The sequence below is a fragment of the Xenopus laevis genome, chromosome 1L, assembly GCF_017654675.1.
Source record: "Xenopus laevis strain J_2021 chromosome 1L, Xenopus_laevis_v10.1, whole genome shotgun sequence".
NCBI lineage: Eukaryota > Metazoa > Chordata > Amphibia > Anura > Pipidae > Xenopus > Xenopus laevis.
In genome coordinates, this window is record NC_054371.1 from 122,094,735 (window position 1) to 122,208,074 (window position 113,340).

Genomic DNA, 113,340 nt, shown 5'->3' on the forward strand with positions numbered 1-113,340 from the left:
TTCATTAGACATTTTACACAGGGACCAAGTTTTACCTGCAACTAACTTGCTGCTTTCAAAGTAAAAGTCCCAAATTTGGTTGCCCTTTTATTAGCACCAGTGCGATCACCCAACTATAGCTGGGAATGGTGGGAGCTACAACAAGGAGCTGGTCACTGCTCCTGTATAAACTATAACAAAAGCACAGGTTCAAGGACAATGAATGATTATTTATAATGTACACAGTGTATTTTAGTAATAAAAACTACACCATGAAAAACATGACCCCTTTAAATAAACCCAGTAGGATTGTTTTGCCACCAATATGAATTCATGCAGCTTAGTTACGATATATTTAATAACTCTCTTTAATTTGCAAAATGTACATGTATTTCATGATAAATCTGCATTATAGTTATGTATGAAGATAGAAATTAAAACTAGTATACATCACTATGTAATAAAACTTATTTTTTTATGCCAGCAATGTACAGAATGAAAGGAGATGTATATGTCTTTGTAAGACTGTAGCCCTTTAGGACAAATTTGTAAAAGAAATATAACACAGAATTTATGGAAATCTCTCAGAATCTTCATACATGGACTGTTTATGGGGTTGCTCACCTTTCAAAACTTTTTGCAGTTCAGTTGTTTTCAGATTGTTTACCAGAAATAAAGAAAGTTTTTTTCAGTTACTGCCTCTGTTTAATTTTCTTTACAAAAATTCAAGTTTAAATTTTAATGTTCTTGTCTCTGGCGTTTCAGTCCGGCAGCTCAGTGATCCAGATGCAGATTCTAAACTATTACAATTTGCTACATTAGCTGATCCATTTCTCAGCAGCATCTGTGGAATATTAGCAACTATCGTACCAATTATAACAGCTGTTCTGCTCAACAGGACCAAAGAAAAGATATGTATTAACTAATCTATGACTTTTATGAACAGTTTTACAGTCGGTGACCCCCCTCCCAGACACACACACTCCCCAAGCAAATCGTCTTTAAATAGAGAGTGATATTCAGGGACAATTTGCAAATGGTTTTAATGTTATATTATTTGTTGTTTTTAAGTTATTTAGTAGCTCTCCAGTTTGCAATAGTATCATTATGGTTGCTAGGGTCGAAATAACCCTAGCAACCATGCATTGGTATGAATAAATCACTAGAATAAGAAAAGGAAACGGCCTGAATAGAAAGATGAGTTATTATAAAAAAAATAGCAATTATAATGCATTTGTAGCCTTACAGAGTTTTTCAAGATCAGGTCAGTGAACCCCATTTGAAAGCTGGAAAGGGTCAGAAGATAAAGGCAAATAATTAAAAAAATAAATAATGATTCTATAACATACTAATAGTTACCTTACAGTGAAACAACCACTTTAAGCTTCAATATTAGAATAATGGTCTCAAATAGAAAATAGAAAGTAATTGGAAAAAGTCTTTATTTCTAGTGAACTATCTGAAAACAACTGAACTGAAAAAAAGTTTTGGAAGGTGAACAACCCCTTCAAATCTTAGTATAGCTAAACATATGTTAGGTGACTTGATCAAGAATTGCATTTGTTCAGTTAATTTAGTTTGTAAATAAATGTAGACATATTAATTTTATACTCTGGCCTACCTTAGAAGTAGATATATAAGTGAACCAACAGCAACAAAGCTGAGTAAAACAACAACAATCACTTGATCGCTTACTCCTTCAATGATTGAGCCTTCATCTAATGGAAAATGAGGACGTTCTTCCTGATTATCAGCCATTCCAGAGCAGAGTCATTAAACTCTGGAAGAAAAGATTAAGAATACCAATAAACTTAAATGTAATGCCTCATTTATTCAGCATTATTGCTGCCTTGTTAGAAACAGTGCAAACAGGTAAAAAGTAATTGTGCTCGCAACACCCTTTGGCCCCTGTATCCTGACATTAACGAATGGTGATGTCAGCATTTCTTTGAGGTTTTATACACAAACAGCTTCTTGGATTGGCGAAAGTTCAAGGCCCATGGTAAGCAGTGTTTTGATGGCTGCTTCTTGGGGTTATAATCAAATCACTCCCACTTGTCTCAGAACTCTTTTCAGTTAGCACTGAATGGCAGTTCCCATTCAAAACAATGGTAAATGATTTGGGGCAAAGAATGCAATCAAAATTCTAGCAGTAATGGTCCCAAATCAGGAACTTCTTACTTATTGTGCCATGTATTCTCAGTACATAAGCTTGGAACAAAAAGAAATATGTTATCCAACCTGGCAATTCGCAAACTGAGACCATGAGTCCATGTGCGCAGATCCAAATATCTGTTTGTATTTTTACTCATTCTAAAAACAATTGTTACTGTCTGAGGTTTGCTGATAGTGCTACAATTTGGAAGGGCTGACATATCCTGATCACATCACCCCAGTAAGTAGGGGCACTAATAATGAACGGCAGCAAAGATATTAACAGAAAACTTTTACAAGTGTCCCCAGTAGGAGGGAGTCATCTGGGCGGTGTAAATCTGTCATTTTTACTTTTATCAATTTTGATGTAAGCTTAAAAATAATATTCTGGGGCTGATTTACTAAGATTTGTGGTAAATAGCACCATTGCCATAGCCCACAGAAAATGAAAGTTTTGCTTAGTTGCTGTCTGCCAATAGACCTGTCAATGCTAACTGCGGATTGGTTGCTTTGGGCAACTGCAGTGGTGCTCTTTAACAACATAAACAAATAGTAGATATTTTGGGAAAAAAAGGCAGTCCCATCAAGTTCAACCTTTTTTGTGGTATAAGGTGCAAACATTGCCCAAATGTAGAAACATGTGGCAGCCAATCAGCTATTTGCTTTTAAACAAGTGACCCAGTAAATGGTATCTGGTGATTGGTTTCTGTAGTAAAGGAAACTTTGCACTTATTATTGTATCACTGCCATGTCACCAAATGAGCCCCTCCAACTGTTACTGGAATGTCTCGTTTACATCAGCCCATTATTTATCACATTCCCACCAAGCTCAGGGATGCTGGTACTGGAAGGAATTCTGTATGCAAAGTAGGACAGCTGTCTGTGAAATACTGCCCTGCTTATTGTCAGAACAGACAGCACAAAAGCCTGCCTATACTATGGTAAAGACTCTGAGCAGGTATATGCTTGATTTAAATCCTTAATCTCCGTGTAAGTATACAAAGCCATAAGAGCGGCCACTTCCGTGTTGCAGTTTAGCTCCACGCACCCTGTTGTCTGACTCTAAAGGGGCACTGAAAGCTGTTTTGTGAGCCGTTCAGTAATGACAGACAGAAAGAGCATGTCATCTATACCAGATCAACTCCTCCACATACGTCAAAGCGTCCAGCTTCCCTGGCCTCCGCCTGCATTCAGCCAGCGTGTAAGAGACTGGAAAAGTAACTCACGTCTCTTCCTGGGGGCGGTCCCCAGTGGACCGGAAATAGAAGACGTCTCATTTCCGGCATACGGAAAAAAGTAGCGCTCCGTCTCATAAGGGTATAGCGCTGTGCACACCGCTTGAAATGCTTGAGAAACGGCTACCATATTTCATACCAAAATAAAAACCGCCTTTCCTCTATTTTCGAGTTTTTTCCCCAATGTATATAATATTGTCATAAAGCTGCATGTGTAGTGGCCAGACTAGAAACATACAGGCCAGCCAAGTAGTAACCTGAGGAGGCCAATGTGAATGACACCAGCCGACTTCCTATTCATTTTTGGAATTGTATTCATCAATGAATTAAATTTGACATATTGCATAGTCATGAATAGAAAGTACAAAGAGGAATAGGATGGAGCACACAAATTCAGCAGATTTTACTGCAAAATATTTATTGGCACAACATGTTTCGGATCTTCACGGATCCTTTTTCAAGTGGATCCGTGAAGATCCGAAACATGTTGTGCTAATAAATATTTTGCAGTAAAATCTGCTGAATTTGTGTGCTCCATCCTATTCCTCTTTGCATATATTATACTGGTCGGACTGGTGTGGCCTAATCAGGAGAGAGAGAGCAGTAACAGATGGTGGATTTTCGTTAGAACAAACCTGCCTTGTTCACATGAATAGAAAGTGAGTGAATTTTTCTGTGGAAAACTCTAATCTTACATTTTGATAGATCTGCCCCTAAGTACGGCCATACTCTGAACAACTTGTACAGAACCATTACAATTGGTCCAAGGCAGACTGGACAGATACATGGCCAATTTAGGGTTGCCATCTGGCGGGTATTTTACCTGCCTGACCGAAAAAATTATGCTTGACCCCAATGTTATTAATAGGGAACAAATCGAAATATATAGGAAGGCCGGTATTTTTTCCCTAAACCCTAATGACCATACATATGTCCACTTTTTATATTTTTCTGGTGTTCTGCTGATTACTTTTTGGCCAAAGCATGCCCTGATAGCTGAGCAGTATAGTCTGAAAATGCCAAATGGGTCAACCAAATCTGGGCCTGTATTGCCTGATTGGGGCCAGTAGCACAATGGGCACATTTTCTGATGACGCTGCAGCCTAAAATTTAATTAAATGTAATCCTCCTATGGCAAGCAGTGCCAGGCAAAAAATGTTCAGGTCCATTTTACTAAATGACGGGCTGCACAGGCAAATTTGGGCACCTGCGTGTATTATAAAGAGCAGCACTGTCTGCATTATCAAATGCCCCTCACAAGTGTTTCAGCAGGAGAAGAGGTAAGCGCCAGTGTGTGTGTTTTTTAGCGACACGTGAACCCAGGCCCGGATTTGTGGTGAGGCCACAAAGGCCCGGCCTAGATCGGCAAAATTGTAGGGGTGGCATGCTGCCCAGCTGCATCCGAAGGAGCTCCCATGCTTGAAAGTGAGCTCACGTGTGCCCGGGGAGTTTTGCAGCTAAGCACTAGGACCATGCGGCCACAGGAGCTGGTTTGCGCACGCGCCTCTTCCTCAAATCTGGCCCTACGTGAACCACTTGTAGCTGTTTTCCATTCATTTTTGTAAAAACACACTGCCTAAAAGAGTATCTAAACTCTATCGTAAAATCTTGGCCACTGTCAATACAGCACATGCATGATGGCGAGCAAGTATTCCTGACCTTACCCTAGATGAGTGGGATGAGGCCACTAAGACCATGTATATCGGTCTAATAGCTGTGTGAGAGATTAATTCAGTATAAAATCTTTCACCAGCTCTACACAATCTCTCTAAAGCTCAAAGCGATGGGCAAGAAGGATGTTGATTCTTGTCCCAGGTGTGGGACCCCCTCGGCCAATTTCTTAAATATGATCTGGACCTGCCCAGCAATAGCTGGCTTCTGGTTTCGAGTAATAGACTCCTTAGTGATTACCCTCGATTTTTCACAAGTACTCTCCCATACTGTATGTCTCTTGGGAGTGGTGGACCACTTAGTACCCACAGCCCATGCAAGGTTGAGGTTTTGTGTTTTAATGTTTTATGCTAAAAAATGTATAATCATGCATTGGATAGGGCCCACCCCTCCCACACGGGACTCCTGAATTAATCTAGTAAACTCGATAATACCTAATATTAAACTCACAAATGAAGCTAGTTAATGCCAGCAAATATGACAAAGTATGAAGTCCCTGGTGGGAGTCAGGTCCAGGAACGGCCCCTAGTTACAACCATGCTATTGATTGATGTGTCTTTCTTACGATGGTATCGCCTAATACACCATGTTAAACTAGTAACTCTGCTTCTAATAGTGAAATAGGTTTGAACGAAACCAGAGACAAATGTTAACTTAAGAAAACATGTTTATTGTTTGTTTTGTTTGAAAAAGAAAATGCTACCTTTTAAAAAAACTAAAAAAAACCCAGAGGATCTGGGGACTCAAAAAGTACCAATAAATGTACCATTCATGCGCCCTGTGATGTCACTGTCAAGGGCTGCTAACTCAACTTTGGAGTTTAGTATCTATACAAGTGCACTTATTTTTAAAAACAGGAGTTTTTAGTTGTAAAGTTCTGCTCATAAATTTCATAAGTAATTTAGCATTTATGCAAGTGGTCTATTTTTAAAAAACAGGGGTCTTAAGTTACAAAATTCTGATCATAAAATGTATCGAATCTCAAAGTCCAGGCAAATGGGACAAACAGCACACAAGGCAAGGTAGTTTCAGGCCAAAAATCAATTCCAGAGATAAGGATCAGTAACACAGTAGGGACTCATTGATAGGCAGGTGGCCTAAATATTAGGAACCATTATTAGCACAATCCATGGTGCTGATGCTACAAATTAAGCAATAATGAACTCTCTTCCGGCCAAGTCTGCATTTCCCACAAGGCCTTGCTTGTGCCTATTAAGCAAAAACCATAAAATTGGTCAGGAAATTCACAATGTCACAAGGTAAAGCCCCATTTGTACCAAAATAAATTCTGCTCTTACCAAAGATACTGCAGTTCTGACAATACAACCATACCATACCCACTGTCTCATAATTGGTTGAATTAGCACATGATTACACATGTGAGCAGTAACGCCACGTCAAGGCTTCAACCCTGTTACTGTCCATTCACTCCGGGTGTAACATTCCTCAGGGGGTCTAATAATATTATGGCAACAGTCAATAAATAACATCATAAGAAAATAGTGAGGCTTACTCATGTCTGTGAAGTTTACCCTTTGCTCAATACATTCCTAATAAACTTCTAGTTCATCTGCAGGAAGGTAAAAAAACCCCCATGTACTGGGGGGAAAAAAACCCTTCCTGGCATAGATGATTGGACTATAAGCATTAATATCAGGGTGTGGGTTCAACAGACATGTGTATGAAGGCAAAGCAGATTCAATATTAGACCCCCTTGCCCTCTTGTTACACCCTTGGCCTTTTATATCTCACATTCACTCACACATTCACACACCATTCACTTCAAACAATTAACTGTAACTAATAACTTTACCCACCTGTACCTGTAGGAAAGAAAATATTAATAAAACATATTCAACAACTTTATACATGGGATAAGGTCCTACAACAGGAAGGACAGAGGATTTTCCTCAGTTGGCATGGAATGCTCCATTGGAGGCTGCAGGAAAAAAGAGAAAACAACCCTTTAGCCAGGATGATATGGAATATGCTAACATGTGGGTATGTAATTATATTAATCCAGGGCTATGTATCTATTTAATTAGCGTTCAACAATCATGTACTTACTGCTCTTAGCTGGAAATGGGGTGGAAGGGTTTTATTTTCCAGCTCCACCCAGTTGATAGAAGAGAAGAATGGGTGGTGTCTAATATTCCCATCCCCAAGACGTTGATTGGGATCCTTCTCTAGGAGCTGAAGGAATAAAAGACAAAAACAAAATGACATATACATTTAGTAGTATGTCTTTGAGCTCACCAAATTCTAATATATAATAAAGACCATTTTCAAGTGATAAAGATAGGAAACAAATTAAGTTACGCCACCCCTCTGTTCATACTTTTCTCAGAAGATCTTTCAGATCCTCATTCAGCCAACGTGGAATCCTGGGCTCATCATTGATAGTCGAGTTGATGATCTTCTCCCTGTTGTTGCCTTCATAAAAGGGGGAGTCCCCAGAAGCCATCTGACAGATTATAATTCCAACAGAAAACCAATCCACTGCAGCATTGTATCTTTTCCTTTGCAGAACCTTGAAAACAAAGTGAATACTAAAATAAAAAGCTCTGAATGAACTTCCCATATATGTTGACCTTCCTACCAATTCAACCAATTCAATTTCTGAGACACTTTAACAAACACAATTCACAAACAGGGCTAGAAAAAATACTGAAAGACATTTAAGTTGGAATGAATATCAGTTCTAGGCTATAGGAGTAAATATTAATTTCCAAAACATTTTCTCATGATTAAGATTGTTCTTGAGGTATAGAAAGTGATAGAGAAAAAGGGGTAAGAAACTGGATTTTTAACAAGAGAATTCAATGAAGTCTAGAATTGCCAAGGGAATAATTAATAACACACAGACATATGCACATATATAAATGAGAGTATCCCCTGTATAAATCCCAATATACCTTTTTAGGCAACTGCTAAAATATTAATTGCAAATAGCCATACTACTGATACCCCTATGTTTGTACAGTTGATAAGCTGGGTTGAGATCTTGTATTATACACTTTACTTCTATTACTGAATTTAAGATATAAATGTATTGAAACTGCACTGCTCACCTCTGGAGCCATGTACCCCAGTGTCCCTGCCCGGCCTCCGATGGTCTTGTCGCCAAACATGTTTGGAACTGCCAGGCCAAAGTCAGATATTTTGACATGGCCATCTTGGTCCAGCAGTATGTTGGCAGGCTTGAGATCTCTGTAAATAGAAGATCAAAATATAGATAACCCAATAAAAACATTATGGAGTGGAGAGCTGGAGAAGCAGAGTTATACTGACCGATGAACAATGCCGCAGCTGTGCAGGAACTCCAGGCCACACACGATCTCTGCTGAATGGAAACTTTTAAACAAAAATAAAATGTTAAAAAATAACACAAAATTCCTAACATATTCACTTTACAGCATTATTTTTATTCTATGTATGCCGACTGCCTTTTCCTAAAATCCCCCATATGACTTACAGCACTGTCTCTGGCTCCAGGCTCCCGTAGTAATCCAGGTGACTTGCAAGGCTTCCTCCACTGAGGTAGTCCATCACCATGAAAACATGACGCTGGTTATACAGACAAATGAAAAAAGATTAAAACACTTGAAACAAAGGCACAAAGGTGAATACATGCCAATATTGTCCCAGTTCTGTACCTGAGTTTCAAAAGTAGAATAGCCTTGGCAAAGGAATGGATTCAGATGAGGCATCATGAGCACACTGGCCTCTATCCGGATGCTGTTGTAATTGCATTCAGGACTCTTCTTGATGACCTTCACGGCCAGTTTCCGGTTGGCAAATGTAGCCAACATAACCTGAGAAAGCCATAGAGAAATTAGTATTAAAGGTTTTCTTATAGGAACACTACCAATCAGTCATACTGATACACTTATTAGGTAGATGGATTAGAGCACTGACTGGACTTTAGTACAAATAATGGAACTCTGGTAGAAAAGTAGAAATATATTAAATCACATAAAATATAAAATCATTCAAAGATAATTAAAATTACAGAAAATATTGATATAAAAACCCAGAGCATATAATTCCCTGTATATTACAATAGTAAAGACTTGGGAAAACAGTCACTCACTTTGCCGAATCCTCCTTGCCCAAGAATGGAATGGAAGTCGTAGTTGTGGACATCCAGTGGGCTAATTCTAACTCCTGTGGGGAAAATAAGGCACATGTATGAGCGTTTGTCCAAATTGTCCTTCATTATGATAACCCAAATGTATATGAAGTAATGAATATGTTTTTTCTTCTTTAAAGTGGACCTGTCAACTACACATAAAAAGCTGCATAATGAAAGTCCTTTGCAAATCAAACATGGAACACAAATTCCTTTTTCATGAAAGCATCCATACTTGTAGTAAAGGTGTTTAAATATCTGAGTTGTCAAATAGCCTAAGTCAATTACTTTTACCTTTCATTTAGCACTTCCTACATGTCACTGCACACCTCAAATTTCCCCTCCGTCCTCAGGCTCTATAATTGTGTAGGGCACTGTGCATGGGCATTAGGTTCCCTATTCTGATGCATACATAAACATTCATTTTTGGGGTGATACACAATTTGTCTTAATAACAGTGTCCACAAAATGGCTCCTGCCTGCTTACTGTGATTCCAAGACTGAAGGAAACAACATTTATATAATTTATCTCTACTAACATGATTGAAAATAATTTGGAATTATTTATTAGGGTGACAGCTCCCCTTTAACATATTTTCTCCTATTATGGTACATAAATCCAGTTTGAAATAAAAAATAATATGTGTCTTCCATGTGCAAATACAACACCAATTAAATTGTACTTTAAATGGCTAGTATATTTAAAAGGAAGGGACTCGTGAACTGTTCTATACAGGTATGGGATCTATTACCCAGATACCAGTTATTCAGAAAGCTCTAAATTACAGGAAGGCTGTCTCCCATAGACTACATCTTAATCAAATAATCGATCATTTTAAACATTATTTCCTTTTTCTCTGTAGTAATAAAACCGTACCTTGTACTTGATCCAAGCTAAGATATAATTGATCCTTATTTTAAGCAGATATAAGATACGAAGTTCCAAATTACACAAAACCTCAGACGCCAAGCATTCTAAATAACAGTTCCTATACCCGTATATGTTTAAATAACACATTTTTTAGGATCCAGCATTAATATTCATAAACTTTCCCTGTCTGGATTGTTATCTGATATTAACAAGGTTCCTTTTATGTATTATACAGTTTTTAACTTTTTTTAAGTTCTAGTTCACTTCAGAATGAATTTGTGTAGTAAGGTGTTATCTGGTTGCTAGGGTCCAATTACCATAAAAACTTGTGCAGTGGCATAAATAACAGACGGCAAAATAATACAAAATGGTTGTTTTTAATGTGGCATAAAGTGCAATGTGTAATCTGACCAATGCCATGGGTGCAAGTGTGTCATGCATGGACCCTATGTGGCACAATGTAGGAATGAGACTGACTCTCCCACAACAGAATAATTAAATTTTTTTTACGGGATCTGCTCTCTTGTGGGGGTCAAAATTATATCCAATTTTCAGAACTCCATTTTATGCATATTACCAACACATATACCCAGAAAGACAAAACAGCAGTTTATAATGCAGTAATGCCATACTAACTTTTTTAGTAAGTGATGGATTTGCCCACTGCTTCAGGGCCAATGGCCAATTTAGCACAATATTATGGGACTATTGGCATCCAGCACTAACACAGTAGAGGTGATTTACTAACATAGGTGCTGAATTGCACAAGCCTAGTTATCAATAGCAACTAATCAGATGTTTTTCATCTTTTAATTCATCTTAAAGCATCAAAACTGATTGCTCTTTGGTTGTTACTGGCCACTGCAAAATTGTTCAAGCCTAATTGCCAATAGCAGCCAATCATGTTTTTGCTTTTATCTTGGATAGCAATTTAGCTTCTTTCTTCATAAATAGTCTCTAGTATTTTAAAATACATGGATAAATGAATCTCCAATCTCTGTCTTTAACAAAATATACAAAAGAATATCACAATTACGTAGGCAAGTTAATGGTCAAAACAATGAATATTTGTCCTAATTAAATCATGATCTTCTACTAAAAATCCCCATTTCTAAAAGATAAGAACAGCGTAAGGGGTATTCAATAACAAAGCATTATTTGCTACATACTGTTAAATGGGCAGGTAACATGGATAATATGCGCCTAAAAGATGAGGGAGATCCCTGCTAGATAATAACATTCACCTCCATATACACTTATACACTTAATAACTTATCTACATCTCAGCAAGACAACAAACAATAAATATAAAAATCCACAAAAAGCAAATTGTGGCAAAACAACAGGGGCAAGTGACAGTTTAACAGCTTTTTCCCAGAGGGATGTCCCTTTACCTCGCTGTCTCTTCTCCATCTTCTCTTGGCGACGATCCTTTCTACTTTTCTTCAATATCTGACCTTAATGCACCTCTGTCTCCTTCTCTCCTGCTCCTAGAGGGCTCAGGTACAAATATCTCTCCGAAATTCAATGCTCAGTATCCACTTTGAAAGCCAAAAAACTTGCGAGTCTCTCACCAACACTCCTCTCTCACAAGCAGTCCCATCAAAAGACAGTTGGGCACATGCATGACGTCATCACCTTGGGCTCATGCTGGAAGATACCATTGCAGCAACGCAGGGGTACAGCTCAACAGTTACTGCAGACACAGTTACACATGCAGTGGTTTCTGGTTGGAGCCATCTTGACCAATTAGGGGGGTTAAGAGTGTGAGTTCAGAGGTTGGTTTATAAGGAAAGTGTCCTTTTGAACATCTTTTATTGTGAGCTTTTCTTCAGCCAGATACCCTTCCTGTACATGTAGAAGGAACTTACTAAACCTTATAGTGTTAGGGATATCTGTGGTTCAATTCTTTCATGCATAAACCACCAACATAAGGCATCTGCTGCTGCACAAGTGTTACAGTGAGCATAACCCCCATTACTGGGTTGGCAGTCTCCCTCCCCATACATTCCAAAAAGATGCCTACCTCTCCAGACAGGTGACAGGGAGATGTGTTTGAAGGAATCTGTGGCCTGCAAACATGTGTTCTAGGATAGGATTGCCACCTACCAACAGCTAATGGGTTTGGCGACAGCCTCTCAGGGATAGCAGTGAAAAAACATTTTAACAAACTAGGGGCATTTTGGTGCTCCAATTTCTTCACTTAGGGCAGATTGAACAGCAGGTCAACTCCATTCAGACAACACAGGCAGTACAGGAGCGTAAATGTTGACAAATGAATAATAGAATTTTGAATGTGCTTGATGGCAATTCTGAATGAGTACTCTGAGAGTACTCCAAGAAAAGGGTATTTCATGCCATACACATTTATGTAAAATAAGGATGATGACCCATAGGCAAAGACAGTTTCTAGAAAAGAGAATTGAGCAACTTTGCATTTAGAAAGATATGATCTTAAATCATTTTACTACAGTATTTGTAATTATGACACTAATCAACTCCAGGGGAAAATGTGATTTGCAGCCTAAAGGTCAGTTTACCTTCATTAGCATACACATAAAAACCACAGAAATGTTTTCAAACTTTCATAACCTGCTAATTTTTTGTAAAATGAACATGGTAATTTTTATGACGCCCATAGACTTTAATGGGCGTCGGTGACGAACTTTTGGCAAAACTAAACTGGTCAAATTTGCCCATCCCTAGTCCCTCGTTCTAATTCCAAAATGTTGGGAGGTATGAGTATTTTATCTTATTCACAGGGTGATTATTTTGAGACCTTGTTTTCCCTTAAACACGAGTAGTATCAACAAATGGGAACTTTTCTTAGAATCACATCTGGGCCCACCGATGGTAAAATACAGAATTATTTATTTATTTGTATTTTTTACAATATATGGTGTGGGTGGAATTTATTTCATCCAGGCACGTAAAGTAACCTACTAAGGTGGTAAAGGTGTTATAGGGGGCATGCCCAGTCCTGTAGGCTTACAGCAGGCCTAATGGGGTATGGTTGTTTGCAGTACAGTGGAACCCCCATTTTACGTTTTTCAGGGGACCAGGAAAAATTTATGTAAACTCTGGGAAAAAGTAAAATCAGGGAAATGTGTTAAAGTAACTTTTTCATTAAGTACTGAAAGGATATAAGCACAGGAGTCTATTTACTTTGAGTTACAATATTTACTGTGTTAATAACAAGGGTTAAGCAGTGCAGCGTTAATGTTATACTATGGGGGGCATGTGCAAGGCCTCTCTGTCAGTCACATACACAACCTAAAGCAATAAGTGATTGGTGCAGGACTGTATAAGGGGCAGACTAATTGGAGTTGACCATTTACATTTACATTGGCAAAATATACATCTGGTTAATATTTTAAACCTCTTTAAAGCATCAGGACAAAATTTTGATGTAAAATCCGGGAAAACATTACTTAAAATCAGGGAAATGCGCCCATTGAAATGCATTATAAATTGGTGGGAGGTGGGGAGTAGCTAGTTTGTCTGAAAGGATTAACACCAATAAGGTATGTGCACATTTTTCCACTTGTTATCTTAGTTTTTCTGCTACAGGTCTTACAGTATATAATCTTATTGCACAAACTGTTGACCCAAAACTATGTCAGGAGAACACTACCTGCCTAAATCCAGTAAAGTAAAGGTAAAGTTTGGTGGAGGAGAAACAATGGTTTGGTGCTGTTTTTCATAGTTTGGCCTAGGGAATCCGGTTCCATTGAAAGCATATATTAAGTCTACTGCATACAATGACATTCTTGACAACTCTGTGTTTCTGACTCAATGGCAGCAGTTTTGGGAAGACTCTTTTCTTTATTAACACAATAATGACCCCATTCTCAAGTGAGAATCATACAGATTTGGTTTGCCAAGATGGGACTGGAAAAACTAGACTGACATGTACAGAGCCTTTCCTTCAACCCAACTGAACACCTGAATACCCAACATCAGTGTCCAACCTTACTAATGCTCTTGTGGCTAAATGGAAGGAAACCCCCAACAAGTCAAAAAGCCGTCCCTGAACAGCGATTGCAGCAAAAGGAGGACAGACTTGGTATTAATGCCGTTGGTTTTGGAATGATATATTGGATAGGCAGCTGTGCAGATTCTTTGGTCATACAGAGCATACATATTCACACATTCAATACTACATGTATTAACATTATAAGATAAATTTATACTTTACTGTTCCTTTTATTAGTGGCTACAAAAAGGGGGTTGTGCTGTGGAGAATGCTTTGGTCAGGAAACACTTGACAAAGCTGCCTATGAAAAATGTATCGACAGATACATAGTTGGGACCACTATATGGGGTCTATGGTGATCATAAACAAATTATGAAAATCTACTGTTTGAAAATGTATGCACTTGCACAGAATTAGCTATTAATAAAACATGGGTTGAGAGAATGTGCATTGATCAAATAGCACTGCAATGACCATCATTGAAAAGCAATAATAGACACTGTTCAGCACTGCGCAATAGGTTGGAGCTCTATAAATTTGTTATTAATAATAATAATAATAATAGAAGTCTAGGCCACAGATCAGGTAGGTATAATGCTTATGGGTAAATCAGCTACTGAGGAACACTGGAGCTTTCTAAACAAAAGATTAAAAGAATTTTGACTTGCAGCCACAAAAGTGAAAATTGAGGTCATGACCTTGAGCAATGGCTGTATTCAGCATAGAGAAAATTGGAGAGGATAGACACAAAAGCTGTGTTGAGTGGTATATTGTTCTCCGGAATCAGTTCTATGACACTGTAGTATGTATTCACAACTCTTTAAATAACTGTAATAAAAGTCCCTGTAGTGGCATGAATTTTTGCAGCCTATCACCCTGAAAAATTAAAAGTCACCAGCGTTTTTCGGGACTTAGAAAAATTTTCAAATATTTTTTGAGGCACTCCTATCTACTCTATTGCACTTCACCTGGTCTGAGGTGGCGAAGGCAAGTCTGGCACAAGAGGTAACGTTCAGTAAAATCCACATCCTAGTGAATTTGCGGTTACGTCCCTTCGCCAGAGCGCAACTTCGCCAGGCGTAAGGGAGAAAATTACCGCTAGAGTCTATCTCCTTTGCTAGTGAAGTTACGCCTGCGCCCGTTAGTAAATCGGCGAAGTAACGAAATGACGTTAAGCTGGCGAATTTTCGCTAACGTTAGTCACTTTGCCCTTTAGTAAATCTGCCCCATAGAGTGGATTTTAGCATGGAGGCATGTGGGTATGCATTTTGCAAGTGAATGAGAACAGGAAAGCTGTGGTACTAGCCTAAAAAAGGCACAAATTCAGTTCAGGTATAGGACCTGTTATCCAGAATGCTTAGGACCTGGGGTTTTCTGTATAATAGATCTTTCTGTAAATCTAAATTTCTATAATCAAAATGTTTATACATTTTTAAAACTTTAGATTATTTGGATAAAATGAAGTCTATGGGAGATAGCTTCTCTGTAATTCGCGCTTTCTGGATAACGGATCTCATACCTGTACTTCCTTGGCATTTATCACTTGCTGTCCTAGCTGAAGCTCACTTATTAACTGTGATTGTTCCTCGTTTTGATCTCGAGCCTGACTTCCAGCTCTTTTTTCTAGCTTCCTGCTACTGTAAAATACATGGGTGTATACATTGAATACACAAACTACATGCAAAAATGAAAACGTATACTGTATAAGAAACAAATTCAATATAACTGCCTGGAAATTTGTTCCATTTCCATACCAGGAGATATTTTTCTTCATTTTTGTTTTACATTGTTATTTTTGTATTTTGTTGTTTTAATAATCACATGACATTGGTTAGTCATATTTTATCCCCAGATGTCATGTTTACAGTTCTCCTTTTAGCAATGGTGACTGCTGTGTTGTGCAATGTGTTTAAAAGTTATAAAACAGCATGTTATTTTACTAACAAAATAGTATAAAAGTTTCATTATAAATTTTAGGGGAATTCTTTTTTAAATATGATTACAATTCTTTTTTTTGTGTGCCATTTTCTTAGGAGTAAAAAACTTTATTTAAGGTACAAAATATCCACTTTTTAATTGTTGTTTAATTTTGTGCAGTGTTTCCACTAGCAGGGTCATACCTAGAGATCCATGGATCCCCAGTTCAAATATTGGGCCTATAAGCAAGAATCATGTACCTTATTTCTGGAGCACTTTACCATTACCACTTGGCAGAGGCAGTCAGTTTTAATACCCCCTTATGCCTCCTGTGTAAGCAGTGCTTTACATTTTTACAATACAGTACCAACAGGGTACAAACATTGCAATTTAAAATAAAAACACAGGTGTGGGACCTGTTATACGGAATGCTTGGGACCTGGTGTTTTCTGGGATCTTTCTGTAATTTGGATCTCCATACCTTAAGTATACTAAAAAATAATTTACGGTAATAATTTTAGCGTAATTTTAAAGTACGAATTAAACGCAGTAGGGTTGTTTTGCCTCTAGTAAGGATTAATTATATTTTTACTCTATGTAAGTGAAAGTATACAGCTAAAAACACCTTTGCTAAAAATGAACACAATACTTGGATTGAAATTACATTTTGCCTATTGTTCTAATTTAAAAATATTATAAAGCACTAGTTTGAAAATTTGGCTATTTTCACTGAACGTGGGCAAACTTAGTGCCTTTTATTACATAACCTTAATAAAAAAGTGACTATACAAGGTTGATAAGTAATTAGTTTAGATTATTATTCATGGCAGCTCAGAAACTAGTCCAATTTGCATCAGAATTGTATTACTCAGCCCTGTAGAAGTAGCTTTTATAATAAGTGAACCTCGTTTTTTGCTTGGTGATTTGCAACATCCCCTAACCTTAGCTTCTCAAAAGCTGCTCAGAGCTCACTTGGCATGTGAGTGGTACTGACACGCCAAATAAAATCCAAGATGGTCACTCCCTGTGCACAACATTTAAAGCCTGGATTCATTACTCTTATATTGATTCTGAAACTTTAGGATGGCACAGTAAGTTTAGCATATGAAACACAGCATTTCTACCCCATGTTTTTTTAGGGTTTAATTCACCTTTAAAATTGCAGGGTTGTTTTTTTTTTCATTTTCAGTCCAGGCATGACTTAGGAAGAGGATCCATATAATTCAGGGGTGGTGCAGTAGGCAGGTGTTTTTACTGGATATAGTTCTTGAAACATGACGTCTGCATTAGTATGCAAAGAATAAAAAACAAGTGCAAACAAAATGTGGACTGAACATTTACATTACATGCACTGGTCTGTTGTAATGAAATAACTGCACATTATGATATCCAAACAAACTCTGAAAAAAAAACCACAAGACAATTCTGGTTAATGCATACCAATGTTACCCTTTCTGATACAGTTTAACTTGACGGAGCAGAGGGACTACCTAAATCAATGCAGTACAGTTCGTTCTTCAACACAAGCCTAGTTCTATTCTGACTCAAAGCTATTAAGATAATGCTTTTGCCTTGAGATAATTACTTAGGTTATACAAACTTATTGTTTGATAATGTTGAAGTAATCAAGATGATTAATATTACAGTTTGTATATAAGTTCAGTCATGCAGAGCACTTTTACTTTGGCCATATAATAATTTTTAATGTGTATTGAAATTTGCATGCTGCGCATGAAGCCTCATGATCAGGTCAAGAACTGATTGATGCGTCTAGAAATTCACATTTGGATCTCGCTACAGAAGCAATTCGTGTGCCATTAAAGAGGACAACACACTGACCATCCTTCATTTGGAAAAACAGCAATGCTTTTTTCTCACTGAATACAATGCTTTCAGTATACCTTTCACTAGTTCTGTTTACATAGGCATTGTTTGCATTTATCAGTAGCATTACAAGGTGAGAATTCAGGCACGTCTCAAGTGCAACTATGTAACCAGGATGTAATCATTTCTGCCTTTCTGGGCTCTACTATCTGTAAGTGAGCACATTTTCAGAAAATAGGCAAATCATAGTCCACATACCAAAACTAGCAGTACATCTATTGCTGTGTGATGTATCATGTGGTATCACGTGGCAATTTTGGAAAGGCTCTGTTTAGATTACTTGGAAACTTGTGTTTTTTGGGGTGGGGGAGCTTAAAGGAGACATTTTATGTAAAAAAAAAATAAGAATGTACCAGTACATTTTACTAATTTAGATATAGAAGGAATGTGCTTGAAATGGTTAGTTTATCTGAGCCACTTCCTGCTGCCTCCTTTCCCAGGCTGTGCAGGGGAGCCGACGGCACTCAGCGTACTGCACTGTAGGATAGGAACGTACTGTGCTTCTGGCAGGGACCATTAGGACATTCCCACCCTCCACCCCTCTTTTGAAACAGGGACAGGGATCAGAAAACATCTATAGGGAGCTCCAGTAAAGGGTCTATTTTTAAAGGACCAGTAACAGCAACATTTTTAAAAAAAAAATTGTTAGTATAGAACAAAATAAAAACACCAAGACAAATTAAACTTTGAAATAGCAAAGCCTTTATTAAGAAATAACTTACTGAAACTCCGCTTCCTGTCCTCTACAGAAAAGACGAAAGGGCGACGAAAATCCATTGTGCGGCGCTCAATTTATTTTTAGCTTCAAGATGTCCAACAGCAGTAGCAACGGCAGCAAAGGAGGAGGTAGCGAATCTACAACGTGCCTATGGCCTGTACATTCCACACAGAATTAGAGTGCTCACCTGAACGTAATTACCCTCTCGGGTGCCGGGTGCTAAACAGTCCACAGGACCTCCTGCTCAAGGTCCAAATAACTCGAACATCCAAAGAAAACTGTAGCACACCGATCAAACTTGTCTTGTGAAGAAAAGTGTTTTTATTGGCTCACGGCAGACATAAAGTTTGGCAACGTTTCGGGCCACGCAGGGCAAGGCTTGATAAAGGGCCCTGCGTGGCCCGAAACGTTGCCAAACTTTATGTCTGCCGTGAGCCAATAAAAACACTTTTCTTCACAAGACAAGTTTGATCGGTGTGCTACAGTTTTCTTTGTATGGCCTGTACATTTGCAAGAGGCTCCCACAAACACTATACATGCAGGGGCGATCCTGGCCCATCCGCAGCCTGAGGCAGCAGCAGTTGTTGCTGCTGCCCCCCCTCCCCCGGAAATTCGCTCTTAAAGTACCAGGAGCAGCATTTTTGCTGCCCCTGGTACCTAGTGGGGCGCTGCTGCCTGAGACGACAGCCTCAACTTGCCTCATTGGCGAAGCACCCCTGTATACATGCCTTTTGTGCGCCTACAACACTAACGGGACCTGCACCTGTTCGGCCTCAGCTCCCCCCCCCTGCAGTGACTTCACACACACAGCGTAACAGAGAATCAATGCCAATCTTCCTTTGCCCTCACTCACTGCCAGTGCCCTCCTGACCTCTGTCCCTATTGCAATGGCCTCTGTCCAGAAGAGTGCTGCGACCCCAGTAACTTACCGCTGTCCACCCGGGCAAGCCTCTGTCCAGATCCCTTTTATCACTCTCAGTGGCGTGTCAATAGTAAGTAATTCAGCTCAGTAGTAACTTCAGGCAGTGCCGGCAGAGTCTTTCGGTGTGGCGGCCCTGGATTAGGCACAACTGATCATGTGTCCTGGGGAGCGCAGCCTGCACAAGGGGACAAGCCACAATCACATCCACAGGAACGCCACACGGAAAGACTGGAATATCCACACTTTCAATATACTTACTCAAGAATTCCTAGAAAGTCTCAAGTTGCTGTAAATGTAATTGCAGTAAAAAGCAGTATTTGTATTCTTTTTGTTCTGTGGTTATGCCTCCAGGTAGCAGAGGTTTCTACTCCTTTAACTATTTTAGCAATTTTCTGTATTAGGGTAGGACTACACAGACGTTTTCATCGCAATCCGATGCGCTGCAACAAAACGCCGCCGTCAAATCGCATAAGGTAAGAGAGAATGATGGATGAAGTCACAGCGTTGATCCGACGCGACTATCGGATGCAGATGCTGCTCCGACGAGACCAGACTGTCGGATGCAGACGCAGCGCGCAGTGTCTGCATCCGACAGTCGTGTCACATCGGATCAACGCTGCAACTTCATGCATTCACTTACCTTATTTCCGTCGCATGCAATTTGACGCCTGCATTTTGTTGCTGCACGTCGGATCATGCACGAAAACGTCTGTGTAGTCCTACCCTTAGTTGGTGTCAATGATATAACTAATTGGTAATTTGTGTAATTGTGTATACACGATCTTAGTACGTTATTTTAAGGAGCAAGTGAGTGCACAGACAGTCCTGCTTTTTGCCTTTTGTGTGTGTGTGTGATTGATTGCAGACAGAGAACTGCCCCATATTGTCACAATGCTGACCCCATAAATATATTACCAAAACATATCAAAATGCTGTATGTTGTGCTTTAATATAGATTGCAACACACATAACAGAAATTAAAGGGCATTAAAGTTGTGTAAAAAGCAGCCCAGAATTCCAGATATCAGTGCTTTGCACATTGCAGTTCCCCATGTAAAAACACACATAAAGGCAACGGTGCTAAACTGAACATGCGCAGTTGCCGATAGCAACCAGTCTGTTCCTCAATATATCATATGTTCCTTTTCCCAAAGTCCCTGAGGGTTTTAGGTGTATGACACGCTGCTGTGTGACTATAAGCGTTTTCCATAGAGATGTACTAGAAAGACTCTGTTGGCGGGTGGCAAAAACATCATAATTAAAGCAATTACTCAATTTCGGGCTCTCCTGTATCGGTTATTGGATGCTATGAATGTTATTCTGTTCTATAATTATTAATACAATCCCATTTACACACTCCCAGGGTACAATCCCCCGTAGAGCGCCATCTCCCCATTACAAACAATGCACCAAAAAGCCCAGGCAGGCGACATACTTCCACTTCACCAAATGTTGTGCGTCAGGACAATGTGAAGCAAAATGCATTGTGCCGAATATAAAGCCGCAGCCCAGCACATACTACTTGTCTGGAAACCTCGGGGTCGCGCTTTGCAATATATCCGGCGGATGCTGCGATTCTGCGCACAGAGCATTGGGTGGCAGCTGCGGCTCAATGTATCACCCTTAGACAAGCACAGTGCGAGCGGGGGAAGAGGAGGAGCAGCCGCCGCCGGACACCGACCACCCATTCCCCCCCAACAAGAAACGGAGCAGCCGGACCCAAGTCAAACTAAACAAGCCGGACTCCAACGTCCTGGGACTGACCCATCAGGATTAAAAAGGCGGGGGGAGACAGAGAACCATCAGGGTGGGGGGTGAAACCGGCTGAACAGGGCGGAGAACGCCAATAAAGGGAATCGATAAGATCTGCTTGTGAGGGGTGTCATCTTCTCTTCCAATTAATTGGACGCTCGCACTGTCATTGTCTCACGCCAGCTCTTCTCTATCACTCCGGGGCAACGGCGGACCCCCGAAAAGACAAGTAGACTTCGCTGACAGTGCGTACTATAAGAGAAAAGCCTCATTTCGGTGGGATTCGGGACTTGCGATTCACCCTACACCAGAGTGCCGGTGGAACATTCTGCCAGGGCGGCGCTGAGACAATCGGATAGCGGGAGCTTAGTAGAGAGAGGATGTTAAACGTGGAGAGCATGGATCGGGTGGATCTGTGTGAGAGTCTGTTGACGTGGGTAAGTGTGGAAGCGATTCCCATCCCCCCATTAGCAGGCTAGGATTGGGCTACTCCTGCTGGCACAGACACAGCCTAAAAGCAACAACTCCCAAATGTCCTCTCTCAGTTGAACCTTCAAACCGGACTGTTATACAAAGGAAGCTTTATCACCCATGCACGATATCCTTTATTTACTACATTCATGTCAAAACCGAACACAGAGGGAATTCGATAGAAATCAGTCTACTCCCCAACAGTAACATGTGTGTTCTTCATTAGGAGTAGTACAGATTCATGTGAAGGGATTACCTGCTCCCCTCGTGTATGGGGGCTCTGTGGCCCCATTTAGAATCCTCTGACTAGATCATAGCACAATCCATTGGAATGTATGGATGTGGCACTACTTGTATAGTCAGTGCTGGTCATGTTTACAATGCAGTAACTGGATAAATATTGCTATAAATATACACCCTTACTAGAATTGTACAAAGTCAAACGGGCAGAAGTAGAGCCTTCCCCCCCAAAGAGCTTCCAATCTATGCCAGTGGTTTACCTAATAATGTGAATTCATTTAGTTGGTAGGAATTAGAACTTGATGCAATGTCCATGCGGCAGTTTTAGTGGGTACATTCAATACTAGTCATGTCAGAAACGTGCTTCCTAAGAGGCCTAAAGCTGTCATTCTTAAATTACAGTGTTATCTTCAGCCTAACAGCCAAAATCAAATTTCCCTTTACTATCATGAACAGTCATTGCATTTGATTGGTTTAAAACATATAAGTGTAATTCTGTTTTAATCCTGCATTCCGAGACTGATTATCAGTTTATTGCACGGTGTGTATGGATTAATGATGATCCAGTTTTCCAGCTGTTTTTATGTTACAGCTCTCTGAATCAATGTGAATTTGGTTTTGGGAGTTCTAATCTAACAGCTGTAGAGCTTCATGTTAGCTGTTCCTAACTAAATGTCCAGGGCCGGATTTACATAGCGGGTGCCCCTAGGCCTGCTGTCGTTTGTTGCCCCCCGTCTCTTTCCTTTTATTCAATCAAATTTTCATAAATGGGACCAGAGCCATGGGGATTTGTGTACAGGAAATTTGAAAAACGATTGTATTTCCTGTGTATCCTCAGTGTTTCTGAACCAATGTGGGTGTGGTTGGGCAAAATGCTGTCCCCAAAAATTCTGCTGCCCTAGGCCCGGGCCTTGGTGGCCCCTCCACAAATCCGGGCCTGTAAATGTCCATATAATTCAAATGTGTAGATGGGGGAGGGGGGGGACAGTTTGTAAATGGACTAATGCTAATGTATGTATCCCAAATAAAGAACCAAAGACAAGAAGGACAACCAACTGGTTGTACCCTGCTGACTTGTTTCTGTTGTAATATTTTTATTACAGTATGTCATAAAGAACTGATCAACCACACATTTCAACAATGCTGCAATCCTAAAGTCGCACTGAGAGATACTGGGTGTCACCATTACATTTTCTTACATACAAAAATGAGCTTTGTTGGTTTGCCTAAGAGAAAGCATCTTTTATGTCTGGTTATGTACACGTATTTACTCTTATTTAAATAAGAATACAATCTTAAATGACTTGTAGTATAATTTTCAAGTGCTTCAAATAACTATGTATTATATTGTCTTTGCTTGCAAACATACAATGGATAAGAAGGTTAAGGGTAATGCCAGACAGGTGAAAATCAGCCTAGGCCCAGAATCGGCCCCTATGGAATCATTCGCTGCCTGTCCTTCCTGTATCTGGAACAATTGTGTCCATCTGTGTGCAGGCACATGCGGCTGATATTTGTGAAGAAATGTAAGCGTTTGGATTCTTGTACCAAAACCAGTCAAGTGTGCCTGCATCTTGGCCAACATAATTGTTCCGGGGGAAAGGTAGGACAGGCATAGGGGCTGATTCTTGGCCTGTGATTTTCACCTTTCTGGCATTGCCCTTAACCTTCTTGTCCATTGTATGTTTTCATACAAAGACAATCACATGTATCACATTGACAAAGACAATGTGATGCATAGTTATCTGAAGCACTTGATGATACATGTCATTTTGGATTGTATTCTTATTTGAGTAAGAGTACATTCTTATTTGAATAAGAGTACATAAGTGTACCTAACCAGACTATCACACATACAGTTTAGCCTGTAAGAAAAATATGCTTTCTCTTAGGCAAACCAACAAAGCTTATTTTTGTATGTAAGAAAATGTAATAGTGACACCCAGTATCTCTGTGTGACTAGGCATTGTTAGCATTCCAACATTGTTGAAAATGTTTAGTTGATCAGTCCTTTATGACATACTGTAATAAAAATATCACAACAGAAACAAGTCAGCAGTTGGTTGTCCTTGTTATCTTTGGTCAGCAGAACCTTTTGTGTGTGTATGTATGTGTGTATCTCTTTATTCCAGGTGTCTGCACTCCAACTGGTTTCATCTTTTTATGGTGCAGGGTCAAATTGTGATATACAATAATTCAGAAGTACCCACACTCCATGTACAGTGAATTACACTTTTTCTCATTAATCATACATGCGTTTCCATCTTTTCAGCCAACATTAGGTCCTTTATAAAGACCCTAATGTTGGCTGAAAGGGAGTGCGGGTCCACACTCAAGCACACACACGGTAAGGACCAGCACTCTCTTATATTCAATTTAAAACAAAAAACTCTTATTTCACATACAACTTGTGTCCAACGTTTGGTCCACATCAGGACCTAATACAAGAGTGCTGGTCCCTACTAACCAAATGCATACTTAACAGACGGTGAACCTCAACAAATCTTTTGGAGATGAGTGTGGAAACAGGATATATATATGTGTGTGTATATATAATCTGTGAGTGTATATCTTTCACTTCAAAGATAACCTTTTTAAGTGTTATTTGGATCTGTATCAATTGCCATAACTTATTACTTATAATGCAGAAGCTCCTGTTTGTCATCAATCAATTCTGTGCTGGCCATTATAATCAGTGTGCTGCGGCACTGGTGTGATGGTACAAGTAAAAATGCTTATGAATATATTTATAAAGGAATACTGATTTTGCAAGTGTTTGACCAAGTATCAAATACAAGTGGAAGCTTTGACACTATGCTTAGTGTCCCAACTTGGCTTCCTGCACCTGAAGCTCCCACCTGGTACGTGTGTCGTAGCGCTCGGGGGGCATTTAAAAAGAAATCAAACAAAATTAGTGTTTCCCACTAGTCGAGAACTGCAAAAAGCCGCACCTTGTAACTTCAAGAGTTGAAGAGCCAAAATTCTGATTTTTAAATCTGAATTTCATCACTTCTAGATCAGAGAGCTCAATTGTGCTCTCTGCGCTAGCAATGCAAGGGCCCCAGAAACACCCTATATAAGAGACATATTACTTTTAGTAACATTTAGTATGTTATTAAATGGCCAGTTTTTTTGTAATTTAAAAATTGTATTGATTTTCATATCCAAATAAGAATAATAAAAACATACAACAAAGATGCAATATAAAATACCATCGTCTGTGCAAGACTGTAACCAATACTCCCTATTGGTCAGCATCATAACGTATTGTTTGTTTAATGCTTAACGTCGATGCTATGGTATGTCTCATTATATCACAAAAGCATTGAATCCTTGTGCATCTTAAAAGAGGTTTGGGAAAGTGGGAGAAGGAAAGGTCTGACAGGGGGGTAAAAAAAAAGGAAAAAAAGGTCGGGTGGAGGAAAGGGAAAAGTGGTCAAGTCTTAGCTAAGCCTGAAGATGCGGTTTCTCCCACTCAATTTGTGGTACCTCTAGCTTGTAGAGTTTCCATGTGCTGGGCCCACGGATACCATTCGAAATCCCCCTCATAACTTCTGTCTTGAAGTTTGTCTCAAATGGATTCCATTGCTCTGATCCAATTTACCTTCGTAATTAATGATTGTAAGCCCGGGATTGTAGGCGTTTTACAGTTTGCTGCCAATAGAGATCCTGCTGCTGTGAGGATGTGAGTGGCTAATTTGCGAGTCTGTTTCGAGTGTATGGCTCTGATCTTCATTCGTAAAAGAAATGTGTCTGGGGCTGCTTGTATACTCCAATGTAGGACTTCGGAGAGCAAGGTTGCCTCCATCTTCTAAATTTCCTCACTACTGTACAGGTCCACCAGGTGTGCAGGAAGGAACCCCTTTCTCCGCATCTCCTAAAACACTGAGTGATCTGGGTTTCCGCTTAGTCTGCTGATGGCGTGTGGGGTGTAGTACCAGCGGAATATGATTTTGTATGCTCTTTCACTAGAGACTTCTTTTGGCTGTTTCCCAAATTTCTGACCAGGTACTTTTGGAAATTGTGAGGTCTGAATCCTCTTCCCATTTTAACATATAAGGCTGACGGTTGCCTGTATTGTCTGTTGCGAGGCGCGTGTAGAATAGTAAGATGAGATGTGTTGGGTATGAGTGGCTGTGACACATTGTTTCATAATATGTGAGGGTTTGAGTTGTTTGGGTTTTCAAAGAAGTTTCTACATAATGCCTTAACTGTAGATATTGAAAGAATTGCCTATGTGAACATTTCAATTAGTGTTCATCATTTATTGGTTGTTTTTTTTTTTTTTTTTAATTATTTGCCTTTTACTCTTAACTCTTTCTAGCTTTCGAATGAGGGTCACTGACCCCCTGAAAGAATGCTCTGTAAAGCTACAAATGTATTTTTATTGATACTTTTCATTACTCATCTTTTTATTCAGGTCATCTCCTATTCATATTCCAGTCTCTTTTTCAGAGCAATGCATGGTTGCTAGAGTAATTTGGAACCTAGACACCAGATTGCTGAAATTGCATGCTGGAGAGCTGCTAAATAAATAGTGAAATAACTAAAAAAATAATAAAAAAATGAAAACCTATAGGTAATTGTCTTAGAATATCCCTCTGTATAGCATAGTAAAAGTTAATTTAAAGGTGAACAACCCCTTTAAGGACAACCCCTTTAAGGACTTTGTGCAATAGAACAAGTAGTATTTTTTCCATATAAAGGGCAGTCAGCAGTGTCTTTGTGGGAATGGTAAACAAGCATGAAAGGGTTTGGCTTCTCAAAGGTGAACAATCCTTTTAAAAGATCTTATCATATTGGCACATACAGATATATCCGTAAATGTTGCCCTTTTTTATCTTTTACGTTCAGCCATCATTTTTTGATAGTCTGCAATCTCAGTAAATAATGCTGCTCTAACAGTGACGGAAAGAAGTGTTAGAAAAAAAGAATGAGCTCTGTCAGCTCATTGGTTGATGTAACCTAGCAAATGTATGTGTCCTTGGCTTACATGGGAGTACATTGAATTGTATGAGTCAGGGGACAGCCTGGAAATTACCTCTAATGGAACCTATGTATGGCCATACATAGGTTGATATTGCCTTTGACTTGGCTGAGACCAGGTTCCTCTGCCCCTCCCCCCAGCTATCAGGATGACTTGGATAGGCTGGAGAACCTCAAGGAGCTTGGATCTGTTTGTTTGGCGTGAACACCTTTTTATAAATGTATTTTTTTACACAATGTCTAAGGCTCATGGCACACAGGATGCTACTCCAGCAGTTGAAAAGTAGTTGTGTTCCATTAGAGGTTCAGATTTTATTATTATTATTAACATGTATTTATATAGCGCCAACATATTGCGTAGCACTGTAAAGTAAATGTGATTATACAACTAGATCACATGAATTACATACATAGAACATATGGAGTAACAAACATCACAATCAATACAGGTACAAAAAGGTGAGGAAGGCCCTATGCATAGGCATACAGTCTAAAGGGAAGGGAGTAATACACAAGGTGTGGGAGTGGGCAAGATCGAATTAAGTTTCATGCATTTATATTGTTTGAGTACCACGCATCTGTTTCTATTTTCTCAAATAAGCCATCTTCTCTCTTTCACTCTCAAAGCCTGCTGCGGGCATTCTAAACGGTAGTGTAATAAATGATTACGAGCCATTCAGATACTACTTTTATTATAATTAACAAGCATTTATAAAGTGCACAAACATATTGGAGTAATTTACATATAAATAGTGACATATTACATACAAATAGTGACAGATGCAGAAGTTAAAATTAAACACTTTATATTCCAACAACACTATCCCTTTGAAGTTCATGGCACACAGTCCTCTGAGAGAAAACCATGGCCATCAAGTGTCCTTTGCTGTCTGTCCTCCCCTCTATGTTTACACTACTGGTTTGAGGGCTGTACAACAATGCAAAGGTCATTACCATAAAATAAAGTAATAATCTGGTTTGGGGCAGCATAGTGGCTCAGTGGTTAGAACTTAAGATGGCTATACATAGCGATGTCGCCAAACAAGCGGATTTCTCCCTGATTTGCCCTCCTTGAGGTGGGCTATATTGGATCATAATGAGAAGAATACAGCGGGCGGATCAACAAACAAACCAATGCAGTCCTCCACCCAACAAGATTTTTAAACCTGCCCAATGGACATCTGGTAGACTTTTGGCCAGATATTTACCAGGCAAGCCAGTCAGAGGGCCCCATACACTGCCGATTTAATCTGTCAATAGCTTATATCTGCTTGTGTATGGGGGCCTTTAAATGCCTTGGAACACTGGGGTCCTAAATTTAAAACTAGCTCGGACACCATGTGCAAGGAGTTTGTTTGTTCTCCCTGTGTCTGTGTGAGTTTTCTCCAGGTAGTCTGATTTCCAGGTTATTTTGCTTCTGATCAAATTGACACTACTGTGTATTCATGTTATAGAATCCTTAGATTGTAAGCTCCACTGAGGAAGGGACTTACGTGGTGAGTAACTCACTGTAAAAGACAATAATAAGAAATCATTTCCACTAGCAGCTTTTTTTTTTTTTTTTTTTTTTTTAAATACTCCCATTTCCTTCAAGAAAATTGAAGTGATTTAAAATCCCTCCTAAACCATACTCCTACTTTATTAAACAGTAGTTGGTCTAACTTATAGTCTGCACATATATACAGTTTACCCTGCTTAGAATGCACCTTTTTTTGCTGCACTGTGTTAGGATACTTTGCATTTTTAACGTTTGCATTTAAGCATACTTGGCATTCTTGCAGAGATGGTGTGCCTCCTCTGAAGTTTTAAAAGTTGATGTATACAGCCGCATTCTTTTTAAACAAGTAAGCAATACTTATAGTTGCCTACATGCTAACAGAGGAATGTTATTTTGATGTTTCAGAGAACCTCCGAATCTTCTTGTCTGCTCAGTGCAGAAATGTGAAGTCTTGCGTTTCTACGCTGAAATCAGCCAAGTCTGCTCCTGCTGGAGACAACACACAGCTTCTGGACGCGAGCAGACAAGATTCGGCTAGCGGTGTGGGACTAAAATCAGCCTGTGGACTTAAGGCCAAATTGAGAGTGCTGTTGTTTATTAATAACAATATCATTTGAAGAAGCGCTTTTTCTTACTGGGTTAAATTTAAATTAAAAATATACATTTGGTAGGATATTTTGTACCAAAGGACATGAAAACCTCTATGGTTGTTATTTCTTCAACTCAATAGGATTATTGAAGCTTTTGCAGTATTTTGATGTGTGTGTTTTTGTGAGGCAGATGATTAGATTATCATGCAGTCCCTCCCTTCGCCCTTTGTTTGTTAGCAGGAATTCTGGGGAATTATTTGTGCATTGGTAATGTAATTATCAGCTCTGCATGGGCTACATGGAGTAGCTTCAGTTTTCTTTGTGTAGCTCAAAAAAATATACTTTTTTTTGTGATTAAAAGAATTGGCACAAAGTATGTTTGTCACATGCCCTATTCAATTCACTTGAAAAGGCCTTCTACTGCCACTGCCCTAAAAGCAGATGGAAGGCTAGAATTTGGATATACCTTTTCAGAGGTTTTTTAAATGTCTTTGTTAGCCTATTAACCCATTTAGCCCATTTATTTTTCCCATCCGTTGTTCTACTGCACTGTAATTAATTAATATTGCTTTTTGTAGCTTCTGGCACAAGCTTTAGAACAGACATTTCATTGTGCCACGTAAACCTACAACCTTATGTAACAAACAACCTCAAATAGGTGTGGTAGGAGGAGTCAATGGGTCGCTACAGACAAAGCAGCTTTGTATATCTGAATGGGCTTTTTTTTCAGAATTTCATTGACCCCAAGGTTTATTTTTTTGGCAGGTGGGGGTGGCTTAAGGTCCAAAAAATGACCTGTGCTACTTGTCCTTGAGACTACCAATCCCTAGTGAAATATAGCAGTGATGCTGGGCACATAGAGCTTATATTACGCCCCCCCCCCGAGCAGTGGTCCCTGCATGAGTTTTAATGGGAGAATGGAATGTGACCAGTAACAAGTCACAGTGTATGCTGCAATATGCTAAAATGTTTATGGTTCCTCCAATCTCAACTGCTCTGTTGTAAAAGGAAACACTAAAAGCTGAAAGTGTATCAAAGTAATTAGAATATATTGTACTGTTGCTCTACACTGGTAAATGCTGTGTGGTTGGTTCAGAAAGACTACTATGGTTTATATAAACAAGCTGCGGTGTGGCCATGGGGGCAGCTCTACAAGCTGGGAAAAAGGCATAGATTACATAGTAGATAACAGATAAGCTCTCTCCAATACAATGGTGTTTTTTTTATTATGTAAGCTGTGCAGACACACAGTTTTTACCAGTGCATGCTAACAGTATACAGTAGAACCCCCAATTTACATCCCCTGATTTTACGTTTTCCCTCATTTTACATTGTTGTTTTGTGGTCCCACCTATATATTTTGCATAATGCATTTCCCTGACTTTACATTTTCCTCGATTTTACACCATTTTTTTTTGGTTCATCTTGAAAAACATAAAATGGGGGGTTCTACTGTATTATATGTTTTTAATTACTTTAAAACACTTTAATTTTTTGGTGTTACTGTTCCTTTAATATACTAATGTATTTTCCATATTGACTACACAACATAGAAGGCATTGTATCAATGCAAAAGCTCAAAAATATAAACCACATCCTTTGGTAATTCTAAACCAAAGTCAAAGTTAAACTTCATAAAGTAAAAACAATTGGTGAACCTAAAACAACTTGTATATCCATTGAACCTGGCATATAGCTGTAGAATAGCTGTTAAAGGGGTTGTTCACCTTCCAACACTTTTTTCAGTTCAGTTGGTTTCAGATAGTTTACCAGAAATAAAGACATTTTCCAAAGCCGCTGAGAGCAATATCCAAGGAGTTGGTGAGCAACATGTTGCTCAAAAACTACTGGTTGGGGATCACTGGTTTAGAGTATCACCTGGATTACTGAGCTGTCAGACTGAAAACACCAGAGGCAGTAGCTCAAACTCAGATTTTTGAAAACGGTAAAAAAAAAAAAATTCAAGTAATTGAAAAAAGTCTATTTCTGGAGAAAAATCTAAAAACAACTCAACTGAAAAATTGTTTAAAAGGTGAACAACCCCTTTAAATACAATCCAAAATGAACTAAAGTATTGTTCTTAAAAACAGAATTGCTTCTGCATATCCTCCTTCATAGAAGCTCTTAAATCACCTTTGATTAATTTCATTCCTTGTATTTAAAGTTATTAGGAGTCAAGTCGGTACATTTTTTGGCGACTGACTTCAGATACCTAAAGTTGCTTCTGACTCCACAGCTATGACTGTAACACCAAAAAACAGTTAATATTCATATCTATTATCAAGTCTGGATTTTATCTTTTTTTTCTCCAGCAACTGCAGTGCAATCTTCATTGCTCCTATGTTGTATAAGAAAGTTTGCTGTTTATAATAACCATGTGATCATACATAGCTAGTTATAGGTCAACTTAACCTTTGTTGACCTATGAAAAATTTGTTACAGGAAACCAAACCAATTCATGCTTGTTTACAATTCCCACAAAGACATTGGTGACTGGGTTTCATATGGAAAAAATAATACTTTTTGCACAAAGTCCTTAAAGTGGTTGGTCACCTTAAAATTAAATTTTAGTATGCAGTAGAGCAGTGATCCCCAACCAGTAGCTCGTGAGCAACATGTTGCCCCCCAAACCCTTGGGTGTTGCTCTCAGTGGCCTCAAAGCAGGTGCTTATTTTTGAATTCCAGGCTTGGAGGCAAGATTTGGTTGTATAAAAACCAGGTGTAATGGTAAACAGTCTCCTGTAGGCTGCTAGTCCACATATGGGCTACCAATAGCCAACCACAGTGCTTATTTGGCTCCATCCAGGAACATTTTTTATGCTTGTGTAGTGCTCCCCAACTCTTTTTACATCGGAATGTTGCTCACAGGTGAAAAAGGTTGGGGATCCCTGCAGTAGAGAGTGATATTCTAAGACCATTATCTATTCAGCAGCTCTCCAGTTTGCAATCTCAGCAATCCAGTTGCTAGGGTCCAAATTTCCATAGCAACTATGCATTGATATGAATAAGAGTCTGGAATTTGTATAGGAGAAGCCCTGATTAGAAAGATGAGAAATAAAAAGTAGTAATAACAATACATTTTTAGCCCTACAGAGCATTTGTTTTTTAGATGTGGTCAGTGACCCCCATTTGAAAGCTGGAATAAATATTTATTGCATGTTGTGAATATTGGGACAGTGTAGGCTTATAATAATAAAAAAAAATCCATACAGTGCTAGAACAATTAAGAAAGATCCTACAAGCAAAATGATTTTTCCAACTGGCATTAAATTGTTTTTGATCGGCAGCTAGCCAATTCTAAAGGGGCTGATCATGTGCGTAACTGGTCAAGACCAGATTGTTTAGGGATGTTTCTTAAACTGACACATATTTTCAGTTAAAATTTTGGCAAGTATTTACATAGTATCAGCAGGTGATATTTACGAATATACAATACATCACTGCTGTAGCTGGCTATTTTTGTATATGATTTTGCAAAAAACAGATCAAAGCTAAAAGCAAGTTGCATTCCTATGGTGTACCGCATTGTTGGATCTTAGTGGGTTCTACCAAATATTTCTGTAGGTATGCAAGGATATAACTTTAATGCATTGAACTGATCACTGTGATTTTGTTCCAAGTCCTTAAAGATGGTGTAGGAATCGCTAGTGTAAATATATAGGAAGCAGACCTCGCAGGAGGGGGCGGACGCAGTGTCTGTTTCCTCTACAACGTTAAAATCCCCCTCCCCGCCGCTTCTTTTTCTTTAAAACTGTTGGTACATCCCTGGTAGGAATAGTGATGTTTCGCTTCATCTACCATGTTGCGCCAAAATTGCCATTAAAACAGCATTAATGACACAGAGCAAGTTTAAGAGTCAAATTTATTGTTTTCAAATGCAATTGCGCTCTTCACTAGTGATGCAGACCCCCGTCTTGAAAAGCTCAGGGAGAACAGGGGGTGGCAGCAGGAAAGCCTCCTCAGGGCAGTAGAGGGGTCAGGATCTCCTCTGGTTGGAAGGTAAGTAATGTCCATGGAGTGGTCTTAGTATTTTCCCTGGGCCAGTGCAGTTTTCTCCTAATAAGCCCATCAGCGTTGGCAATAAACCTATGATTCTAATCATTGGAATGTTGGCACCCCCAGTGAATATGGGTTTCCTTAACCAGGGCTTCCTTGCTTTTGTGTCTGGATAATGAACAAACTAGATGTTCACTAAGGGGATGTCCAAATACCAACCATTTTGAAGTCCTGCCAAAGGCAAACAGCGCTGTAGTCACAGGGAAGGCAGAGCTCACTTACTATTTTGGTCCCAAAAGCTCTGCACAACCTACAGGTCAGTGTGCAAAATAAAATCGTCCTTCATCAATGAGGGGCAGAGGTATGAGCCAAGTTTTTATTCCACTTGAATATGTTTCATGTCCCTTTAAAATGCTTCTCTTGTGCACAAAGGATGTGAGACAAGTGAACAGAAAGTGCTTATCCTAAATAACCAGCTGTTTGTAGCACAGTGGGAGGAAGTGTCTGTGTATCCGCTCCAGATCTGCTAAGCAGATCCTCAGCCATTGTACAGTGCAGTATGAACACACTTCTGCTTAAAGGGGTGTTTCACCTTTGAGATAACTTTTAGTATAACGTAGAGAGTGATATTCTGAGAGAATTTGCAATCCATTTTAATTTTTTATTATTTGTGGTTTTTGAGTTATTTGGCTTTTTATTCAGAAGCTCTTCAATTTGCTACCGGATACGTCATGGGAAAACATTTTTTTTTTTTTCCAAAACGCATCAGTTAATAGCGTGGCTCCAGCAGAATTCTGCACTGAAATCCATATTTCAGAGCACACTGATTTTTTTTTTTTATATCTAATTTTGAAATCTGACATGGGGCTAGACATATTGTCAATTTCCCAGCTGCCCGAAGTCATGTGACTTGTGCTCTGATAAACTTCAATCACTCTTTACTGCTGTACCGCAGCCAAACAAAAGCACAATGGGAAGGTAACCAGATAGCAGCTCCCTAACACAAGATAACCGGCTTCCTGGTAGATCTAAGAGCAGCACTTCATAGTAAAAGCCAAGTCCCACTGATACTGAAGTAGGAGAAATAACAGCGTGCCAGAAAGTAGTTCCATCCTAAAGTGTAGGCACAAGTCACATGACTGGGGCAGCTGGGAAACTGACAATATGTCTAGCCCCATGTCAGATTTCAAAATTGAATATAAAAAAAATCTGTTTGCTCTTTTGAGAAATTAATTTCAGTGCAGAAGTCTGCTGGAACAAAAGCAATACTTTTTTTTTAGTATTAAAGAGCATTTGCTTTTTAGAAGGAAGTCGGTGACTCTCATTTGAAAGAGTCAGAAGAAAAAGGCAAATAACTAAAACTATAAAAATTAAATAATGAAAACCAATTGAAAAGTTAATTAGAAGTAGTCATTTTATAACATATTATTAAACATATTAAATAAAATATTAAAAGTTGCCTTAAAGGTGAACTACCCCTTTAAAGGGGTGGTTCACCTTTACCTTAACTTTTATTGTATTATAGAGTGACTACTTCTTCTTACTTTTTCCAGCTGTCAAATGGGGGTCACTGATCCCATATAAAAAAAACAAATGCTCTGTAAGGCTGCAAATATATTGTTATTGCTACTTTTTTGTTACCCGTCTGTCAATTCAGGCCTCTCCTGTTCATATTCCAGTCTCTTATTCAAATCAGTGCATTGTTACTAGGGTACTTTGGGCCCTAGCAACCAGATGGCAGAAATTGCAAATATATTGTTATTGCTACTTTTTTGTTACCAGTCTGTCAATTCAGGCCTCTCCTGTTCATATTCCAGTCTCTTATTCAAATCAGTGCATTGTTGCTAGGGTACTTTGGGCCCTAGCAACCAGATGGCAGAAATTGCAAATATATAGTTATTGCTACTTTTTTGTTACCCGTCTGTCAATTCAGGCCTCTCCTGTTCATATTCCAGTCTCTTATTCAAATCAGTGCATTGTTGCTAGGGTACTTTGGGCCCTAGCAACCAGATGGCAGAAATTGGAAACTGGAGAGCTGCTGAATAAAAAGCTAAATAACTTCACAACCACAAATAATAAAAAATGAAAATCAAATGCAAATTGTCTCAGAATATCACTCTCTACATAATACTAAAAGTTAACTCAAAGGTGAACAACCCCTTTAAGCATTTTATGGGGACGATAAGTGCATTAACTTTATGTTATAGATTTTTTAGATTCTACAGCATCAGTCTAGATAACTGTATTTCTATTTAGTATGAGCTTTATTTATTCAAGCTTGTCAGTTTGCTTACAGTTCTATATGGGCTGCCGATTTCCTTGCCTCCCTAGTTCATCTGTGCTTACAAGGTCAGATACGACCCCTACAGCTACTCGTAGCACTGCCAATTTGAAAAGCCCACATTGTAAGGGGAACCTAATGTATTGGGAGATTTCAAGGATGACCCACACATCTATGATTAGTGAGGAGTGCTGACTTCTTACTGGTATTAAAAACCATTTTTCAGTGAGCTCTACGATTCCTCTATTTATGTGTTGCAATAACATAAGGACTGTTGAGATTTGCATGTTTCAAAATAAATATTTTTCCCAAATTAAAGGGGAACTGTCGTGAAAATGAAAATTTAACATCATCATATTGAAATAAGAAGTTTTCTAAATAAAATCAACTAAAAATTCTGTACGGTTTCTGAAATAATCAAGTTTATCTCCACTATCCCTCTCTCAACATCTGTTTCTCTTCATTCTGTCTTCATGCAGGAGTTGGGTGTCAGATAATCATTGACAGTTAGATCCAATATCTTATAGTGGGGCTCCTTTTGCCTAGAAGATGTTTTAGAGCTTACTCTATTAAAATCACCAGACATCATGTCAATCTACATGCAGGATTTGTGCAAAAGTCGGTTATTTTTTTGGATTCTGTTAGTACTGTAATCAGTTCTATGAGTGAGCTCTAATACATCTGCTAGGAAAGGAAGCCCCCCCCCCCTATAAGATATATTGGATCTGTCAATGATTATCTGACACCAAACTGAAACATGAAGACAGAATGAAGAAAAACATATGCTGAGAGAGGAATAGTGATCATAAACTTGATTATGACTGATGCAGAATATTTAATTATATTTAGAAAGTTTCTTATTTCAGTGAGATGACTCTTATATTAAATTGTAATTTTCAAGATAGTTCCCCTTTAAGAAAAATGCTTGTACCTATCTGTTCATTTGGTTAATATGGCCTCTTATGTTTTAAGGCAAAGGTTCCCAAAAATGAGTGGCTTACTACTGCACTGATAACATTGTAGCCTTTCATGACACTAATTAATTAAAGGAGAGCTGCTGCATGTTAAACCCAACAAAGGGCTAAGCTGTTTTAAGGCACTTGTAACACGTAATCCGTTTTCTACCTAACACCCCAGAGACACAGAGCACATATGTAGCACAGTTTTCTGGGATACCCTATCACCGTAGAAATAAGGAAGCTGCTGTGATGACTGGTAGGAAAATAGTTCCTGATGCAAGAACAGAGGATTTTTACATAAGCCATTATTTATCTGTGCTACGGATTACATTGCTGTGTAATACACCATTTATTGGATTTCACTTTTGAAATAAACACTGTAGATCAGGGGTCCCCAACCTTTTTTACTCGTGAGCCACATTTAAATGTAAAAAGAGTTGGAGAGCAACTCAAGCATGAGAAAGTCCATGGGGATGTCAAATAAGGGCTGTGATTGGCTGTTTGGTGCCCCCTATGTGAACTGGTAGCCTACAGGAGGCTCTGTTTGGCTGTACACCTGGTTTTTATACAACCAAAACTTGCCTGGAATTCAAAAATAAGCTCCTGCTTTGAGGCCACTGGGAGCAACATCTAAGGGGTTGGAGAGCAGCATGTTGCTCGCGAGCTACTGGTTGGGGACCACTGCTGTAGATGCAGCCGTTTACAGGCATTATCATACAAGTCTGTGCCTTTTATATTTAGTTTAGTGAATGTCAGCATTAATTGGATTATCACTGTAATAAATGTACTTTAATGGGGAGTAAAATAAAGGGACTGTTAACCTTAAAATGTATGCTGGGGTTTAAACCTAAAGGAATTCACTTTCTGTGGTTTTACATTTTATGTTCTCCAACGGTTAGATTCTGACTTAATTAAGCCCCAAGAACCAGGCAGCAGTTTGGAATGGAAGATCAATAAGAAAGATAAGGGATTCATGAGATTAGCAATAGTTCCGAACTCTCAGGGTGGAGGCACACGTGGCTACTCTGGGAGATTAGTTGTCCAGCAACAAATTGCCTCCTCTTCTGGAGACTAAACTCCCCGCAATGCCTTCCCGCTGGCTAGAATGTGAATCGCCAGCGGGATGGCACTCGAATCGTTTTTCCGAAGTTGCCTCACGAGTAAACTTCAGGCGTCTTCGGAAAGCCCAAGCAATCAGAGTGCCACCCCGCTGGCGATTTAGATTATAGCTGGCAGGAAGACATTTAGGGGAGATTAGTCACCCAAAGAGGTGATTTGTCGCTGGGCCACTAATCTCCCTGAGTAACTACGTGTTCCACCACCCTCACAGTCAGTCTGTTTTTTTGTTGCTGGGGTTAGCGATAACCAATTAGCATTTTTGGATGCAGGCTGGAAATAGGATGAATAGAAATTCTGAGAATTCAAAATACATACAGACTAACTGAAAACTTGCTTAAAATATAACCAGCCTGAAATCTACCAAAGGTTAATCGAAAGGTGAAATGCCTCTTTAATACATTCAGGCCTAGTTCTGCTTTTAGGGCAATGTTACTTGAAATGCTTTTGAAAATAACTTTTAAAAGACTTTACATGCAGAGGTTCTGGCTTAATTGTTGGACTACGTGGAAGAATTTTTTTACATTCGGCAATTGAATTAAAGAGTATTTTTAGCCCCCCCTTAAAGGAACAGTTCAGTGTGAAAATAAAAAGTTTGTAAATAAATAGGCTGTGCAAAATAAAAAATGTTTCTAATATAGTTAGTTAGCCAAAAATTTAATGTATAAAGGCTGGAGTGGATGGATGTGTAACATAATAGCCAGAACACTACTTTCTGCTTTTCAGCTCTCTAACTCTTGAGTTAGTCAGCGACTTGAAGGGGAGCCACATGGTACATATCTGATCAGTAAGTTTGCAATTGATCCTCCACATTCAGCTCAGATTCAAAAGCAACAGATCTGACCCATGTGGCCCCCATCAAGTCTCTGATTGGTTACTGCCTGGTAACCAGGGTAACTAGTTAGTGTAAACCAAGAGAGCTGAAAAACAGGAAGTAGTGTTCTTGCTATTATATTACACACACGGTCACTCCAGCCTTTAGACATTACATTTTTGCCTAACTAACTATACTAACTAACTAACTAACCTGCTTTAGTGGAGCTTATAACCTAAGGTCCCTTTCACTTACACATGCTATGGTCAGTTTTATCAAATTTAACCACTTAACCTGTCTGTCTATCTTTGGTCTGTGGGAGGAAACCCATGCACACATAAGGAGAACATACAAATGTAAAGATGTAAAGTGGTCTGATTATTTGATCATATTTTTTTTAACTTAACTTTTGTAACATATTTTTATCATTCTTTTTAGATACAGACATTTCATGTGGATGCACAATGCAAAACAGTAGGAGATCTGACTAGCGGTGTGGCCATGGCTATGGTACTCCAGAAAATGTAAGTTTCTTACAATGAAATGTCTTACTGCGCTGCTGTACTTTGATTACTACACCAGCTATTGATTGGCTGGAGGCAATGGCTTGTTCACAGGTCGTTCCTTAGGTCTTCTCGCATTGTATATTTATTTGTGCCAAAATGTTAACCTCTATATGCTGCCATCCACAGAAAGAGTAGATTGCAAATTCCAGTAGTAATAGGAATTTTAACAAATTTAATATCCGAGTATGGAATTATTTCTCTTTTCTCTGTCTTAATAATCCAAGTACTTGGACTGGTGGCAAAACAGTCTTTTGGGGTTGTATGATATTTAGGGGCACATTTACTAAGAGTTGAAGTGAATTTTTTGGGTACTTCAACCATCAAATAGGCCATATTCGACTTCGATTCAAAGTGAAAATGCTTAGACTATTCGACCATTCGATAATCTAAGTACTGTCTCTTTAAAAAAACTTTGTCACCTTAAACCTGCTGAATTGCTATGTTAGCCTATGCTGAACTCCTAGAGTCGAAGTGAAATCGTACGATTAAGTCATTTCAAATAGTTCGATTCATAGTACGATATTAAATATCCTACAAATTCGACTTCGAATGTCAAAGTAGCCTATTCGATGGTCAAATTTTGAAGCTTTTTGCACTTCGAAATTTGACCCATGATAAATCTGCCACTTAATGTTTTTATTTCTAAATTACACTGTTTATGCTGCAAATAATTCACTCTATCGTGGTAAAATTTCTTTTCTGAACCAACAAGTATATTTTTTTTAGCTGTAATATTAATGTGTAGGCAGCCATCTCAGGTCATTTTGCCTGGTCATGTGCTTTCAGAATAAGCCAGTGCTGCACTATGGAACTGCGTTCTGACATGGTATTGTTTTTCCTTCTCAATGTAACTGAAGGCGTCACAGTGAGACATGGATTTTTACTATTGAGTGCTGTTCTTATATCTACCAGGGAGCTGTTATCTGGTTACCTTCCTATTGTTCTGCTGATGGGCTGCTGGAGAGGGAAGGGGGTGATACCACTCCAACTTGCAGTACAGCAGTAAAGAGTGACTGAAGTTTATCAGAGCACAAGTCACATGACTGGGAGCAGCTGGGAAACTGACAATATGTCTAGCCCCATGCCAGATTTCAAAATTAAATATACAAAAAATCCATTTGCTCTTTTGAAAAACATATTTCAATGCAGAAGTCTTTAAGTACACTAAGGGGCAGATTTATCAAAGGTCGAAGTGAATTTTCGAAGTAAAAAAACTTCGAATTTATAAGTAATTTCTGGGTACTTCAGCCATCGAATAGTCCAATTTCGATTCGAAGTTGAAAAAAACGTCGAAATTTGAATATCGAAATTTATCATGTAGAGCCAGATTTATCAAAGGTCGAAGTTCGAAGTTAAAAAACCTTCAAATTCAAAAAGACCAACTGAATGGAGGTCGAAGTTTTTTGGGGTTGAAGTGGGCTAAATTCGGCCTACTTCGAATCGTACAGTCGTACTTTGATCAAAGTTTTTTTACATTTAACCTTTGATCTCCCAAACTCCCCCAATTGCCTCCATACAGGTTCTAGGAGGTCCACCATAGGTTAAAACAGCACTTCGGCAGCTTCGGCAATTTACTTAGACCTTTGAAAAATCTGGCCCGTACTGTCTCTCTTTAAAACTTCGACCATTCGCCACCTAAAAGCTGCCGAAGTGCAGTTTTAGCCTATGGGGGACCTCCTAGAACTTGTATGGAGGCAATTGGGGGAGTTTGGGAGATCGACTTTGATCGAAGTACGAAATTCGGCCCACTTCGATTGGTCTTTTTGAATTCGAAGTTCAAAGTTTTTTTTAACTTCGACCTTTGATAAATCTGCCCCTAAAAGTATGGTGATCCAAATTATGTAACAATCCCTTACGAGGCACTGGACATTTTATGTGGTTTTTATCTGTATATTAAGTTCTATGTCTAATTCCATATAGATTTATAGTTTCTGCTGAGATATTAATTTCAATGTTTTCCCTTATACAGTGATCCAGTATATTTTGATGAAAACTGGTTAAATAGAATAAAAACTGATGTTGGAGACAATTGGCGACTAAAGGTACTTTATTTCATTATTAATTTTCAATCTGTCTTCTACAACAACAGCACATCTTATGAAAGTATAACATGAATGTATTTATGTATTATGTATAAAAGGTGCATAAACACTATCTGTAGTTCCAGAAATATACATATATATATTTTTTTTAACGCATACATACTTTATTCCACGTAATGAAAGAAAACATTACAAACACTTCCCAATATTTATTAGGCTGACCTTGTAATGCAACCCCTCCCGTACCTTATTCCTTTGTTTCTGGGTCTTGACGTTCCTCTGCTTTCCAAAGTGGGTGGGGCACAAATTCTAGAATTAATCACTTCACAATGGAACAAGGTGAGGGAAGGGTTGGATCACTCTTTAATAATAGACGAGCGGATCTCTCCTCAATATGCTCATCTTGAGAGGGCCATATCGGGCTGATGTGAATGTGTTCCCTAGGGCCCAGGATCGGATCACAATTAGAAGAATCTGGGTAGTCGGATCAAAGGACCGCATCAACGAACCAATGTGGTCCTCGATCAGATGGAAATTTTTAACCCACCAGATTGACATCTGGCTAATTTTCGGCCAGATATCGATCGGGGAAGCTTGTCGGAGGACCCCATACACTGCCCAATAAGATGCCGACTTAAAGGAAAACTATACCTCCAAAATGAATACTTAAGCAACAGTTTATATCAAATTGAATGACATATTAAAGAATCTTACCAAACTGGAATATATATTTACATAAATATTGCCCTTTTACATCTCTTGCCTTGAACCACCATTTCGTGACTCTATCTGTGCTGCCTCAGAGATCACCTGACCAGAAACACTACAACTCTAACTGTAACAGGAAGAAATGAGGAAGCAAAAGACACAACTCTGTCTGTTAATTGGCTCATATGACCTTACATGTGGTTTGTATGTGTGCACAGTGAATCTTACGATCTCAGGGGGCGGCCCTTATTTTTTAAAATGGCAATTTTCTATTTATGATTACCCAATGGCACATACTACTAAAAAAGTATATTATTATGATAATGGTTCATTTACATGAAGCAGGGTTTTACACATGAGCTGTTTTACTCAGTATCTTTTAATAGAGCCCTACATTGTTTGGGGGGTATAGTTTTCCTATAATCTGTTGGAAGCTTATATCGGCTCGTGTAGGGGGAGTTTAAGAGTCAAGTGGAACTGGTCCCTGCAGCACATGAATGAGTTCCTTTCTATCTATGAAAGCCGGTATGTCTGTGTAAAAGAAAAAATATACACATTTATATATTCTTGAAGTTTTATATAGTGTTTGTTTATGCATCTTTTCTACAAAACCCCAGCCAATGTCAAAAATTCACTGTAACATGTAAAATATAACTGCCATACTCAAATCTTTAAACTAGGCTGAAATACTTTTGCTGTTTCTGTATGAGCCCACATTATGCTTGGAGCAGCAGACCAGAATAAATGCATTTCAGTCTGTAGTACTCTTAAACTGTGTCTGGCTGTGAGAAAAGCTGAAATGATTTCTAGCTACCTATATGTGGCAATAGCTACTGCTTAATTCACAATTTATTTCAAGTGCCAGCGTTTCTTTTGTTTTGGTTACAAAACATAAATTATTTGAAGCAGTGTTTTAGGGAACTGAGGAATGGGAGAGACATAAATAACTGTTCTGTTCTTTGTAAATTCTTATTAATTGTACTGTCCCTGCATGAGCCAGAACTTTGTGAGCAGTTTATTGGCCCGTGTGGGGGCCATCCTACAGGCTTCCCTGATCGATATTTGGCCTAAAGTCAGCCAGATCTCGATTGGGCAGGTTAAAAAATCCTATCTGATCGCAGTCGCATCTGTGCGTCTATGCGGTGCTGCGATACGACCACCCATATCAGATCCACTCTATCAGCCCGATATCGCCAACGTCAATTTTGGCATATCGGGGACAGATCCACTCGTTTGGCGACATTGCTAAACGAGTGGATCTCTACATCTATGGCCACCGTAAGGTTCATATTGGCAGCATTTGCTTGCTTTCCGCTTTTGCCACTGTGATGTGGCCATTTTGAGCACAATCAAAAACCCTTGCAAATCAGGAACGGGCTGGACAGTGAAAAAACTCATTTTTCTTATACTTTACAAACTATTATTCTTTTATATAGCACCAATATATTCCACGTTGCTTTAAGTTTAAACTATTTGTACAATGAAAGGCAGTTGCTAATCTATTAACACCAATTACATTTATTTTCCTTTCTGTAGATTAGCAATTTGAAGAAGATTTTAAAGGGTATCTTGGACTATAATCATGAGGTAATAGTATTTTCTTTCTAAATATATTTGTTCTAATAACTTGTTTATTCTAACTATATTTTATGCAAAACAATACCTTATTTCCTGGTTTGGGTTAGTTTCCCTTTGTTTTCCCTTAAAAGGCACAGCCTACACACAATGATTTTGAGTGCTTTCCTGTAGGTTATAGCCCCACGGAACAGCATGGGATTACTTAAACACTAGTTGCTGTGCAGTGGATTGTATACAAACCCTACTTCATACTTCATTTTCTTGAATATTTGTGTTTATAAATACAAGTTGCATGCTGCCTCTGCCGGTGTCCTCTTTTCAGAATGCTTTTGCTGACTGTGTCATAAAGAATCCTCTTGCATTGTATTATCACATAACAAGATAGTATATATGACTGACTCAACACCTGTTAAAAAAAGCGAGGGAAAATATGGAAAGGGGAATATAATACAACACCCTTCTCTTATATTTATATTAAGTAATTGAAAGCTAAATGCTACTTCCAAATGAAGTATATTTTCCATCTATTCATATTCCTATTAATGCCTGGCATTGCCCCCCCCTCCCCTCTCCCTCCTTGCACTGTGTATTAGTAATAAAAAAAACACTTAAAATGCAGAGCAACGAAGCTTCATGGCGCCATCCTCCGCCGCTTTGGATTCTTTCGGGACTTCACGCAGTGTGGGGAGGGGGTCTTTTTTGGTACGTGGGGGTTTAGTTCTCCTTTAAAAGGGTATTTTGATAACATAGCATTTAAAGGTATACTAACCCCTTCATTCTTTTTCCTTTGTATTTTCTGTAAAATAGTTCTAAGTGTGTATACTTAATTATAATATCTAATACTTTTAATATTTTTTTTAAATTATGTATTCTTTGCGGCTTAACATGGCTGGCGGCCCTATCCCCGTAGACCTTTAGTCCACCACCAATCATTGAGTTACCTTCTGGTTCTCAGTGACGTGGTTTAGGAGGCTAAATTTTATATGACATGAAGTTGTTGGCTGAGAAGTAACTGAGTTGGTTTGAAGCATGTGTCACTGGGTCCTTAGTCTAGGATGGTTGCTGATAGCCTGTAGAGTAAAACATAAAACTATGGAATGTGCTTTCTCTGGCTCTAAAAGTATAAGTCATGTTTGAGGATCTAAATAAAGGGTGTGTAAAAAAAACAATGTGCCAGTGCATTATAGTCTTAAAAATAAATGGAAAGTGCTTTAAAAACAGAACTGTTTCCGACTAATTTAATGAAAATGACTCCCAAAAATCATACTTGTCCTGCCCATGTGTTCAACAAACTGCTTCCTCCTTTGCCAGGATGTGCAGACGTGCTGGCAACACCCTACACACTGCACTGTAGAGAATAGGAATAGGATCTATTTCCTCTGACTTCTTCATCTGCCAATACACCATGCTCCTTAATACAATGTACTTGCAGATCACATTTTTCATTTGTATCGCAAAAGTTAAATTTACAGGTAATTTAGAGCCTTATTTGAATGTAAGCAAACCCACTCAGACTTAATGTAGTAGAACAGTGCTGTCCAATTCTGTTGCTCTAGCAGGCCATGACATATAACGTGTGTATGTGTCAGATTGTATCAAAATAATGTCATACGCTACAGTCTGTAGATCCCATAGGAAGGCAGTGGGCCATAAATCTAGCCCCATATACATACCATGGGTCTCCAGTTGGACAGCTCTCCGTAAATGATGAGGCAATTTTAGTGCTTGAGTATTGTATTAATTGTTAAGTAAACATATGCTTAGAAGGTAATATTTCAGAACATAATACTTATTGATGATACTGATTAACATGTGCTGTTTTCAGATTTTGGGACATCAGATAAATGATTTTACACTTCCAGATGTTAATTTGGTTGGAGAACATTCAGATCCATCAGAACTGGGACGAATGCTCCAGCTTATTTTGGGATGTGCCGTCCAATGTGAACAAAAACAAGGTAATTTTGAAATGTTTTATTTTTTTGTAAGTTAATATACTGTGTTATCAACTAAACCAATATCATACACCTGTTAAGTTACAGCACCTGTTCAAGTAATAATTACTGTTACAAACACTGCCTCTGCACTTGGCTACAAGAAAATTGTATTAGTGCTGGGTCCTGAAGTTGTATTGCCATTTTTGTCTACATAAGCATTTAAATAAATCAGTTTAACGCTGTGTGGACCTTTTATTTGCAGGGCTGGTTTTAGGGTATATCACAATATGATATATGCTACCGTTCTTGAAGTTGGCTACAATAGTTTAGAGAAGGATATTAAAACACAAAGTAACTGTAAAATGTACTTTTGAAGAATAATGGCCAGTCTTCTTCTTTATGGTGCCATATATGATTGCACAGGTTGAACCCCACAAAAGCTGGCCATACTTCTTTATTTGTGTATAGCCCCTGTTCAAGCAGAAATTACTTTCTGGGACACTACTATAATCTAGCTCCTCATACTGTTCCAGGAAGAAGTGCAGTGTGCAACCTCTTTCAGGTCTAGTGTATATTTGTGCATGAACATTAAGGGGCCTATTTATTATGCTGTGTAAAGCAAAAAATGGTCTAAAAAGCTGTGTAAAATAAATGGCGAACTTATCAAGGTGTTCGATATTTTACGCCATGTGAACGCCAGATTTTCTGCTGTTATTTTACATTGCTTCAGACCTAGTAAATTAGCTCCGACAAGTTGTCCAAAGAAGCACGGGAAAAAAAATTTACGCCCGTTTTAGCCAGTTTTTTACATTGCAATGCATGGCCATGTGTGGCAAATTATTCAGCCGGTTTTTACACAACATAATAAATCTCCTCCTTTATCTCTTACCCTGGGGTGGTGCAATGTGCCCAAGTATAGTTGGAGCGGTAGGGCCATGCTAGTGAATTCCGAAATGTTAAATTATGATTGTAAGAAAGGATGTAACTTCTGTTAAAGTTATTAAAGCAATCTTTCTGTATGTATTTCTACATGTAGAGAAATCTGCTATAATATTTTTTTTGTCATTTTATTTTATAGAATATATACAAACAATCATGATGATGGAAGAGTCTGTGCAACATATGGTCATGACCGCCATCCAAGAGGTATGCAAGTGCTTAGTTACTGGTTGCTTTAAAGAGTTCTCTTACTCTAGTTTTATTACTGTAACACGTTTAATTGAACCTTTCATGCCTTACTTCAGCTAAGATGTCTTGTCTAGACAGAAATAACTAGCTTTTCTACTCATCATAAATATGATGTTGTCTGTGATGAAAGCATTTTATATGGCAAGCAAGCCAAGTACTTATGTAGGTTTTGTTGTTTATTCTTTCTTATTTAGTTTGAGATACATTAGTAATGTGCTTCTTCAACCTAACATGTTTGTTTATTGCAGACAACTCAACAGTGCTGTTTGTCATTAGTGCTTTACGAATTGCTGAGTCATGCGGAATTCAGCCAGAGAGCTTACAGTGACTCACGCCATGAGTCTGTTTGAAAAAACAAACAAACTTTGTTTCAGGCGTTCACAAATAAATCTCAAAATATATAGCTATGTGCAGGAAGAAAAGACTATTTGTTCAACAGATTTATTAAACATCTATTAGAGTTTCTTGGATTTTTCTAACTATAATGGTCCCCATTTAAATGAATAAAAGCAGGTTCACTTGTGAGAGAAAATAACACTGCACCAGCTCAGCCCTTTATTAAAGGACATGTTGAGTGAAATTCACTGGTACATGCCAATGTGTTTGGCATCCCCCAGTGAATATAATCACTAACATTAGACAAGTCTGGGGGACTATTCCTGCTGTACAGCGCCTTCAATGCCCCAGTGATCCTCTGATGTGTCTTGGACAGTACAGTAAAGTAAAAATCTGAATCTGACTGGACTGCCAGCCTGTGGTCTAAGGCTAGTGATTATATTCAGTGCCAATGTGGTAGCCAACCCCCTTCCCCCATGAAAGAGAAATATGATATAATTCCTGAAGAGACATCATAAATCCACTCTTTTAATGCTACATTTTCCCTTTGAAAATTATGCAAGCCACAATGAACAGTATTAAGTAGTAAACAGAACATGTATGTATCATGGTGGCTTGCATATTGACATTGGAGATCACTGCAACTTAAATTATGATGTAATTCTTTGTAAAAATGTTCTGGACATGTATTTCTAATCAAGTTTTCCATAATTGCAGTTAATGAGTAAAGAAACTCCCGTTTCCATTGGCACTGATGCCTATGCTGAACTCGATCGTCAGGTAAAGGCTTTTTTTTCTTTTTTTTTTTTTTACGTACTCTGTTTTTATTGATATAAATCCTGGTACACAAGGTTACATCTAGAAGCAACCTAACATTTCCACAGATTTGTATGCTTGATATGATGTGCTTGGAAACAGCTGCCAGTTAAACTGCTGACTTAACATATGAATATGATATGTTATACATATACTCCAATGAAGCACTGACCCTAGTAACTACATTCCAATAAAAAATAATTATTTTTCATTTAAAGTATGTATTATGTTCTATTTACAGATTTTCTGAGCAATGACTGTGAAACTAGGCATCTCACAGTTCATGCCTTTGTAGAAGTTACTGAAGCACAAGTCTAAATGAATGACTGCTGCTGTTTTATCCTTTGATAAATATTCATTGCATTCTTTGCTTTAGATTTGACCTGCTTCTTTTTCCTCAAGCAGTTTAATATTTGCTAATGTAAGAGACATTCCTTTTCTATTGTGTTCTGAATAGCTAAAAAAGGCAAATGAAGAACTGAATGATGCATTGGCAGCAAAAGAAGAAATAGCCCAGCGATGCCATGAGTTGGATATGCAGGTTGGTGCTTTATTTTTACACTTTTGTTTTGTGATTTAATTGCCAAATAAAGTACAGAAAACATTTGTTGCATTACTTCTACTTGCTGTCCATTATTTTTATTTCCTCATATCATTTATTGTATTCTTTTTGTAACTGTGATTGATATGCAACTGAAAGAAATTGTACTTTGATATTTGGTTGGGTGCCAGTTTGATTAACCTTATGTTGGCATTATAGCTGTAGCCTTATGGTAATATTTAGGTTTCAGAATTTTTGTAATCATTTTAATTTATAAGATGCTAAATTTATAAACAAAACATGGCGAAAGCTTGTTGTTGCTGTCTGCTTTGTTCACTATTTTGACCCCATAAATTTTTTTCTGATCGATTTTAATCACATTTATGTTTGTCTTTATATGGTTTGCTTGACATTTTGGATCCCTTTGGGCAGCATTCAATCTGCTGTTGCTTTAGGGAGCATCCACACATTGAATATGTACTATGTAGTGGTGCAACACATACAAGGGGCAGCATTAAACATTTGCTATGTTTCTCGAGGAGCCATGCACACATTGAATGTGGTTGGTACAAAACATAGTTGGATGTACATATTTTAGCTGCATCCCTCAGATGGCACCATTGACCAATACATTCAGGTGCTACACGTTGCACTTAAACGCAGTCAACAATCCTTTCTGATTCAATAATTAGAACCCCATTTACGCCATGAATACAGCACTACCTGCATTTGGCAGCTCTCTATTCCTGAGGGGTGGGCTGAGGGTGTCGTGTAACTTAAACATCAGCGGGTGCAAGGTGCAGCAGATCCCTGTATTTACTACCTGTCTATAGCAGGCGTGCAGCCATGTGACTGACGTTACATGTGCACATTACACTTTGTGCTTTATTTCTAATCTGGTTCAAGGAGTAGAGCAAAACAATGCAGTGGAAGTTCTGTAAATGCTGTGTAAATGAGCTCTAAGGGGTGTAATTTGCATTATTGTCTGTGACATAAGGAAATGAGCCCTTTAGAGGTTTTTGAAGATTTGCTTGACTAAGAACGTCAGCCACAATCTGTCCAGTGTCAGCACGAGTCTGGAGCAGAGTTAAAAACATTAGTATTAAGCAACAGTGTGTGGAGTAAGTTATCAAAATAAAATGTATCCAGAGGAAGGATGATTGAGAGCCATACTGGGAGATATATGGGACACAATTATTTGCCCTAACATTATATTCAGTATTACATGTACAAATACATACATACATACATACATACATACATACATACATACATACATACATACATACATACATACATACATGTATTTAACACACCCTTTTAAATACACTTTCCCAGTGGCAGGTGTATGTGATATTTACAGCTACAGCATCAGTCTCCCATAGGAATGACCATGGAAACCTAATTACCCAGGCCTTTCAAACCCGTTGCTCAGTTTTTTTTTTAGTGACAGGTTCAGCTTGCGGTTTACAATGCTTTATCCCACAATTTGTAATATTGTGTAATATTATAGGGCAGTGGAGCTGAAGGCAGAGGTAGACTGTGGATCGGGTAGATAAAATGACATTTCAGCTACATAGTTTAATAAAGACTCAAACTTCATTATACTTTTTAAAAGCTGTGGAATGACAAATACAATGGGATGTTTTTGTCTGCAATGGCACACACATGTTGTTCCTGAGAAGTTTACTGGGCCTGCCATGAGGTTGTTCAATTACTGCCATGCTGTATTCAATCAACTGAAATTTTCCCTGATGCTTTTTTTTCCCCCTTTTTTTGCCATTTATTTGTTTTTTCTGTTCTGTTTCATAATTGCCTTTTTATTTTGCTTTGTATGGAAATCAAGGCGTACTATATTCAAGAGGATCGAGATAAACTGAGATTTGAATGTAATGAGCTAGAAGAAAGGGTAAATTGTGAATGCTGTGTTGTCACCAGCACCCACTAACACATTGCTGCTTTTTTTTGCATTCCTTTTGTTTGTTTTCTGAAAATAAAAAAACTAATAATGGCCACCAGCCACTATGCAACATTTTATCACTAATGCAATATTTAATATTACCTGGTGTCTGTCTGAGAGATACTCATCCACAAAATTTACCAGAAACTTTAATCTTGTAATTTCATTACTTTGGTGTCCAGTAATGCATGTTCTTATACATAATATGTATGTGTGAAATATATATGAAAAGTAATGACGTATGTTCTTTTACATATTTGCTATATATTTTGTAGCAAATGGCTTTGTATCGGATCCCAGTGAGAAACAGAGTACGCTATATTCAGAAGACGTCCACTGCCTTCATTTGTGAATTAGTGGGCTTGAGCCAACTGAACTGATACCAACAAAAAAAAAAGTTCAGAGATCTAGAGAATGCCTGAAGGTGGCCATAGACACACTGATATCGTACAAAATACATTTTCGTACAATATTCGATGTGTGTATGGTGGGAGATGAGCCAATATCGGCAGAACACTTGGCTTTCAGTTGGCTCGTTAAAAATTAAATTGGCTAGCCGGAAAAATTTGATCTGGCACCTGAACATCGCCCATTGTTAGTGCTACATCATCGGATAAAGGTAGAATTTATTGTTTCTACCTGTATATCTGAAGATTCAGCTCTACGCGTGTGTATTGAAACGAAGAATCTTTTCCAGGAAAGATTGTAATTGTAACGGCTATGGCCACCTTAAGACCATTGAATGTCTTGAGCTCAGCATCTGGACAGAAGGTGCACAAATTTACTGTTTAAATAATTGGCACACAAAAGGGAGTAAATTGCTCTTGTGGTATACTTTTGGTATGAGATAAGAGCATTTGTAGCAGCATAGCACAGCCACCATAGTATACTATGTACTATATATTGCAATGCATATATTATATTGAGAAATGTATCTGAACACCTCTTATTATTGAAACTGGCAATTCAGGCTGCATCTGGTATTGGCAGACCTATATAATTAAGAATACAGATGTAATCTCCAGCAGCATACATTGTAAGTCCAGTGGATCATCGTAAAAAGCTTATTGATACAAGTCTATTTCTGTCAAATTGCTGCACTGCTACATCTTTGCTATTTAACTGGTAAAGTGATTGTGGAGCAGCAATTCAGTTGTGGTGGCCCACACACATGCAGAATGGGCCCTGCCAAGTCTGAAACATTTGTGTGTAAAAGGCTCGTATACTCAAGTATTGTATTTAAGGATGCCCTGGGCAAGCAGGCACCCACAAATCTAACATCACTACGCACCATGCCAGTTGTCAGCTGGAGTGCTGGAGAATATTGTACAGCACTGTGTATCCTTTTAGTACTGCATACATAGTTATAATGGGAAGTATTACCCATTACTCATTGTATCTGTAGATACAGGTGCTAAAAGTTATGATGACACTTTCACAAGGTTTATATTTCTGCTTCATATTACATATATTATCATGAAAAAATGTGCATAGAAATGCTTTTAGGATTTCGATAACCAAATATGTTGTGTGTCTGGCTTCCATGACTATATCGTTAAATGGTTCCTAACACTAGTTCAGAAAAGTAAATGTTGCATTCCTGGTCCAAAATCACAGACATAAGAAAATAAATAATATTACCTGTAGGAGAATCTTGTATTTTATCAGTTACTTCCAAAAGGCTGACTTGCCTGGCAGAGAACTGGCCATCATAATATACCTATTTGGTCCTCAGGTGTTTTGTAAAAAAGTGCTGAACAATACTGAAAATTTTTATTCAGAGCCAGTAATGTATGAGAGCATTAAAGTTGCATCCACCTGGTTCCAACCCTGCCTACTGCCTAAAAAATACACTTGATAAATACACTTGTAAAAATCCCATAGGGATAAATGAAAAGTGGGTGAGGTTTTCTGCGCCAAGCTCTAATCTCACAATTTGACTGCCCCTTGGTATAGATTTTTTTTTATTTTTAATTTTTGAGCAATCCAGGGTCTGCTTGACAGATAAAAAAAAAAAAAAAGTAACTACAAATAATTGTATTGAGGTATTTTGTGCATACTTGACCTAAGCAGTTATAAGCAGTGTATTAACCATGTTATAACCGATTTCATGCAAAGGTGCTCCATTTACAATGACAAACCTGTACCTACCTGTGGAAATCCCAGTTCTCTTTTGTATTACTAACTTTACTTATTGGTCTTCATGTGGTATTCAGTGCAGTAATGCCAAAATACAACTTGCTAATAGGTAAGAGAGGTTTTTAAAATAATAGCAGATTAGGCCATTTTTTGTTACACACCTTAATTGTTCGCAGCACATCATTAGACAGTCCCAAATAACCAATCAACTCTGAGTAATGTGATGCTCAGGCAAGTCCACATACCCCACTAGAAAATCAAGATGTTTTAGGCCATGCCACCTATAATTACATTTTTTTTTTTGATTGCAATAATATTTTACAAGGGCCCTTGCTCATTGGAAGCCAGGAGGTGCAGTACACCAGTGCTGTCAAGCTATAGGTATTTCCCAGTGCCACATTATGCACAATGCTTCCTAAGTTTCTGCCCAAGGGTCTTCTAGAGCCTTACAGTTTTAAAAGATTTTATCAGCACCTTATGCATTTAAATATTAATTATGTTATTAAAATTGAGTCTATGGGGTATATTTATCAAAGAGTGAAGTTAATAGTGAAGTTCCGCCACTAGAGTGAAATTCCGCCACTTTCCATTCATTTCTATGGGATTAAAGTCGTATTTATCAAATGGTGAACTTTCACTTTCACCCATTGATAAATATGCCTTTCAAAATCCCATAGAAATGAATTGTGAGCTGCGGAATTTCACTCTAGTGGCGGAACTTCACTCTTTGATGAATTTACCCCAATGGGAGGTGGCCTTCCCTTAATTCAGATTCTGGATAATGGGTTTCCGGTTAACGTATCCTATATCTGTACTTTAGCATGTACGTAGGAGCAAAAGCAAATCTAAGCACGTTTCTTTTATCTGCATTCTGGATGGAGGTAGAGAGAAATGTAGCATGGGTTTTTGCTAGGCTTTGTGAAAACTGATGACAAGCCTGAAAAGGAAGTGAGAGCTGTAATGGATAAAATGCTTCCCCAGCATAATGGAAAACCACTTTAAAGTTATTACAATATGTCCTGTTATGGAAGCCAAATTGTATTTTAGCTTTACTGCCTCTTTAATATGCAGTACTTTGTTACAAGAATTACTTGAGGGTATCTTTTTGTTTTTGAGACTTATACAGTGTGCATTTCACATGACAATGGAGTGTTCAGCATATTCTGTACTGTTTCAGGTTGCTGGACTTCAAGAAGAAAAAAGCAGCTTGCTTGCTGAGAACCAGATTCTTATGGAGCGAATGAACCAGTCCGATTCACTGGAAGATCCGAACAGTCCAGCAGGTCGAAGGCATCTACAGCTACAAACTCAACTAGAACAATTGCAAGAGGAAACATTCAGGTAATTGCTTATACCTTCTTAATTAAGATACAGAAAAAAAAAATACATACACACATCTGATAGAATACTCATTCCCCAGTCCCTGGGCTTGTTGCAAAACATCTAGAACCTGTAGTTTAGTCAGAAAGCATGGAAACACTTGTGATTTCTAAAACCACCTTTATTTCAGAATGCATACTTGCCCCTGGAGCATCAAACAGCAACTAAACCCAAGTTAAAATCTATTTTTGTATTGGAACATAGGGTTTTCATGCCTTTTTCAATGGCCAGCTGCTGTATCCCTGCAAAGTTAAAGAGAAAGTTCACCTTCAAATTAACTTTTAGTATGATGAAGACAGTGATATTCAGAGGCAATCTAGTTATCATTATTTGTGGTTTTTAAATTACAGATATGGGACCTGTTACCCATATTGCTAAGGGCCTGGGGTTTTCCAGATAAGAGGTCTTTCTGTAATTTGAATCACCATACTTTGTCTACTAAAAAATCAATCAAACATTATATAAACCCAGTAGGATTATTTTGCCTATAATAAGGATTCATTATATCTTAACTGGGTTCAAGCACAAGGTACTGTTTTATTATTACAGAGAAAATGGATTATTTTTAAAATGTTGAATTGATTAGAATGGTGTTTATCTGAGCTGGCTTTCCCATAATTCTGAGCTTTCCAGAACTGATTTCTAGATCATGGATCCTAAACCTGTATTTAGCTTTTTGTTTAACAGCTATCTGGGTCCAATATACCTTAGAACCAATATAGAGGTTTGAATGAAAGATTAGAAGATAGGAGGACAGAATAGAAAGCTAAGTATTAAAAAGTAACCGTAAAATTGCGCCTCACAGAACAATAGTTTTTTGATTGCTGGGGTCAGTGACAAATAAAAAAGGCACATCATTTTAAAACTATATATAATAAAGACCGATTGAAATTTTGATAAGAATAGGCCATTATATAACATATTATAAGTTAGAGGAACAGCCCACTTGCAAGGCAATCTTGACTTTTTTCTCTTTCCTGTGGCCCCCATCCTAGATGTTTGGTTTATGGTGTGTTTGCCTTGTGCCACCTTGGGGTAATTGATAAAACTTGAGAAAACTCTCAGAGAAAGTTGGATGTGTGTAGCACTGCCTATTGTCTCAGTGTATATATATGGAAGGTGTTTGAAAGACAACACGAGATTAGCACAGCACAGTGCTCCCTTTATTGTTCTCCGTTACCTGGTATTTCAATCACTAATAATGCTGGAGATAGTGCCCTACCTATTTTAAGATACTTTATCACTGTTTTTCTGACTTTAATTTGCGCAGCCCAATTTCAAATTTTGAGCAGATACGGCATAAAGTTCTATCACAGAAGCATGTATTCTCTCAGGCACTATCTTGCTTGTCTAAACAGGCCAGAAATATAAGGCAGTTTAAACATCTTGGTGTTTTTGCCTTTGCTGCTGAAGTTATATTTCTTATTAGACAGAAATATACTTGTAGAAACATCATAATAAATTCTGTAATTTTAAAAATTATAGCAGTGCATATTATTTTCAGTCATCTCTGGGAAAACAAATGTTATTTAGCAGTTTATATTATTAATAACTATGTAAATCAGCCCCAAAGCTTAACAAAGTTATGTGATCTTTTTTTCTTCTTCTTCCTACAAATACAAAGCCATGTTTCCAAAGTTACAGTTGCTTACATAATTGATCATGTGCTTCATTTTTTTTTTCGTTTCACAGGCTGGAGGCATCAAAAGATGATTACAGAATTCGCTGTGAAGAGCTGGAGAAGGAGATCACAGAGTTACGGCAACAAAATGAAGATTTAACGACTCTTGCAGATGAAGCCCAGTCACTCAAAGATGAAATGGATGTTCTCAGGTATGACACACACACACACACTTTTCTCTTACTATTTGTTATTTGGATTGAGCATTTTATTTACAGCTTAATACTATAAAACCATTGTAATATAGCCTCAAGCCACTCATTTACATCACCCCCCTACAATCGCTTTTTTCCCCATACTGGTCTGTCACTTTTCTTGTAATAGACCCATAGCCTGTCTTTTGTGTATCTGGACTCATCTGTAATATCTACTTGTCTTTAATTGGTGTAAGGCTGTGGGCAGGCTCCAGCTGCTCTATTCCTGCGTATTTTTGTAGACTAAGAGAAGTGGATCTGCACACTACCCCTGCTCCATTGATTTGAATAAGATGAGGCTCAATGTTAGCTCTTAGTGGTATATAGCCATATACAGGTATAGGATCCATTAACCGGACAATCTGTTATCCAGAAAGCTCTGAATTACGGAAAGGCCGTCTCCCATAGACTCCATTTTATCCAAATACTACACATTTTGAAAAACTATTTCCTTTTCCTCTGTAATAATAAAACAGTGCTTGTACTTGATCCCAACTAAGATATAATTAAACCTTATTGGAGACAAAACCAGCCTGTTGGGTTTATTTAATGTATAAATTATGTCTTAAGGTATGAATATCCAAATTACGGAACAATCCTTTATCCAGAAAACCCCAGGTCCCAAGCATTCTAGATAACGGGTACCATACCTGTAAATAGTTATTTATTATATGTTAAATTTTTGAAAACCAAACACTTCTCTTATTGCACAGATTCTGTGATTCTGATGAACTGTTATGTGACACAGTCTTGTTACTTGATTGTAGAAAAGTCATGGTACATATATTTGTTAAACTCAACACCTGAATTTTTTGTTTGCTTTATGTGATCTTATCCTGCTGAATTTGCTAAATTGTATCCGCTCCTCTCTTTGCTACATTGCTCTAACTGTAACTATACATAGCATCTCAAGTGGTGTTCCGTGTGAGAGCATTAAAAAAAAAAAAACATCTCTCAGGATGTACAATCTTGTCAGATCATCTTCTGAGAAATTAGAATGGGCTGCTCATCTATTCTATTAATCTATTAAACCCAGTGAGGATTAAAAAATTATTTTCAACCACAATTAAGCCTTTTTAATTTGATGACCATATTCAATAATTCAATGTTCCTTCTATAGGCATTCATCTGACAAAGTAGCCAAGTTAGAGGGCCAGGTGGAGTCATATAAGAAAAAACTTGAAGATCTGGGAGATTTACGAAGGCAAGTGAAGCTTTTAGAAGAGAAGAACACTATGTACATGCAGAATACAGTGAGCCTTGAAGAAGAACTTCGGAAAGCCAATGCTGCCCGCAGTCAGCTCGAAACTTACAAGAGACAAGTATGCCACCATGTGTCCTTTGCTATTCTCTTAACAACAGACACTTTTTATTCTTCATGACACAGTGAGTTTTATTGTCCCAACAGGTAGTTGAATTGCAAAACAGACTCTCTGAGGAGTCAAAGAAAGCAGACAAACTGGAATTTGAATATAAAAGATTAAAAGAAAAAATCGACAGTTTACAGAAAGAAAAAGATGTAAGTTGTTTTTTTTTTGGTACTTAGTAAGATATTCTATAGCAGGTGACTTGTTTTGTAAACATTCTTGTGTATAATGTATAAATAGAGGTTAACCAATTGGTTGCTCTCAGGATGTTTCTGAACTACAGCTATCATCATGCCCAAACAACCTAGGCCACCCAGCCCTGGTTTAGGTGATGGGGCACCTGTGACCTGATGTTGAAATTATACAGAGTGGTGACTGGTGGACATCCATGCCAAAGTGTCAGGGGACAAAGTTCCCCCATGTAGTGATTCTGTTCCAATTGAATTTATTTAATTTACTTTGATGGTTAGGAGGCCCAGTGGTTAGGCAGGTCAGCTGATATACACCAAACAGACCAGGTGCCCTTTTTAGGATGATAATTGTGAACTACAAAAGTACATAACTTTCTTGCAAATGCAGGGATATTGACTCAACTGGAAATGCGAACAGTCTTTACTGCTTATTCTCATATGCAGAAAGATCTCATTGGTGCAATCTGGTTATTTATATGTAACCAGATCACATAAGATCCTGCTTAGTACTAATAAAACGTACATTCCTTCCTTCTGTTTGCGACACTGGATTAAGAGATTAATAAGAGATTAATATTATACTTCTATCTTCTCTGTGCCTAATTAGAGATTAAGGTCAGAAAGAGACTCCCTAAAAGAAACCATTGAGGAGCTGAGATGTGTTCAAGCTCAGGAGGGGCAACTAACCTCAGCAGGTAAAACAACTTTTTCTTTAGAATAAAAATGTTCAACTTTGAAAAGTTTTAAACTGTTGGAGGTGAGAAACACTTTATACAGGTATAGGATCCCTTATCCGGAAACCCGATATCCAGAAAGCGCCGAATTACGGAATGGCTTTCTCCCATAGACTCCATTTTATCCAAATAATCCAAATTTTTAAAAATGATTTCCTATTTCTTTGTAATAATAAAACAGGAGTTTGTACTTGATCCCAACTAAGATATAATTAATCCTTATTGGAAGCAAAACCAGACTATTGGGTTTATTTAATGTTCAAATGAATTTCTAGTAGACTTGAGGCATGAAGACCCAAATTACGGAAAGATCCGTTATCCGGTAAACCCCAGGTCCCGAGCGTTCTGGATAACAGGTCCCATACCTGTACTGTATTGCTGTATCTTTCATCTTATAAGAATCCAGGTTAAAGTTCTGTAATATAATAGGTCAGCAGCTGCCTGTTTCTTTGTAGGGTAAATGTATTGGACCCTAACTGCTGACGTTTTTCTTAAATGTTCTCTGCAGAGGGGACTATATGATTTTTCTGTTCAGGCTATGAGCAAATTTACGGTGTTATTCTAGCTGCAACTATTACTCCTTTGGTTATTTTCAGACTGGTAATGCATCCAGTAATGGCACCCTGTCTGATAGGTCACTGTGGTGGCTTCCTGTAAAAGATTAGAACAATATAGAAGCATTATAGAAGGTGTTAATGTTTATATATTTAAAGATCTGTTTTTATTTGCCAGGGTTGATGCCATTAGGTAATCAGGAGCCAACAGACAGTTTAGCAGCGGAGATTGTTACACCAGAAATTAAGTAAGTGTTGTCATTATTAAAATATTATCAAAGCATTTTCAGTGAGAAGGGCACCAAAGATTATTCAAATGATTTTAAATGCATTATTTAAAAGTAAAGTGGGCCACTCACCAGTCAAGTGTAATAGGAACTGTGTGATCAGAATTACTTGCGATGGCATATTCTGTGGCCTTTACAGATCTTCTACATCATTAACACAAGTCGCTACCCCAGTGGAGCTTACAGTTTAAAGGGATACTGTCATGGGTATACATGTTTATTTCAATGCAAAATGAAGACAATTTTTACCTGTCTCATATATAAATAAAAACATGTTTGAAAAAAAAAAAAAACATGTTTATTTCAAAACGCATCAGTTAATGGTTCTGCTCCAGCACTGAAATCCATTTCTCAAAAGGCAAACTTGATTTTTTTAATTTTGAAATTTGACATGAGGATATACATATTGTCTGTTTCCCAGGGGCCCTCAGTCATGTGACTTGTGCTCTGATAAACTTGTCACTCTTTTCTGATGCAAATTTGAGTGATATCACCCCTCTCCCTTAACCCCCCCCAGCAGCCTAACAACAGAACAATGGGAAGGTAACCAGATAGCAGCTGCCTGGTAGATATAAGAACAGCATTTAATATGTATGTAAAATGACCTGAGATGGCTGCCTACACACCAATATTACAACTAAAAAAATACACTTATTCAGGAATGAAATATTACATGGTAGAGTGAATTGTTTGCAGTGTGAACCTTGTAATTTAGGAATAAAGACTACACTGTAAAAATCATGACCTAATCCTTTAAATCACTATGTCACATTTACATATGCGCAATGGTACGTTTCATCAGGAGCCAGTAAACTCGCCTATATGTATTTGGAGTATAGGGGGAGGGGAGAGATACCAGAGTACCTGGATGAAACCACTGAAACATGGGGAGAACATAAAAACTCTTTCAGTTCTTGCCCTGGTGGAATCAGTATTGCTAATTATTGTGCCACACTGCTACCCCATAATATAATAAAACAATACTTAACAGAAGCCATCTAGTTTATAAAGCACAAATTGCAACACATGTGACTCTTCTAGATTAGATTTGGTGCTATATTTAAATTAAGACATTTGCTGTAACTGAAGGATACTTTTCTACCTATTTTTGCAATTCCTTTAGAGAGAAGCTCATACGGCTACAACATGAAAACAAGATGTTGAAAATTAATCAAGAAGGATCTGACAATGAAAAAATATCCCTTTTACAAAGCCTGCTTGATGATTCCAATATGCGGAAAAATGAGCTAGAGACCGAAAACAGGTACAGAAAAGGCAATGTGTCCACTTGGGCCATGGTGTTTAGGATTGCACAGAACTTTTAATAGATGGGCATTTGTTTTGTTTTTTTCCCTAGACTGGTAAATCAACGGTTGATAGAAATGCAATCCCAGGTGGAGGAGCTCCAGAAATCTTTGCAAGAGCAAGGAGCAAAAGCTGAAGATGTAAGAACAATATTTGTTTCTCTTTCTACTTCCTAACTATAAAATATTCCTAATGATTTGTTAAAATGATTGATGAGGAAGTGCTGCTGTCATTGGTGGTAAACATTAAGGATGGGCGAATTTGACCCGTTTCGTTTCGCGAAAAATTCGCAGACGGCCATTAAAGTCTATGGGCGTCAAAATAATTTTCTTTTTTTTTTTGGACGCACGCTGCCATACAAGTCTTTAGGCGTCATTTTTTCAGTGAAACATACCTAAAATGGCCTGTCTTCCGTTCAGACCTATGTACAGGGCCGTATCTACCATGTAGGAACCTGAGTGCCCATGCCTGAGGCAGCCCTCATGTACCTATATATATATAAAAAAAAATGTCTCGAATTAATCGAGTTTTTTGCGATAAAAAATTGAATTGCTCAAATCATCCGAGTTTTCGGGGCAAAACCCTCCGAAAAAAACGTGAACCTCATAGAGGCTATTAACATCTTCAAATGGTTCAAGGGACCTCTGCCATTGACTCCTACATGACCTCGACAGGTTTTAGATGGTGTATTTTCGGATTAAAGCTATTTCCAGGGTTCGGGTATAATAAATCTCGAAAAATATTAGATTTATTAATTTATTTATTTTTAAACCTGAAAATGTGAATTTTGACCAAAAAAAAAACTATTTAGTGGAAAACTCAACTCAAACCTTAATAAATAACCCCTCAAATCTGACATTAAAATGCCTATTCAATATTAAAGGGGTTGTTCAACTTTGAGATAACTTTTAGTATGATGTAGAGAGTGATATTCTGAGATAATTTGCAATTTCTTTTAATTTTTTATTATTGAAGGTTTTTGAGTTATTTAGCTTTTTATTCAGCAGCTCTTCAATTTGCATTTTAAGCAATCTGGTAACTAGGGCCCAAATTACCCTAGCGACCATGCATCGATTTGAATAAGAGACTGGAATATGAATAGGAGAGGTCTGAATAGAAGGATCAACAATAAAAAGTAACAATATATTTGTAGCCTTACAGAGCATTTGTTTTTTAGAAGGGGACAGTGACGCCCATTTGAAAGCTGCAAAGAATCAGAAGAAAAAGACAAATAACTATAAACCTATATAAAAAATTAATAATGAAAACCAATTGAAAAGTTGCTTAGAATTGGTTGTTCTATAACATACTAAACATTTGTTTAAAGGTGAACCACCCCTTTAATAGCTAACTTGCAGTGAAAAGTAACTAGTCACTAAGCCTAAAGCATTTTGGGCTGAGTGCTTCACTAATTCTAAGGTTAGGGCAAGTAAGTGAGAGCGCCAGGTTTCAGGAAGCACAGCAAGACCCTGGTTGTCTGTTTGGTTGTTCCTTCAGCTTTAATGGTTTAAGATACATTCGTTAGCATTAAGTTTATCTTGTCCACTCACTGTACATTATACTGAAAGGCAATGGGCAATGTCAGACCGGGTAATTTTTGAGATTTTTTTTTCCACTGGTCAAAACACTCAGAAGCACCTCCAGTTAATTGGAACTGCACAGGGTACTCGGGTCAGGTGAGATGGTCAGCCAGTTCTGAAACGTGGTAGATGGAAAAAGGCAAATAATACTTGGAAACATTTTTAAATAAAAAAGCTTTGAAGTTGGGACTGAAATTTGCCATCATTCTTTCTTTGTATTTCTGATATGTCTTTTCCTACTTTGACATTTATTTATTTGCTCTTTTTTATTAATGCATCCATTTGCTTGTCCTATAAGGCTATTGTGAGTATGTTTTAAAAAAAATTATATCTTAAATGTTATTGTGTCTTGCTGCTAGTAAGCTATACAGGAACAAGGGACCTATTATCCAAAATGGTTTTGCCGTAATTTGGTTCACCATATCCATTGCTAACGTTTAATTTAAACATTAAATAAACCCAATATGGTTGTTTTGTCACCAATTTGGATCCATACAGCTTAGTTACCATCAAGTAAAGCAGTGATCCCCAACCAGTAGCTCGTGAGCAACATGTTGCTCTCCAACCCCTTGGATGTTGCTCCAGTGGCCTCAAAGCAGGAGCTTATTTTTGAATTCCAAGCTTGGAGGCAAGTTTTGGTTGTATAAAACCAGGTGTACTGCCAAACAGAGCCTCAATGTAGGTTGACAGTCTACATAAGGGCTACTAAATGGCCAATCACAGCCCTTATTTGGCACCCCAGGAACATTTTTCATGCTAGTGTTGCTCCCCAACTCCTTTTACTTCTGAATGTTGCTCACGGGTTCAAAAGGTTGGGGATCCCTGAAGTAAAGGATACTGACTTATCATTACAAAGGACATATTTTTTAAAAATTGGAATTATTTTGCTTAAAATTGACCCTTTGACCTGTACATACTGTAGATAATGGTTGTCCAATAAAAAGTAGGGTTCCTTTAAAAAAAAAAAAAAAAAAAAAAAAAAAGGACACCATTTGTATTTGCGTGGAGAAGTGTATGTCCGATTTCTAATCTGACTGTTATTTTTTACTGTAGGAATTTGAGAGGTGCATTTTGGGTTGAGCCACTAATCATAATGTTTTTCTTTTACTTAGTCACTGCTTTTGAAAAAGAAGCTTGAAGAACACTTGTAAGTACTTTATTTTTTTTAAAGATTAGTCCTAAAATATATAACCATTTCTATTAACTTTGTACACCTTTTTAAACCGTATTATACAGAAAAATTACCTGGCTTTCTCTTTTTCTTTTTTTTTTTATTCCTATTGCTATGTATATCTTTACAGCACTCCTGGACTTCATAATGTGGTGAAAAAAGGAAAGCCATTATTTGTCAAAGTTTTGGTCCCACTTGTGAACTTTCTCTGCCCCATGTGGGGCCAAAACGTTGGATTGTGATGTTTCACCATGAATAAAAAAATTTAAAGTGTGTGTATGTATATATATATATATATATATATATATATATAAATATATATGTGTATGTGTGTGTGTGTATATATATATATATATACCTTTTAAATGCATTAATTAAATAAAATTTAACTTTTTTAACCATCTAAAAAAACGTTCCCGGTGTGCACCTCGCTTTTTTTTTTTTTATATATATATATATATATATATATATATATATATATATATATATATATATATATATATATATATATATATATATATATATATATATATATATATATATATATATATATATATATATATATATATATATATATATATATATATACATTACATTAACATTTTTATGTGATACATATGTAGTTTCAGAAGTGAACCTCCGCTTTGTTTCTCTTCCCCACACAGAGAAAAGCTACATGAAGCAAACAATGAACTACAGAAAAAGCGTGCTATTATTGAAGATTTGGAGCCTCGTTACAATAATAGCTGTAGGTTTACCCCAGTTTCTATATTTTAATTTCATTATTCTTTTTATTTGGAAAGACTGTAGTAGAATTTAAAGATATGTGCACCAAACCTTGCCTCTGGAACTATAATCTTCGATATAGCTGTTGTTCGTGTAAATATGTGTGTGTATTTTTGGCACGGCTTCTATGATGGATAAGAGCAGTTAATCCCAAACAATTCATACATTAAATTGTAATATGTTTCCAGTGAACATTTGGGCCATCATATTAAAGATAAAGCAAATTGCACTTCGACTTCAGCGCAGGAAAGAATTCAGTGGTTTGCCAAGAACAATAGTAAATTCTGTGCAGTCTGTGTATGCCCTTGTGTATACCTATAGTGACCAGGATGTACTAGGGTGGCATCACTTGGTTAATTTGTATTGGACTTTGTAAAAGCTTTGTTTAGGATTTAGTTGTTTCTCAAAAAAAAAATTGTATTTGTCTCTGTATAATGTTGAAACTAGAAACCATATCAGCTTTTTGTAGTTCTTTGTATATAAAGATGTCTCTGATCTCCACATGAAGGATTTATACACTTATTTCCGGATCTAAAATTTAAATTGTAAGGCATTTTTCTTATCTTAAAGCTTTATCCACCATAATGTCACTGTTCTAAATTGCAGCAATAAAAATTGAAGAATTACAAGATGCCTTGCGGAAAAAAGAAGAGGATATGAAACAAATGGAAGAGCGTTACAAAAAATATCTAGAAAAAGCAAAAAGTGTAAGTGGGAGAAACTACTCATTAGCTAAGTGTGTGACAGGTTGTGTTATTCAGGCAAGTGTCTGGGGTTTATTAACATGATTCAGATTTTATCTTCTATTCTAATAAATTCTGTTATTTTTATATATTTTAGGTTATACGCACTTTAGATCCAAAACAGAATCAGGGAACTGGCCCAGAAATACAAGCCTTAAAAAATCAATTGCAGGAAAGGGATAAAATGTTCCTGTCTTTAGAGGTAAGATCACTTTTTTTTTTCTTGTTTTCGCCATGACTCTATTCTTCCACTATTTCTGTTGACGATCAGGCAAACCACACAGGCAATTTAACATAGCAGCAGTTTTGTGACGGTCTGTTTCTAGCTGGCGGGGAGGCAGTTCGGGGAGATTAGTCGCCCAGAAAAAGAGGAGATTTGTCGACGGGCGACTTATCTCCCTGAATCTGAGCGTGTGTCTCTGCCCTAAGGAATCAGTTTGGATAAAATAGATTAGATTATAGGGTGAATAGAGTTCGATAAGGCCGGAGGTGCTAAGGAAGAGGGGTGATTCTAATATCCACTTCCCACCTTAGTGCCAAGTGCTTTTCGTCTTTTGTTCCCCCCCCCCATTGTTTCATAGGTTTAAAGGTTTAACTGTTCATCAGGCTTGGTAAGTGTTGGGCATTGGAAAGGGTACACACCAATGCATTCTAACAGTCTGCATTCTTTTAAAGCAGAATGGCTACTGAACTTAAGGGGGCAGATCACAGCGGTCTGAAAAAGTTTGGGATTACCTGAGCTCAATGCCCATGGTCACCCAGGGTTCTTTTACCAATCATTTACGACATATTTCCGTGAAATAACTTATATTGCATGACCTTATCTTGCCAATAACACATTAATACTATCTGTAATCATATAACACTTATCCTAACTCAGCTCAATAATATAGCTTTGTTTCCCATGAAAACATTTTGTCTCAACAAGTTAAGGTGGCCATACACGGATAGATCCGCTCGTTTGGCGATGTCGCCAAACGAGCGGATCTCCCTCCGATATGCCCACCTTGAGGTGGGCAATATCGGGCTGATCCGATCGTGGGCCCTAGGGCCCAACGATCGGATCCTTCACGTTCGCAAACGGGCGGTCGGATCGCGGGACCGCATCAACGAACAGATGCGGCCGCGATCCGACGGGATTTTTAACCCCATCCGATCGAGATCTGGCCGACTTTCGGCCAGATCTCGATCGGGGAAGCCCGTCGGGGGCCCCTATACAAGGGCCAATAAGCTGCCGACTCGGTCTGTCGGCAGCTTTTATCGGCCCGTGTATGGCCACCTTTAGTTGGAGTTTCATAGGCAAGATGTAGCACTCCAGGGGATTTTGACCCCTGACTGTCCTATAACTTAGTAGACTATATTGGCTGTTTTACTCACACTATGGAAACTAATAGAAATGAAAAGAATTGTAGATGGGTTGGCATTTTAAAATAACATAATAATACATTTACTGCAAGTGCCCTTTTGGATGCACAAAACAGTGTTGTAAATGGCGAGATTTAAGGCTAGCACTAATATCAAACTGGAGTATACTAAAGCTTATCACATTTAAAGAACACTTTTTTGACTGTCAGGGCAAATACATGTGTTAATGCAACAGAATGTGTTCATGTACTCTGGGCAGAACAGGTTAAATCCGAAGATATGTTTTATCAAAAATGGTTACAGTCAATAGCATTCTATAAAAAAAAAAGTTGAACATTGTTAAAATGACCCCTCAGTGTCCTTGATATCTGTGAATGAGTGAAAGGCCAAGGTTGTTCTTTATATATCAATATTTTTCTTTTGTCTGTATATTGAAATTAATTAAAATTGGAGGGCTTTGCATGTTCTCAGGACTTAAGGCATTAGGGATGCACTGGAACCGCTTTTTGCTGAATCTTCCATGAGGGATTTGAAAAACCAAACTGAAATCACAAACCGAATCCTATTTTGCATATGCATTCAGGGATCAAAAAAATGTGCATGCAAAAAAAGCTTCCGTTTGTGTATGTCACATGGTTTAAAGGGTTTGGCTAGGCACTTGCATTGGCCAAATCCTGCCAAAAAGCCTAGGAGTCATCCGAATCCTGAACTGAATTTGTGATTCGGCGCATCCCAATAAGAGACTGGATTATGATTCTTAGCATCAGGGTAGGAAAGTTATTATGCATAGAAAAACAAAAAGGGTTAACACTCTTTGTAGGAGGGGCTCATTTCCCATGCACAATGTTTTGTTTTTTTTTAAATAATTTGTCTTATTAAACTTTTAATGTTTTGCCATGGTGAGAAAGCAGATTTGTTTTGAGGCGGGATTGTTATGCCTGTTCCTATTGTCATTTCTCTAGAGACTCTATTGACTATGACTATTTCTCTCAAGTTTTTATTTATTCTCTGCTATTTATCTTTTGTTCTTGCGGTCATATACCGGATTCATTTTTAGGTTAAGTAGATAATCATTAAAGGGGAACTCCACAAAAACATAACTTAAGCTTTTTGAAGAGTAAACATAATTTCAAGCAACTTTGCAATATACATGTATTAAAAAATATGCAGATTTTTCATGATTTAAATGGTTTCTGACAGTTTGCTAAGCCTAGCCCCCAGCTCTTCTCATGATCTGTCTGACTACTTTGCTGAGCTGGCTGACTACTGTTACTTTGTATCAACAGTCAGTTGTCGTTAGCCTGCATCCTACAAACCCCACAATTCCCTGAACACATGATTTCAATAAGGAACAGAACATCACAGTGCAATGCATTGTGGGTTATGTAGTTCCTGCATGCTGACTGTAAGCTGTGGAGTAGTTGTTACTATTTGTAACATCAGTGTTTAACCCCCCCCCCCCGACAGGATTTCAAATCATGCAAAAAGAGAAGAACTGTTAAACAGCTGGATTTCAGGATAGAAAATGGAATTTATTCATACTTTTTGAAGAAACTGGTAACTGTGATGGGTATATTTGGGGTTTCTGTGTTATGTGGGCCTCTTTATCAAATTTTGGTTTGGAAGCCGGAAGTTCCCCTTTAAATATTTAATTGCATTTAATAACCTTCAGGATAAGTTGTTAAATAGTTCAAAAATATGAAGGCACATTGCCATAACATTCATTTAAAGATCTCCCCTTCCCAGCTTCTTAGATTTTAAACCTAAGAAAGCTAGTGTTCAACCTAAGCTTGATAAATAAGTCTAATCATAGGAGTTTGTTTTGCACAAAAGCAAATAGGAAGCACAAGCTGAATAAACATGCAATATAAAGCAGGTCTCTTGTTGTTTACCAGATAAAGTAAATCTTGGTATTTAAGCCCCTGTTTCTTAACCTTTGGTCGCTTAACCTTTGGTTGGTGGACTACAAATTCCATCATACTCCAACATATATTGAAGGGTCAAGGTATGTTAGAATTTATTCTGCTATGTATGGGGGGGGGGCAAAGTCAACAGACCGGTACTTAAGTGAACTAGGTAGCAATCCTGTTCCTGGGAAGTGGCATGTTAAGAAAATATATTTGCAGGGTTAATATATAGAAAATGTGTCTTTTTTTTTTTTGTTAAATATATATATGTTGTCAGTGTTAATGACTGGGTATCGCTTGCTGGTGTTATGCCTCTGTTGCATAGAAGGAGACATAGCCTCGACCACATGATCTCCAGCAGTGCATTTATTTGTGTTGTATCTGTGTATTTTTACAGGGACTTTTATTATAATTATTTTTTTATACTATACCCTCCATTTCAGAAAGAATTTGAGAAAACAAAGACACAGAGAGATCAAGAAGAGAAATTAATTGTGAGCGCATGGTACAACATGGTAAGAATGGTTCCTGTGTTTGTTCTATACAATCTTACACAAGGGATGACTGTAAAGCAAAGAGCCTAATACATATTTTGTAGCTGAACAGTGTAGCAGACTAAGAGGGATGGTATGTGAAATTGAGTGCTTCTATGTCCAGCAATAAAGGAGCATGTCTTCAGACTTCTAATGAAATGCTAATCATTGCTTCATACATAAGTCAGTAGAGGTTACAAACTTCAGCCGCATTCTTTCGGTTCCTACTTTATAACTATACTCCGTTCCTTTGTTGTTGGGTTACCAAGATGGCATTTAAAGGACAAGTAACATCAAAAATTTTTACAAAAAAATTTGTTTTAATACAACGAAAAAAAAAACACCAAGACAAATTAAAATTTAAAATGGCAAAACCTTTATTAAGAAATAACTTAAAAAACTCTACTTCCTGTCCTCTACAGAAATGGCGACCATCCATCCTGTGGCGCTCGATTTCTCCTCCCTTGCTTTTCACTGACAGCGTGTCGCTCTCCTTCTCCAGCTCTTCAGCAGTAGAAAGGCGATGTTCGGCGGGCTCCCCATGAGATGCAGGAAGCTCGAGAATTGCAGCGTGTCCATTACGACAGAGATCCATTTAAATTGGCAGAATGGAGCAGACGGTGCAGCGACAGCATGCTGCTGCAGGAGGCGGGGGACACTGGCAGGACACACGGTGACATCAGGGAGGGAGCCTGGGGACAGAAACGGCTGCTGGGGAGACGCGCAATCACACTGTATGGAGGAGTAAAGGGAGCCATGTTTCAAGTGCGGTAGCTAAGGAGAAGATCCTTGCCTTCACGCACCCCCTTTGTCTCCATGCGCTTCTCTTCCGGCTTCCGGGGTGCACACGGTACAGCGAGTGTAGGCCAGAATGGAGGTTTGGAGAGAGTGGGCATCTGGGCTCGGGAGATACAGGGGCAAGAGGCCGTTAAGCGACCTTCCTTTAGCAGTATTACCAACGTACTCGGGGCAATAATGAGCAAAGTAAAGCTTCTCTTCAGCTACTGCACTTGATTTAGGCAGAGGGCCTCCACAGTGTCATTGTTCCTATCCCCACTGTAAGATAGCAGGCCGACAGCATATCTTCCAGGTACAAGGGAAACCCAGAACCCCCTGCTTGGTGCCAGGATAGCCTTGTTTCTCCAATCCCCAGCCAGATGGCATTGGGCAGGGACCTGCCATTCACAACCGCTGGTTCACTTCCCCGAAGGCAGGCTCTGCAGAGAAACGTGGCTCCCTTTACTGCTCCATACAGTGTGATTGCGCATCTCCCCAGCAGCGCTGTTTGTCCCCAGACTCCCTCCCTGATGTCACCGTGTGTCCTGCCAGTGTCCCCACGCCTTCTGCAGCAGCCTGCTGTCGCTGCACCATCTGCTCCATTCTGCTGATTTAAATGGATCTCTGTCGTAATGGAAGCGCTGCCACCCTCTACCTTCCTGCACCTCACGGGGATCCCGCCGAACATTGCCTTCCTACTGCTGCTGAAGAAGAGCTGGAGAAGGATTGACATGCTGTCAGTGAATAGCCAGGGAGGAGAAATCGAGTGCTACAGGATGGATGGTCGCCCTGTTGCCTTTTCTGTAGAGGACAGAAAGTGGAGTTTCTGTAAGTTATTTACTGGTCCTTTAATGCTTGTATGGCCTCTAGTTGTGCCTGTCAGTTATTTATTTGCACAGCAACAATATGGCACTAAAACATTGATATATGAAACAGAATGAAGCATTTTACAGAATGGTATCTTCCGCCCTATATTTATATCAGATGGAAGAGGTCAATCACACATATATAAATTTTTTCTTCAGATTATTTAAAAATATAATTTATTGCTTAACATTGTGTTAGTTTTCATGACAATATTTATATTGTTACTGTTAGGAAATGTTGAATTGAGAGTTCACACTGGTAGTATGTATACATATGAGTTACCAGATTGTACCCTTTATCTGCTCTGTGACTCGAGTTGTAAAGTGAATTTTGATAATGTTCTTTTTAATACAGGCACCTGATGCGGAAACCCCTAAGCTATTTTCATATAGCGATTTAGATGCATCTAGAATAACTGCACCCTTTTTGGGAAAAGGGGATTTTTTGTCATTGGAACTATGCAAAACCATTCCCCAAAGACTAGAAAGTATTCACAAAAAGAAGACTGAGCTGGAGTTACATGCAATCACCTTAACAGAATACTATAAGATTAAACACATCCCCAGGGGACTGAGAAGTCCACTAAAGCCTAAATTATTTAGCGATGACTGGGAATTTTGTGATAAATGGGAGGGTATCTGTAACAAATACTCCCTTGATCTTATTATACTCTGTATAGAACAAATCCACAAAGAGTTAATAGGTTTATATGTTGAGGTGTTGAAAGTGGAACAGGTTGCGGCACAGATACCCCATTTTGATTTAAGTTCTTTTAAGGCTGATCTGGAAAAGAGACTGAAAGAGTTTACCAGGGAATTGGAGGAGAGGAAACGTAGTAAATTTATGAGAGATCATCAGGATTATATACAGAAGAAGGTGTATGGGTGGAGGTGTCCAGCAGATTCTAATTCAGACACAGCAAACACTTTATACAACACTGACAGAAAAGGAGGAGAGCCATTTGCGTACACATCCTCCGCAGTTTCATCAGCAGGGTACTCTGGTTATCCAGGACATTCCTCAAGTGCAGGAGTTAGATGGGGCTTAAAAGGTTTAAGACGACCACAGGCAACATGGTGGAGACCACGGGGTCAGCCTCCTCGCCGTAGTAGGTGGTGAACCTATTTCAAACATTCCAACCACCAGCTCTTCTTTGCAAGGGTCTCTTCTTAAAACCTGATTGGTTTGGAATGATAAGGAGATATGCTAGTCATGTTTCTGCTAAATAGTTGTGTTTCAACAAACTCAAGTGCTTGTTTCCATGCCGAAATATGATCAATTCAATTCAAATGCTTTAATGATATTGGTGTCTACGCTGTCAATATAATGATATTTTATTATAACACAGATCATTCTGTGAGGGACGATACTACATTGTGTTATAATGGAAGATGTTTTATCTCCAAACAAGGATCAAAGAGGGTATTAAATAATATATGCCTAGAATATTTACACTTGGCTGCTGTCATGTTATTTGTCTATGGTATTCCTCCATGGTGTACATCACAATTGCCCTGCTTAATGATTATAAATAACTTGTGCTCTTGGCATCATTGGAGAATGCTTCAGCACAGGAGAGTGGTAAATAAGCTCTCACCCATATCTATAATTGGCAATAGATCTAGAAAGAGTGGTGTGTGTGTGCGTGATAAGATACGCATTACTAGCTGTTCAAAGCAATGTAATCTATGCAGAGAATATTTAGTTCTTTAGACCCTTAAAGAATAAAGAATGGGAGATTTTTGACCAAATAAAAAGATGAACTTTGGATGTCTGGTCAACACATTTAATGCCAAATTTGTCTTATCCGATGGCTTAGTCACAAGTTGCAGTTTGTTCTCAGATGGAATGTACAAACCCTTGTACATATGTTCCTTTATACAGATGACATTATGTATATTTAAACCTGCCATTGTCTTGAATACTAATGTATGTAGTGTGTAAGGCTTTATTTATGTAATTTATTGGAATTCACAGTCTGCACCAAACTACAAAGGCACTTATTCTAGTTTGATTATTGCTCCATTCATATTATTCATGTTGTGAGGTGAATAAAGTAATATATATAGCGTTTAACCTGTTGCATGTGTGGTTAATGAACGGACAACAATTTCTCAGTGTTCATGGCTCAACATGTTTCTTGTCTGCATTTAAAAGGACTCCTAGAGATAACCTCAAAAGCTGTGATAAAGAACTGAGCAAAATCTTTGCTGTAAATCACAATAAATTTACATAGTCAAGTTGGGTTGAAAAAAAGAACAATGTCCATCGTGTGTGTGGGGACAATCATTTTCCTCGGACATTCCCTTATGCCTTTCACATCTGAGCAGAACTTGCATTCGATCTCTATTACAGCAAATCAGACTCTAGGTGCAATGTAGGAGACGTTTCATGGCCAAGAACCCCTTTGTCAGAGCATTGATTATGTTAACTTTTTTTTTTTTTTAGGTTCCGCTAGATGAGGGCTAAGGCCAAGAGGCTTTCTATTACCACAACCTAGGGAAGGTGTATTGATTAACCTTAAACATTATTTTGAGATGGGGTTATTTTAGGATTTTTGTTAAAAATTGAAGCATCTTGTTATGCCAAACTGTAGGATGAATAATGAAATGTTCAAGGTTTCCCAGTAACACTTCTTGTTTACGACTTACCACAAGAATTTTGTCACACAATTGTTGTTGTTTTCTTCATTTGCAGGGAATGACCTTACATAAAAAAGCAGCAGAAGACAGACTTGCTAGCACGGGCTCTGGGCAGTCATTTCTGGCACGACAAAGGCAAGCAACAAGTTCTAGAAGGTCCTACCCTGGTCATGTTCAACCCGCTACAGCGAGGTAGAAGAGACTCATGGGAAATCTTCATCTTGACCTTATATTGCACATGACAGCATTTCAGGAAATGTAACCAGTGTGCTTTTATTTGTTCCTTATATTTTTACTACAAATCCTAATCACACAAGTCTTTTCTATGATGTTTATTTTCATTTTTTTTTTTTTTTTTTAATGTGCCAAAAATGTTTTATTAACCCACAAATAGATGTAAGAATTACTATTTGATTAATCTGCATTGAAGTTCTAAAAACAGATGGGGAAATTTACCTTGACCCTGGATGAAAGCGCCAGAGCACTGAGGGACTAAAAAAAAGCACACTCTTAGTACTCATTCAAATACCATTTCTGATCAAGATCTGTCTGCACTCTGCACCTTGCTGCAGATAAATAATCTTGTGTGAGGTGCAGAGCACAGTATAGGTGAGCTCAAGGCTCCCATGCCCACCTCTCATGAATAGAGCGCTGCTGAATGCAGGTGCAGAGACCTGTGGGAATTATATGTGCAGGGTGCAAAATGCAAAAAACATGGCTTGCAATTTGCCAATAAATTACACCACATTATGCTCTCCATCTCTATTTTGGCTGGGAGATACTCTGAGTCTAACATCCAAAGCAGCTGGAATGCTGTGACTTGCACACCCCTGATGCTATGTGTGCATAGTTGTATCAGATCCACCCTGCAAAGGGAAAGGAATTGTCACTTTAAAAAAAACATAAATATAATTGTGATTGTATGTAAATGTGAGTATATGGGCAGGTTTTTTCTTTTTCTATATGTTTGATCTGTTGTGCAAAATGAGACATTGATTGGCTCCAGAAATGTCTGTTTTTTATGGACAGAATGTAAACAAGGACTTCAGGTATACTTTATATAGATGCAGCCAAGTTGTTTTTACAAAACTATTACCAGCCTTCTTGACAGAAAGTCTACACAATAACCTGTGTTACACAAGCAGTACACATTAATGCAGTGGTCAGACTCCAGCAGAATGGACTTTATCATTGTTTCTCTATATCCTGCATGAAAAAATGTCTTGCTGAATGTGTGTAAAGGTATATTATAATCAGTAGTTTGACCGAAAGCAGGAAAATGTACATATCACCCAACGCTGGGTTATTTTTCAGCTTTATTTGCTGCAAGACTTTGGAGACCGTAGTAAGCAAATGCAACTTTAAAAAAGGGAGACTATTTTGATTCGTAAAAAAAAATTCCAGATACATTTCTTACCTGTTCCTGTAAGGTAGGGTTTCACAGTTCAACACCCAGTATACGTCTCCTGGATCTCAGAGTATGCTTATCATTAGTTTCTCATGGAGGTGCGTGGGCCTCATGCTCATATAATTCCCATGATATCAGTGCTTGAAAAATGTCAAGCCTCGTCTGTTACTTGACATACAACTTCTCGTAGGCAAGGTAGATTGAACCACTGACATATGACCCTAACATCAAGGTAGCACCACGATTCTACCTTTATGTGTAGCAAGTTTACTCTACCTCTAGCAGACCAAATGTTTTTTGCTAGAGGTTGCATGGGACAGTTTCTGTTTGAGTAATAAATTGGATATAAAAATAGTTACTGTTTCTTTTGAGCTTATGCTCATGCATAAGCTTTAATGAAACTGTAAATATTTATATAGGTTTTTGGGAAGGTGCCTTCTATACTGAGCACCGAGAATATTTAGGTGGCGTGGGTTTGGCACTGAATCTAATTTACAAACTGATAATAATTTGGGCCCCATTGGCTGTTCTCATGCACTTATTGATTCGTACAAGGTTCAAAGCATGGGTCATAGTGGTGGAGATTGCAAACATAAATCATCTATAGATGTCATAGCATAGCTTCAGCTAATTGTCTTGTGTGTTGTAAGAGCAAACTTTGATTATTAGGCTGGAACAGGGAGCCCCCTAGCACAATTCTAACAGATTTATTCTTTTCTGAAGTAGTGCTGTGAATTGCAGTGGATGTTATCTGTTCTAAACTGAGCTTAGGTTGGGTTTACAGGCCTTCCCCTGATTTACAGCTCACCAGAAGTGCTTGAATTCAATTGTGAATACCCAAGGCACACACAAGCTTTTTTTTCTCCTTTACTTCTCATTGCTGCTGCTTATGGGTAACCTAAGAAAAGCCAACAAAATCAATTCTAAGGCAATTCCCTCCCAAAAAATGCTAAATGTCATTACTTCACTATTGTGTAAGAATTTCATATCCAACCCTTACTTTTAAACTTTTTTTTTTTTTAAATTAATGAAGAAGGAAAGCTGAAATCACTGGGAAGTGCCAAATGTTAGCCCTCTCTTATGATTTTATTCACTTACCTTATACCCCAGGCTGGTGCTCCTGTTAGCAGAAAACTGCACTGGCCATGGGTTGTTTTCAGTGAGCACCACAGAGAGATCCTCTTCTTTCACTTTCTTTCTTCACTACCCTAATTCTGACACATGGAAATAAGGAAGCAGGAAGAGGATCGCTCGTGAAATACAGTCTCTGGTTGGTGCCTGATACCCCGGGCCAGTGCGGAGACATATATTATAACTTGTTCAGCAGAAAGACCCGACATATATTCTCCCTATTTATTCGTTTTCTTCCTCTAAAAATAACTACAAAAAATGCTGGGTTTTGTAGATAAAAATGTGTGAATGAGGTAATGGTCACTTTTCATTTTGCTTATTATAAGTATGTATTGGTAGTGCCTTTAGGGTTGAGATGAATTTACATGACCATCTAAAATATCTGTAATCTACTGTATTGTGTTTTTGCAATAGCAGCTGCATACGTGCAATAGAGCCTCCAATGTAAGCTAATGAATGCTCTGAGAATATAGAGACGTGCAGGGAACCCTCAGAATACTGACGTTTTTGCTGTGATTTTGCAATTTGCTTCAGTTTGTTGCTTCTGAAACCACAGATACTCCACCTTGTGACAGAACTTAATACTACATAGCTACTGGAGGTGTAATGACTGTATGAATTCAGTGTGATGTAACAACTGCAGTACTTTTGCATATAATTATTTTCAGAAAGATTTTTAGAATTCCCCTAATTTTGGGAGAGACAGGTGATCTTCCATCAGAACATAATCTGGAGAAAAGAATACTGAGTGCACAGGCCATACTACAAGTACTTGTTAGATGACATATAGGGCTAGGAAAAAATTTTCACTGACACTAAATAATCTCTGGGAAGCAGTTAATTCATTAAAGGACCAGTAACACTAAAAAAGGGTATTTTATGCATTTAAAAAAAGTATTGTTACCCCACAAATTGTGTGTTTGCTTCAGAAGGACTATGACAGTTTATATAATATATGTATATAGCTGCTCTGTAGCCATGGGGGTAGGCATTCAATCTGAAATTTGGCTTTATATTTAAAATATTGTGAAGAATGTTCATTTAGATGCAGAATGAATAGATACAGAATTTGCATGTAAAAAAACATATATATTAATTTGCTGTTGTTACTGTTCCTTTAATCTGTATTGCCAGGAATAGACAAGTTTTCTGATACTCTGCAACATAACTGCCACATTATAACAAAAGAGACTGTCTACATCCGAAAACTTCTTCAGTTGCCTCTGTGTGCAAAGCACATCCCATACATTAAAATGGGGACTAATATGAGACAAATTCTTGGTTTTCACAAGAAAAAGCAGAACCCTTCTGTGTCATTAACACAAATGTCAGAACCCAAATAGCTGTAAGTTAAAAGTTATATCTGACAGTAGACCAAGGTCCACCTTAAATCTGCCCATCCTTAGGTAAGCCTAATTTCTTGTGGCCTCTTCTAAAAGAAACTGTCGTGCCAAGATAAGAATGTATGAGTTATACATGGGTATTCTACTCCTGTATTTAAATTACACAAAGGCATAGACATTTTATTAAATGTCCACTAATACTCTCCCAGTTTTCGTTTCTCATATTTGAGAGTCATCGATAGATGGTTCCATGGCTCCTCAAGGATTTTCAAATTTACTTTTAGCCATGGAAAACGCTTTGACAAAATCAAGTATATATGTGTGAGTTAAAGGTGAAATTACAGGTATGGGATCCGTTATATGGAAACCCATTAAGAAAACTTAAGGAATGACCATCGCCATAGACTCCATTTTAACCAGATAATTCAAATTGCGGGTTTATTTAATGTTTAAACAATTTTTTAGTAGAGCCCATCAACTGATAATCAAATGTAGATTTTTTTTTTCCAGGAATCTGTAAAAAATTTGTGGTTTTCCGTTTTTTTTGTTGTTTTTTTCTTTTTTAAAGCTCTGAAAATGAGATTCACTAAATGTAAAAACCAAGAAAACCTCTTAATACAAAACTTTGCTAAGTAAAAGTCACAGTCATATAGAAGTCAATGGGAGCTGCACTGATCTCATTTTTGGCTTCTTTTTCACTTTTTTTATTCTGATCTTTTTATAAATGTAGTTTTAATCATAATTTTGAAAACCTCTAAAACCGCTCAAATCTGACCTTTGATAAATAGGCCTTCAAATGTATAGAGGTCCAAATTATGGAAAGATCCCTCATGTGGAAAACCCCAGGTCCAAACATTCTGGATAAAAGCTATATTTCAAGATGATAGCTCTGTAACAATAATGTGTTCCACTTTTAAATGAATGGTAACAACAGAAGATATGATTGTTCCTCTGCTATAGACTAATAGAGCTAATACAGGAATCCGCATGTGTACATGTCCCTTTCTAACCTTGCTTCACTTGTAGTTTCTTTTTAACGTCAGCAACACCCAGCATCAGCACTTTTCTTTGAATCCGAATTCCTGGCTTACCGGGATGTTAGTGCACAAAGAGGCACCTAGTCGCTCATTGGGCACTAACAAGCCAAGCATTTCACTTGTCACCATTCTCCATGGAAGAGCTGTGGCTTGGGTTACCAGACCACTTGTAAATCAAGGACGTGTAGGTGGCCATAGACATACAGATCGCCAAACGAGCGGATCTGTTCCCGATACGCCCACATTGAAGTGGGCAATATCGGGTTGAACCGATTGTGGGTCCTAGGGCCCAACGATCGGATCATAATGGATCCTATAAGGGTGGTCAGATCGCGGGACTGCATAGATGCGGACGTGATCCAACGGGATTTTTTAACCTGCCCGATCGAGAGCTGGCCGACTTCCCCGATTGGAAGCCCGTCGGATGGCCCCACACACGGGCCAGTAAGCTGCTGACTCGATCTGTCGGCAACTTTTATCGGCCCATGTATGGGGGCCGTAACTAGAAGGACTGCGCTGATTACAGTTCAGCACTGCACCATGCATTTATTAGACGCATCCCTGAATTTTTAAGTAACCCTAGCTGTGGTAATAATAAAACTGCAACTGCTGGCAGTCATCTTCATTTATAGTGCATTATAGTCATTCATGTTTTGTTTTCCATTGTGTATCAGTATTACAAGCAGCATGTATATTCATTACACAGACCTGTCCGCAATTGGATTCTGAGCCTCATTTATTTTATTTATACGCATGCTTCTGTTCTCATGCCATTAACACGTTTCCTTTTACTTTTCATTTACAGCGATGTGGTTGCATGATAGCAGTCGGGGCAGCTCGTTGCATGACTTAGCTTATTCCTTTGTTTCGGAATGGCATAACCTGCAGACTAACCAGCTTTTGTGGCGCACGTCTAACATTCATTTTGCCCATGAAAATAAAAGCTTCCCAGTTGCGGCAAATTATGGCTTAGTTTTATAAACTAACCTCATTGTGTAAATATCACCACGAAAAATAAAGTTCTATTTCAATGTTGTACTATAAATCTTTTTTTTTTTTTCTTCACATAGTGCCCCTATTTACAGATTTGCAATATTTTGATCAAGAATAAAATATGAACATTTGAATATCCCGGATACATTGATGTTCATTGTGTGCAATAGATGTTTATGGAGTAAATATCATCCATGTTTTGTGTTCAAAGATGTCCACACACAACAGAATGTACATGAAGCCACTTCTGTAGCTGTACCTTATGGGATATGATTTCATTACCAGCAACTATTGTACAGCCGAAATGCTTCCACTCTCCATTTTGTGCGTATAGCATCACAGAGCTATTTGTTTACATGTTCTCTTTTTATTTTATTTTTTGCTCTACATATGTAATAAGATTTTATCCTAAATTATATATTGCTGCCTAATGTTTGTTAATAATAATTTTCTAATTACAATTGTAATTAATTTGCATATATTTGGCGTCTTTGCTTTTATTTAAACTGTGCTCCTACTTTAACGTCTTTTGTTTCTCTTAAAATTTCCTGTATTTATACAAATGTATATGAATTTAAACATAAGAGCCAATGGCTCACGTTGTGATTTTTTTGTTTTCTGTTTATTGGATAACGAAAGCGGGATGTAAAGCGAAAAGACAACATCAGTGTTATATTGTATCACAAAGCCGATTGTCCATATATTATTTAACTCTCGAAAATCCTTTGTTAATGGACATTTTGTTTTTTTGATATCAGAGTTTTTTTCAATTTGTAGAAAATATTTGGCAATGAACTGGCTCCTAACCTACAGCCTTATTTATATTTGGTCATCCAGTACGAGATTTTGTCTGATTATTGGGTCGGGTGAAAAGAAACCATTTCATGGTAGTCCAGTTTTTGGTTTGGGTATCGTATCTGTCACTGTCATTCATGCAAAGAGCACACAACTACATATTTTAAAAACTCTGGTGGGGGGCAGTCTTTTTTTAATATAATATAAATATAATAACCAACCTCTCTTAACTGTGATCTTTGGTGTTTGGTAATAGCATTTGATCATACTAGCATTCAAATCTCGTGTAGTATGACCAACTTTAGAGAAAGTTCTCCAAGGGAGATGCATAAAGGCATTTAAAAAAGTACTGGCCTCTTAAGAAGGAGTGCAGCTTGTTGGACCATATATGGACTATATATTAAACTCCCCCCCCCCCCCCAAAAAAAAACAGCCTGTCTAACTGATATCTGTGGGCAGATTACAGTCCTGCTGAAGACTGTATTGGGCTTTGGATGTTGTCCTCTCATGACAGGAATTCATAGGCTCCTATTGTGATCCAAGCATTGGCCTGTTGACCAGTTGTCTTGATACAATCTGCTTTTAAAAGAAAGAGCTCTCTGTGTGTCTGCTAGTTGTACAAGCAGTTGTGTCCATGTGTTGCTTAAACTATATTGATTTAAGTGGCAGATTTATCAAGGGTTGAATTGAAAATTGGAATTTGAGATTTATCATACTCTGGCCCTTTAAGCACTCGTATGCGACTATTTGGCAACTAAAACCTGCTGAATTACCGTTTAAGTCAATGGGAGACGTCCAGGGATCAATTTGGAGTTGTTTGCAGCCTTCCTGACATTTGAGGTTTTTTTTCAGAGAAAAAAACTTGAATTAAATTCGATTTGAGTTTTTGGGTCGATTCCATTCATCAGAGTTTGAAAATTTAGACTTTTTTTTTTTTAATAAATTTTGACTTTTACGGGAGTTAAGGGGAGTTTTTAAAAACTGCCCTAAATTGCGATTCAAATTTGATCGAAAATGCACTCATTCTGCCATTTAAAAAAACCGTTTTTTGGATAAGTTTAGATTGGTATTTTTTAATTCGAATTTCGAAGTTATGGCAGTTAAAAAAACAAAAAAAAAACTCCCATTACTTCGAAATTCAACCCTTGATAAATCTACCCCTAAGTGTCCGCTGTATTTGTGCAGCAATGGAAACTTTCAAACAAACTGTTAATCTCCTCTCCATGAAGGGAACACACCAATTACTCCTAAAGAACAGCACATAACATATCTAAAATCACAAGTTCAGCGTCCTTTTAGATTTCTTCTCCTTGTCAAGTATTCTTATGATTTTTAAGTTATATAAATCGGAGTTGCTCCTTCTACTTGTAATGTCATTTCTTGCCAACCACATATTCATTTTGTAATAAGTATAGAGGTTACTTGCCATTTTGCTCAATTTAGGGGAATGTGATTTTCTTTGACTTCAGTGACAATTTTTATAAATAGAAAAATAGCCTTAGGAAATGCAGGTTAAGTGGAAAGCTTGAAAATGAGACCTGCTGTCCACTCTGAGATGCTAAGAGCTCTGTTGCAGGAATATTGTGTTCTGTCGAATACTTGCAAAACATCTGCAGGTACCTACCTGCTTGTTGACTCTTGATGACCCGAGTGGCAGCTGAAGAAAGGTGCACTTATGTGTAGTACAAGTCTTACAAAGAAAACACACAAATCCCCAACCTCCGTGTATAAACCATGTCACTGTGCTCAGAGTATCAACAACTTCTCTGTAAGCAATGTTTTTAAGACTGAATATGTATATAGAAGGCAAATGTACATTTTTCCATTCATTGCTAATAAATTGGAAGTCCTGTCTTGAGATGCAGGGTTTAAAGCTTCCAATGATACCAGAAGTGTACTTTTTGTTAAGTAACATGTAAATAAACATTTCTTTAAAATAAAAAAAAGAGCTATATGTCTGTTGGTTAATATGTGATGAGACTATGTGCAGATACAGCCCTGACAGTCTCACAGAGCTCTCTGACAAGATGTAGTATATGTCATACAGACACAACAACCTGGGGGAGACATCAGTGCATGTGGTGTGCTGCTGACATTTTTGCAGTGTCTCATGATGTCTTTAGTGGGGATGCAACAAATCTACTATTATGGGATTCTGCTAAATCCTTTATGACAGTGGTGTCCAACCAACCGGCCCAGAAGGGAAAAGAATGTGGCCCAGCTTGAAACGCTCCGTTCCCAAGGAAACTTCATAATAATATAATAATAAGTCTATTAAATATCCAGGTGTCCCATATGCCAATGTATAGCTCCATCTGGTTATCCAACTGGTATTGTAGTTCTTTTCTGTGTATTTTCTTTACTTTTACAAATCAAAAGTGTTTGTGTATTTCATGTGTTGCCCCAGACAATTTTTATTTTTCCACCGTGGCCCAGGGAAGCCAAAAGGTTGGACATCCCTGCTTTATGACGTTTCAGCTGAACCCTAATTTGCATATGCTAGGAAGGGTTAAAACATTGTTTAACTTCCTTTTTTGTGTGAAGAAAAATTCATGTAATTTATTTATATATATATATATAGTGATCAGAGCTTTGTTCATGCTTTGTATATGTGGGAAACTATATTATTATAAATAAGCAACCTATTAACCATAATAACAAAAAGGATTTATTTGGATTATGGTTATGGATTTATGCAGCTTAGTTACTATAATGTAAAAGCTACTGCTTTATTACAGGCAAAATTAAAATGATTTGCTGAAGATGTAGTCTATGGGGCATATTAACTAAAGCGCAAATTGTGATTTTCTGATGAATTTTCACTAAAAAGACCATTCGCCACCACATCCCGTATTTGCTAAAAGACGAGCAATACACTTCGCTAGCAAATTACCTTGTCACTACAACTGCGTTTTTGCTCAGGTGAACGACTGTAAATCCGCTTGTTTATCAAAGTATGAAAATTTCAATTCATTACCCTTTTCACCAAAATCTATTGTGCCAGGTTCTGACTAGTGAATTAATACAATAAAGCTACATCCTCAACATTATGTTTATATTTTTTTTTAAATGCCACATTTGTTTTAGGGTGAGCTTATGTCTAGGCCAATAGAGGATCTCTTTTTTGGCTTCCTTGGACATTTTTTATAAAGAATTTCACCAACATCACTAATAAATACATATGACCTTTATATACCTTAAAATGAGTTAAGCGTAAGTAAGGAAATAACGCTAGAGAAAATTCATGATGACATTTTTGCCCAAACGAGTCATTGCTGATGAAAGTCTTGCTGAGACATAATTGGTATTACCATGAAAAAAAGTCTCTGCGACTTCCAAAGCAAAAAAATTTGCAGGTAAGTAAATATGCCCATATGTGAGATGGCCTTCTTGTAATTCAAAGCTGTAGGAACGATGAAGGGGAGTGCTGGCTAGAATCACTGGGGACTGCCCGACAATTTAGCACCCCCAAGTAATTCTACTATTCCTTCATCTCTTGATACACACATAACACAGCCTTAAAACAAATAAAGAGAAGCTCTAACCTTCACTTAAAAAAATACAGACAGCGACACAGAAATTAAACCTTTTTATATCCATCATATCACGTTTATGCATAGAATGTTGCCTTAAGAGTATTTATCCAATGTTCTTACACTACTTATCTGATGCCCCAATGTTCCTCTATGAGGGGGTGCCATATTTGTGGAGCAGTAGTCAGACAGTGCAGGTTGGTCATACAGTCAGGTTTAGGAACTTTAAGTAACTTACTTATAATTACTTACAAAAGCAGCCCTATCAGCATGATAGATCTATAGGCAACTTTAATGTACATTAATATTCTGAAGAGTAGTTTTTTAGTGGAAGTATCGCTTTAAAGGAACAGTTCAGTATGAAAATAAAAACTGGGTAAATAGTAATAAAAAATGTTTCTAATATAGTTAGTTAGCCAAAAATGTAATGTATAAAGGCTGGAGTGACTGGATGTCTAATATAATAGCCAGAACACTACTTCCTGCTTTTCAGCTCTCTGTCAGCGACTTTAGATAGTCAGCAGCTATTATTATAGACATCCAGTCACTCCAGCCTTTATACTGACTATATGAGATACATTTTTTATTTTGCACAGCCTATTTTTTTTTATCCAGTTTTTATTTTTACACTGAACAATTCCTCTAAGGAATTATGGATGGAGAGATGCAAATGTCTCTTAAATGTCCCTCTTGTTAACTGTGCATCCAGAACAGATAGAGCCTAATCACTCAGAGCCATATATCCAAAATATGCACATATTGAATCATAAGTACATTTTTAAGGAAAAATGAAGTGCAATACCTTTTACACATTGTGGCTGGTACTACTAGCAAGAACGCAAATGGATGATAATAATAGCAAGATAATATGTAAATAAATTCTTTCAGAACTTGAGTTCTTTTTATGCCTTTCTGAGTTACACGCAGGATTGCAGTGTAAAGATGCAATGAAGATGTTAGCTGAACAGAAGACCATTCTCATGTCTGACAAATGCTTCATTATAGGAAATATGTCTAATAGGAGCAATACATAGTCATCTTATGATTCTTTTCTATGTTTTTGAATTTCATACCTTTTTTTCTAAGTTTTGGAAAGCAAGGGGCAATTCTCCAAAATGATTTTCTACTTTATTTCATTTTTGTTTTTTCTTACCATGTTGTATAATTATTGTTCTCCTCCTTCTTTTCTTTGCCATTCAGCCATTCCATTTTCCTTCTATTTTGATACAGGAAAAGGGAATGGTAACAGTATTGTGTATAGATGGCCAACCTGCTGTTTTCTCTAATATATGCATGAATGTCTTTTTTTTTTTATTGGCCTTTACTATATTTAGCCATAAGAGCCCATTACTGTATAACACATATTATGCTATTAAAGAAGGAAAATCTCAATCACTGGGGGTGAAAACTGCACCAGCCCATGGTACTTCTGTGCGACCACCACAGAGTGATCCTCATCTCCCTCTTCTTCTTTCTTTGGGTTGGTGAAAGGTGAAAAGTCAAACTTTAACGAAAATTCTAGCTTTTTTAATCTACTGAGCATGTGTTTACCCAGGGAAGAAAGAGGAAGACAGGGATCGCTCAATGGTGCTCGCTGAGAAACCCTGGGCCGGGCAGTTTAATACTTATAGGAGCACCATCCTGGAGCATCAGGTAAGTAATTACAATCACTCAGGGGTGCCTAACATTTGGTACCTCGCAATGATTTAAACTTTCCTTTTCCTTTAATGTTTTGTCCAGAGGAAATGTATTACGTTAGAATTCTTCACAGTATTACAGAAATGTACATTCATTTACACGCAATACAATTTTTCTTTCCCAGGCATGTAAACTGTAGCCAGGAATCCACTAGAGGGCCTCCTGCATCTGCTGATGACCAGCTGACTCTTTCACTGAATGGATTGCCTACTCGTACATATAGCTTCTATATGGCTTATAAACATAGAAATCATATAGGCTCTGGCATAATGTCTCATTGCATACTACATGTGATCACATTGTACTCCATAATGCAAGTAACATGTCATTTCTACAGAACAGGGACTTGTGTTTGAAATGTGCTGTATCCAGAGCTGCATATTTCTATAAGGGCTGAAGAAGAAAAAACACGAAACAAGATTAACGTTATGATTATTTATTATATTGTATTTTCTATGGAAAGTATAGTATAAGGGAACAAAACATCATTTAGTGGTTCAGATTGTAGATTTCAAATCCTAGCAGAACTGGAGGAAATTTTGGAAATCGTAATTAGTCTTTCCAAGACCTGACATTACCTAAACTGTGTCTATAGAGGTAGCAGACCCTATTGCAGGGGGACCCGGGAGTGTAGAGGGCCCACTGGTCCCTAAGTAATGAGCAATTTTAATATGTTTTGGTAAAGCCCAAAATTAAATTAGTTGTGGGACGCAGGGCCTGAGCTGACAGAGAAGCATCATGGCTAGTTACAGTTATCCACATGCCGGATGGGCTGATGAAACTGTTTCTCATATGTACTGTATGTCCATTATCTTTATACGGCTGCCTTTGTGTTGTACAAAGAGCTGCCCTTCTGTAAGCAGCAGAAAATCTTCATCCTTCTAATTTAAGGTAAACAAACTTCTCCTAAAACCATTCCTTGCTAATAAGAGAAAATTGATTTATATGGTAGTTTCTCAGGTGAAATATGTATAAAGCCAATTAATTTTTTTTTAAATAGGAAGAAAAAGTCTATGGCTGTGACGTTCAGTGGGGTTTGGTTCAAACATGGGTGGTCAAACAAAATGTTTCATGGTGCAAGTGCCACATCATCAGGGGTGGAATGCATACCTCCCGACTGTCCTGTTTTCTGTGGGACAGTCCTGATTTTGACAGCTCAGCCTGCAGTCCAGGGTTTCTTACTGAAATGTCTAGACTTTCTCTTTGATCTCCTGCACTGATGCCAGCAAAAGATACAATGTTTCTGAAACTTAATTAAAAATAAGAGGCTGTTTGGCAGAGAGCCCAGAACACTCAGCAGCTGCACTTGGATACGTTTGTAACAATTTAAGATAAGCAAAGATACAGTTGTAATTATTCAAGATCAGCAGGTCTCTTGGGAGAACTGTGACTTGCAGCTTAAAGGGCAAAACTGGTATAACACATAAAACATTGCAATAAAACCCCCAAAAATGTGTTCAAACTTTCATAACTTGCCAAATTTTGTAAAATGAATATGATAATTAGGGGGTGTGGCCAAAACATGTAATGCATTTAGCGTGGCACTAGGAGAAGAGGCACATACTTAGGCACAACAGAGGGGTAGTGCTAGGTATGAAACTCAGCTACCTGTCTACCCTTAGTTCCAGCTGGCTGAGAGAGGGCCAATCCGCCCCCATTCCTCACCGTGGCGGGTAGGGGTGGTGTTCCTTGGCAGAACCTCACAAGATAAGGGAAATAATCTCCTTGCAAAGACTTATCATTATGAAGCAAGCCTTTAATGTAAATGGATGATTTGTGCTGTATACAGTATGTATTAGATTTATGTATTATTAGAAGCTTTTTAAAGTTAACAAGTGAAGTTGCAGGGGTTTGATGCTCTACTCAGTACTTTGCTTTCTGTGGTATCAGACTGTGGCCTTATGACCGACTTTTGTTTTGTCTTCTTTCCCTGAACTTTCAACCTTCTCTTTATTCTCTTCTACAGTATGTATGCTGAGATCTACAATAGTACAAAGAAACCTATATTTTACCTTTATACTAGCTATGAAAGCGGTTTGGGCAATTTTTGCAGAGTAAACTGTGGCAAATATGTTCTTCAGTATACACACATAAGTATGTTCTGAAAAGAAGACAATCTAATGGCAATGTACTTCTATAGAGCTCATTTTCAAACACAAGTGCTAAGTGCACTTTTCAAATACAATGTAGCGTTTATCTGCAGAATTCCAGGTCACTGTGCCGTGTGTCTGTCACAATTGTGTATGATGCATCAAAAATGCGCCCCAAAAACACTGCAGATGTTTGCTGAAACATGCATGTGATATGTGTATGCTCTTAAAGCAACGGTAGCACCAAAAAAATAAATAAAAGCATTTTAAAGTAATTATAATATAATTTATTGTTGCCCTGCACTGGCAAAAGTTCTGTGTTTGATTCAGAAAGACTACTATAGTTCATATAAACAAGCTGCTGTGTAGCCATGGGGGCATGTACTGTATGTAGTTACACCACTGGCAAATGCTTCGCACAATCCACATTCTGCACCAACTATTGTGAATTTCCTCTAAATTTTTCCACCTGTACATAAAAAGTTCAGTGATTTATTTAGAAATGAAGGAGGGCAATACATGCATTATTTTCCCATTTAATTCATATCCTATCATCTCACACTTTCATTAGCGGCAGAAAACATAAACCATAGGCAGGGCCGGATTTACAAACCAAGCGCCCCTAGTCCCACTGCCGTTCGTCACCCCGTCCCCTCCCCTTTATTTGTGCAAATTTTCATTATCAGGAAAAGGGATTGACGCATGGGAAATTAAAAAAATGTTTGTATCTCCAGCGCATCCCCAGTATTTTTAAACCAATGTGGGTGTGGTTGGGCAGCATGCCGCCCCCCTAAAATCCTGCCACCCTAGGCCCAGGCCTTTCCACAAATCCGGGCCTAAACATAGGTATGGGATCCCTTATCCAGGAACACATTATCCAGAAAGCACCAAATTATGAGTCTCATAGACTCTATCTCCCATAGACTCCATTTTAAGCAAATCGTTTTTAAAAAGTATTTCCTTTTTCTTTGTAATAATAAACCAGTAGTTTGTACTTGATGGTAATAAAACCACCATGAATCCATATTGGTGGCAGAACAAACCTATTGGGTTTATTTCATGTTTAAATGATTTTTTAGCAAACTTTAGGTATCCATATTAGGGGAAACCCCTTTAGCCAGGTCCAAAGCATTCCAACAAATAGATCCGATACCTGTACAGAAATAACCTCCATACATATACATATACGGTCCATAAATATTTAAACACAACGTTTTTTTCTAATTTTAGCTCTGTACATTACCACAATGAATTTTAAATGAATAACTCAGATGCAGTCAGGTAACTGACTTGGCCATTCAAGAATATTCCACTTCTTTGCTTCATAAATTCCTGGGTTGCTTTGGCTTTATGTTTTGGGTCATTGTCCATCTGTATTATGAAACGCCTCCCAATCAATTTGACTGCATTTAGCTGGATTTGATCAGACAGTGTCTCTGAACACCTCAGAATTCATTCTTGTGCTTCTGTCCTGTGTCACATCATGGATAAACACTAGTGTCCCAGTGGCACTGGCAGCCATGCACGCCCAAGCCATCACACTGCCTCCGCCATGTTTTATAGATGATGTGGTATGCTTTGGATCATGAGCTGTTTCACGTCTTCTCCATACTTTTTTCTTGCCATCATTCTGGTAGAGGTTGATCTTGGTTTCATCTGTCCAAAGAATGTTTTTCCAGAACTGTGCTAGCTTTTTTAGATGTTTTTTAGTCCAATCTAGCCTTTCTATTCTTGATGCTTATAATGGAGTCTATGGGAGATATGAGTGGCTTGCACCTTGCAGTGCACCCTCTATGTTTTCTTTCATGCAGTCTTCTCTTTATGGTAGACTTGGAAATCGATACACCTACCTCCTGGAGAGTGTTGTTCACTTGTTTGGCTGTTATGAAGGGGTTTCTCTTAACCATGAAAATGATTCTGTGATCATCAACCACTGTTGTCTTCAGTGGACGTCCAGTGCTTTCTTTCTTTCTCAGGATGTACCAAACTGTAGATTTTGCCACTCCTAATATTGTAGAAGTTTGTTCTGTTTTTGCAGCTAAAGGATGGCTTGTTAGACCTGCATTTAGAGCTCCTTTGACCGCATGTTGTCTATCTTCCACATACAAGCACCCCCCCCCTCAAATCAACTCCAGGGCTTTTATCTGCTTAGACATAACAAAGGAATTACCCACACCTGCCCATGAAATAGCCTTTGAGTCAATTGTCCAATTACTTTTAAACCCCTGGTCCAATTACTCTTGAGCCCCTGAAATGAAGTGATTGTTTTACAAAAAGGCTTTAGTTCCTCACATTTTTATGCGTGTATTACATATTGTAATAGTAGTTGTGCAATATAGAGATAAAGTCTTGTGCTCAGGGATTGACTGACCTACAATGTACCAGATGATCTTCTAATAAGCCTTATTATGTCCTGGCAATGTAAGACATATGTCATTAGACCAGATACCTGTTATGAAGAAAACTCTGGATTTGCTTTTTTTTCTATAAACTTTTACTTGTTATTACAGTAGTCTGAGTGCCACCAAAATGTGGGCAGGTTGTGGGTAGAGGTTTGAGCCTTCTCCCTTTAAGTTGCTGCTTCTGCTTTTCTGATAATGTTCTTATTTATTATCATAATTTATATATATATAATGTTCTGTACTACTGTTTGTGATTACTCCTTGCATAGCACTGTGTACACTTTCGGTGCTATATAAATACAATACAGTGAAATAAAGCTGCAGGTTGAGGGTTGGATGTGGCTGCAGGTCTAAGGGCCCTATATATTAAACCTTGATTTTTTCTGCTCATGTTTAGAGATGTCGCGAACTGTTCGCCGGCGAACTTGTTCGCGCGAACATCGGGTGTTCGCGCTCGCCGGAAGTTCGCGAACGTCGCGCGACGTTCGCCATTTTGGGTTCGCCATTGTTGGCGCTTTTTTTTGCCCTCTCACCCCAGACCAGCAGGTACATGGCAGCCAATCAGGAAGCTCTCCCCTGGACCACTCCCCTTCCCTATAAAAACCGAAGCCCTGCAGCGTTTTTTCACTCTGCCTGTGTGTGCTGAAGAGATAGTGTAGGGAGAGAGCTGCTGCCTGTTAGTGATTTCAGGGACAGTTGAAAGTTTGCTGGCTAGTAATCGTTTTGATACTGCTCTGTTATTGGAGGGACAGAAGTCTGCAGGGGTTTGAGGGACATTTAAGCTTAGGTAGCTTTGCTGGCTAGTAATCTACCTTCTACTGCAGTGCTCTGTATGTAGCTGCAGTGGGCAGCTGTCCTGCTTCTGATCTCATCTGCTGACTGCTGCAATAACAGTAGTCCTTGTAAGGACTGCTTTTATTTATTTTTTTGTTGTTTTACTACTACTACTACTACTACTACTATAAGAGCCCAGTGCTATTAGTCTAGCAGTGTTGGGGAGTGGGACTGGTGTGCTAATCTGCTGCTCCTAGTAGTTCAGCAGCACCAACTTTAATTTTTTTTTTTAATATTCATTTTTTTTTATTTTACTTTTTTTTATTTTACTACCGCTGTAGTAGTGTATAAGTTGACCTTTTAGGCATTATTTGCCCTGTAGGCATTATTTGCACACTGTTTTCTTCAACCCGCCATCGAGCTGTGTGACCTTGTTCCCATTCTGTCTAAATATCCATAATATTACCGTCTCCAGAAAAAACACCGGAGTCACTTTTTTCAAGCAGCATTCATATATTTTACGTAATCCGTATCCACCGCTGTAGTAGTGTATACGTTGGCCTTGTAGGCATTATTTGCACACTGTTTTCTTCAACCCGCCATCGAGCTGTGTGACCTTGTTCCCATTCTGTCTAAATATCCATAATATTACCGTCTCCAGAAAAAACACCGGAGTCACTTTTTTCAAGCAGCATTCATATATTTTACGTAATCCGTATCCACCGCTGTAGTAGTGTATACGTTGGCCTTGTAGGCATTATTTGCACACTGTTTTCTTCAACCCGCCATCGAGCTGTGTGACCTTGTTCCCATTCTGTCTAAATATCCATAATATTACCGTCTCCAGAAAAAACACCGGAGTCACTTTTTTCAAGCAGCCATAATATATTTTACGTAATCCGTATCCACCGCTGTAGTAGTGTATACGTTGGCCTTGTAGGCATTATTTGCACACTGTTTTCTTCAACCCGCCATCGAGCTGTGTGACCTTGTTCCCATTCTGTCTAAATATCCATAATATTACCGTCTCCAGAAAAAACACCGGAGTCACTTTTTTCAAGCAGCATTCATATATTTTACGTAATCCGTATCCACCGCTGTAGTAGTGTATACGTTGGCCTTGTAGGCATTGTTTGCCCAGTTTTTTTGGCCGCAGCCACTGAAGCACAGAGGCCAGAAAAAATATGCCATATAAATGCTGAAAATAGTAATTTTTTGCCATACGTTGACTCAACGTATATGGCAAAAAATGACTATTTTCAGCATTTATATGGCATATTTTTTCTGGCAACTGTGCTTCAGTGGCTGCGACCAAAAAAATGCATATTTTCTGCATTTATATGGCATAATTTTTCTGGCCTCTGTGCTTCAGTGGCTGCAACCAAAAAAATTTATATTTTCAGCATTTATATGGCATAATTTTTCTGGCAACTGTGCTTCAGTGGCTGCGACCAAAAAAATGCATATTTTCTGCATTTATATGGCATAATTTTTCTGGCCTCTGTGCTTCAGTGGCTGCAACCAAAAAAATTTATATTTTCAGCATTTATATGGCATAATTTTTCTGGCAACTGTGCTTCAGTGGCTGCGTCCAAAAAAACTGGGCAAACAATGTCTACAAGGTCAACGTATGGCGAAAAATTACTATTTTCAGCATTTATATGGCATATTTTTTCTGGCAACTGTGCTTCAGTGGCTGCGTCCAAAAAAACTGGGCAAACAATGCCTACAAGGTCAACGTATGGCAGTTGTTTAAAGAGAACAGTAGATTACTAGCCAGCAAAGCTACCTAAGCTAAAATGTCCCTCAAATCCCTGCAGACTTCTGTCCCTCCAATACAGAGCAGTATCAAGCAGATTACTAGCCAGCAAGCTTACTATCATCTGTCCCTGAAATCACTAACAGCTCTCCCCCTACACTATCTCTTCCAAGCACACACAGGCAGATTTTTCAGATACATTTTTGCCCTTGATCCCCCTCTGGCATGCCACTGTCCAGGTCGTTGCACCCTTTAAACAACTTTAAAATCATTTTTCTGGCCAGAAATGTCTTTTCTAGATGTTAAAGTTCGCCTTCCCATTGAAGTCTATGGGGTTCGCGAACCGTTCGCGAACCGCTCGCATTTTTGCGCAAGTTCGCGAATATGTTCGCGAACTTTTTTTCCGACGTTCGCTACATCCCTACTCATGTTTTTAAAGGATACAACTCTTGAATATGTAGAGATGTATTATACCCCAAAGCTGCTAAAAATCATAATCCAAAAATACTCCAGCTAAACCTGACGAGGTCATATAGAAGTCAATGGCAGATGTCACTTTTACAATTTAAAGATTTTGTGATCTGGGTTTTCAGACGACAACATGAAAAAATCGAGGCACTCAGGCGTCAAACTCGAAACATTAGAACGATTAGAATTGTTGCACGATTCTGTCAAGACCTTTCCCACACTGACTTTTTCGAGCTGACTTTGTGACAAATTAGTTAAATTCATGGATGGGAGTTAGGTTGATTTTACTTTAATAAATAAATTAAATAAATTAGAGTTTTAGTAAATACCCCCTAAGTGTATACAAATTATAGGGTCTTAAAGGACCAGTAACATAAAAAATATAAAAAAATGTGTTTCTTTTTAACGAAAAAATAACAAGACAGTTTTCACTTTTAATTTGCAAAGCTTTTATTAAGAAAGTACTTACCAATTCTTTGCTTGCGCTCCTCTTCAGAAACGGCGACAGGGTGTTGATCCATCGTGCGGTGCTCCATTTCTCCTCCCTGGCTATCTACTATAGAAGGCAGGGAGGAGAAATCGAGCGCCGCACAATGGATCATCGCCCTGTCTCCATTTCTGAAGAGGAGCGCAAGCAGAGAATCGGTAAGTAATTTCTTAATAAAAGCTTTGAGAATTAGAAGTGAAAGCTGTCTTAATGGGGTTTTTTTTCCTAAAATTTCATTTGAATTACAGAATTACAGAATTATATATAATCTCAAACCAAAATAGAACTTTGACTGATGTATATTTTTCCCTTGAGAGAGAATATTAGCTTGCATTTATGGTAAATTCCTTCTACAAATGGCTTTTTGATAGGAGGAAAGATTTGATTCTATGAACTGAATTATATGGTGGGCTTACATTTTTTGTAAAACTCTTTCTGAGACTATATTCATCCATGCATTTGGGGTGAGCACTGTATTTATATCAGGTGCCAGGTAGCATCACAAATGTGCCTGGTACCCCCTCACCACCCCCTCCCGCTCCATTGCTGGATTTACACAGCAAGTCTCCATTGGCAACTGGGGAGATTTTTTTTTATCTATTCACCCCCCATAACGCTGCAGCCCTAGGCATGGGCCCTTGGGTGCTTATATATAAATATGGCCCTGTAAGTAATATTTCACTCTTAGCCCTTGTGCTATATGTTCTTCTGCTATACCTTTTCATTATGCAGAACTTTTTTTTCATCTATAAGCAGGTAGTACCTGGTTTACATTCTTCATCGTTTGATTTTTTTTGTCTTAGATGTCCTAATGCTTCCTGAAAATCAATGTTTCCAGAACTGCATATATCATCTTCCTTCTACCTACAGTTGCCACAACAACTACAGTCTCTCTCGGCAGCTTTTATAATATTGTCAACATACCAAGACTGTTGCCTAGGTATTATTTTTACTCAAAATAAAGATTCTTACCTCACATAACCTTCTCTAGTCTCCTCCTCCAGTTTATTCATATCTGAAAAAATAAGATGCCCAATATTTGTGATCAACTCTACAAAAGGAACAAAGTGTATGTTTCTGTTAATGGAAACGTGGTGAACAAGGGAACATACCAGGTCCCATCCCTGTACTACTCTTTTTATACAAGTGGTACAGAGATGATAAACATTTCCAGTATATCATATGCTTATTCAGTATAGATACATTTGCATGAAAAATATACATTTTTAAAATTTGTATTTAGTTTATTTTTCCTTTACAAGTTACAGATAGTTATCCCATAGAGCAGTGATCCCCAACAAGTGACTCTCAAGCAAAATGTTACTCACCAACCCCTTGGATGTTGCTCCCAGTGGCCTTAAAGAAGGTGCTTATTTTTGAATTCCAGGCTTGGAGGCAAGTTTTGGTTGTATAAAAACCATGTGTACTGCCAAACAGAGCCCCCCACCATAGAACATATACTGCTATAATGCTGAGTTTCCTGAGCAAATAATTTTATGTTTGTGTGGTCCCAACCAAGATAAATGAAGGCTTGTCCCAGGAATCTCATAGCACTTAGCTCATCAATCCTGCACTTTACAAATGGGTTATGGTACCCACAAGGGTAGTTAGATACTTTTTCACTTGATAAGGTGTATAAATGTAACACCTGTACTCCATGTACAATACAAGGCATTGGCTTTACTTATGCAGTCAATGTGTAATGCACCAATTTCCCAGAAACATTACTTCCTAAATGATGTATGATTATTAGTGTTTCTATAAATATACAGACAAGGCCCCATATTACAAAAAATGTGCCGGGTAAGGACTAACCTGTGCTTTTTTGCCAGTGTTTGAAAAGAGATATTTCTGGCACAGGACATTTTTCTGCCCTAGAATGGATTTCCTTTCCTCAGTTTTGTATTGTGCTACAAAGTGCACATTTCATGCATATTTAGCAGAAAAATTCAGTGACCTTTAATAGCTCTCATCATTTACTTTCTAAAAGCACATTATATATAATCTGCATAACTGTAAAGATTATTGTTCATTTTCACCCTCATTTGTATATGGATTGAAATGCTCATACACACAGTTTTATAAATGACTGCTACTTGCAAAGACCAGTGACCTTTTCTCTGAAGAGTCTAAAATGGCAATTGAGTGGATTGAGGTTTTTTTAAAGTACAAACATTTATATATGTTTTCAAATTAAATGACATTTATTATTTCTGTTAAAAAAATATCTGGTTTCACTGAATTGGACCAATGGCTACTGGAGGCACAGTAGTTTAGAAAATGCCATGGAACTGTCATCCAACCGTGTCTAGATACAGTATTTATTGCAGTTTTTGTAAGGTTGCCATACACTATAAGATCCACTCGTTTGGGGATGTCGCCAAACAATCGGGTCTTGCCCCAATATGCTCACCAACGGCAGGGCGATATTGGATTAATCCGATCATTTGGCCCTAGGGCCAAACGATCGGATTATAACGATGGCAATGGACACCAACGGATCAAACCTATGCCTATGACTAATGGAATGCTTTCCCGAAACGCGTAAGGTGATGATGTTACCCACTATGATACAATAAAGACACCTCTTTATACTTATCCGGAGTGCTGCCTGGAACATTTTTCCTTTGAATTTATCACAGTTGGAGCGCTGGGGGCTGAGCACACGGAGACAGACAGACCCGTTGGAAGCCCCCATACAAGGGCAGATAAGCTTCCAAATCGGTCTAAAGGACCAATATCGGCAGCTTTAATATGTCCGTGTATGACCAACTTAAGTTAGTGAGGCTCATTTACTAACAGTGTGAAACCCCCACATATTAACTAACATATACCCTTGAGACAATTGCTCCCATACTATTGACTACTTGAAGCTTTTAACATTAGGCCAGAATTAAGAACTGCAATAGTACGGTTTTCCCTTTACACTAATATTAAATACTGAATTTCAGATCCCTTGAAATGACAACTTTATCTGGTCACCTTTTGTCCAATCTGATCAAAGTGAAAAAGGGTCTTTATTTTCTGGCATTTGCGATTGTTTGGGCTTCATCTTTTATTAATACATATACAGGCACTGATGTTGATGTGTAAGGTATTGTTGTATTACTGAATGGCTGTCTTCCTATATCTAAAATCTTTTAAGGAACTAAATGGGCACTTGCCAAAGATTGGAACTTCAAGTGGGGCTTGAACTAAAATTATTTTTATAATCACTGACTTAGTGGCCCATTTATTAAAAATCAAATTTATCTGGTTGAGGGTTGTGAGGGGAAAAATCTAATTTTTCGTGGAGGGGGGAACCTAACATTTTTAGAGTTTTATCATACCCTAAAGCTAGTATAAAAACAAATCCGAAAATACTCCATCTCAAACCTGTCAATGTGATGTATAAGTCAATGGCAGAAGTTGTTTCTTGACATCGTGATCTGCGCTGCGATAATCTGAAAAAGTCAAGTTTTCATAGCAAAAATTCCATAAACCAAAGAAAATTGTTCAGAGACTCATGACGTATATGAAGAGGACCAGGTGCTCTGCCCTGAGCCTTCAGTTTAAGGGAGCGGACATGACCATGCTGTTTGTATAGCAGCCACTCAAGTAGCAGTCCTCCAGGAAGAAATCACATGTTTATTGAGGTACAAACATAAGTTACAGCCTTACTCGTTTCATGTTCTCACAACACTTAATCATAGGATATGATTAAGTGTTGTGAGAACACAAAACTAGTAAGGCTGTAACTTTGTACGTCAATAAACGTGATTTTTAACTTATCTGCCTGGAGGACTGCTCTTTGAGTGCCTGCTATACAAACAGCATGGTGACATTTCTATAATGTTGAGTTCTCACTTTTGTAGCGACGTTTTGTCACTACGATTTTTTGGAGAAAAATTATTGATATATGAGTTCAATTTATGGAAGGGAGTTGGGTCGACTTTGTTTTCATAAAAACCTGAGATTAATAAGAGTTTTAGTAAATACCCCTCTAAATGTGTCTGAATGTTCTGTATGAATGGAATGGCCCTGGAGCTGCAGTTGTATTAATCCTTCCCTGAATTAATGTGGGTCTTCTACATGGCAGAAGTCTGATACTGCGTTAAGTAAAATGGCATTACATAGGAATTTAAAATCAATGTGTGCTAGTTAAATAAATAGTAAGTACTCAGATACAAGTACAATTCATGGACATTGTAAAAAAAAATAACATATACAAATAAAGGGTTGTAAATGGTTTGTGCACTGGTACCCAATCCTCTAAGCTCCCTTAAGAATCCCATTTAACTAGTTAGTTGCAGTTGCACATAAAAAAAAAATCTAATTATTTTTATTTAGTATCATGTGGAATTAGAAAATAGGCCCCTAAATATTTTGTAGCCCTGGTACTTGCCTAACAATTCTCGTTGTGCTGTAAAATTATTTATATTAAAGTGAGCAATGTGCTTTTAGAAGTCCCTAGATTGAGTGCTGCATATCTTGCATTATTTACATGCTAAATAAGCATTAAAGACAGTGACAAACTGTAAATACAAAGATGGATGCTACAAACATCATGTGTTGAAAGACTAAATAAGGAGAGAGACAATTTGTTAAGTACTTCACAGACAGTGACCTATTGTAACAATGGGGAAATAATTGAGAAGAGGGGAAGAAGAGCACTGAGATAACCATGCAGCGACAATGTGTCACTGATTCAACAGTCTGATGTGGAACGTTGAGTATATAGCACCCAGAAGAAAGCCTCTTAATCATCTGATTACATGAAGTTATTACTGATGAGACAAATAGCAATAACAATCCAAAGCAGCAAAACTGTGCAGAAATCCTAGTTTTTAGCCCAAAATAATAGACCTCCCCAGGACTCTGAAGGAAGTGGCACAGATATTTTTGTAACTATGACTGAATGACCAATACAACTGTTTAAATCTTATGAGCTATGCTATGTTATACTATATTGGGGCTCATATAAACACTGAGCAAATTTGCAGCTGGGCAGTAACCCATGGCAACCAAAGTTCTGCTTTCATTGTTCAACCTGCAGCTGGCTGGAAAGAACCCAGCCTCCGATTGGTTGCTATGGGTTACTGCCCATGTGCAAATTTGTCTCGTGTTTTATAAATGAGCACTAAGTGCCTGTAGCTAAGTAATTACATTGTCAATAATTTTTTTTTCTTGTTGCAATATTTTTTATGTGTGCATAAGAGAGCTATATTAACACTTACCTTTAGCTGAATTTAATTCTGATCCTGGTCGGACTGGGCCGGACCCAGACCCACTCCCCCGATCCTTGAAAAAAAGAAACAGTGGTGGCAAACAATGGACCTTTGCGCATGAGCGCCAGTGTTTTCACGCTGTGCCGGCTTTTGCACATGCAAGGCGCTCCGGCACTTGTGCATGTGTGCCGCAGTTTGCGCACAGGGGCCCAGAGTTGGCACATGCGAGCGGGGGCCCCCCCAGAGGTTTGGAACCTGGTGGGCCCCCTAATGTCCAGTCCAACCCTGCCCACCACCTTGTACCCCCCACCACCACCACGAGACAGGGGTGACTAGCTGGTAGTTGGGGGGGGAACCAGGGGCCAGATGCCTAACCCCCCCCCCCACAATAGCACCCTGGACATGCACCTTTTCTGCCTACCCCTAGTTCCAGGCCTGGCTGAATGTAACTATGAGAAAGCAGTGAGAGCACACTGCATACTTGTCTTTTAAGTGTGCATGTAATACACAAAAGCCAAAGATTATTATGCTAAGTGTTCCTGTTGCACAAATCCCAGTGCTAACCTGCAGGGGCTAGCTAAAAATCAAGGCATGGCAAGGTCTAGGGCCTATTTATTATGCTGTGTAAAAAAAATGGTGAACAAACACACCACACTATTTGATCACCAGCTATTGGATTGTTACGGAATATTTATCAAGCTGTGTATTTATTTTTTGGCATAACAGCTTCATGCATAAAATTCCACAATAAATAGGAGCAACTACTTGCAAATGTTGAGTAAAAAAAAAAAGTGATACTCAAAAAAAATCTGTATTTTTTTTTTACTACAGGAATTTAGTCGCTGCTTAACTTTTTCCCATTGACTTGAATGGGTTATGCCTAGACCTGGTCTGTGGATTCTGGCAAATACCAGAGTGGCTGCTGTAAGATGCCATAGACTATTTAGTGGGCTAGTGGGGGCTGTTTGGGCCTATGTGTACTTGAAATACTAGGCCATATTTTGACTCCCAGTCCAGGATTGGATAATCCATAAATATAATGAATGCAAAGTAAGGTGGCAATCAGGTGGCATTGAAGAAAATACAGTTTTAGAAGTTTGTCATTTATTTTACAAAAGTTTTCTTGTGTAATTAATTTTGCACAGCATGATTAATAGACCCCAGGCCTGTTTTAAATCCCTATATCATCTCTCTCTCTCTTAGGGATATTTTTATCAAAGTGTGAAGTTAGAAATCACCACAGTCCTCTAGAGTGAAATTTCACTCTCACCCATTGATATCCCATAGAAATGAATGGAGAGTGGTGAAACTTCAGTCTAGAGGACTGTGGCGATCTCTAACTTCACTCTTTAATAAATATTCCCCTTAGGGCAGAGACACACACTGCAATTTGGGGAGATTAGTCGCCCGGCGACATATCGCCTCTTCTTCTTGACGACTAGTCTTCCGGAACTGCCTTCCCCTGCCTTCATGCTGGCTAGAATGTAAATCGCCGGCGGGATGCCACTGGGTGCACTTCATTTTTCCAAAGTCGCCCGCAGTTTCCTTGTGAGGCAAATGAGGAAGCCCTGACCCTAATGCTTCACGCCACTTTTTATTCAGCAGGTTAAACAGGCCCCTTTGTAGTGTTTTTAACAGTTTGACTTGAAAAGAGTATTTGATAGATTGTCATGCTAAGTGGCATAAGCACTAGGGGGCCACTGGAAAAGCATCAGACAGGCAATGCCACTACAAAAACTATAGTAACAACAAACTGAATTTCCTTTAGCTATCATCAGCTCTTTCAACATTAATATATGAAATCCATTAGCAAAAACGAACTAGATCATAAACAGTTTAAATGTGTGCTCTCCTGTTTATAGCTTCCAAGCTACATGCTGATAAACATGATATTTTGCCTTCTTTGCTTCCACCACTCTGGCAGTCAACAATTAGAGATTAGCAACAGGTTATTTTCAAAATGCCACAATGTAAAGATAATGATCGTCTTGAGTCTTTTAATAAATGATGTGCTCTTTTCTCCTACTGCAAATTGCTTAGTATCGCCGATTGTGCAGTTTTCCCAAAAGACTCACAGAGAATCAATCATGGTTAAAATAAGACAAAAGGCCCAGGGCAACACAAGAAAACAACATTGCCTCTAAGCTGTAACCTGCCATTACTAACATATTTATTTGGGGTATTGTGCCTCCCATTAGGAGGTGAGGTTGAGACAATTCACCCAAACAGATCCATGACAGATCCAGGATCACATTAAGACACAAATATGCACCTTACTACATTCCATCCAGAGCTATAATCTTACATTTGTACGATCACTTATTAAAATGTCACAATTATATTCATAGAAAGTAAAATTATGACATTAAAGGGGACCTGTCACAATAATAAATAATTCCAAATCCTATTTTATCACGTTAGTCAAGCAAAATAAAGTTTAATTACACTATATAAATTATTTGAATCTTGTTTTCGTCAGTCTGGGAACTCATAATTATAACAAGCAGGCAGGAGCCAATTTGTGGACACTGTTATTAAGGCAAGCCTTGCATCATCTCAGAATCTTGTTGGTGCACCAGAATGGGGGACCTGATGTCCATCCCCATGCCCTGGTTACACAACTAAATGGTAAGGAGAGAGAGGGAATGTGAGGAGAGCAGGGACGTCTAGGAAGTGCTGAATGGAAAGTGAAAGTAATTGCCTAAGGCATTTAAGAGGGGCAGGTAATATATGATTGACAGCTGAGATGTTTAAATGAGTTTACAAAAAGCTATGAATGCTTTAATAAAAAAAAGAATTTAGATTTCATGTTTGAAAAAGACTTTTATAATACAACTTTTTATGTCCGGGTGATGGGTCCCCTTTAAGTATAGCAGATTTTTCTCACAATATAAAACTGCACCAAGGACTACTTAAATTGATTAAGGGGCCCTGAGGGTGGGGCTATGGCACGATATGATACAATACGTACAGCCCTGGAATTTATACAGGCATCTTGTGGTTTTATTCTTTACTATCATTCATTGAACACTAAAATAGTAAAATAGTTTTCTTCTTCCAATTTTCTTCTGATAGAACTGGTGTCAGATACTCTTTAAAAAAATGTGTCTGTTTGTTCCTTCAAAGGGAGGTATGTTACCCGTATCAGCAACTATTACTCTCAACAGTACTAATATGCAACTTTGTTTGTGACTGTACTAAGATGTATGAAGATGTGAGTGCCTTAAAACAATTTAGCACAAGTCAGCTTCCTCCAGCAAATAGTACCATAATGCCTTAAATGTTCCTTTACAGGTCTGTAAATCCGCTGGCTTCAAAAGACTAATACTGCTTTATATAGCTACCTTTAAAACTACTGAAAATGTGTAATCAATGTAAATGGTAAAGCTGTTTAAAAATTACATTTTCTTTTGTCAGATACAATTTTATTTTGGAGTTTAAAGATGCTTTAGCTGTTAAAAAAAGAGTTTAACTTGCATTCCTCCTCAAGTAACATCTCAGACTTACAGTTTGATGCATTGATCTATATACTGAGAACTGTATAAATACTAGTGTAAAGGCTGGAGAGCCACTAAATAAAATATGAAAAAACCCACAAGTAATAAAAAATTAAAATCAATTGCAAACAGTCTCAGAATATCACTCTCTACATCATAATAAAAGTTGATGTAAAGGAGAACAACCCCTTTAAGCAAAATTTTATATTTCAGCTTACACCCCTTTTTTAAAAAAAACCTACATTTTAGGAAAACTGTGAAAACTAAATTGAACTCTATTGAAAAAAGTAATGTTGTAAATGTAAAATGTAAAGGTGAACTGCCCCATTACAACCTATATGTCTTTCTTTTTTGAAAGTCTGCAGGGAAAAAAAAACACGCTTTTAGTTTCCCTGTAATGGCATGTTTTGTTTTTTTTTAAATATGACTTTAAAATAATGTTAACAGTTACTGCACCAAGAATTGAACTGGTATAAACAAGTGACGTAAGCTGGCCATAGATGAAAAGATCCGATCGTACCAAACCTCGATTCGTACGATTTTCGGACTGTGTGTGGAGTGACCCGACATTTTTCGTCCCATGGAGATTGGACGATCGGACATGTTAAAAGATTTCTGTCGGCTGCCGATAATATCTCTGCAGGTATTGCTGATCGTACGATTTTCAGTGGGAGTGTCACCAGCTTTGTCTATCGTACGATTGCTGTCAGGGGCAGAACATCGGCTGATCTGTTCTTTAACTACTTTATTTGATCTGAATGGTTAGTGGCAGGTCGGGAGATGGGGATCTTTGCATCTATGGCCAGCTTAACGGTGGTTTCACCTAGTGTCATAAAACCATTAGAAGAAATTGATCTTATCCAATCAACTCCCATAAGCCATTTACAAACATACTGAACATGTGGGAATGCCAGAGGCATGTAACAAACACTAACAGCATTCAAATAAAAGTGTGGTTATCCTTTTAATTTGCAATAAATAACTAAATCATGCAACATGGTTTTAATGATCATAATTATGATGTAATAAATAGAATGACCTTATTTGTGGGTGGCACATCCAGCTTTTTGGATCTGCCTTCATGCAATAACATGAGATACATTCACTTCATAAATACATACATACACAGATGCAGATTTAATGCAATTGAAACCATGAAGGTTTACTCCTATGAAAGTATCCAATAGTAAAATAAAGCATTGAGAACTTTGTTTCGAAATCATTAAAAATATCTTTTCCATATGTTTGTTCTATAAAAAGAAATATTCTCATAACTCATAAAGTGCCTTATTTACTGGCCATGTCTCTGCAAGCCTACAGCATATATTACTTTTAAGTGTTCTCCAGCAAGTTAAAAAAGGGGTGATAATTACTCTTCTATACTGCATTTCTGTGGTGAGCTTAAATATGCCAAAGCTTATACCATAATGTAATTAACAGGCAGGCACCTCAAGTGTACAAAAAGGTAATATAGTATTAGGTTTTCTTTTCAAAGTGCAGCTTTTACATCTTTAAATAAGGAGAGGGGGGGGGGTGGCAAAAATCTTATATCTCAAAGCTCTAAACCCCAAGAGGCTGTATCAATTCTACAGATTCCTAATGGGCCTGCTACTGGTCGATTGACACTGTATTGTAAGTCCCATATGGACTGTGAAAAGAGTTTAAGGGGATCTTTCATGCATTTGGTACCAATATTAATCTTTTAGAGTCAGGGGAGCTTTGCGCGGTTCTCGTTCCTTGCATATTAAATCCCATTTGTGGCAGTCAGCTTGCTTTCATAAGCTATAAAACGATCATTTGATGATTCATTAACAGGAAAAAAAAAAGGAATGGTAGGAGGATTGACGATATCAGAAGCCTTTACCGATAAGATCTCGGAGATTCGATAAAGATGAGTAATCTCATCATCAGACGTGGAAGAAAATAAAAAAAGCCTTTTTTCTACTGACAATCATTTTATAGCTAGACACTGTAACCATGGCAATAGTGACGAATAGCAAAATGTAGTTTTACACTGGCATGACAAAATAAATGTGAAGAGCAGGAAAAATACTGATTAATTCAAGGTCTTTGCCACTGAGTCTGCATGTTATATAAATAAAAACAAGGGCTGTATTTTTCTGGGGGCTTGGGTACTGGTTCTCGTCCATGTTGATTTCAACAGGATTGTACCTTAGGGAGGTGTAATGCCTACAAGCCTTCTAGCTGTCTGTAATTGCCAGAAACTGCCTTTAGCAAACCGTGCTAGTGGTTGTGGCCAACCAACTTTTTGAAAATGAAGGTGCGTTATATTGGCACTCCCCCAGAAAAATGGACCCCCAGGCAAATGAAAGTGATTACAGTGCATCTTTCTTTTTTTTTAAGACACCTGGCTCTTACACACAGGCGCACGTCCAACTGGCGGCATATTCGGCCTTCAACCCAAGCACATACATTGGTCAGGAGCATTGTGCAATAGCATTTCCGCTTCTATAGGAATACATCCATGTAAATGACAGTGTCACAGACTGGCATGTCCCTGTCCCATTGTCAGCCATTGTGATTGTCAGTGCATATGACAGAGCAGTAGGAACTGACTCCCTGGACTCAAGTTATTTTTTTGGGGGTGCACAGGCTGCTCCCCACACAGTAGTTATGTGGTAGTTGCAGTGGTGGCGGTGCTGCTGCAGATTTCTGTGGTGGGATAGATCTCATCATAGGGAGGGGGCTGCTCATTAGGCAGAGGGTAGCAGTAGGGGTAGGACGGGTTCAAATCAGGGTCCATGGGGGAGTATCCAGGCAACTCTATGGAAGGGTGTCCCCCACAATGCACCTCGACCCCGGCCTCGTCAAACAAGTGAAAGACCCCTACGTTGATGTAGGAGACGGACTGAAAAGGGAAGTCCCCGGCGGGGGAGTAGTCGTGCTCGTCGTTGGAGAAGATAGAACCCTGGCTGTGCCTCTGAAAGCGCCTCCTCCCGCCGCATGTTCTCCTCCTCCGCGCTCGCCGCCTCCGCCTGCGCTGCTGGGACGACTTGTAGTTCTTGACGAGCAGCAGGTTGAGCAGCCCCAGCAGACACTCCAGGGAGTTAAAAATGGTGGAGATGACCAAGCCCCGCTGGTAATCCTTCAACTTCTGGCACTTAGTGGCGGGGCTGCCGACCCCCTCCTGCAGGCAGTAGTGCGAGTACTTCCTCTCCACCAATGACACAGTGTCCCCGTCTATCACCGCCCCAGCGAAGGCGCTCAGCACCCCCAGCATGAAGACTAGCACCCCGAGGAGCAGGAAGTTCTGGCTTCCCGCGCGGCTCTCCCCAGACTCGTCCTCCCGGCAGCAGATAAGGGCGGAGCCCAAGAGGGAGAGGCCGGCGGAGAGCAGCAGCCCAGAGTAGAAGGCGCCGGCGGCCGTGCCCAGGCGGAACGGCTCCCCCCTCAGTTCAGAACCCAGAGTGAAGCACTTGAGGCCCACGGCGGCCGCGCTCAGGGCACAGGCGAGCAAGAGACAGCTAGAGAGCAGGGCGCAGGCTCCCCTCACTCCCCACTTCATCCTCCGCGCCGGCCTCTACTCCTGTGTCCCTTTCTCGCACCCCTCTTCTTCTTCTTTTCCTCCGCCTCCTCCTCCTCTGCTCCGGCCGGCTGTCTCCCCTCATCCTCCCGCGTCCTCCTCCCCGACTGCCCTTCCGAGGACGGAGGTGGCGGCCCCGTGGGCTGAGGAGGACATGCTTTATTATACAGAGGGCTCGGGGAACGGCATGTACCGGCGGCTCCTTCCCGGCTCAGTCGGCTGCGGCTTGAGATCCAGTGCGTGTGTCACTCGCTGCTTCCCCGCTCATTGCATTATCTCACTGCTCTGAGGAGAAGGACATTAAATATTGATGGCAGAGAGGGGGGGAGACAGATGCAATCCGCACAGTAACACTCCAAGGAAAGCAGCCCCACTGCTCAGCACTCTATCCTTCATGTAAGCCACTCCGATTTGGGAGCTCAGAGAGAGAAAAAAAAAAACCCACATCACTTAGCAGTTTGATGTCATGAAGCCCACACAGAGCTGCCTCCCTCCCCCACAACTGCTATCTTTAACCTGCGTGTCTTACTAGCGCCGAACAGGTTAACGGAGGAGAATTCCAAAGGCTCAGGGTTGGCTTTAGGCTCCCCTAAAAAATAGAAATCATCAAATTCTGTGCAGCAAGTCACTAAAGGCAACCGCAGAGGGAAGGGTCTTCTAACCAACACCCCTCCCAAATTAATTCAACTCCAACTGGGGGTTGATGGTAGTTGTACAGCTGCTGCTGGGTATATGGGCCACTGCTTGTCCATCTATTGCTGCATGATAATAGCCAATGAAGCAGCTGACACTTTCATTCCATAATTGCTCCAGGGTGCCACCTCCTACATTACATGTAGCAATAAAAGGAATAAAGTCAATGCTGTTTTCTTTACAGGCAGTCGGCACAACCACTCACTGCAATCAACAGTGCCATTATTCTTCATAAGCCCCCCAATTTATTTCTCTTCTTGCCAAAATTCAGATCAGCGGTTTCAGGTTTATCACCTGCAAATCGCTTCACCATTCTCCTGCCTTCTGATGAGCAAACTTTTGTGAGTGCAATGCCTGTAATTATTCATTTTGTGAGCGCAGCCAGCATGTTAAGTTAATAGGCCTTAGGCAAACATTTTCTATACGCTGGTGCCAAGTGCCAACAGAACGTAGTACCAGGTGAAAATCCTTGTTCAGGTTAGCTGCTTATTACATGTGTGGGTCCTTGTGGTCTGGAATTGTTTTCATCTTATTCCTGAATCAGATCAACAAAAGCAGCAGCACTCCGGTAATTTGAAAAAGTGAATCTTTACTTAAAGTGCCAACAGGGCCGGCCTTAGGCCTATTGGAGCAATTGGGCCCAATAGGGCCCCGCACCTCTGGGGGCCCCGCACCACAGGGCAGCACAGATAATATTTCCCTCAGCACATGATGCTGCCTGGCCTGCCCCCAACTTTGAGAGTCCAGCCCATCCCCAAATCCATAGGTCCAGCCCACCCCCAACTCTGATAAGCCAGCCCATCCCCCAACACCATAGGTCTAGCCTGCCCCCAACTCTCATAGGCCCAGCTTTCCTCCAACCTTGATAGGCCCTGCCTGCCCCCAATCCAACCAAGCCTGCTCCCAAGCTGAATTGGCCCAGCCTGCCCCAAACTAATTGGCCCAGTCCACTCTCCTATTTCCTCCCTCTCTCTCTTACCCGGTGTGCCCCTATTATGTGCCCCTATTTCATCCCTCTCACTCTCTTACCTTGTCTGCCCCTTTCCTTTCTATTTTGTGCCTGTATGCCCTTATTTGCCTAAATACTCGGTGTGTCAGTAGCCAGCAACACTTTGTCTAGGGGCCCCGCCAACATGGTCCCAATTGGGCCCCACATTTGATAGGATCAGCCCTGAGTGCCAAGGCAATGTTTCTGGCTTCTATGGCCCTTTATCGAGCAGGGCCATCCTGTTTAACAGGACCCTCTTTGCCTCTTGTATCAGTTGTAATTTTGTATGCAATCTGTATGTTTGATGTACACACCTGTTAAGCTGGCGACAGACGGAAAGATCTGATCGTACAAATCAACGTATGATCGGACTTTCCCATCTCCCGACCTGCCACTAACCATAAAGATCAAAGTCTTACCATTCAGAAGAAGTAAGAACAGATCAGCGGATGTTCTGCCCCTGACAACAATCGTACGATAGACAAAGCTAGTGACAGTCTCCCACTGAAAATTGTACGATCGGCAATACACACAGAGACATTACCCGCAGCCGACAGAAATTTTCTAACCTGTCTGAATGACCAAACGACCGATCTCCGCCGGACTCTCCACACACGGTCCAAATATCGTACGAATCCTCGATTCGTACAATCGGATCTTCGCGTCTATAGCCAGCTTTAATTGTACAACCCTGTGGAATGTGCTGATGCTTTAATTAATATTTTAACAAGGAATGTCATATTTCCATGTTTAATAGTTAGCAATTCAGTCATGAGTATTGGGATTCTGCAAGGAGTTTGAATGTTTTCCATGGGTCTGCCCATTGGGCCCCACTGACCCCGACCCGCTCCTTCCAGGAAACTCAGGATGCTCCCCCTGAACTCCCCCAATCCCAGCCACATAGGAAGGACATAAAAGATGTATACGCGGGGGGGGGTTTGGATCTGTAGGTACAGTCTCTGATGGAGCTCATGATTGGGATGGGGGCTCCTGATAGGGTGGGGGCCCCTGTGGTGGCAGCCTCGGACACCCCAGTTTGACCCTTCTGCATGGAATTCCTCCGACACTCCAAAATAGAACATTCAGACTCGAATCAATAGAAATCATAAATGAAGGTTAATTTGCTCTTGAGAGAACTGACCCTAGTGTGTTGTTTGACTATGATAGGGCTCCACTGTAATGTATTGCATAAATGGGGCAGCACTATATAAATAGTACATTTGCAAAAGATTGTTCTGCTGATAAGAGCTGAAGAGGACAGCCTGCAGCAAGAATGATGGAATGTTATAGCAACCACCATAACACAGTAATACGAAAGACAGGCAGCACATAATCAATAATCTCTTGATTAGAATGAACCCAAATTACTGTATGTTTAATAATCTAAGTTGATGGTGTATTTGGGAAGTAATGACATTTTTATCTGGTTCTTATAAGGAAATCTTGTTGTGTGCTTGTGATCCTGTGACTTTATGAATGAAACAGACAGTGAAACAGGGAAAACGCATTGCGTTGTATTTGTGAAAATGGCAAGTTCACCAAAAATTAGGGGTGTGCTGATGCTGATGTATTTATTTCGGCATTGGATTTACATCACTGTTCAAGAAAGATGAAGTTGTGCATTTTTGTTGGCAAAATTTCTTGAGCTGCTATTCTTTTCTCGCTTTCCAAAAATATGCTGACAAAATAAATCAAATCTTTTATAAGCAGTCATATTTTTTGTTGTTGAGGAAACATGTTACAAACAATTCTTGTGAGTAGTGAGAGATATTTTTTTCTATGAGGTCTCCCCCCCCACATTCCTCGTTGCACAAACACATCAATTATGAAATCACGGTTTTGTTACATTTACTCTTGTGTTTAAAAAAAGTCAAAATCTAAGAATATTCAAATGCTACAAAAAAAATTGATTATACTCACTTGCTTTGGGGCTGACAATTTAAACTTTATTGCAAACTGGTAAGATTTTTAACCAATCCATTGTTCTTTGTTTGACTTTGCTGCAGATGACACATCATATATATTGCCCACTGAAGCAAAAATAAGAAATCACTGATATGTTTTGGTGATTCAGGTCAATATTGGTCAGTTTTTAATGTCCAGCTTGAATACTAAAGTACACTTACACTGTTTATACTAGGGAGGCACCGAATCCACTATTTTGGATTCGGCCGAACCCCGAATCCTTCGTGAAAGATTCAGCCGAACACCAAACCGAATTAGGGGTGGAAAGGGGAAAACATTTTTTACTTTTACCACCCCTAATTTGCATATGCAAATTAGGATTCCGATTTGGTTCAGCCAAGTCGAAGGATTTGGCCAATTCCTGCTGAAAAAGGCAGAATCCCAAACCAAATCCTGGATTTGGTGCATCTGTAATTAATACAGGGTTGCCCATAAAGTAGATTGGGATCTTCAACTACTAGATGATCAGTCATAAATCCATCAATTGTCCTTTAATGTCACAAAAGGATGTTGAAACATTGGCAGAGAAACAGCCAATGGGACTGAATTATGTGTTAAGGGCACAAACACGCTCCGTTATGTGCACAGGTTGATGGAGCAAATGGAAGTGGTTCGGCTCCCATTGTGTGTTTCTAAACAGCCTAGTGTGGCAGCCTTAAGCAAAGCATTGTCTACAAAGGGCTACATATCCATCCTGTTCATGATGCAAATTTCAAAATGACTTGAGAATTAGGTGGTGTTTGTTTAAATATAGTAATATATATATATATAGATATATATATATTTTTTTTTTTTTTTTCTTTGACAAATGTAAATGTAAGTTCCAAGAAGTTTTAGTGGTTGTAGATCCTGATTGGATATTATTTATTGTACAGTGTTGCAGAATAAATTTTTTAACATTTTTAATTTTTTACACTTTTAAAAAACATAATAATAATCACTGCAAGTAGTTACATAGTTAAATCGGGTTGAAAAAAGACAAAGCCCATCAAGTTCAACCCCTCCAAATGAAAACCCAGCATCCATACACACACCCCTCCATACTTTCATATAAATTCTAAATACCCATACCTATACTAACTATAGAGTTTAGTATCACAATAGCCTTTGATATTATATTTGTCCAAAAAATCATCCTCTTAAAGGCATTAACTGAATCAGCCATCACAACATCACCCGGCAGTGCATTCCACAACCTCGCTGACCTGATTGTGAAGAACCCCCTACTTTGCTTCAAATGAAAGTTCTTTTCTTCTAGTCTGAAGGGGTGGCCTCTGGTACGGTGATCCACTTTATGGGTAAAAAAGGTCCCCTGCTATTTGTCTATATTGTCCTCCTTATTGATAAAGTCTGGGCACTTCTTATGTACTGTAGATATTAGGCTGGAGCCACATGGGGGCTGAAATTTACTAGCTGACATACGCCCATCTCAGCCCTGTGTGTGGCAGTAGCCTCCTCTCTTTTTCGCATTCAGAAGTATTGAATCGAAAGCAACGCAAACAAACTCAGTGGATTTTGTTGAAGAACCATGAGTCTCTGCAGGGTACTACACGCGGTAGGGCTGAAATCAGCCAGTGAATTTCAGATAGCAGAGTTCGGTCCTGGCCCTAGCCTTAGGGATCATTTTCTTAGACCCCAGGCAAAAGTTCAGTAAGGCCAAAAGCATGTTGAGGGGCAGATTTATGTGTATAATTATGTATAAAATTTAAAAAAAAAAAAAAAAACTGTGTAAAAAGATGTGTAAAAGTGTGTGAAATTTTACGCCTTGCAAAAACCAGATTTGTCATTGTTATTATACATTGCAGAAGTTACTCTAAGAAAAAACATGTAAAAATTTTATAGTTTTTTACATGGCAAAGCCTGGCGATGTGCAGTGTATTATCCCGCTGTTTTTTTACACAGCTTAATACGTATGCCCCTAAGTTCACTTTTCTCTGCAGGCTGTATTTATAGAGGTGGAAGAAAATGGATCCGCTCTAATGTGCACACCCCTGTAGTTCCTTTGTGTCAGCCTATGTGGAGTTCCATAGAGAGGAAATCAGTGAAAAAATATGTGTAGCTCCACACAGGCCAGCAACGGGGATGTGCACATCCGCTTTCCTCTACCTCTATTTAAAAAACACCCGTGGAGGAAAGCAGACAATTCAACCCCCCCCCCAACTAAAAAAAAACCCTATCGTCCATAGTCCCCCCCTCCCTGCTCCCCCCTACAAAGGTGTTAACACCTGTAAATGCCCATAATCCTGTACAGCGGAGCTCAAGGGGGCAATCATCAGCGCTTGGGTAATCTTCAGGTCTTCTTCCTTCCCTTAGCCAATTTTAGGCACATGCGCAGTTATCATGACAGACTGCTCCAACTGCACATGCGCCGATACGGCACTTACTTTGCGAAGATTACCGAAGATGTTGCCTGTGAGCTCTGCTGACTCTGCAACAAGGGTTAATTACAGGATTAGGGGCATTTACAGGTGCCAACACCTGTGCGGGGGGGGGGAGCAGGGAGGGTAGAGGTTTTTATCAGTTGGGGGGTTGAATTCTCCTTTAAAGGGGTTGTTCACCGTCCAACACTTTTTAAAGTTCAGTTGGCTTCAGATAGATCACCAGAAATAAAGACTTTTTCCAATTAATTCTGTTATCTATGTGTGACCATTTTTCTAATATAAAGTGTAAAGTGTAATTTTTCACCTTCTAAAGCATCTCTGGGAAGGAGGGAATAGTTGCTAATACTCCAGAGATGCTGCTGAGAAATGTATCAACTCAATGTTGCAAAATTGTAACAGTCCAGTATCTGCACTTGAATTACTGAGCTGACAGACTCAAACACCAGAGACAGAAACATTGGGGCATGTTTACTAACTAACTAAGCCTATGATTAAGGGAGTTACTCCCAAAACTCGTTAAGTGTTATGGGTCGGCGACCTGTTGGAACCACCTTTTTAACTGGAGTGCTGCCTTTCATCTTTTGAGCTATCATGTTTACTAACATTGGAGATAAATATCTGGAGAGATTTCTGGAGATGTTGCTCATAGCAACCAATCAGCAATTAGATTTAAACAGCCTTTTATAAGTTAGAAAACAAAAGCAAAGCTCTGATTGGTTGCTATGGGCAACATCTCCAGAAATCTCTCCAGATATTTATTTCCAATGTTAGTAAACATGCCCCAATTATACTTTAAACTTAGTTTTTTTAAAAAAAAAACCTGTAAAAAATGGAAAGTAATTGGAAAAAATTCAGTATTTCTGATGAACAATCTGAAAACAATTGAACTGAAAAAAAGTGTTTGGAAGGTGAAAAAAACCCCTTTCGTGTGCCCTTGGCCGAAGTGGTGCAAAACATGCCCCCTCCACCCCTCATGAATACAAGAGCTGCACCAAGATGGCTGAAATTGATTGACAAAAATTTTAGTGCAGCATTGCTGTTCAATTGGAAGTGTATGTCACCACTGTACTGGAAGACTGTGCTGAGAGAGGTGATCTTTAGTTGAAATTTATTCCAAAATTTGATGCATCTCTACCCAAAACAAGTCCATAAAGAACAGTAACATTTCACCTCTTCTGCTTGCTGATCATACGTTTTGATATATTTAAATGTCCTTTCTTGTTCCTTCTTTATAATGACAGCATGTGCTGGCACATTATAAATAAATTATCCTAGTTATTTTTAGTCTTTGAACCTCATGACTAGGCTCAACCTGGCAAACCATGTAAATGAGGTACAACGCTGCTATGGCACAGAATCATCATAATGCAGCAAACTGCAGAACATACTGGCTTAGACTCAGGTATTAATGTACCTGCACAACTCATTTTTATATTTAAGGTCTGAAGCTAAGCTAAAAATCTTCTATGCTGTTATCATGCTGACCAATTGACCAGACAAATGTACATAACATTTTCAATTATTTATGAGAAATACCTTTGTCCATTTGTTTCCTAATGCACCTGGAATGATATAGTACATTTTACTCTCACAGCGTGCATGATTGGCCCTTGTTTCATCCACTCAGCGGAACACAGGTATTCATATTTTCAAGCTGACCAAGTATTGGACTGTGTGAAGTTAATGAAATATTCAGGGGCACGTTATTACTACTGTGTTTTATAATCTCCAAGAAAGCAAGCCAGGCACTGAACAGCTAACCACAGAGGGTGTATTGAGGCTATGAAATAGAAAAATGTAGTTTTGTACTTTTTGAAAGAAATGATTGAAACAATTTATATGATTTTATGACACTTTAAAGATCTTCCTGACATTTCACTAATAAAAACAATAAATGTTTACGCCAAGAGGATAGAGGAACGTACCTCATAGTGGCTCGTCATCTTTGATTTGTATACAAAATAATGAATACATTTAACCAAGGGGGACTCATTTTACCCAGAAGGGCCATGTTTTTAAAGCCAGGGCACATGCTGAATACATCTAAAGCTGATATTTGATTCACATGTTTCCTAGCTGGACTACAAAACCTCAATGGAAAAGAACAACCTTTTCCGAGAATAAGAAAAAAATTTAAGCATACCAAACATGTAGGAGTAAGAACACTGCAGAAACCAGGGGATATTTAAAAAAAGACTTCCGACGAATGAGATTTTGGTGAAAGAAAATGAAGTTTTACTTTTAAAAGGTAAGTCTATGCATTAACCAGTTTAATTGTACTACACGGGGGATGATCACCACCTTCTAAATGGGGACAAACTGAAGTGTATTAAAAATATACTGTGTGTGAATCAGGGATGCACTGAATCCACTATTTTGGATTTGGCCAAACCCCCAAATCCTTTGCGAAAGATTCGGCTGAATACCGAACCAAATCCTAATTTGCATATGCAGATTAGGGGTGGGAAGGGAAAACAAGTCAATCAATTTCCCTCCCTGCTCCTTCCTGCTGAAAATGGTAGAATCCTGGTCGAATCCAGAACCGAATCCTGGATTCGGTGCATCCCTAGCGTGAATCCTCACTATATTGACTTCATGTTTGCCAACCAGAATCCCTGCATTTCAACAAAGCAAGCAATAAAGCAGAAAGAAAGTTGTCTGTAAAGGGAAGACCTGTGATGGGATCAAGCATTTTCCATGTAAATGAAAAAATATATAAGGTATCCTACGAATAAAAAAAAATAGGGCAATGTCACACTGAACTGCACCCCGATTTCTCGCTGCCTGATATGCGACGGAATCTTAGAGGGCTGGTCTCCATTATCCCCTTTAAAAATGTGAAAATTCTTCTGAAGATACAAAATAACAATACAGGTAAGGGGCCTGGTATCCAGAATGTTGATAGCATACTCTAAGTCAACAAAAAATAATTCAAACATTAAATAACCCCAATTGGGTTGTTTTAACTCCAGTAAGAATTCATTTTATCTTAGTTATGATCAAGAACATGGGACTGTTTTATTATTACACAGAAAAAGGAAATAATTTTATAAAAAGTGTAATTATTTGATTACAATGGAGTCTGTGGGAGATGGCCTTCCCATACTTCT

General features: G+C 38.6%; 3 protein-coding genes across 16 annotated transcripts in view; 1 reads left to right on the plus strand and 2 right to left on the minus strand.

Moving 5' to 3' along the window:
• rnf170.L (ring finger protein 170 L homeolog) overlaps window positions 1-3,400 on the minus strand; it is a 13,841-nt gene extending 10,441 nt beyond the window's left edge. Inside the window, exons 1-2 of one of the 6 annotated variants that reach the window (XM_018248953.2) lie at window positions 3,267-3,400; window positions 1,675-1,759 (exon numbers count right to left, since the gene is read on the minus strand). In XM_018248953.2, the coding sequence (XP_018104442.1) occupies window positions 1,675-1,697 (23 nt within the window). In that variant the 5' untranslated portion in view covers window positions 1,698-1,759; window positions 3,267-3,400. 6 annotated transcript variants of the gene reach the window in all.
• Window positions 3,401-20,986: 17,586 nt separating this feature from the next.
• hook3.L (hook microtubule-tethering protein 3 L homeolog) lies at window positions 20,987-78,423 on the plus strand. 9 transcript variants are annotated; one of them, XR_005961295.1, is made up of 25 exons: window positions 20,993-21,648; window positions 38,601-38,686; window positions 40,698-40,770; window positions 43,015-43,065; window positions 44,882-45,014; window positions 46,072-46,139; window positions 47,235-47,297; window positions 47,791-47,874; window positions 49,721-49,783; window positions 53,151-53,314; window positions 55,046-55,186; window positions 56,349-56,550; window positions 56,637-56,747; window positions 57,394-57,481; window positions 58,253-58,322; window positions 59,485-59,625; window positions 59,719-59,806; window positions 61,545-61,550; window positions 62,359-62,393; window positions 63,083-63,165; window positions 63,810-63,910; window positions 64,044-64,148; window positions 67,662-67,733; window positions 72,093-72,295; window positions 77,762-78,423. XR_005961295.1 is itself a non-coding variant. In XM_041563057.1 (25 exons), exons 1-25 carry the CDS (start codon window positions 21,592-21,594, stop codon window positions 77,775-77,777), a joined length of 2,238 nt encoding a protein of 745 aa, XP_041418991.1. In that variant the 5' UTR covers window positions 20,993-21,591; the 3' UTR covers window positions 77,778-78,423. The 9 variants fall into 9 exon arrangements, 8 of the variants coding, with proteins under 8 accessions (XP_041418975.1, XP_041418988.1, XP_018112330.1 ...); XM_041563057.1 differs by having other exon boundaries at window positions 72,093-72,229; XM_041563068.1 differs by having other exon boundaries at window positions 72,093-72,172.
• A 23,187-nt stretch (window positions 78,424-101,610) lies between these two features.
• On the minus strand, window positions 101,611-104,745 carry LOC121393731 (transmembrane protein 271-like). The gene has a single exon (XM_041563090.1). It carries the CDS (start codon window positions 104,183-104,185, stop codon window positions 103,292-103,294), a length of 894 nt encoding a protein of 297 aa, XP_041419024.1. The 5' UTR covers window positions 104,186-104,745; the 3' UTR covers window positions 101,611-103,291.
• Between the last annotated feature and the right edge of the window lie 8,595 nt (window positions 104,746-113,340).

Coding starts and splice junctions, on each gene's coding strand:
- hook3.L (XM_041563041.1), top strand. CDS start 21,592: ATGTTAAACGTGGAGAGCATGGATCGGGTGGATCTGTGTGAGAGTCTG. Junction 45,015..46,071: donor CCAATGTGAACAAAAACAAG/GTAATTTTGAAA, acceptor TTTATTTTATAG/AATATATACAAACAATCATG. Junction 64,149..67,661: donor AAATGTTCCTGTCTTTAGAG/GTAAGATCACTT, acceptor CCTCCATTTCAG/AAAGAATTTGAGAAAACAAA.
- LOC121393731 (XM_041563090.1), bottom strand. CDS start 104,185: ATGAAGTGGGGAGTGAGGGGAGCCTGCGCCCTGCTCTCTAGCTGTCTC.